This window comes from Ovis canadensis, chromosome 14, assembly GCF_042477335.2.
Source record: "Ovis canadensis isolate MfBH-ARS-UI-01 breed Bighorn chromosome 14, ARS-UI_OviCan_v2, whole genome shotgun sequence".
In the NCBI taxonomy this organism is placed as follows: domain Eukaryota; kingdom Metazoa; phylum Chordata; class Mammalia; order Artiodactyla; family Bovidae; genus Ovis; species Ovis canadensis.
Genome location: NC_091258.1, coordinates 52,069,771 through 52,191,666, shown reverse-complemented (window position 1 = coordinate 52,191,666; position 121,896 = coordinate 52,069,771). Strand labels below are relative to the sequence as shown.

Sequence of the window (121,896 nt, the reverse complement as noted above, 5' to 3'; positions counted from 1 at the left end):
TTATAGTAACTAGGATATGGACACACGCTAAAGGGCCATCGATAGAGGAAAGGATAAGGAGGCATGGCATATGTATATACAATGGAATATCACTCAGCCATAAAAAGAATGAAATATTACTGTTTGCAGCAACACATGTGGATCTAGAGATTGTTGCGCTGAGTGAAGTTAGTCAGAGAAACACAAATATCACATGGTATCACTTATATGTGGAATCTAAAAAATGGTACAAATGAACCTATTTATAAGACAGAAATAGAGTCACAGATGTAGAAAACAAACCTAAGGTTACCAAGGGGGAAGGGAGGGATAAATTGGAAGATTAGGACTGACATATACACACTGCTGCTGCTAAGTCGCTTCAGTCGTGTCCAACTCTGCAACCCCACAGACGGCAGCCCACCAGGCTCCTCCGTCCCTGGGATTTTCTGGGCAAGAGTCCTGGAGTGGGGTTCCATTGCCTTCTCCGCATATACACACTACTATATATAAACTAGATAACTGATAAGGACCTACTGACTAGCACAGGGAACTCTACTCAATACTCTGTGATGATCTATATAGGAATAGAACCTAAAAAAGAGTGGATATATGTACATGTATAACTGATTCACTTAGCTGTACAGCAGAAACTAACACAGCATTGTACGTCAACTGTACTCCAATAAAAACTAAAATTGATATAAAATGCAAAAGACCTAGAGTAGTCAGTCAGAACAATCTTGAGGAAGAAGAATAAATTTGGAATACCTAAAATACCAGGTGGGCTTCCCTGGTGGCTCAGACAGTAAAGAATCTGAGTGCAATTAAGGAGACTGGGGTTCGATCCCTGGGTCAGGTGATCAACCCAGGAGAGTGGAATGGCTACCCACTTCAGTATTCTTATCTGCAAAATCCCATGGACAGAGGAGCCTGGCGGGTTACAGTCCACGGGATCATAAAAGAGTCAGACATGACCTGGCAACTAACCAACAACAAAATACCAGATAGCAAAATTTCCTATTAACTGTTCCTTAGTAAGACTGTGACTTTGGCCCAAGATTAAACAAACAGGTTCATGGAACTGAATAAAGAATACAGAAAGAGACCAACACATATTTGGTCATCTAAGGAGGAGAATGAACCGTGAACTTCCAGATGGTCAAGCTGGTTTTAGAAAAGGCAGAGTAACCAGAGATCAAATTGCCAACATCTGCTGGATCATGGAAAAAGCAAAAGAGTTCCAGAAAAACATCTATGTCTGCTTTATTGACTATGTCAAAACCTTTGACTGTGTGGATCACAATAAACTGTGGAAAATTCTGAAAGAGATGGGAATACCAGACCACTTGACCTGCCTCTTGAGAAACCTATATGCAGGTCAGGAAGTGACAGTTAGAACTGGACATGGAACAACAGACTGGTTCCAAATAGGAAAGGGAGTATGTCAAGGCGTCACCCTGCTTATTTAACTTCTATGCAGAGTACATCATGGGAAACGCTGGGCTGGAAGAAGTACAAGCTGGAATCAGGATTGCTGGGAGAAATATCAATCACCTCAGATAGGCAGATGACACCACCCTTATGGCAGAAAGTGAAGAGGAACTAAAAAGCCTCTTGATGAAAGTGAAAGAGGAGAGTGAAAAAGTTGGCTTAAAGCTCAACATTCAGAAAACGAAGATCATGGCATCTGGTCCCATCACTTCACAGCAAATAGATGAGGAAGCAGCGTCAAACTTTATTTTTTTGGGCTGCAAAATCACTGCAGATGGTGACTGCAGCCATGAAATTAAAAGACGCTTACTCCTTGGAAGGAAAGTTATGACCAACCTAGATAGCATATTCAAAAGCAGACATTACTTTGCCAACAAAGGTCCGTCTAATCAAGGCTATGGTTTTTCCAGTGGTCATGTATGGATGTGAAAGTTGGACGGTGAAGAAAGCTGAGCGCCAAAGAATTTTGAAGACTGCTTTTGAACTGTGGTGCTGGAGAAGACTCTTGCGAGTCCCTTCGACTGCAAGGAGATCCAACCAGTCCATCCTAAAGGAGATCAGTCCTGGCTGTTCATTGGAAGGAATGATGCTGAGGCTGAAACTCCAATACTTTGGCCACCTCATGCGAAGAGTTGACTCATTGCAAAAGACTCTGATGCTGGGAGGGATTGAGGGCAGGAGAAGAAGGGGATAACAGAGGGTGAGATGGCTGGATGGCATCACCGACTTGACACACATGTGTTTGGGTGAACTCCGGGAGTTGGTGATGGACAGGGAGGCCTGGCGTGCTGTGATTCATGGGGTCGCAAACAGTCGGACAAGACTGAGCGACTGAACTGAACCGAACTGAACTGAAAATACCAGAAGGGCTTGGTGGCTCAGACGGTAAAGAATCTGAGTGCAATTGAGGAGACTGGGTTTCAGTCCCTGGGTCAGGGAGATCCCCTGGAGTGCGGAGTGGCTGCCCACTCCAGTATTCTTACCTGCAAAATCCCATGGACAGAGGAGCCTGGTGGGCTACAGTCCATGGAATCATAAAAGAATCAGATACGACTTGGCAACTAAGCAACAAAATACCAGACAGCAAGATTTCCTATTAACTGTTCCTTAGTAAGACTGTGACTTTGGCCCAAGATTAAACAAATAGATTCATGGAACTGAATAAAGAATACAGAAAGAGACCAACACATATTTGGTCATCTAACTTCTAAAAAAGACACCTCTGCAATTTAGGGGCAAAGGGTGATCATTATAGAAAATGCTATTGGAGCAATTGCTTATCTATATGGAAAGATAAACCTGAACATTCATCTCACATCATACACCAACATTAATTCCATATAGATCACAGACTTCTAGAATATAATTTAAGAGAATGTTGTTATAGAGCTTATGGTTGTCTCAGAGGGAAGGATGGGGGAAAGGGATAGTTAGGGAGTTTGGGATGGACATGTACAGACTGCTGTATTTAAGATGGATAACCAACAAGGACCTACCATAGAGCACAAGTGTTATGTGGCAGCCTGGATGGGAGGGAGTTTGGGGGAGAATGGAAATATGTATATGTGTGGCTGAGTCCCTTGGCTGTTCACCTGAAACTACCACAACATTTTTTGTTAACTGGCTATACCCCAATACAAAATAAAAAGATTTTTTAAAAAGAGAAAATGTTGTCATAATTTTATAGGTGAAGATTTCTTAATCAGGACACAAAAAAACACTCACTGTAAAATTTAAAAAACTGATAAATTAGGACTTATTAAAATTCAGAACTACTGTACTTCTGTTCATCAAAATACACAATGAAGAGTGTGAAAAGACATGTCTTAGAATGAAAGATGTTGACAATACATTTACCTAACAGAAGATTAGTGTTCAAAATATCTTAGGAAAAAAACCTCCTAAATCAAATCAACAAAGCATTTCATAGAGAGGATATCTAAAAGGACCAACAAGAATACAAAAAAGAGTACATAACATTTGATGTCCAGGAAATGCAAATTAAAGCCATTATTATATTTCACTGCACCAGAATGGCTAAAATTGTAGTGCATTGGCAAGGATATGGATCAATAGGAGCTTTGTCATATTGCTGTTGGGAGTGTGTACTGGAGAACTGTTTGGTAGTATCTATTAATATCAAAGCTAAATATATTCCCACCGTTGACACAATAAAGTATTTACCCAAGAGAAATAATGCATCCACTGAAAGACATGTGCAAGAATGTTCAAAGCAGTTTTACTATCATGCAGTTTGTTGTTAAAGCTAATAAAAAATGCCCAGGGCAGGGAGGCTGTAAATTTCCCTTGTTGCCCCAGAGCTGGGGTTGGTGTAACAGAGTTCAGGTTTTGTTTGGAAGAGAAGTGCAAATTTTTGTGTACCTGAATATTTATTCGATAGTGGTGGTGAGAAATATTTTATTTTAGATCCCTTACAAGGGGCAGCTGCAGCCCAAAGAGAAAGCCTTTGCCTCATTTCACGGGACCACGGAACTGAGTGGTTGTACAGGCCAGGAGAAGTTATGGCCATCTAGAATGCAGATTCACAGACCCTGCTCAGACCTGCTGAATCACTCCTCTGGGAGGAGGGGCTGGGCTTTGCTTCTTAAGTCTATCAGGTGACTCCTCTATCTTCGTATTTTTAAATGTTGATTCCCTGGAGGCTCAGAGGGTAAAGAATCCAGATGCCTGCAATACAGGAGACCTGGGTTTAATCCCTGGGTTGGGAAGATCTCCTGGAGAAGGGAATGGCAACCCGCTCCAGTATTCTTGCCTGGAAAACCCCCAAGGACAGAGAAGCCTGGCGGGCTACAGTCCATGGGGCTGCAAAGAGTCAGACATGACTGAGTGACTAAGCATAAATACTGTATGTGAAATATATATGTGTGATACGTCTTTTTAAAATAAAGCACAGACCATAATGCATTAAGATTAGATCTCAATTACAGGAGAAAAACTATTAAAAATTCCAACATATGGAGGTTGAACAACACACTTCTGAATAACCAACAAATCACAGAAGAAATCAAAAAAGAAATCAAAATATGCATAGAAACTAATGAAAATGAAAACACAACAACCCAAAACCTGTGGGACACTATAAAAGCAGTGCTAAGAGGAAAGTTCATAGCAATACAGGCATACCTCAAGAAACAAGAAAAAAGCCAAATAAATAACCTAACTCTACAACTAAAGCAACTAGAAAAGGAAGAATTGGAGAACCCCAGAGTTAGTAGAAGGAAAGAAATCTTAAAAATTAGGGCAGAAATAAATGCAAAAGAAACAAAAGAGACCATAGCAAAAATCAACAAAGCCGAAAGCTGGTTCTTTGAAAGGATAAATAAAATTGACAAACCATTAGCCAGACTCATCAAGAAGCAAAGAGAGAAAAATCAAATCAATAAAATTAGAAATGAAAATGGAGAGATCACAACAGACAACACAGAAATACAAAGGATCATAAGAGACTACTATCAGCAGTTGTATGCCAATAAAATGGACAACGTGGAAGAAATGGACAAATTCTCAGAAAAGTACAATTTTCCAAAACTGAACCAGGAAGAAATAGAAAATCTTAACAGACCCATCACAAGCACAGAAATTGAAACTGTAATCAGAAATCTTCCAGCAAACAAAAGCCCAGGTCCAGACGGCTTCACTGCTGAATTCTACCAAAAATTTAGAGAAGAGCTAACACCTATCCTACTCAAACTCTTCCAGAAAATTGCAGAGGAAGGTAAACTTCCAAACTCATTCTATGAGGCCACCATCACCCTAATACCAAAACCTGACAAAGATGTCACAAAAAAAGAAAACTACAGGCCAATATCACTGATGAACATAGATGCAAAAATCCTCAACAAAATTCTAGCAATCAGAATCCAACAACACATTAAAAAGATCATACACCATGACCAAGTGGGCTTTATCCCAGGGATGCAAGGATTCTTCAATATCTGCAAATCAATCAATGTAATTCACCACATTAACAAATTGAAAAATAAAAACCATATGATTATCTCAATAGATGCAGAGAAGGCCTTTAACAAAATTCAACATTCATTTATGATAAAAAACTCTCCAGAAAGCAGGAATAGAAGGAACATACCTCAACATAATAAAAGCTATATATGACAAATCCACAGCAAACATTATCCTCAATGGTGAAAAATTGAAAGCATTTCCCCTAAAGTCTGGAACAAGACAAGGGTGTCCACTTTCACCGCTACTATTCAACACAGTTCTGGAAGTTTTGGCCACAGCAATCAGAGCAGAAAAAGAAATAAAAGGAATCCAAATTGGAAAAGAAGAAGTAAAACTCTCACTGTTTGCAGATGACATGATCCTCTACATGGAAAACCCTAAAGACTCCACCAGAAAATTACTAGAGCTCATCAATGAATATAGTAAAGTTGCAGGATATAAAATCAACACACAGAAATCCCTTGCATTCCTATACACTAATAATGAGAAAGTAGAAAAAGAAATTAAGGAAACAATTCCATTCACCATTGCAACAAAAAGAATAAAATACTTAGGAATATATCTACCTAAAGAAACTAAAGACCTATATATAAAAAACTATAAAACACTGATGAAAGAAATCAAAGAGGACACTAATAGATGGAGAAATATACCATGTTCATGGATCAGAAGAATCAATATAGTGAAAATGAGTATACTACCCAAAGCAATTTACAAATTCAATGCAATCCCTATCAAGCTACCAGCCATATTTTTCACAGAACTAGAACAAATAATTTCAAGATTTGTATGGAAATACAAAAAACCTCGAATTGCCAAAGCAATCTTGAGAAATAAGAATGGAACTGGAGGAATCAACTTGCCTGACTTCAGGCTCTACTACAAAGCCACAGTCATCAAGACAGTATGGTACTGGCACAAAGACAGACATATAGATCAATGGAACAAAATAGAAAGCCCAGAGAAAAATCCACACACATATGGACACCTTATCTTTGACAAAGGAGGCAAGAATATACAATGGAGTAAAGACAATCTCTTTAACAAGTGGTGCTGGGAAAACTGGTCAACCACTTGTAAAAGAATGAAACTAGATCACTTTCTAACACCACACACAAAAATAAACTCAAAATGGATTAAAGATCTAAATGTAAGACCAGAAACTATAAAACTCCTAGAGGAGAACATAGGCAAAACACTCTCAGACATAAATCACAGCAGGATCCTCTATGATCCACCTCCCAGAATTCTGGAAATAAAAGCAAAATTAAACAAATGGGACCTAATTAAAATTAAAAGCTTCTGCACAACAAAGGAAAATTTAAGCAAGGTGAAAAGACAGCCTTCTGAATGGGAGAAAATAATAGCAAATGAAGCAACTGACAAACAACTAATCTCAAAAATATACAAGCAACTTATGCAGCTCAATTCCAGAAAAATAAATGACCCAATCAAAAAATGGGCCAAAGAACTAAATAGACATTTCTCCAAAGAAGACATATGGATGGCTAACAAACACATGAAAAGATGCTCAACATCACTCATTATTAGAGAAATGCAAATCAAAACCACAATGAGGTACCACTTCACATCAGTCAGAATGGCTGCGACCCAAAAGTCTGCAAGCAATAAATGCTGGAGAGGGTGTGGAGGAAAGGGAACCCTCCTACACTGTTGGTGGGAATGCAAACTAGTACAGCCACTATGGAGAACAGTGTGGAGATTCCTTAAAAAGTTGCAAGTAGAACTACCTTATGACCCAGCAATCCCACTTCTGGGCATACACACCGAGGAAACCAGAATTGAAAGAGACACATGTACCCCAATGTTCATCGCAGCACTGTTTATAATAGCCAGGACGTGGAAACAACCTAGATGTCCATCAGCAGATGAATGGATAAGAAAGCTGTGGTACATATACACAATGGAGTATTACTCAGCCGTTAAAAAGAATTCATTTGAATCAGTTCTGATGAGATGGATGAAACTGGAGCTGATTATACAGAGTGAAGTAAGCCAGAAAGAAAAACACCAATACAGCATACTAACACATATATATGGAATTTAGAAAGATGGCAATGACGACCCTGTATGCAAGACAGGAAAAAAGACACAGCTGTGTATAACGGACTTTTGGACTCAGAGGGAGAGGGAGAGGGTGGGATGATTTGGGAGAATGGCATTGTAACATGTATACTATCATGTAAGAATTGAATCGCCAGTCTATGTCTGACGCAGGATACAGCATGCTTGGGGCTGGTGCATGGGGATGACCCACAGAGATGTTATGGGGAGGGAGGTGGGAGGGGGGTTCATGTTTGGGAACACATGTAAGAATTAAAGATTTTAAAATTAAAAAAATAAAAAACTAAAAAAAATAAAATAAAATAAAGCACAATAAAATGTACTTTCATGAGCCCATTACCCAGTCCAAAAGCTGGATCATTAACAAGAATGTATTTGTATTTATATTTACCTAGAAGGGGATGACAGAGGATGAGATGGCTGGATGGCATCACTGACTCGATGGACATGAGTCTGAGTGAACTCCGGGAGTTGGTGATGGACAGGGAGGCCTGGTATGTTGCGATTCATGGGGTCGCAAAGAGTCGGACACAACTGAGCAACTGAACTGAACTGAACTGAACACGCCTCTCATGCCTTCCTTCTGCCTCCCTACAAGAGGTAATATTTTAATTTTGTGTTTTCTGTTCTATTAAAATTTTTAAAAATAAAGTTTTTGTTTTCTTGGTATCTATGCCTCATTATAGAAACATATTGTTTGGTATTGCTTGTTTTTTTTTTTTTAAACTGACCAAGAAAAAGTTCATTAACTTTTTTTGAATTTGTTATTATAATAAAATATATATAATATGAAATTTCTGATTTTAACAGCTTTGAAGTATACAACTCAGTGGCATTCATTGTATTTGCAATGTTGTGCAACCACCATTTCCAAAACTTTTTCATCATTCCAAGCAGAAACTCTGTACCCATTAAGCAATATTTTCCCTTTCCTTCCCCTGCTGCACACACCCCTCCCCCGCACCCCGGTGACCTCTATTCTACTTTCTGCCTTGATGATTTTCCCTTTTCTAGACACTTTATACAAGTGGAATCATGTATTTGTTTTTTGTTTCTGGTTTCTTTCACTTCACATAATATTTTCAAAGTTTATTCATGTCATGGCATATATCAGAAGTTCTTATAAGTGAGCAATATTCCACTGTATGTATTTTCATCCATTCATCTGTTGAAGGACATTTGAGTTGTTCCTACCCTTGGATATTGTGAATGATGTTGCAGTGAACACTGGTGTGCAAGAATCTGTTTGAGTCCATTTTCAATTGTTTTGGGCTTAAATACCTGGAGGTGGAATCACTGGGTCATATAGTATTAATAATTCTAGGTTAGGATTTTTGAGGAACCGTCATTACTGTTTTCCAAATACTACTCCATTTTACATTCCCACCAGCAATGGCTGGGAGTGCCAATTTCTCCACATTCTTGCCAAGACTTAATTTTTTTTTCTTTTATTTGTAGCCATACTTGTAGGTGGAGGCTTCCCAGGTGGCTCAGTGGTAAAGAACCAGCCCACTAATGCAGGGGATGCAAGAGATGTGGGTTTGATTACTGGGTTGAGAAGATCCCCTGGAGGAGGAAATGGCAACCTGCTGCAGTATCCTCTCCTGGAAAGGAGCCTGGCAGGCTATAATGAGGTCATCAAGAGTTGAACACGACTGACTGCACACACATGCTTGTAGGTGTAAGGTGGTATCTTGCAGTTTTGCATGTCCTTAATGACATTTTCCAACAGTGCTGATCATTTTTCATGTACTTGCTGATCATTTTTTTATATCTTTATTGGAAAAATGTTTATTCATATCATTTGTTCATGTTTAATTGGGTTGTTTTTCATTTTGTTGCTGTAAGAGTTCTTTATATAGTCTGGACAGTAAATCCTTACTGGATACATGATTTGTAAAAACTTTCTCCTATTCATAGACTATTTTTTTTACTTTCTTGGTATTTTCTTTTGATGCACTAAAGTTTTAAATTTTGATGAAGCCCAACTTATCCTTTTTTTTTTTTTTTGCTGCTTGTGATTTTGGTGTCATATTTTAGAATCCATTACTGAGTTTGCTTGGTTTTGAGCTTTCTAAAAGCAGTATCATTCACAATATAGTCTCCTGAAACTTGAAGTTCTCTTTAAAATTTATGTTTATAAAACTATCCATGTTCTTTCATAGTTCATTCATTCTCATGGCTGTGTAATCTTGTTATACAAATAGATCACACATTATTTAGCCATTCTCCTATTGATAAACACTTGTGCTGTTTCCAGTTACTTTGCTATTACATCAGCACCACATTAAATATCCCAGAGGGATTCTTCTGCACACTCTAAGAACCACTGGGCTTTTATAAATGAAATGAGTATTATTAAAGCTGAATAGTACTCAGCTGCAGACATTTGCAGTTAGCAACAGTTAGAAATGGACCTGGAACAACTGACTGGTTTAAAATTTGGAAAGGAATACATTAAGGCTGTATATTGTCACCTTATTTAACTGACATGCAGAGTACATCATGTGAAATGCTGGGCTGGCTGAAGCTCAAGCTGGAATCAAGATTGCCAGGAGAAATATCAATAACTTGAGATATGCAGATGACACCACCCTTATGGCAGAAAATGAAGAGGAACTAAAGAGCCTCTTGATGAAGGTGAAAGAGGACAATGAAAATCAGCCTAAAATGCAACATTAAAAAAACTAAGATCATGGCATCCAGTCCCATCACCTCATGGCAAATAAATGGGGAAACAATGGAAACAGTGAGAGACTTAATTTATTTTCGTGGGCTCCAAAATCACTGGGGATAGTGGCTACAGCTGTGAAATTAAAAGACGCTTGCTCCTTGGAAGAAAAGCTATGACAAACCTAGATAGCATATTAAAAAGCACAGACATCACTTTGCCAACAAGGTCTGTATAGTTAAAGCTATGGTTTTTCCAGTAGTCATGTATGAAGGTGAGAGTTGGAACATAAGGAAGGCTGAGTGCCAAAGAATTGATGCTTTTGAACTATGGTGCTGGAGAAGACTCTTGAGAGTCCTGGGGACAGCAAGGAGATCAAACCAGTCAATCCTAAAGGAAATTGACCCTAAATATTCATTGGAAGGACTGATGCTGAAGCTGAAGCTCCAATAGTTTGGCTACCTGATGCAAAGAGCTGACTCACTGGAAAAAACCCTGATGTTGGGAAAGATTGAAGGCAGGAGAAGGGGGTGACAGAGGATGAGCTGGTTGGATGGCATCACTGACTCAATGGACATGAGTTTGAGCAAACTCCAGGAGATAGTGAAGAACAGGGAAACCTGGCGTGCTGTAGCCCATGGGTTGCAAAGAGCTGGACACGACTGAGCAACTGAAAAACAACAATAAAACCATGATAAGCACTACCATTGAGTATAGTTTGCATCTACACTATAGCCTTAACCATTCTGTGTGATTTGTTGGAACAAGCAATCAGAGAAGACACAATGAGTACATTTTACTGATTTCAGGTTGGAGAGCTTTGCAGAATAGGAAGATGGCAACACAGTGTGGGGGACATGATTGTGAAAAGGAAATGTTTACTTGAGAGCCCCGTCTCAACCAGATTGCAGGAGTGTCTCTAATGGATTTGAAACAACCACAAGAAGGGCTTTGTCCAGTGCTGAAAAGCATTAAGAACAAAGAGACCCAGATTGACGGTTCCTGCCCCTGTCCTGCACACTGGCTCATTTCGGGAAACCCTTTGGCAGCTGCATGGGGTAGTGATGTGGCCAGGATTCTTTGGCTCAAGCATGAAGAACACCAGGGGAAACATAAGCATGAAGCAAGAGCTGAAGTCTTTAACAGAGAGGTTGTTTGTGGCTTTGTTACTGGAAAATGTGAGTAACCTTAATAAGGCCAAAGTGTGGAGACACAGCAATTACAAAATCAAGAAGGGGGTGGAGTGAGATACTGGGGACATAAAAGCATCAGCAGGTGCCCCCAACAGCACTCCTCTTCCAGAGCCAGACACACCAAAGATGAGGTGAGTCCACAGTTTGCTCCTATCCCTCACTTTTCTCTGGATTATTTCATCCTTCTTTGGATATATCTTTTATCTACATGACAGCCTGGGTACAGGAGAGGCCTACAGGAGAAATGCAAAAAATATAATGAAGAAAAATAAGGCAAATGGAATAAATCATAGACTTTGTTTGCTTTCTGATGCACAGCGTGCAAGTATCTTTTATCCTCTCAAAGCTTCTCAGGGTTTGTTCTGTCCTTGGCTCTGACTCCTGATTATTTAGGGTGGATCTCACTCTTCTTAGACTTCCCTGGTGGCTCAGATGGTAAAAGCATCTGCTTACAATGTGGGAGACCTGGGTTCGATCCCTGGGTTGGGAAGATCCACTGGAGAAGGAAATGGCAACCAACTCCAGTATTCTTGCCTGGAAAATCCCATGGACAGAGAAGCCTGGTAGGCTACAGTACCACGGGGTCGCGAAGAGTTGGGTACGACTAAGCAACTTCACTTCACTTCACTTCACTCTTCTTTGCCTGGGGGAATCTACTCCTGTGTTTGGTTTTAGAGCCAGGAAGCACCAAGGCTCAACCAGTATTTATGATAAGAATTATCTTCCAAATAGTAGCGTGTTTGTAGAGGATCCTCTATGTTCTATGTGCTGCATAAGGTTCTGGAGGAGATATTGGAAATGGATTAAAGCTTGGTCCTTGACTTCTAGGAATTATGAATTTGGAGCAGTCCTCTCAGTCATTACCTCATTGTTTTCCAAATTTCATTCATTTGCACATCAGCTTCAAGGTTCTTGCCATATTCCTGTGCTGCCCATACCACTTCTTTTTGTAACATTCTCCCTGGGGTGTCACTGGCAGCTCAGTGGTAAAGAATCTGCCTGACAATGCAGGATTCGATCCCTAGGTTGGGAAGATCCCCTGGAGAATGGAATGGCAATCCTACTCCAGTATTCTTGCCTGGGAAATCCCAAGGATGGAGGAGCCTGGTGGGCTACAGTCCACTGGGTCACAAAGAGTTGGGCATGACTCGGTGACTGAGCACACACATAGTGAATAAAGGTTTACTGTGCAAAAATTCTCTGCTTTTCTGTGTCCATAAAAGGTAACATTTTCAGATGGTGCTGTCTTCTTTCCCATGAGACGTGACTCTCTCTAAGGAATAGCTTTTTCCTTGAGATTATAAAGTTTTCATCTTTGTGGGGAAGCCAGTAGCTCCTGTGGTAGACCTCCTGATGTTTTTTCCCCCTTTTTTGGCCACACCACATGGCTGCGGGATCTTAGTTCTTCAACCAGGGATTGAACCTGGGTCCTTTGCAGTGAAAGCTTTGAGTCCTAACCATTGGACTGCCAAGGACTTCTCCCTGGCATTTTGAATATGCCTATTAGCAGATTAAAAAAAAAAACAAACAACATATAATGAGAAAGACCAGAAGCGAAACATTTGAGTGACACAAGGCACTCAGATTTTATCAAAACAGACAAATTTTTTTTCTGAAATGTTGAAATAATGAAACTAGGAACTTAACCAAGCCATCTCTGAGTAGTTGCCATCTTCCAGGGAGATGGTCCACGGGTGGGTATGGCCTGTGCGCTGATGCCCATGTGCACAGTCAAGCTTCTACGGAGTCCGTTATCATCCAGGTAACCTTCTGGAATTTGGGGGTTCGCTATATGACTTCCTGAAGTCAAATTCTCATAAAATAATAGAAACAACTACATCAGTGTTTTATATTTTAGGGAACCTCCTATTATGAAAAATTCCCCAAAGTAGAGAGAGTAGCATAATGATAAGCCCACCACCACCCCATTGTCTAGATACCCACATTCATTAGTGGAACCCTCGTAGCCCAGCACCTCAGGGTGCTTCCCACCCCAAGGGAGGCTTCTCTTTGCTGAGGAGCTCATATGTTGTCAACAATTTAGTGTTTCCTGAATCCTGCTACACACTGAGGCCCAATCCCTTCCTAATCTTCCTTGCTCTTCTCTGAAGCTTCTGTAGAATTCCCAGCAGCATGGAACACATGGGAACCTCTGTGACTGGGAAGCTGCTACAGTATGTATGTGGGTGGGTGAGGGGTTTCTAGGTAACAGGAGGGGAGTGTGTGTGTTGAAGCGGGGAGACCGGCAGCACCCTCCTTTTTGTCTTCTCTGCAGCGTCCTTCCAGCTGTCATCACTCTCCTGCTCTGTGGGCAGCTTCTTGCAGTGGAAACTGGCAGTGAGGCTGCAGGTAGGTCTGCCTCTGGGCGAGGGCTGTACCTGGCCGCATTGCTGCATCCCACTTGGGCCCATCAGATCTGCATGCTCTCTGGGAAAATCCAATTGCTCCTTATCCTGATCTCTGGTCTTTCAGTATCGTAAAGAACATTGGGGAGCCAGCCAGCCAGCAATCTCTCCTGGGCTTCCGTTTGGGGTGTGGGAGGTTGATATGCTGTTTCTTCTCTCCTGATTTTTCCAGTCTCTAGGGGCAGTTTCTGAAAATGAACCTTGTCTTCCTGTTTTCCTTTGCAGCCGGCAGCTGCCCAAAGGCCCCTGAGATTGCCAATGGCCACGTGGAGTACTCGGTTCGCTATCAGTGTGACAAATATTACAAACTGCGTGCTGGAAATGGTAAGCCTGGGCCAATGCCTCCGGGTCCTCCTGTCCCAACCCCGGACTGCCTTGAGACCGTCTCCACTATTGCCACGACTGCCACAGTCACCTTGCCCATTGTCTGTCCTGCCAAGCTTTACTGGCGCCCCCAGCACTTGGCTTTTAGCATAGTGCTCCTCCCTTGCTCCTCTTCCCCAGCCCTCCCTGCTCCTACTTCTCTGACTCTGCCCTTTAAACACCTTCTCTTCTAGTGCTAGGTGCAGCTTTTGGCTCATTTTTTTTTCTTTTTGTTTCAGGGGTGTATACTTTTAACAATAAGCAATGGATAAACAAGGACATTGGGCTGCAACTCCCTGAATGTGAAGAAGGTAGGAAGTCAGGCGTGGGAAGCAGATTGAGAGTGGGTACTGGAGGGGTTGGTGCATGGCAGGTATCTTGATCGAAACATCCTCAAGGCACATCCTCCCTATGAGGCTTCCCCTGGGCACACACCAGCCGAGGACAGGGACTGGGGGGACCATAGTTGGCCGGGCAGAGACGTGCACAGGCAGGTGATGCTTCCCCATGAAGTTCACTTGGGATGCGTTCATCTGGTCTCCTGGCCACTGACTGAATCCACTGTCCACAGAGGATCAGGGGACCCTGTATGTACAGAGAGCCCACCTAGAGATCCCTGGGCCAAGGGTAAAGCAAGCTGCAGGAAGAACAGGTCAAGGAAGGGCAGAACAAAACCGCAATCCATGGGAATGTGCTACAAGAGGCTGGAGATGGGTCAGGACTCCGTTGTCACCAGGAAGGGCTGGTGCTCTCTCCTTTCGGGATGGAGGGAGTTTGATGTGCAAACCAGCTTCTTCTGTTCTGACTTTTCGCGTCTCCAGGGGCCGTTCCCCGCTATGAACCTTCTCTTCCTCTTTTCCTTTGCAGATGTCAGCTGCCCAGAGGCCCCCAAGATTAAAAATGGCTACGTGGAGTACTCGGTTCGCTATCAGTGCAAAACCTATTACAAACTTCGCACTGATGGGGATGGTAAGGCCTGGATGAATGCCTCCTGTCCCTCCACTTCCACGGGGGATGGAGCCAAGTGACTGGTCAGAAAGGGCATGTGCTTTCTGGAGCCAGGAGAGTCAGGTTCTAATGAAGGTTTTGTCACTGGCAGCTGTAGCCTTTTGGGCAAATTAACTCTCCTCAGCCTTGAGTCTTCTTCCTTATTAAGTGGAGGTGATGCCACATAGCCTACCCATCTCAGGGTGAGATCTATATAAAACAATGATGGTGATGATGGCAGGGAGCCCTCACCTTGTGAGCACTACGCTCCTGCACTTGAACAGTTTTCTCCATGGATTTGCTCATGAGGTCCTCACAACACCCCTCTGGAGATACTATTATTTTTGCCAAGTTGTACAGCTTGTGGGAACTTAACTTCCTGACCAGGGATGGAACCTGTGTCCCCCGAATTAGAAGCTTGGAATCCTAACCACTGGACCACTTGGGAATTTCCAAGAGACAGGATTATTATTCCCATTTCACTGCTGAAGAAACTGAGGCATAGAGAGGTTGATAACTTTGCCCAAGTTCAGGAAGCATGTATGAGGGAAAGTCAGGATTTGAACCCTGATTCCAACCCTGTACTGCCTTGGCACAGTCACCACGGCCACCTAGACCACCATCCGTCCTGCCGGGCTTCACTAGCCCCAGCACTTGGCTTCTAGCACAGAGCTTTTCTGTTCCTCCTCCTTCCTGGCTCTCCTTCCTCCTGCTTCTCTGATTCTGCTCTTTAAATACCTTCTCTCCCAGTGCTAGGTCCAGCTACAGTGTCCCTTTCAGCTTGTATTTTTTTTCATTTTGTTTCAGGAGTGTACACCTTTAACAGTAAGAAGCAGTGGATAAATAAGAACGTTGGACAGCAGCTCCCTGAATGTGAGGCAGGTAGGAAGCCAGGGGCCTGGGAAGCAGACTGAAAGTGGGTACTAAGGGGTTGGTGCACGGCAGGCATCTTGATTGGAACATCAAGGCACATCCTCCCTATGAAGCTTCCTCTGGGCACACACAAGCCAAGTTCAGGGAGTGGGGGGACCAGAGGTGGCTGGGCAGAGATGTGCACAGGCAGGTGACGCTGCCCCTTGAAGTTCACGAAGGATGTGTTCATCTGGCCTCCGAGGCACTGACTGAGTCCACTGTCTACACTGCCCACAGAGGATCAGGGGAATCTGTACAGAGAGTCCACCTAGAGAGCCCTGGGCCAAGGGTAAAGCAAGCTGCAGGAAGAACAGGTTGAGGGAGGGCAGAACAAAGCCGCAATCCATGGGAAGGTGCTTCAAGAGGCTGGAGGAGGGTCAGGACCCCACTGTCACCAGGAGGGGCTGTGCTCTCTCCTTTCCCTCCTGGAACAAGAGGATTTTGCCTATCCTCTTCTGCTATTTGGGCTGTAGAATCGCTAACCTGGCAGGTGTCGACTGCAGTTATCTATAAAACCTGTGTTCCGGCCAACATTGCTTCATGTCCCTATTTATTCAGAGAGAATGAACCTCGGTAGCTCCTTGTCCTTACACTGAATTTCAGGGATCGTGGACCTCTAGTTGTGATAAATCATTTAAATATACCTAGAGTTCAGCAGCTGGGGTTTGAAAATTTCAGTGCTATTTGTGAGTCAGAAAAGCAGGAAACAGAACTCTCCTTTAGTGATGTGAACATTAAAAAAAAAAATTTTAAACTGTAAATACTGGGGACGGGAGGAGCAGAAGGTAAGGGCAAAGCATGTAAATGTTTCTAGCCCTGGAGACATGAAGAGCGATAGTTTTGGACCGCGGCAAGAGTTGGCGTTTTTATGTTTCCCGGCCCAGAGGACGCTCATACCCTGCTCCTATTAATGATGGTCTTGCTCTCCTCAACAGTGTGTGGAAAGCCCAAGCACCCAGTGGACCAGACGCAGAGGATCATAGGTGGGTCGCTGGATGCCAAAGGCAGCTTCCCCTGGCAGGCCAAGATGGTCTCCCACCATAACCTCATCTCGGGAGCCACGCTCATCAATGAACGATGGCTCCTCACCACAGCTAAAAATCTCTACCTGGGTCACACTAGTGACAAAAAAGCAAAGGACATCACTCCTACTTTAAGACTCTATGTGGGGAAGAACCAGCTTGTAGAGGTGGAGAAGGTGGTTCTCCACCCTGACCACTCCAAGGTAGACATTGGGCTCATCAAACTCAGACAGAAGGTACCCGTCAATGACAAAGTAATGCCCATCTGCCTACCTTCGAAAGATTATGTGGCGGTGGATCGTGTGGGTTATGTGTCTGGCTGGGGGCGAAATGAAAACTTCAACTTTACGGGGCATCTGAAGTACGTCATGCTGCCTGTGGCTGACCAAGACAAGTGTGTGAAGCACTATGAGGGCAACGCCGCGCCTAAAAATAAGACAGCTACGAGCCCTGTAGGGGTGCAGCCCATTCTGAATGAGAACACCTTCTGCGTTGGCCTGTCCAAGTACCAGGAGGACACCTGCTATGGTGACGCCGGCAGCGCCTTCGTCGTTCACGACCAGGAAGACGACACCTGGTATGCGGCCGGGATCCTGAGCTTTGACAAGAGCTGTGCTGTGGCCGAGTATGGTGTGTATGTGAAGGTGACCTCCATTCTGGACTGGGTTCGGAAAACCATCGCTAACAACTAAGGCGGGGCTGGCTAGAAGCAGCTGCCTGAAAGGACAAGGGGAAAACTGCATAGGAGTGGCGGGGGCAAAAGTGCAGCGTGACGCGGGTGGGCTCAGCCAATAAAGAGCTTGCTTTGGCTCACGTCTGCAATGTTTCTTTCATTCTTTACCACTGAGCCCCCAGGGAAGCCCGTCTGTGCTGTTTTTAGCCTTGGGTTTTTGTTTTTGTGTTTTAATTCTCTCATTGATGATACAGAAGCAGCCAAGCGCTCTAGAGTTTACTGGGAGTGCGGCAGAAAACACCCCGGACCAACTGGAAATCCCTAAGGTGATACGAACTGTCCCACTGGGGAACTCACGATCACTGAATGAGTGCCTATTCGATGGCAGGCCTCAGGGAGGTCACGGTTATCCTTTGTTTTATAGACGAGGAAATAGAGAGTCAGAGAAGTGATTTGCTCAAGGTTACACAGCTATAAAATAGAAAAGCTGAATCTTAAACCTTTGTTGTTGCTTAGCCGCTAAGTTCTGCGACCCCCATGGAGACCCTACCAGGCTCCTCTGTCCATGGGATTTCCCAGGCAAGAATACTGGAGTGGGTTGCCATTTCCCTCTCCAGGGGATCTTCAGACCAGGGATCAAACTTGCATTTCCTACATCGACAAGCGGGTTCTTTACCACTGAGCACCAGGGAAGCCCAAAGCTGAGTTCTGAACCTAGGTCTGTCTGAACACAAACCCCAAGCTCTTTTCACAGCATCCTCTGCTTCTTCTGAGTGGAGGAGGAGAGAGAGAGAAGGCTGGTGAGGAAGACGCTGGCTCGAGCGGCACGACGAGTGTTCTGACAGATACTTCTCTGTCGCTTGTGCTCCAACACACCAGCACTTCAGCTAACACAGTAAGATGTATAAAGGCAGGATTTCTAGATTTGCTGGGTCCAAGCCACAGCTCGATGACAAGCCTGCCAAATTCCTTGAGCTCCCTGCCCATCAGTCTCCTGGGCTCTCCCACGGGGGGGCGCAACCCAGACAGGCTCTAAAGCGCCATCAGTAGAAACATTCTGGGGCTGGGGGGAAGTCAGAAGTCTCTTCCTTAGGAGGGGCTGCTTTTCCCATTTGGAAGAAAACAACCCTCAGCTAGGACTCAAACCATAGCCATCTGAGTCTTTCATTTCACAAAGATAAACTGTTCTTGGTATGAACAGTTTCCCAGAACAAAAGTTCTGGGACCCAGCCCATGAGGCTGTTCTTCTAACTGAGCCACACACCTTTATCCAGCACACTGGCCCTTCACCAGCACAGTCTTGTCACGCCAAGATGTGGCCTCCCCTGCTTGTGGCCCGAGATGTCCGCTGGCTTCACTACCCTCTCACTAGTGCTCTGCCCTTCCCCGTGACGTTATCACAGGCACTCTCCAGACCCATCGATAACGGAAAACAGGCTGGAGCTCACAGGCCAAGGCACAGCTGAGACCTGTATTCTAGAACCTGCACAAGGGATGATGGCCAGAAACTCAAAAATAATACAAACACGTAAAATCATGCCTCTCAGCAGAGTTATACCTCTTTCTTCTAATAATACCTTCAGCACTAAGGTTTTTGAAGAATAAACCATCCAAGTTTTTTTTGAAGAAAAATCTGATTGTATTAAGTGGCTTCTGCCTCTAAGGAGGAAAACAAAATTTTCGGTATTTTCTCACTTTCCTTATCTCCTCTACCTTCCTCCCTGGCAGCACCTCCTGCCCACCTGCCTCCCCCTCGGGTTTCAGTGACACTGAACTCTGTGGAGCCCTCTCAACACGCGGGCTGTCTCCAGCCCCGGGCCTGCCTCCCCCCAGTTCCCCCTAATGCCCTCCCCCTTCTCCATAAGTACCTCCTACTCTCCTTTAAGGCTCAGGAACTGTCTCTTCTAAGAAGCTTTCTTTCCATCCAGGAGTCATTTGTTTTGTGTAGTATCTGGCATAGGATGGGGGCATACAGTATGTAATTAATAAACACTTGTGGAAGGGAGAGCAACTATGATGGGAACAAAAACACAAACGTGGACTTCAGAGAAACATCACCAAAAAGCTCTCAGGAGGAAAGACAACACGAGAATCTTATGCATGAAAGTGCTGAGTTTTTGCTGTTATCTGAGCACTTCTCACATCTCAAATGCTGTGTAATTTAGGCTGTGAGGGACAGAAAATCCAACTAAAGTGACACGTGGTAAAGACATTTTATTCTTTCACAGAACTCTGAAGGGAGGCAGGTCTAGAGTCCACTTGGGAGCTTGATATTGTCATCAGGGACCCAGGCTCTTTTCATCATTCTTTTCAGCATGCTCATTTTTCATCCCAGGGCTGGATGCCTCATGGTCCTAAGATGGCTGCTGTGGTTCCATGCATCACGATTACCAACGTAAGCAGGAAGTGGGGGCCAGGAGACAATGGAGGTGGTGGTGAAAGGATTTTGTTGTCTCATTTCTGAAGTGGCGCCCTCCTTTTTCAATGAAGGCCACCCAGGTGCCCAGCAACCTTCCTTCTCTGCCAGGTTTGTCACAGAAGACTTGGAAAGGAAGCACCCGGCAAAGGGGGACAGTTGTGCAGTGACGGTGCTGCCCTGCCTGCAGGCCAACAGCTGCCAAGCGGGCCGTGTGCTGTCTGGTGCTGCCATCTGGTTCTGCATACGTTCTTATTCTAGAAAGTCAGTGCTATTAGCTCCATGAGAAGAGGAGGAACCTGCCCAAGTGGTGAAGGTTGTGCCAGGGGGCCCTGGGAGAGCTGGAATTCTTCACAGAGTTATTAAAACAGGCAAATCCTATATAGATGATACTTCTGTTTAGCAGTTCTGAGATCTCTTTCCAGTCTTGAGTCCCTGAAGTACAGTTTTCTCCTCAGAAAGAGACGGAGCTCCAGGAGAGATTGGCTCCTACTGACTAAGGGTACTTAATTTTTTTGTTTAGCTTAAATTTGGTGCTGGACAGTAAAGGAAGTTCAAGTTCTCACCTCTGGGGCAATTTAATAACATAAAAGCTGGTAAAATGAACAAACCAAGATATCTTTAAAATTCTGAGCCAGAAAGTCTTGCAGATAAAACAAACTTGGCCACTATCAGTAGAGAATGCTTTATTCCAGGAGAACCTGGGATAGTAGGTGAGCATGAGATAAATACATGCGTGGAGGGAAGGCGAGGCTGAGGATGAAGGAAGGGGTGGGTATGTACACATAGGGTAGAAAACAAGTGTTTTTGCTCTTATGTGAACTGATTTTCTAGTTTACTCAATGTATCAAATAAATACAGTTGAATCAAACTATCCTAGCCAAATTTAGAAGGATTCTGTATTATCTTAAAGAATAAAGAAAAGCACAATATACAGAGAAATTAAAACACCCACACTGGGGAAATTGACCATGGCTGGCTTCACCTCTCTGAGGTCTGCAGGGCGTAGACACTTGGGCATCCCCAAATGTCCCAGCACCAGTGTGGTCTTCTGCTTGGCGGCCGGTACTTTCTGTTGAGGTCAAACCTCTTATTCTCTGGGACGCTGACCATGTTTCTGAAGGACCCCAGGAAAACCGCGCAGCTGGAGTAAGGTACTGTTTCAAGATGAGCCTTTCTCTTCAACTCTGATGGCAGCAAAAGCACTAAATGTCTTGATAGAGGAGGTCGTATTTGGGAATATTCTTGGGATCAATAGGACTTTGCACAATAAGTTTCCCCCTCATTGCTCCTCGATAAATTACTTCAATCAAATCTATGAAGTCTTGTTTGGTTTTGAAACTTCCCACAAACTTAGTGTGATCTGGAGACCTAAATAGCGTAGGAGAGAAACAACCTCGCTCAGAACTTCTCAAAAGTACTTGTAAGGCCTTCAGGATAAACAAACAGCAGCTCTCTCACTTTCTTCTGGTCAGGGAGCCCTTAGACACAAAGCCTGACACTGACTTTCCATTTTTGGTTACAGGGCCCATTTGATACACAACTAAAACCAGTGCCGTGGGCTGCTGAGAGAGCATGAAGCCCTACTACGTGGCCCATTTAAAGTCATTATAGCATTTGTTACAATATTGCTTCTGTTTTGTTTTGGCTTTCTGGCCTCCAGGCATATGACGTCTTAGCTCCCCGACAAGGGACCACACCCAAACCCCCTGGTTTGAAAGGTGAAGTTCTAACCACTGGACCATCACGGAAGTCCCTCATCTTACTTATTTTTGACAGACCCTGAGAAAGAAGCACTTCAATATTCTCTAACTGAAAACAGACAGAACGCGTGGTAAGGGAAATGCATGTCTTAATTTGCTGAAGAATCACTTCTTTCACAGATGCAGCCAATGAGTATCAAGAGTTTAAGAGCAATGGCCCAATTTGTTTGAAATAAAACTCCTGGGAAAATTTGACAAAAGCTGTTCTATATTTTCTGCAGTGATGGATGGTGAGTGCTTCACAAACTGTACTAGTCTCTCAGATTTAAGTAGTAAACTGGAAACACTCTCATTTTGTACCAAAGTTACACACACACACACACACAGACACACACACAAATTAGAGACTTCATCAACTGGGGAAACAGTACCAACATAAGACACACAAAGCCCCCATCACATCCAAGTGGGTGAGCTACTGAAACTGACTGGAGCAAAGAACTTTAGAGACTATAGTAACTTCACGCCAATCTAACTTACCCATAATCCACTTTCATATGCTGCCCGTTGAAGAAAAACACAGTAGATGGAATATAACTGATGTCAAAATAGTGTGTATAAACTGGGGTTTGGTCCACATCTACTAGATAGATAGCAGCCATTTTACTTAAGTCGGAAGAGGTCTTAGAAAGCTGCAGAGGAAGAGAGAGGTGTGGGTTACAACTTCAGGGCTGTTAACACTTCCTTTGTGAACCTTTTTACTCTAAGAATTTTCTGTGTGAGAAAAATTCCTGGACCAAGAATCTAGCCTCTTGGGAGTTCCACGTTAAGAGACAGTGTAACCTTATTCAGAGTCTGAATCACTGTTGGCAGGGTAATGAGAAGGCCCTGAGCAAACTGGGTGAATATATTTCTTCTTTTTTTCTTCTATTTTTGATTAAAATATGTGTTTTTAAACTTTTCATGGATTTATAAAATCCATACTCGCTTAAATAAAAAAGTAAATTCAGAAATATGTGCTACAGATACTGGAATTCCCCCAAATCTCCTTGTTTCCAATCTCACCCATAAATGAGAGTTATGACGAAACATCAGACCCTTACGTGGCACTTGCTGTGTGCTAAGTGTTCTAAGTGCTTTACACTTGTTGGCTCCTTTAATCCATACAACATTTCTAGGAGGTATGCACAGCTACAGGCACCATTTCACAGACGAGAAGACTGAGCCACGAGGAGGTAATGAGCCCCCGGTCACACAGCTGTAAGCAGTAAGGCTGGGCTCTGAACTCGGACGGCCTGGCTTCAGAGTCTACACTCTGCGATATTCCACACCCTCACAGTTGAGGGTAAAATGCTCTGGCCGCCTTCCCACCAGCTGAATGCATTACACCCTCATTGTTGATCAGTCATGGGGTTTCTTACACTGGATCCACACTGTGGGTAGCAGCAACAGAAAACGTGGGTGAGGCCTTAGTCCTGGGTAAGTCAGAGACCAGGATAAGCTTATTCTGTCCTGTACTCCCCTCTCAACTCATCAGACTGTAAAGATGTGCTGTGAAATCATAGATTACCATCAGGCACACACTGGAAGAGGCACCCCAGAAAAGCATATTTGCAGGCAAAGAAAACAAAGTTCAGATCCCAGCTCTGCAACTTAGTGGTTCTGGGCCCATGGGAAGTCACCTGACCTCCCTGGCATGCATCTCCTCTCTTGGGAATACTAATTATCCCCCTGTGGGGAGCACTGAATAAGACAATGTTCATAGACTCTAGTTTGTAACTAGACTGTAGTCTAGTCTAACTAGACTCTAGACTCTTCCACCACTTGTTGGTGAAACTGAGCTTCGGCAGCTGCTAGTGGGGAAGGACATCTAGGGCGGATTCCACACAATCACAGACTAGGGGGTTCGACTCAGGAAGGCGCATGATCAGCTCTTGGAAGTGTGCTAACAGTTGAACAGCTATACACCTGGACCCTGCCTGCTCATGCACTCTGCAGATGCTGGAGTAAGAACATATAGGTTTTCAATAAAAATCTTAAAAAATTCACTTACTATGTCGTCTAGTTGCAGACAGACCGGATCCTCGTCTCTCCCAAACCTGAGAACCAGCACTTTCTCTGCAGTACTTTTTATTGCTTGGTCTACTGCCTTTTTGCTACTCAGTTTGGGTAACAGGAAGCTCATGTTGAAATAATCCGATTATCAGTCCTCACTGTTGGTCCTGAAAGTTGCAATGTTTAAAGACAGATTAAGTGCACGAGCCCTAATTTTGAAACACTGTTCATTTTTGGAGTAGGTAACATATATATTTTTCCCTCCTAGATGAAAAAGTTTCATACAACATAGTAACAAAAAAGTAAAAGGAATGCACAAACAGGTGGCATATAAGTCCACCAGTTATAAAGAAACAACACAGAGAGGTATACTGTAATAATATTTCCCCCTCCCCTCAGAGGACTTGGTTGCCAGCACCCTGGGGTAGTTACCAGGCAACAACTTTCATTAGTTTCTCAGAAAAGTTTGTTATGCATTCAAAGAAAATACAAAGATGTTTTTTCCCCTTGTCACTCAAAAGATAGTGTATTCTATCAGTCGGTTCCAGCGGGAAAGAGATGCCATCTTCAAATTTGGTCATTTGAAGACTTTCATTGAGGCAGGGCATAGCAAAGAACAGGGAATAGTGAAGAACCCTCAGCTAGGAGGCCAGGACGGGGTGCTGTTCTCACCCCCAGGCCCGGAGGAGCCACAGGAGGGAGTACTTACCAGAACTGTGTGGCCAACGCTGATGGGTGGACAGGGCCGCTGTAAAGGGGGTCAGCCTGCAGTGAGGGGAGGCAGCCACTCTCCCCTGCCCTCTGATGCTAACACTAACGCCTCCACTGACTGACTCCAGCTGGAACAAAGAGGGCAGGGGAGCCGCAGAGGCGAACAAGCCTCCTGACACAGAGCAGTCTAGAGAGAAGAGGGGGTCTGGAGGGGTAAACGACAGGTGTCCAGCACACATACTTTACCCACTCTTCTGCACTTCACCTCACGTGTGAATATCTTCCCACTGCTCTATGCAGAAAACTCACACGTTTCTTGTCACAGTGCCATACTACTTCATGCATGCTCCATTCCTTTTGTACAGTCTTTTATTGACAGACATTTATATTATCATGAGTTCTAGTTTAAAGATTCTTGGTGTATGTCTTATTGAGAGTACCTCATTACATGCAAACAGATCAACTAAGAGGGCGTAAAAACCAAACACACACAAAACAAATAGCAAAACACTGAGACAGAAGGGGATTCTCATTTTCAGGTTCACAGTTACCTTTTTAGCTACAAAAACAAGGACCAGAATCCATGCCATCAAATTTCTAGTCCCGTATTCCTTTTACTACAATGGAAGTGAAAGTGAAAGTTGCTCAGCTGTGTCACACTTTTTGCGACCCCATGGACTAGTCCATGGAATTCTCCAGGCCAGAATACTGGAGTGGGTAACCTTTCCCTTGTCCAGGGGATCATCCCAACCCAGGAATGGATCCCAGGTCTTCCACACTGCTGGCGATTCTTTACCAGGGCCACAAGGGAAGCCCAACTTATTTACTACAATAAGTCCTATTTTTATGATCAAGAATACTCTTTGATCAAGGAGCTCTATTTCTGATCCACAAGAGACTCCATTGAGATACTTGATATTTTGAATTCAGTCCCAGGGGACTGAATGCTATGAAAAGGGACGATTTCATTCTCTCTTTTTCAGTGGCAAGTCACATTTTAAGATAAAATTCATATAGGATAGGAGATTGTCCCAGTAATAGGTCATACTTTAAATAGGAAAGAAGATTGCCAAAAGGGGCTTTCGTCAAATAGGAGTGGCAGAACAAATTACTGTTGAAAGGGAAAGTCAGAGAAGATGGATTTGTCCCACCACTAGAAATCAAATGACCAGCAACTTCTGTATTGTTAAGAGAGGAGGAAGCAGTCAACAGGGAGTGTGGAGGTAAGCATGTGAGAGAGTGGGACTGGATAAAAGTTGGAAGGGGGAGAGGGAAATTTCTCTTTAGGCATGGGGAGAGACCATGCCTAACAAAATGTCCACAGCAAAGAATACCAATAGAGAACTGACAAAAGAGGAGGTAAAAATGGACAGATATATTTGGAAAGTTAAGCTTTACCTGTAAGCAAAGGAAAGCAAATTAAAAGATATATCTTTAAAAGTCATTCATTTGGCAAAGATTAAAAAAAAAAACAGCAAGAGTGTGAGTGAACTGGCAGGCATTTAATACCTGATGGAAGGTAGAGAAATGAAACTTTTCTAGAAAAGAAATCTGAAATACTCTTCGACCAACAATTCCACTTCTGAGAATCCCTAGTAAATAAATAGACATGTGCACAAAGATTTGTGTACCATTTATAAGTGTGGAAAACTGGAAAAAACCTAAACAGTCATCAGTAATGGACAGAGGGAATAAATGATAGTATAGCCCAGTGATGTACTAGCACAGTATCATTATATACTGGGTTAGAGACGAATAATTGAAAAACCCTCACGATAAAGAAAAATTTTTTTTATAAAACTGTAGTATATAAAGTGTGCTCCCACTTTTGTACAAAAACCTAACTACAATGCATAAATAAATATTCACATAGAAAAATAAATAAAAATGAAAATGCCAGGGCTTCCCTGATAGTTCAGTTGGTAAAGACTCCGCCTGCAATGCAGGAGACCCCAGTTCGATTCCTGGGTTGGGAAGATCCTCTGGAGAAGGGATAAGTTACCCATTCCAGTATTCTTGGCTTCCCTGGTGGCTCAGCTAGTAAAGAATCCGCCTGCAGTGCAGGAGACCTGGGTTTCATCCCTGGGTTGGGAAGATCCCTTGGAGAAGGGAAAGGCTAACCACTCCAGTATTCTGGCCTGGAGAATTCCACGGACTGTAGGGTCCATGGGGTCACAAAGAGTCGGACACGACTAAGCGACTTTCACTTTCAACTCCGTCAGAGATTATCTCTGCGTGTGAACAGACGAGTGATTTTTACTTACACTGTAGGCGCGCGTCTTTATTTCCCCCAAATATCCGACATATATATTTTTAATGACGCCTGTGGTTGGGCTACTTCTGGCCCACAACTACTGGGGAAAACGATACTTACTTTAATTGTACACGTCACCTCCTTCTCTTCCACTTCAGGGTTGTGGACAACCCCGACCCTTTCTCGAAAAAGCCTACTCAGAAGGCTTTTTTTCCCCTGCCCCAACCGTGGCGGCGACCCCAATTCAAAGTAACCTGGAGCCGTTGCCTAGCAACCCTCTGCCGACCACCAGAGCTGACGGAAACTGAAAAAGAAAACGCCCAGGCGCAGTGATGAACGCGCGTTCCGCTCTCAATAACCCAATCAGCAGAAGAAGCTATTCTAGTCACGCCCACCTACCCTGCTCTGACCGGAAGCCCTAGGGTCACCCCCGCCCTCATTAAACCTGACAGGTCTCTTTGCTTCTCCCTCCCACGCCCCACTTACAGGCGGGGCCTCGCCTCTTACACTAAGCATGATTGGTCGCCAGGGGACTCGGAAGTGACTGTGATCAGAGCCCCAGAGAAAGACAGTCTAGTCTCGCATGCGCGGTCGCGTTCTGTGTCGCACCGGGAACAGGCGTTTTCTGGGCTGCTCTCGATGGTATCCTTGGATGGATAGAAGGAGCCGCGTAAAGTATTATGGGACAATAATGGCCGCTTTCATGTAGTTGATTTTGGCTCTCACAGCGGTCTGAGCGAGGAGTTGGCGGCGCCAGCGCCCCAGAATCCCGGACAGCAGGTTCCGAGAGTCAGGCTTGGTGAGGTGAGTGTCCCTTTTTCCTTTCCGACCTTTTCTTCGCCAGTCTTGGCAGCTCCAAGAGGCGAATCTCGGCCTTTCGCTCAAGTTCGGGCCCGGGCTTGTAAAGTCTTGTCCCTGTCATCTAACTTGCCTTACTCACTGTAGGAATGCTGCGCGGGTTCTGCCGGCCCCGGCCTTTCTCCTTGATCATGTAAGATCGTGCACACTAACGCGGCCTCCCAGAGGTCCAGGGATGCTGCCGGGAGTCACCCCGCCCACGTCCTTAGACCTTCTCGTTAGCCCACTCCCAGAGAGACACCGAGCCCAGAAGGGCTCTTTTCGTTTTCTTTTTGTCTGTCACAGTGGTATCTCTTCCAGGCGATATCTTTTAATAAAATGTCAACTCCAAAAAGATCGGGATTTTTGTTTTGGTCTCTTATCTCTAATGCCCAGAACAAGCGATTGGCTCACTGAAGGCGCTCGGTAATTGTTGAATGAATGTATACAGTTTCTTTCTTCATTATTTTTCTTGTGCCTCTGTGGCTTCTTTGCCACTAATCCTTTTTCAGAAGACAACATTTAAACTTCTTGTTTTTCTCAGCCACTAGTTGTCCTGTTTGTCAGATTCTTTTTCCTGTGCTGCTTGGCACCTTTCTTTGCTGTCTCTAGAGATTTCTGGCTCCCTGTTTCCTTTAATCAGTTTAAAATTATTTATTCCTCAGATGTTTATTTTGCTAGGCACCGGGCAATGCAGTCAACAAGACAAAGTTCTCCTGCATAAAAGGACGTTCTAGGGGTATATTTTCTAGTTCAGACATCTGAGCAGAGCATGTATATCTTACCTTCCCGCGAAGATTCCCTCCCATGAGTACAAATGTCACTAAAAGTTAGCTTTTCCATTTCTCTTCTCTGTGTTGGCATTTTCCAAAATGCAGCTCTTGTTTCTGTGTCCAGTCTGTTTGGCTATATTGTGTGTTCAGTCTGTTAGGCTATATTTTTCTATAGAAATGTGCATGTTAATTAGAGCTGCGTAAAGCATTTTGGCTTCTGGTGGTTCTCTTGATAGTTCTTTGCTTTAATGACTTGTTGGAATGAGGGAAATTATTCAAGCACAAAATGGGTTATGTTTATAAGCAGATGGTGTGTAGTGGGAGGTAAAGAGGAATTTGTTATGAGCTGAGTGCCAGGAAATCTTACAGTCACCTAAATACTTTTCAGAAACACCATTTCCTAGCCTGGTGATTCTCATCCAATTTTTTTTGGTGAACTTGAATTGTTAAACAGATTTCGACTGCTGTGAGGTAATTCTTCTCTACAAAACAAAACTGGCCCAGAAAACTCATTTAAGAATGGATCACGTGGATGGTAGCCTTATATGTCAGCAACTGTACTGTATCTGTAGTTTAAAGGAGTAGAGAGTAGGAAGAACTTGGGTAAAAAATGGTGAGGAACCCAATCAGTACCCGAGAGCACAGCAAATGAAATAATGTAACAATGACGTCTATGTAACTGTGGTTACAGAGTGAGTGCTTTCACATATACTTTTCTTGTTTGATACTCACAGTAACTTCATGGATTTAAGAGAGCAAAAAGTACTTCCATTTTTCAGGTATAGAAATTATGCCTAACCAAAGATTAAGATTAATATCTATTTGCTTATGATCATATAGGTAGAAAATGTTGAGAGGGTTCTAACTGAGATTTCTGACTTCAGATCTAGTGTTTCCCCTACACTCCCTTTATAGATGCCATCCTGCTCTAGTAAGTGCTCCTTAGTGAGGTCTGTTCTTGTCTGAATGATACCCTCTTGGATCTTGGGGTGTGTATGTGTATGTGTTTATCTATTTCTGATGTGTGTTGGGTGGAAATAGAAAGATCTTTTAAGATTAAGACTGTCAATGAGTTGATGGAAGTCTTGCGAAGAGGTAACTAAAGGAATTCAGGTCTTGAGAGGGAGGTCAGCCCCCCCACCCCTGATATTCATATATTCACAGTTATTTTGGGATGTAGTGGAGCCAAGTCTTTCCCTTCTTACGTCTGATAGCAAGTGGTTTGTTTTCCTTGCAGGGGATCCTGGAGCCTGTCATGGAGGACAGCAGCGAGGATGCCTCACTCCATCGGTTGGAAGGCACTGACGTGGACTCTCAGGTTGGCGGCCTTATTTTTAAGACCAAAAGTGCAGCTAGTGAGCAGCATGTCTTCAAGGCCCCTGCACCCCGCCCTTCATTGCTGGGACTGGACTTGTTGGCTTCCCTGAAGAGGAAGGAGAGAGAGGAGAAGGATGATGGCGAGGACAAGAAGAAGTCCAGAATCTCTTCATACAAGGACTGGGAAGAGAGCAAGGATGACCAGAGGGACGCTGAGGCAGAAGACAGTGACCAGGCTGGCCGAAGTGGCCGAAAAGACAGGTAAAAGCCTTTGGGTGGATTGCCCGGGAGGGAATGAAAATAGAGGCCAGAAAATAATGTCTCATGTTTATCTCTCAGTTTTCTTACTGGATATTTAGGGCTTAATTTTTACTAGGATTCTATAACATTGAGGCTAGGTAGGAATTGGTATTTTTTTTTTCAGATTTGGGGCAATTGTCAAAAGCAACTGAAGAGTAGGTGATGTGGGGTTAGAAGTGCTTACGGCTGTTGCCATATGCAAGCCTGCCGTACCAGGGAGATAAAGTGGAAGAGGCCAGGTTGCTTGTCTGGCATGGCCACAGGTTTGGGGCAGGTTTTTCTTCTCTGGCTGAGTCCTTCACCAGCTGCCCTCTGTTGCAGGCATTATCGATCAGCCCGGGTGGAGACTCCATCCCATCCTGGTGGTGTGAGCGAAGAGTTTTGGGAACGCAGTCGGCAGAGAGAGCGGGAGCGGCGGGAGCATGGCGTCTATGCCTCGTCCAAAGACGAAAAGGATCGGAAGAAGGAGAGGTCACGGGATCGAGACTGTGACCGCAAGAGAGACAGAGGTAAACTGCTCAGCAGAGTTCCTAGGGCCTGCTAGGCACCCGAAGTAACACGCCGGCCTTTTTGCTGTCCTGGGAGTCTTTGTAATGCCTGTTAATCAGGGAGATCCATTTTCATGTCAGCCTGGTGGTATTGGGTATTTGACCCTGTTGGTATTGGGACAAGCGGGCACAAGTGGGCAGTCTAAGAAAAGAACTGTTACTTGCAGCATAGCTACTCTGCTTGAGTGTGTGGTTCTTTGCGCTTTATCTTGAAAGCTTGTGCTAAAGGTGATAGTGGGTAATGTGTTTGAGAAACTGGTTGACAGTAGTGTTGGTGAGAGGGAAAGGACAGTGCTGTGCAGCACAGCTAGACATAAGGTCCAGCGCTGGCCTTTCTTGGTAATAGTTGAGGTCTGTAGCTTGTAAACTTGTAACTACTAAATAGTTATTCAGGATAGACTTGTAACTATTCTTTTTTGAATTCTTGTAGGAAAATAACTGTTACTGTGAGTTTGAAACTTTGTAGCCAGTAACTAATCTTTGCCCTTTGAAAGAATGGGGATATGTGAGATTCAGGAGCCCCTGGATCGCATTAGAGCAGTGAGGTTGCTCCTGTGAGTGAGTGGGGAGGCCTGTCCTTTCTCTTGGGTGAAGATGGGTGGAAATTAGGACAGGCACCTGTTTTCTAAGCTCTGCTGGTGACTCCTGACAGATGAGCGGGACAGAAGCAGGCACAGCAGCAGATCAGAGCGAGATGGAGGGTCAGATCGCAGCAGCAGAAGAAACGAACCCGAGAGCCCCCGACACCGGCCTAAAGGTAGTCTGAGCTTGCTTATGGTGGTTTGTGAGAGCCATGTATATGAGGGGCAGGGTGAGTGACTCCCATCCTCAGTGGAACTGGGTTGGAATTCCTGATTCCACCATAAATGACTTGGAATACTTGGTTGATTCAGTTGGGAAGGCCATGGACTTCTTTGGAAACTGATATGCTCCCTTAATGCGACTTGCCCATTTGCTGAGTGGCCAGTTTTCCAAATGGTAGGAAAGAATAGGGAGCTGGGGGTGGGGAGTAGGGGGAGTGAGAATGAGGTGGGGGCAGAAGAAGGGTTGATTATAAAGAAATACGTATATTCAATGGAGATATGTTTGCAGAGACAAATTGGATATTCCTTAAAGTGTTCTTATAAACACAGATGAAAAATGGACCTCTTCAAATTCAGATATCTTTAAAAGCTGTCAAACCCATCATATCCATTGCAAACAGGTATAAAGTTTATGAGTAGAAGAAAGAAATGTGGTGAACTGGTTTTCCCCTAATGGCTCTAGCGCCATGTCTGAGTTAAAGTAGATGCTGAGCTTCATGTCTGTTGTGGCCCAGATGCTGCCACCCCTTCACGGTCTACCTGGGAGGAAGAGGACAGTGGCTACGGCTCCTCGAGGCGCTCACAGTGGGAATCGCCCTCACCAACGCCTTCCTATCGGGATTCCGAGCGGAGTCATCGGCCGTCCAGTCGAGACAGGGACAGGTGATGTTCTGTGCTTGTGACTGGGGCTGGGCGGGCGGATGGTGGCTGGGAACATGTCTCAGCTTAGTGATTGTTTAGTGAGGCTGGCTTTACTGTTTCCCAGGTCTGTGAGGAGCAGGTACTCAGATGACACCCCTCTGCCAACCCCATCCTACAAATACAACGAGTGGGCTGATGACAGAAGACACCTGGGGTCCACCCCACGTCTGTCCAGGGGCCGAGGTAAGACGGGGTGAAAGTGGGAGGATGGGACGCTCCTCCTGGGGTGGCTGGTCTGCGTGAGGCCACGGGGGACAAGCTGGGGCCTTGCACACCGACCTGCCGTGTGTTCTCCTGCAGGGAGACGTGAGGATGGTGAAGAAGGAATTTCATTTGACACAGAAGAGGAACGGCAGCAGTGGGAGGATGACCAGAGGGTAAGAAATACATCTCTGAGCGACTGAATGAGAGGTGGTGGCCATCTTTCAGTAAGCCGGTGACAGGTGTCAGAGTACAGGGGCCACGATGACACGCTGGTGAATCCGGACAGTCTCGGGAAGGCTGAGCTACGTTCAGTCCTGAAGCCCTGGAGTCCTTTTCCAGGCGTAGGCTCCCCGGTGAAACTTCTCACCAGGTGCAGATCAGACCTAACTTCTGCGTGCTGGCGCCACTGTGTGGTAAACCTAAGAAGTGCCGTCATGGTGGCCTGGGCTGCAAACCGTGCTTCTTTCTCCTGTAGGCAGCTGGCCCCCCAGCAGGGTGGCCTCTCCTGAGTTGTCGACTGCACCAGTGACTTCTTGCCAAGCATCTCCTCCCCTTCTGTCCCTGTCTTGCACATACACTCACTCTATTCCCTGTTCTCACGGCTCTGTCTCTTGCGCTACAGCAAGCCGACCGGGATTGGTACATGATGGATGAGGGGTATGATGAGTTCCACAACCCCCTGGCCTACTCCTCCGAGGACTATGTGAGGAGGCGGGAGCAGCACCTGCACAAACAGAAGCAGAAGCGCATTTCGGCTCAGCGGAGACAGATCAATGAGGTGAGGCTGCCCGCGCGAGGCGGAGCAGACCCTGCCGGCGTAGTGGCAGGTTGCAGCCCGGCTGACAGCACAGCTCTTCTCCCCATGGCTGAAGTTCCAGAAGGATCGATACTCCTGGAAGCGGAGGGGTGGGCGGGGAACTTTTCAGTAGGTTGGAAAAAAAGGAAAAAAAAAAACCCCAAATCCCAGCTTTGCTCTTTGGCAGTGCTTCCTGGAGGGAGCTGCTGATGGGAGCTGAGAGGGTGGGCTTGGCTCTGTGTCCTCTGTGTCTCTGAGTGGGGCTGGGGGATGGCCACTCTGTACGTTCATGTAGAGGTTCTGGTTTAGACATAAAAGGTGGCTTCTGGGAAAATACGCTTCAAGTGATTTGGGATCAGGGCCTCTGCCATCACAAGGAGCTGCAGGGTCCAGAGACTGATGACATCCCCACGGCCCTTCTCTTGGGATCTGCTGCGTGGCCTCGCCTGGGCCCTTTGAGGATGACCTCGCGTGGCTGCAGTCTGAACGTGGCCTCCTCCTGTTGTGTCCTCTCAGGACAACGAGCGCTGGGAGACCAACCGCATGCTCACCAGCGGGGTGGTGCACCGGCTGGAGGTGGACGAGGACTTCGAGGAGGACAGCGCGGCCAAGGTGCACCTCATGGTGCACAACCTGGTCCCTCCCTTTCTGGACGGGCGCATCGTCTTCACCAAGCAGGTGGGGTCCTCTGTAGTCAGAGAGGGGAGCCCCGAAGTGGGGGAAGACGGTGGGGGGGGGGAGGAGGTGGAGGGGTGGCAGCCTTCCGTTGACCGTTACGAAGTGGACTTTCGTGTGGAGTTTGAACGATCAGCATGGAATTTCTGCTTTTTCCTCAACCTCCTGCAGCCGGAGCCTGTGATTCCAGTCAAGGACGCCACTTCAGACTTAGCCATTATTGCTCGGAAAGGCAGTCAAACAGTGCGGAAACACAGGGAGCAGAAGGAACGCAAAAAGGTTGGTTTCTGCTCATCTGGGGCCCGAGGGTCTCTGTTTTTTTTTTGGTCTTCTTTTTAGGGATCATGTGTCTCGCAGGTAGGGCTCCTTCGGCAGTTAGAGGAAACTCACAGGGCGAGCGTCAGCCCCTGGGGGAGGGCACTGTGTTCCTCTTGCAGGGCTGAGTTAGGATGGTGCGGGGCTACGGGCTCGGGAACTGCGTGGGGAAGGTGGGAGGCGGGCCTGGCTCGGTGCCGCCGCTGGCTGTGGGAACTTACTGCTGCTGGAGGAAGCCCGTTGTCAGACGGAATTGATTTTCCATCACGGGATGGAGCAGACTGACTTTCCATGTCTTTTTCAGGCTCAACACAAACACTGGGAATTGGCTGGAACCAAACTGGGAGATATAATGGGCGTCAAAAAAGAAGAAGAGCCGGATAAATCTCTGACCGAGGATGGGAAAGTGGACTACAGGTAGGAGTCTCGCGGCAGCTGGCACCCCTGAAGATGGGCTTCAAGGGGATCGGCATGACTTGTCACTCACTAATACGAGCATGACGTCACTTGGGAGTCTGTGGTTCCTTCCTCCTGGTCTGTCTTCACCTTTCTCGGATAATATCCCAGCTGCCTCCGCTGCCACTGTCGGCACTTACTCTGTGCCGAGCAGCACCACACGCCTCACAGATACTTGGTCGTTGGATTCTCGTGGCAGTCCTGTGGGACAGGTGTAATCTTTCCCATTTTTCATATGAGGATGATGCAGCCCAGGGAGGTTAAGTAACTTGTTTGAGGTTACCCAGCTGGTAAATGGTGGAGTGAGGGTCCCACCCAGACAGTCTAGCTAAGGAGCCTGTGCTCTTAGTTGCTTTGCTAGAGAGCCTTTTTGATGTTTGGGGTGGGAACATGTGCTTTGCCCTCTTAGATTTTAGTTCAGGTATTGAGTTTGAAAAGACCCTGATGCTGGGAAAGATTGAGGGCAGGAGGAGAAGGGGACAACAGAGGATGAGATGGTTGGATGGCATCACCAACACAATGGACATGGGTTTGGGTGGACTCTGGGAGTTGGTGATGAACAGGGAGGCCTGGCATGTTGTGGTTCATGGGGTCACAAAGAGTTGGACACAACTGAGCGACTGAATTGAACTGAAGGAAGAAACTTTTTAACAGAGGTTTGAAAATAGAAAGGGTTGTCCTCTCAGCTAGAGCTTCCCCGTTCATAGAGGTGTTTAAGCCAGTGTTGGATGACCACTTGTTGCGCTTGCCTCATCATGTAGGTGGTTGAACTCAGATGTCCCTTCTGAAGCTCATCCTTTGAACACTCTGAAGTCCTTCCAGACTGTTGTCTCAGTTAATAATTCTCTGTACCACTGTGGGAAATGAGAAGCTGGTGCTGTTGATCAGCCTTGTTAGTCTCTAGTTACTTTAATCCTGTCGGTATAGAGTTTCAGCTGACCAGGCGTGACTGGGGCATTAGAAACAGGAAACTCACAGGGCACAGCCTTGATCTGATGGAGGAAAAGTCTCCTGGGGAAGGGGAGGGTGGAGACTGAAGATTGACACAGGTAAGGTGGGACTGGGACGTCTTTGCTGTGCGGCCTGGGGGTGTACATGTGTAGGACACTTCAGTGCTTTTAGTGGAAGATGTCTGTAAACATCAAGTAGGGCTGTTCTCACAGTTCTTTGAAGCTAAAGCCTTACAGACTCTGCTGTCCTGCTGAGAGGTGGGAGGGAGTCTGACCTTGGTCATGACTGTTACCACGACTCCTCCTTCCAGCCCTTTAAGTGTGGTGCTGAGATTGCCCAAGGTTGTTCTGTGTGAGGTATGGCCTGTGCACTTCCAGGGCAGAGGATTTTCACACTTGCTGATCTGCAGCTCTTCTGAGCCGTCTGCGGGTGTCTGTCTCAAGTATGTTGAGCAGGTTTTGGATGATGGGTGCTTAGACAGGAGTGTGGTCCCTTAGGCCAGAGGAGATGAGCAGCAGCTGGCAGTCCTCGCATCGCAAAGATCCACTGCATGTTAGGAGCAGTTCTTGCTTCGGGGCACAGGAAGCAGGGCAGTAGCCCAGTCAGCAGGGAAGATGCGGGAGACCAGGCAGGGCACTTAGGCCGCGTGTGGTGTGTTTTCAGGACAGAGCAGAAGTTTGCCGACCACATGAAAAAGAAGAGCGAGGCCAGCAGCGAGTTTGCCAAGAAGAAGTCGATTCTGGAGCAGAGGCAGTACCTGCCCATCTTTGCCGTGCAGCAGGAACTCCTCACGATCATCAGGTGACTCCCCAGCCCGGGGATGGGACCCCAGTAGTGGGTCAGCTGTCCTGTGCGTGCTCTGTGGCTTTTTTTCTTTGGGGTATGACATTCGGTGGAGAAGGGAAAGGCTTTTTTTTCCCCCTCTCCTGAGTGCCCCAGGCTACTCTGCTTGAAACAAGCAACATGGCCTCATGAAACAGTGTGGCATGTGTTTCAACGTTACTGTCTTTTAGACTTTTCAGGGGATTTCAGTATGAGACTGTTTTCCCAGGGAAATCCTCCTTGGATCACTGCAGGTGGGGCTAGAGGTGGCCTTCCACTCGTGCTGATTCACCAGTCTCTTCTCCCCCTTGCAGAGACAACAGCATCGTGATCGTGGTTGGGGAGACAGGGAGTGGAAAGACCACGCAGCTGACCCAGTACTTGCATGAAGACGGCTACACGGACTATGGGATGATCGGATGCACCCAGCCCCGCCGTGTGGCCGCCATGTCGGTGGCCAAGAGAGTCAGTGAAGAGATGGGGGGAAACCTCGGTGAGGAGGTGAGTGGGCCCGAGGGCTGAGCTGTGTTCTTCAGAACCTGTGGCCTCTGTCACTTGACCTGATCTGCTGAGGCCTAGACCCAGCTCGGGGTGTGCAGCAGTGCGCGGGTGCCCAGAGCCCCTGAGCATTTCTCTGGCCTCCAGGTGGGTTATGCCATCCGCTTCGAAGACTGCACTTCAGAAAGCACCTTGATCAAGTACATGACTGATGGCATCCTGCTGAGAGAGTCCCTGCGGGAAGCGGACCTGGATCACTACAGCGCCATCATCATGGACGAGGCCCACGAGCGCTCCCTCAACACTGACGTGCTCTTTGGGCTGCTCCGGGAGGTGCGGGTCCAGGCCTCTGTGCCTGTGGGGCTGGGAGTCAGTGACCAGACGCCTGGGGTCTAGCCCGGGGAAGCTTGGGGGATCTCTGACAGGCCAGAGTTGCCCCGAGGCCTCTGGCTGCCCAGCGGTGGTTCACTCCGTTCTAGCTCAGCTGAGTGACTCGTGGTTCTCCTGGCTGTGGGTCCGTGATTCAGCCTTTAGGACTGTTACAAATCTAACGAGCCCCCGTCAGCTTGGGCTTCTGTTTCACTTGGTAGTGATGCTGGTGAGACTGGAGGGCAGAAGCCAAGGGTTCTGAACCCGTGGGGAAGCCTCTGAATGACTTCTTCTCTTAGGTGGTGGCTCGGCGCTCAGACCTGAAGCTCATTGTCACATCAGCCACCATGGACGCAGAGAAATTTGCCTCCTTTTTTGGGAACGTCCCCATCTTCCACATCCCTGGACGTACCTTCCCTGTGGACATTCTCTTCAGCAAGGTACCAAGGCCCTTTTTTCCTTAACTGATCCCGACATCAGATGAAGAGGCGGGTAGGGGGCGTGGGATGGGGTACTGAGTAGGGAAAGGTTTTGAGGGCACCGTGGGAGCTCACGGCTTTTGGGCTTGGAAGCAAAAGACTGTACTCTGGAGACATTTGGTTTGATTGTTTCTTTGGGGTGGAGGCTTGGGACCCAGGGAGGGCCATAAGGCCCATCTGCATGTGCACGACCCCAAGAGTCTGCCCAGCTCTGGCCCCAGACCAAGGACTGGGCCACTGGTTCCCAGAGGGGGCCTGGCCCATATGTCCTTTGACGGTGCCCCTGGCTGGCTTGCAGACCCCGCAGGAAGACTATGTGGAGGCCGCGGTGAAGCAGTCCCTCCAGGTACATCTGTCGGGGGCCCCCGGGGACATCCTCATCTTCATGCCTGGCCAAGAGGACATTGAGGTGCGTGCCTCGGTCGCGACCTTGGTGAGCGGGTGGGTCCTTGGTGAGGATCAGGGGCCCTGGCATCTGACAAATTCTCTCTGCCCTCAGGTGACCTCAGATCAGATCGTGGAGCATCTGGAAGAACTGGAGAACGCTCCCGCCTTGGCCGTGCTGCCCATCTACTCCCAGCTGCCCTCTGACCTCCAGGCCAAGATCTTCCAGAAGGTGAGACTGCAAGAGTGTCTGGTTTGGGTCTCCAACTTGGGAACCTCCCAGACTACCCCCAGGAGGGCAAGTGGGAGAAGGTGTTACTTCCCTGGCACGGGTGGGGTGTGCTCTTCTCTTTGTGGGGTCTCTCCTACCTGCCAGCCTATAGCCTTCCCTCCCTGCATGTCCTGTCTGACTCCAGGCTCCGGATGGTGTCCGGAAGTGTATTGTCGCCACTAACATTGCTGAGACCTCCCTGACCGTCGACGGCATCATGTTTGTTATTGATTCCGGTTATTGTAAGTTAAAGGTAAGAGGAGACACAGGCACCAGGGCTCTGGACCTTCATGCACGCTCACCCGGCCTAGGAGGTGGGAAGGCAGGACCTGGGTCCTCAGACCTTGAACAATGGTTGCTTGTGGAAGTGGAGGTGGTGGTTTGAGTACTGATTTTGCCATGTTTCTGGTTCATCCAATCCTTGTGATAATGCAGGGTGGACAGCTTGCCTTGATAAAGGTTGTGGAGCTGGTGATGAGGGGAAATTCCTTGAGGTTCCTGACTCCAGAAGATGGCTGCCTGCATCACTGAAACATTTCACTCTGTAGCACGTAGCAGCCAAGGGTTTTCTCTGTCTCAAGGCTGCCTCCCGTTTATCCTCTCGCTGCGTCCTTAATCAGGTCTTTTCTGCCCTCTCCTAGGTCTTCAACCCCCGGATTGGCATGGATGCTCTGCAGATCTACCCCATCAGCCAGGCCAATGCCAACCAGCGGTCGGGACGAGCTGGCAGGACGGGCCCAGGTCAGTGTTTCAGGTAGGAGCGCTGCGCTTGCCTGCTTTCCAGGGTGGGAGCCCAGGCAGGGGCGGGCAGGATTGGCCTTTGCTCCTGCAGAGGGGTGATCCCTGAGGCTGGGGACCAGTGGTGGGGCTGCCACTTGTTGATTCTCTCGTCACATGCCGCTGAGTGGAAGAAGTCACCTTCCCAGGCAGTCTTGAGGTCCAAGTGGCCTTGTGTTTGAGGAGGACCTATGTTGAAGGTCCCTGCAGTGGATGACCAGTGTTACAGTGTGCCCCTCCTTAGAGGATAAATGTGAACCAATTATATCACTGGTTCTTTTTTTTACTTCTGTAATTATTCTCTCTTTTTTTGTTCTGATTTAAAAATAATAGAAATTCAGAAAATGCAGAAAAATATAAAGAAATTATAACCTAGCCATAATTCTAGTCCCAGGCTCAATGGTTCCAAAAATGAAACAATTATATAAGAGACTCCAGCAGAAGAGTGAATTGGCACGACTGAGTTTTAAATAGGTGGAGATTTGTGATCGTAAGAGACAAGTGGAGTTGGAAGAAATGAGATCTTCTCCTCCGTACCTGTGGCTCTTGTCAGCACTGGCTGCTCCGGCTGCACGAGCCCACGGTGCTGGTGGGCTCACCTAGGCAGCTGGGCACGTTCTAGGGACTCAGCTGGGCAGCCTGTGGTGGCAGGTGTGGCAGCACTGTGGAAGTGGAGGTGGTGGTTTGAGTGCTGATTTTGCCATGTTCCTGCGTCCATGGTGGCTGATGGGTCTTCTCTCTGGCAGACTCTACACCCAGAGTGCCTACAAGAACGAGCTCCTGACTACCACGGTGCCCGAGATCCAGCGGACCAACCTGGCCAACGTGGTGCTGCTGCTCAAGTCCCTGGGGGTGCAGGACCTGCTGCAGTTCCACTTCATGGACCCACCCCCGGAGGACAACATGCTCAACTCCATGTACCAGCTCTGGATCCTTGGGGCCCTGGACAACACAGGTGCTGGGCAGGGCTCTGTGGGCTCTGGGGCCTGGGCCCCCCATCTTACAGCAGCCTGCCTGCTGACTGTCTGGGGCTCCCTCTCAGGTGGTCTGACCTCGACGGGAAGGCTGATGGTGGAGTTCCCGCTGGACCCAGCCCTGTCCAAGATGCTCATCGTGTCCTGTGACATGGGCTGCAGCTCCGAGATCCTGCTCATCGTCTCCATGCTCTCGGTCCCAGCCATCTTCTACAGGCCCAAGGTGGGAGGCGCTGCCCGGCTCCTGTCCTGCCAGGGGTCTTGGGAGTGTATGGGTTGGAGGGAGGTTGAGAGAGGGGAGAGGGTCCCCTGTTGTGAAGATAAAATGGAGGGGGTGGAACCGCAGTCTCCGAAGAAGGATTTTACTGGGTTACGTTAAGCAGGTTGGGGTGGGGGAAGGGGTTGGCTGGATCCATGGCTCTCAGGGAGTATTTGGCGTTCCTTTTTTTGCATCCTTTTTTTCTAGGATGGTTGTGCCTGAGCCTTTGCATCTTAGAATAAATATTTTGCTATAAATGAATTTTGTTTTTGCTATATTGTCTGGCACCACATCGATGTGTTTTAAGTTGGGGGGCAGGTAGGTGACAGCCTGAGACAGCTCTTTCAGTGGCCTGGACTAGCCTTTCCCTTCCCAGGGCCGAGAGGAGGAGAGCGATCAAATCCGGGAAAAGTTCGCAGTCCCTGAGAGTGACCACCTGAGCTACCTGAACGTGTACCTGCAGTGGAAGAACAACAATTACTCCACCATCTGGTGTAACGATCATTTCATCCATGCCAAGGCCATGCGGAAGGTGAGTCTGTGGCCCGGATAAGCAGGATGTTGGGAGGTGGGGTGGGTTGTGGGGGAAGGATGGGGTGCTCCATCACTGACCACCTGCGTCCCGCTCCAGGTCCGGGAGGTGCGGGCTCAGCTCAAGGACATCATGGTGCAGCAGCGGATGAGCCTGGCCTCTTGTGGCACTGACTGGGACATCGTCAGGAAGTGCATCTGTGCTGCCTATTTCCACCAGGCAGCCAAGCTCAAGGTGAGCCCGATGGAGCTGTGGCCCCTTCCTGGCCTGACACTTTGTCCGAGCGCAGAGTTCTCCTTTCTCACTGTACAGTCCTGCAGATCTGGGCTTCCCTGGGAAGCTGCTGTCAAGGCAGCATTGGAGGGGTGGGGGAGCTGCCCAGACGTGCAGTGTTTTGCTGAGGCAGCCACCTGTTGGGTCTCCTCCCTAGGGAATCGGGGAGTATGTGAACATCCGGACAGGCATGCCCTGCCACCTGCACCCTACCAGCTCCCTCTTCGGAATGGGCTACACCCCAGACTACATTGTGTATCATGAGTTGGTCATGACCACCAAGGTGAGTATTTTCCAAGGTAGCTGCCATGATGTCAGCCCGCTTGGCTGGGCCAGGCCTTTGTAACCGTTTGCTGCCTTCTGGGATGAGCTTTGAGCTTGGGGAACTTGGGGCCACAGGTGCTGCTTTGAGGGGAATTGAGGTTGGTTTCCAGTGGGAGGTTTGGGGAAGTTAATTGACCTGCAGGTTCCGGTGGCCTGTTATGGCAGCTGGATTGTTTCCTGCTTGCTGCCTGGGACACGCAGCCCCTTTGGGTGTTGTTAGAAGGGTTTTCTGAGGGGCTGGGCTTGTTCTGTGGGACACTGGAGGGCTTTCTCACAAGCATGGAGGATTTTGGATGGGAGAAGGGATTAGAATGCCAGTGTCTGTGGATTTTCCTTGCCTTTCTCAGCCTGGCAAGGCTGGGGGTAGGGCCCTGCCTGTGAGGATCCTAGTTATGGAACTGCTCTGGGAGGGACAGCTCAAAGCAGTGGTCTGTCCGTGACCCTCGCCTGGTGGCCCTTCTGCTACAGGAGTACATGCAGTGTGTGACTGCCGTGGACGGAGAGTGGCTGGCAGAGCTGGGCCCCATGTTCTACAGTGTGAAACAGGCTGGGAAGTCTCGGCAGGTAAGGGTCCTGTGCTTTCCTGTGGTGGGTCTGTTTGCCTCTGGGATCCATTTTTCCCCCTTAGCTTGGTATTAAAGACACGTCATCATCTGGCTTCCCCTTACTTCTCTGTCAGACATAAGAGCTATGATCCAGGCAGGCTGGTCTGTCTCACTTCTCCCACCCACTCCATTTGCTTGGTCTGCTGAGTCTTGAAAAACAAAACAACCAAAAAAAAACAAACAAACCCCTTGTTGTTGAAAAGTCCAAATATCTGTGAAAGTGGACCAAAACAGTATAAGGAGTCACAGATTCCTCACCTAGCCTCTGTAATTGTCAACATTCTTCTCAACCTCGTTTCTCTTATTCCCACCCTGCTCCATACACAGTGATCTTTTTTCTGGAATATTTTAAAGCATATTTCAGACATTGTGGTTTTTCACTCAAATACTTGAATAAGTATCTCTAACAAGACTTTAAAAATTAAAACATAATCTCTGCACCAATAACACTCAACAAAAGTAATCCTTAATGTCACCAAAGTCTCCAGTTCTTAGTCATATTTCCCTTTTTATTTCAAAGATAATTTTTTATAATTGCTTTGCTTGAATTAGGATCCAGACATTGGAATTTGTCATTATATATATTAAGTCTTTTATTCGAGAACAAGCTCTGCCCCCTCTCATTTTTATAGCATTGATTTACTGGGAAAACAGGTTGGTCATTTTGTAGAATGTTCCACATAGTTTTGGCTAATTGGTTCCTCAGAATGTTTACCTTGTGCCTCTGTCCCATGTGTTTTCTGTAAACTAGTCATTAATCTAAAGTCTTGGTTAGATTCAGGTTCAGCTCTTTGGAGCAGGAATGCATAATGCCTGTGTTGCTGTGAACCTCCTTTTAGGTTCTGTCAGGAGGCACATATTGTCTCTGGCCCCCCCTTTTGATGACACTAAGGGTGCTCAGTGGTTCCACTTGATCCCTCCTGACAGTCTCAGTGTCCACTGGTGGCCGCCACCTGGATCCATTATTTAGGGTTGCATAAGATCATAGACATTTGCTTTCCGTGTCCATCCTCTCCACTCAGATATTGCGCCCTTCCTCTTTCCCGTATGTCCTGGCATGGCTGTGAACTTGCTAGGAGCATGTAAGCACTTACCAGGCTGAAAGAGGGCTGAGGCATGATAGGGTTAGGACTCAGTCCTCCAAGCTGCGTCTTGGCTCAGTGAGAAGAGCAGCCTCGGCCCTGGTGGTGTGTGGCCCTGTCTCTGGGAGCTGGTGCAGTCTACACCGTGCCTGGCTGGCAGCAGAGGGGTGGGTACAGGCCAGGCCTCCCACTGCTGGTCCCCAGTGACCCCAGTACCTCTCCCTGCTCTAGGAGAACCGCCGACGGGCCAAAGAGGAAGCGTCCGCCATGGAGGAGGAGATGGCACTGGCTGAGGAGCAGCTGCGGGCCCGGCGGCAGGAGCAGGAAAAGCGCAGCCCGCTGGGCAGCGTCAGGTGAGCGCGGCCTCAGGACCTGGGCTGGGAGGGAGCCCGCTGGCTGGACCTGCCAGGCCCCGAGTGAGGCCGTGATTTAAGAGAAGTTAAACATGCAGAGGTCACTTGGTGACAGGTTGACTGTGGTCACATGGAGGAATTCCGGATACACTTTCAAGGGGTGGTGATCTGGCTGCAACTCCTGGCATTGTTAAGTTGTGGTGGGGCCTGAGGTGGGCTGGAGCGCAGAGTGGGTCTCACAGCCTCACCAGCGAGCAAGGGCTTGGGCATCATGGTGGAGAGGTGAGGTGGGGAGATTCGTGGGCCTCTCTGTCTGCCTTGGTGTCTGGAGTTGGGTCAGACACCACGGGTAAAGGGCATAGTCCTGGCAAGACCACCCTCAGAGCCTCAGTCACCACCTACAAGGTGGGGTTACCCAGGGTCACCCTCATTTCTCACCAACTTGTTACAAATTTGGGGATCCCCACTGTGGTGCCCAAGGCCAAGGGAAATTCCAAGGGTCTAGAGATAACCTCCAGGATGTGGGGACAAAGCCCCGCCTCAGCTAGAGTGGCGGCCTGCTGAGGCAGAAGGGAGACCTCCTCCAAGGCTCACCTGTTGTTGTTGAGTCGCTCAGTCGTGTCTGACTCTTTGCGACCCCATGGACTGTAGCCCGCCAGGCCCCTCTGTCCATGGGATTCTCCAGACACAGATACTGGACTGGGTTGCCATTTCCTTCTCCAGGGGATCTTCCCCACCCAGGGATCAAACCTGAGTCTCCTGAATTGCAGGCAGATTCTTTACTGCTGAGCCACCAGGGAAGCCCATAGCTCACCTAGGGGGTATGAAAGGATTTATTAGTAAAGCCATCTCACAGCATGCCTCAGTGGATATAAGAAAAAAGGCCCACCTCATTCTGCTCCCAATCACAGATAGGGAAGGCAAGGGGAGTGGAAGTATGTTAGGGGAGAAGACCCTGTAGCCCCAGAGCCTGCTCACACATAGTTAGAAACAGCCGGGTTTCAGACTCCTCATTCTGCTGTGTGTCCTAGTCAAAGTGAGCTGCAGTGCGATTCCTAATTCCTCTTCTGTGTCTCCAGGTCTACGAAGATCTACACTCCTGGTCGGAAGGAGCAGGGGGAACCCATGACCCCCCGCCGCACACCAGCCCGCTTTGGGCTCTGAGCCAAGGCTGTCCCTGCAGGGGAGGGGAGCCAGGTGTTGAGTCCCGAGCCCCGGCCTATCAACAAACCCTCTCAACCTAGGCCACTTTGATAAAATACCTGCACACAGCTTTCATCTGTGTGCATCATGGCCCTGGGGGCCCCTGCTGAGGCCAGGCTCTGCCACGGAGGAGGCTGAAGCTCGTTGGTGTGTGCGCGGGGCCGCAGAGCGGCTGCCAGGACCACAAGAAGTGGCCGGACCCACCGAATACAAATACACTGTCCCAGGACACTTGGTGTATCAATGACATGGCTGTGACTATGTTTTTTTAAAAAGTTCTTGTGTAAAACAGCACAGTAAGACCTAGAAGGAATTATAATTTGGTTATAATTCAGGATTTGGAAATAAATTTATTGTTTGTAATATGTCATTGTATTTCTGATGGTTCCCTCCCTGTCATGGCCCTGAGTCACACCCTCACTGGAGAGCAGGCAAGCCCCGGCGTGACTTTCCTAGACGGCGCCTCCTAGGGTCTGAGCTTGCCCTTGTGTCTGTTCTTCAGGCAGTGCCTGCAGGGGCTGGTGGGGCGGGACTCAGATGACAGGGAAGGCGGACGGCTTGGGGTACCAGCACCAGGTGGGTCAGGCTCTCAGGTTGCCTGGCTGCCCCTAAGGCTGGTGAGCAAGGCTGGCCCTGATGGCCAGGCATGGGAGGAAGGCGAGCAGCCGCCCACCCTCTGTCCCCCATGGTTGGATTGGCTGCCCTATTGCTTAAAATGGTAGAAGTTTCTAACTTTATGATAGTATTATGTATTGATGGAAAATAGCATAAGATGTTGCTTATGGATTTTCATGTAAAAGGTGATCCCTACACTGGAATCACAAGTCTTTTCTTGTGTTAGGCAGCCTCAGCAGTGTGCGGAGGTGATGGTTTGTGTATCTGACCCTTTGGGTCACCGCCAGATGAGCCCATCACTCCTGCCTCACACTGCATTTCCAGTATTTGCCCTTCCTGGGTCGTAGCAGGGGCATCCTATATGACAGATTGCTGCTATCAGCAGAGCATTTTCTTGGCTTTAGTTTAGCTGGGGAGGAAGGCGAGATATTAAGAACTGCTGGACTCCCCTGGTGGCTCAGTGGTTAAGAACCTGCCTTGCCAGTGCAGGGGACACAGCTTCATTCTCTGCTCTGGGCAGATTCCACATGCCACAGGGCAACTGAGCCATCGCTCCAAGCAGAAGCGTAGCCTCTGCTTGCTGCAACTGGAGAAGGCCCGTGCCCAGCAATGGAGACCCAGCGCAGCCAGATAATAAAATTATAAAAACCTTCTAAGAATTGCTGCCAACTAGTGGGTTTCTTCCTTCATTTCTCCTCTCCCCTCACCCAGAAATGCAAGCTCTTCGGTTTCTTTCTCTTACTTTACGTTCGGCTATTATTATTTCTCTCAGTTTTCTATTTTTGATCCCTTGGTTGGGAAGATTCCCTGGAGAAAGGATAGGCTACCCACTCCAGTATTCTTGGGCTTCCCTGGTGGCTCAAGATGGTAAAGAATCTGCCTGCAATATGGGAGACCTGGGTTTGAGACATGGGTTGGAAAGATCCCCTGGAGAAGGGAATGGCAACTCACTCCAATATTCTGGCCTGGAGAATTCCATGGACAGAGAAGTCTGGTGGGCTATATACAGTCCATGGGGTCACAAGAGTCAGATATGACCGAGTGACTTTCACTTTCATATTAATATTTCTCTTAATTTTCTATAGACTAGAAATATAAATTCTAGACATGTACTCAGTTGAACAAAATCCAACCACAATAAAATAGGTTAGCTGTCCGTGGAGTTTGTTATAACTGGAATTTTACTTGTACTGAGTTGGCTGGGGAAGAAACAAAACTGTTAAAGGAGTATGGTGGGCAGCGAGAAAGTAGATGGCCATTTCTTCCTTCTCCATTTGAAAAGTGCATAATTCATTTCTTTCCCTGTCTTTTAGATCTCAGGATTACTTTTCTTTTTGAGGTTTCTAAGTATTTTTTTTTTCTTCTTAAATTCCAGAAATGAATAAAAAAGGAGCGAGTTATCTCTTGTTGGTTTAAAAACTAATCCAGACAATCCAGAAGCTTGCTTTGGGAATTACAGTCCCCCTACACACATAGCTCAGCTGGTAAAGAATCCACTTGCAATGCAGGAGACCCTGGTTCGATCCTTGGGTTGGGAAGATCCTCTGGAGAAGGGAACGGCTACCCACTCCAGTATTCTGGCCTGGTGAATTCCATGGATAGAAGGACCTGGCGGACTACAGTCCATGGGGGTCACAAAAAGTCGGATACAACTGAGTGACTTTCACTACATATGTGAAAGAGAGCTCTTGTTTTTTTAGAATGCAGAGAAAATGGGGATGAGCACATTGCTGGGGACTTGAGTGGGCACAAGTATCTGCAAGTCGCTGAGAGCTCACTGAGACGTCTGTGTTCATGTCTTTATTTTAGAATTTGGGCCTGGAGAGGGTATAGTATGGTTCACAAGGCTCACTCCGTGGCAGGAAGTGGACAAAACTCAATAAAACATTAGCATCTTGCAGAATAGCCTGGGACCTTGACATATTCCCATTAGAGCTGGTCCAAGTCAAGAGAGAGGGATGGGAACTCACTGTCCTCTGAAAAACATGCGTGGAAATGATGCTCAGGGCAAGGTGCTGATTCTAGCAAAATGAGGAACCTGAGGGAACAGGGAAGAAATGACAGTCTTAATTTGAGAAGAAATTAAGGAGGTGGTTCCTTAAGGACGAGTCCTGTGGTGGGGCAGCTCTGTGGCATGTGACTCCTTCCCTGGGAAGGGGGAACCATGATGTCTAGAGGTGGCAAAAAGAGATAGCGTGGGAGCTGGGTTGTGCAGGGGACACCAGGGCTTCTTGAGAGGTTTCCAGAACACATTACAGGAGAAAGATGCTTATTCTGTCTATCCCCCTCTTGTCTCTACACTTCCCAAAAGAGACTGGGTCTGGGGAAGGGATAGGTCTGAGATAGGAGGCACCTGGGTCATCATCAAAGTATCTTAGATCAGAAGGAGCCTTAATTCATTTGCCTCCTCCCTTTACAGAGGAGAAAACAGTGGTCTCTGGTTCAGAGTGTGTGCTGAGTCGCTTCAGTCGTGTCTGACTCTGTGCGACCATATGGACTGTAGCCCGCGGGGCTCCTCTGTCCATGGGATTCTCTGGGCAAGAATATTGCAGTGGGTTGCCATTTCTTTCTCCACTGGTCCAGAGTAACTAAGCAAAAGATCATTTCCCATCCACCTCTTTGAATTTCCAATCTAGTGATCTCTTGAAAAGTAATATCTTGCTTTTTTCGGGGGGTACTCACTAGACTAAGACAGCATCATGGGAAGTAGCAGAAGCCATGGTGGACATACCTGAGCAGTGGGGTATCCCGACAAACTTGGTGATGTCCATTCTTTGGCTCACATCCTGGGTTATCCCCCTCCAGCCCAAGGTACCATACACTTTCCCCCTGATTGTGGGTTCTGTTTTGCTTTGGCACAGGGCTTTGGCATATACCCTCGAGGGCGCAGCTTTCAGCTTCTTCTCCTCTATTTCATGCTTTAGCTTCTTGTTTTCCTTTTGCAGATGGACCATCACATTGTGGAGGTGGCTGGGGAAGGGGAGGGAAGGACAGGTGGGTGTCTGGTCTGCTTCGGCCCTGTGGACACCCAGTTCCTTCCAGAGCTAGGGCGCTCATGCTTTCTGTCGAAATGGAAGCCTATGTGCATTCCCTGGAAGAAGCCCAGGTCTGGGGTTGGGGTGGACCCAGAGCCAGCACTCCTGACCCACTGTGCCATGTCAGCTCTGGGCTGCCTTCTGGGGCTCATATAAAAATCCAGTTTGATAAATAATAGAAATTTGACTCAAAGGACGAGAAGAGCCAGAAGGACTCGGGCTGTGCGTCCTCAGTTTCTCATGGCCACGCCTAGGAAACATCTGCGCCCAGTTCTGATGCCAATGCCCAAGTTCTCTCGCCTCCCTCAGCTGAAAGGTTGAGAGAACAAGGGATCCTGGCTCTGTTGAGAGCTTGGGCACATTACTTGTCCCCACTTGATGGATGCAATGGCAGCTCCGTGTAGGTGAGGGGAAAGGTAACTGAGCATAACCCTGTGGCTCAATCAATGGCAACTGCTAATACTAACAGCCACATTTCTCCAAAACCAGTGTTGAGGGCAGTGGGTGACAGGGGCTTTGGGTTCAGGCCTCTCATGTTGGGATTCTGACTCTGCTGCTTACTGGTCATGAGACCACGGGTTAGGTATGTAGCCTGAATTCCTCCCTTTCTATATCCATAAATGTGGATTATAAGTGCACTGCACATTTGAGGTCTATAATGATTAAATAAATGAATACATGTAAAGCACTCAGAACAGTGCCTCATATATGGAAGCAACAAATATTAGTTGAGCTCTTGTTATGAAGATTAAAAGATGGTGCTCCTTTTATGCGGGGAGGGCTGCCCCCCTCATAGAGAAGTCCCTTCTTTATTCTGTGTCCCTCACTTGGAGAGCTCTCTTACCACAGCTTAGCCACTACCCTAACTAGTACACTCTGCTTTTCAGTTCCTGCTTCCTTCCAGCATTCTGACCTCTGAGAACTGTGGAAGCTGGCAGAGATGGACAAAGAGACTATTAAACCTCTTTTTAGTCGTTGGTGGGGGGACTGAGGCCCAGAGAGGTCAAGTGGTGAGTCAAGAGGTCACACAGACACAGATTCGGGACTCGAGGTCCTTCTGCACACATCCAGGAATCCCTGGTTCCTGGCTGACTCTTCTCCTTGGGGGCCAAGCTGCAGCCAGGGTGGCATGGGATGACTTACTCCTTTTCACCAGTCAGCTTGGCGATATATTTGACCTGTTCCCGGAGCTTGTTTCCTAGTTTCTCATTGGCGATCCTATAATAAAATTCACAGAAGAGAAAGAGTTTGCCAGACCCCTGTGAGCAAGAGCACAAGTTGGCTGAAAAGGACACTGGGTGTTCTTGGCAAAGCCTCTGCTGGGCCTAGACCCCCACTCCCTACTCGTTCCTCAGCCCCCAGAGTTAGAGCCTTCCTTGCAACTGGCAATGAAGAGGACTCGCTATACTTCAATGGAAAACCACTGTGGTCCCAAGAGCGTTCAAGGGATCCAGGCAATGAAAGGCAGTAAAGTCTGTTGCCAGGCTGGGAAGAGGAAGTATCCCTTCTGTCAAGGAACGGCTCCATTTCTGGGTGGATGGGCTTTCTGAACCTGCGTGACGGGTTGAGGGCCCTTCATCTTATTCCTAACCTTTGGGCTAGGCTGAGGCTGGCTCAGTCTCCCAGGAGGGCTGTGTGTGTGTGTGACACTGTTCTTTAGCACATGTGTGATTCCAGCCCTTCGAACCCTGCCTTACTGTTTTTTCCTCACTTACTTCTGCTCTTTTGCCCACTGCTCCATGTTGGACATAATCTGATCATTCTCTCGGTGCATCCTGCAGTTGTCTTTGGGAGCAGACCGCTGGGGCAGGCAGGGCTTTGGCACAAGAAGTAAATGAGATAGTAAGGGGAGGGAGTGCAGGCCTATTAGCTCCCCACTCCCAAATCAGGCCTCCTCTCTTCCTGGGAGAGGAGACTTGACTCTGCCGTCCAACCCCGGGGCCGGAGTTGGAACTAATGCAGCAGGACTTCTCCTCCAGCAGTGCACTGTCACAAAGGTGATTTCTCTAAGCAGATACCACTTACGCTAGAGACAGAGTAGGCTTGAACCTTTATAATAATGATTTTCAGGGTATCAAAGTGACTTATTCTAAAAAAGCAGTATATTAAACCTTTTAAAAAACAGATGGAAGAAAAAATATCGGGTAGGAAGAGAGTTCCCCCCACCCCTAATTTGAGCAAAGGCCTGTAGTCACCTCGAGACATGTGGCAGCCTCCTGCTACAGACTTCATTGCTCAGAGAGCTGGGCATGCCCACGGAGCTCTCAGCCGATTCTGAGCTGTCAGAAGGGGCTCGCTCTGGAAGGGGACGGACCAGTGATTACCTAAGTCAGGGGGCTGCTGGTGTGCCTGACAGGAGAAGGCACTCTCTCTCCTCTAGATTGGGACCTTTGCCCTGCTCAATATCTCTATCAATAAAGTCACGGGAAGATGGTCGGGTTGAGACAGCACGCTGTGGGCCTTGAACACCCAGACCCTGCTTTGGTACTGAATGGGGTAGATGTCCTTTCCTTGTTCCCAGGCACTCCCGCCCCCAGCCCCACCCAAGGGTGTCTGTCATCCCATCTGTGGTCCTGGGATGTTCTTGGGGGTGGACTATGGATGTTCTCGGGGGAGGAAGTGATCGGAAGTCGAGGGGCACCCACCTCCTTCTCGTCCGCCAGGAGGTTCTCTTTCAGGGCACACATTTCCTCCTGGAATGCCCTGAGCTGCTCCTCTTTAGCAGCTAGCATCTTGAGGTCGCACTGGTGCTGCTTCTGCCACTGCAGCACCTGGTTGCTCATATCCTCCAGCTTTTTGTCGAAGGCTTGCACCTGCTCGGGAGCACATGGTGAGGAGGGAGACCCTGGCCTGCCACCCAGATCCTGAGGACCCCCAACAAAGCGAGAGGGACCTTTCTCTGGGAGATTCGCTGGGAGTATTTTATTTCCGGCGGCCAGCAGAGGGCGACCCTGCTCTGATTCTTTGCCACCTTCCAGAAACCTGTGGCACCCAGCACAAGGGAGGGAGCCCAGCAAAAGGGAGCGAGCCCGTTAATCAAAGGGTAGCTCAGGGCAAAGTGTACAGCTCTGAGTGCAAGAAGTGACCTTGGGCCCCTGGACAGGACAGCAGCCCAAGCCTTCGGCTGCTCCTCACCTCTAGCTCACTCTGTTGCTGGAAGCCCTGGAGTTTTTTTAACTCTCCATTCAGCTTTTTCATCCTCTCTTCATAGGCAATGATTTCTTCTTCCAGCTGAAGTTTCCTTTCTTGGGCCTGTGTCAGGCTCCGGTGCAGATTCTTTGTCTCTGAGGTCGAATGATTGAGCTTTGATAAAGACAAAGATGTGGGGTGGGGGGTGGAGAGTGGCTGTCATTGTGCTTGGGCCCTCTCTGCTGAGACCTGAATGGGGAAGGGTTCTATGTCCCCCACCCTCTTCTCCCCAGAGTGGCAGAGACACCCGGTCACCTTGCTTAGTGTCCCAGAGAGGGGTGAGAGGTGACAACGGTCAGTCTTCTGCATCTCTGCTTTCGCTCTCCCATTTCCTCTCTTTCCAATTCTATAAACTGATCAGCCAGGGGTGATCAGCACAGGGGTAGGGCATGAATTTCCCTGAAAACCCAGGTATTGGGAAAACCTTGCTCTGGGTCACCCATGGGCACAAAGACTTGCTCAATTTGACCTCTATCCCCTTCTTCCCCAAAGCCTCACTGAGAAGAAGCAAGCCTTCTCTGGACAGACATCCCTACCGATGCAAGGGCTTGCAGATGGCCTTGGTGACAGCCGGTCATGCAGGAAATCGACTCCTGCACCTCATGCTTCTGGGGAAACTCTGATATTAAACAGCCCTGGAATGGGTGGCGCTGTTGGTAAAGACTCTGCCTGCCAATGCAGGAGACTTAGGAGACATGGGTTCGATCCCTGGGTGGGGATGATACCCTGGAGAAGGACATGGCAACCCACTCCAGTATTCTTGCCTAGAAAATCCCATGCACTGAGAAACGTGGCAGGCTACAGTTCATAGGGTCGCACAGAGTCAGACATGACTGAAGTGACTTAGCACACATCTCTTAGGAGATGAGAGGGTGTAGCCCACCTTCTCCAGGGCTTGTGTGAGGTCGTCCTGGCAGCAGGCTGACTTCCGGCTTAACTCCTCATAGATGTCCTTACTGATCATGGTCTGGAGGTACTGCTTCTCTTTCTCCCCAGCCTTGTCCAGCTGAATCTTCAGACTCGCTATGATCTCCTTCTGAGTGGTTATCTTTAGGGCGGGGGAACATCACTGTCAGGGTTCTTGGCCATAGAGGCATTCTCTGTGTTCACAGAAGATAAACAACCACAGGTCTCTCTCCTCTCTGCACCAGCTTGCCAAGCAGTCTGTGATAATGCTCACTTCCCCTCACTGTTGTAAGAGGAAAAGCTGCTTTCCAAAGTCTTTTGCACTCCTCTCCCCAAACTTCCTTGCTATTAATAGTTAGCACATCCTCCCACTACAAGGAATATTGGAAGCACTAGGCCCTGATGTGGCAAGCACATGAAAAGTCTTTTTCCCAGACTTCACAGCTTTGGTGCATGCCAACCAAGCACGTGTCCTACATTCGTAACTGGATGGTTTCTGTTGACAGCTAATTGTCTCATGGTTAGGGCTAGGATTAGGGTTGACCTGGAATTCAGTTCTGCGTTATGAATGTGATGCAGCATTTCAGCTGTGTGCATGATGCCTCAGTTCCTGACATAATCCACTGGACCTAATGCACCGTGAATGCAGGACTGTGTGTGCTTTCTTCATCACTCAGAGCTTAGGGCGTGGCGCACTAAATAGACGCTCACTAAATATACCAAATGACTTGTTTAAACTGAATGAAATACTGCATTGGGCAATACTAGGGATGAATTGAACATGTAGTTCTGGCAGTGTGTTTAAAACTGAAATATGGACTGCTGATGAAAGGAAATGCAGTTTAAGAACACAAAACTAAGCCTCTTTCTAAGGGTTGTTTCCAGTGATTCAAAAGGTCTATTATATATGTGGGGCGTGTGTTAAGAAAATGGACCGTGCTTACACACACCCAGCCCCCTCTGGATTTCCATCAAAGGAATTCTGAAATTAGTGCTGCAGACTGCATATTTACATAACTAACTTTCTTTTGGCAAATGTGATAACATGTGTACTAAGTCGCCTCAGTCATGTCTGACTCTTTGCGACCCCATGGACTATAGCCCACCAGGCTCCTCTGTCCATGGGATTCTCCAAGCAAGAACACTGGAGTGGGTTGCCGTTCCCTCCTCCAGGGGATCTTCCCGATCCAGGAGTTGAACTTGCATCTCTTATGTCTCCTGCATTGGCAGGCAGGTTCTTTACCACTTGCATCACTTGGGAAGCCCAAATGTGATAACAGGCCTAAATTAAATATTTAGGCAGTATGCCTTATATTGACAGCAGTTCCTTGGGGATTTGCGTGATTCAGACCTCAAGTCTGGATCACACTAGAGGAGAGACAAAACTCCAGAAACATCAGTGCCTCAGACCTCTGCTGTTTAAGATGCAGCCATTAGCCACATGAGACTATTGACATTTAAAGGAAACTAAAATTGGTGAATCTTAAGCTTACAAATTCAGTTCCTCAGTCCTACTAAGCCATATTTCAAGCACTCAATAGCCACATATGGCTAGTGCATGTAGTATCAAGTAACTCTAATATAGAACTTTTCCAGCATCGCAGAAAGTTCTACTGGGTAGTGCTATTCTTACACTTAAAATAGTCATAGTATTTTAAGGTGAATTTTTTTTTTTTTAAATCAAGGAATCAGAGTTGCTTGGTCTCTCATTTATAATTCAGGGGACCACCTAATAAAGATGCTGTATTTTTTTCTTGGCCGGAAAGGTGGAGTATTGCCATTCGTAAAGAGAAAAAAGAGGTTTGGTGAGACAGCCAGATGATCCAGGTTCAAATACTGCTCCATCCCATCACATACTAATTGAGTCAGTTTGAGCCTCAGCCTTTCTCTCCTCTGTAAACCAGCAGAGTGAAGCCATGTCAAGGACTTAAGTAGATGGCCAATCAGCGTGATAACTGAATGTGAACACAGTGCCTCACATACATTAGGAGCCAGTGACTCCTTTTTGTCTTTAATTCATGTAATGAAATAGAATCAAGTCCCCCTTCCACCACATTTTTTTGTGTTTTGGGACTATTTCTGGAAGTGTTCCCTAGCAAATTGCCCCCAAACAATGGGTTCCCCCAACTCTGGTCTAAAAGGCAACTCTGGAAGGCTTGATGCCAAAGCACAGATGATTTGGGGCTTCACCTGATATTAAGACCTTCCACAACTGGAAGAGATCCTTCTTAGCCAGCAGGTGGGTGATGGAGGCATACCCCACTTCAGGAGAGAAGTGAGGCCTCAGGCACCCCAGAATGCCCATGGACTGGGCAGTTAGTGGCATTTCTGTGATGCAGAAGAGCTGGGTGCCAACTTAAGGGTCAAGAGTCACAGAGCTTAAATATCTCACCCCCTTGGGGTTTCTGTGTACTCACCTTATTAGTCAGCTCCTCGTTGACTTGCTGGGTGCTGTTTTGTTGGCTGAGAGAGGTGTCCAGTTGTATAGTAAATTTCTTTACCTGTGACTTGAGGTTATCATTCTCCTCCTCCATCTTTCTCATATTCTCTATGGACTGCTCCCGGATTAAGGAATAACACCCAGAATGGAGGCGTTACTTCAGACACCCGAAGAAGCCCCTCCTCCTCTGCCCTCAGGCACAGCTCTGCCCTGTGCCTGGTGTATCTCAGGCCTTCTCTGTCCCCTTCACCATCTTTCTCACCTTCCCTCCCTTTTCTCCTGAGGTCTGAGTACCCTCAGCCTCTATATTCCGCTAGGCCATGCAGGGCTCGGGTCCAACCCTGGGATTCTTAACCCTGAGTCTTCCCAGATTTATCCTCACCATCTTTTCTTTCCTTTTTCCTTCTAGTCGGAATGTCTCGAACTCTTGCTCCACTAACTTCCGCTGCTCTTTGCTCTTTTTTAGTTGCTCCTTTTTATCCTCCAGCAATTTGGTTACCTCCTGAAGTTGTTCTTCTAGATTGCTTTTGGAGGAGGCGTGCTCCCTGTTCTGAGAAAACAAACGCTGGGCTGAAAATCAGTGTTAGACACCCTATTTGGCTGGGCAGGGACGGGTGGAAACCCAATCCAGAGATGACTGAAATAAATATGAGGACAACTCCTTGGTTATTTAGCATGTATAATAAAAAATTCCCTCAGGTTGAGCAACATTTTTTTGGTTCAATTAGATATACTTTCTATTTATAGATACAGGTCTCATTTATTTACCAAGTCTTTCCACATAAAAACCTCTTTGAATAAATTTTTAAAAAATCGTAGAAAAATACAAAAAGAATAGTTTTAAAAAATTTAAATTGACTGAGAAGGAGAGCTTTTGAGTCCTAGGAAAAGAAATACTATTGTCCTTTTGTTTTTAAGCTTAGCTGGAACTGGAGCTGACTGGCTGGCTTGGCAATTCTAACACAAATTCTGGACAAGTAGTTTGCAATGGATTGGTGGTAGCATCTTTCCAGATAAAGAACGATGCAATTTTTTTTGGCCTCACTGCTGGGTTTGTGGGATCGCAGCTTCCAACCAGGGATTAAACCCAGTCCCTCAGCAGTGAGAGAGGGGAGTCCCAACCATTGGACTTCTGGGAAATTCCCAAGAGCTGTGCAATTAGCTTTAAACAGAGCCAGTGCTTGAGCTGCCCACTTGCTTGCCTTCCTTACCTGGTGTTGAATGTGGTTTATATGATCTAGCTGTTCACTCAGTTTTACATCTTGCTCAGCCAGTGTCTTCTGAAGCTGCCTCTTTTCCTTCTCTGAAATGTCAAGCCTTCTCGTGACCTCAGAGAATTCTAACGTCAGCTCCTCTATCCGTTTCCTAAAGCACAATGGCAACAAACAAACAAACAAACAAACAGAGGTGGCTGGACTTCAGGGTCCGTGTCAGTGGACTGTTGGCTAGCTAGCTGCAACAGGGCTTGCTACCCCACTCCTGGGCAGCAGCCCACGGTGCCCAACTGGCTCACCGGGGACAGAGCCTCTGTCTGGAGGTGGACCTGCAATACCTGCTGGGTACAAGCTCCTCCTCAGCTGTCAAGGAATCCTTCTGCAACTTCTGAAGCTCCCTCTGGAGCTCCTGGATGGTCTCTGCCTTCTGCTTCTCCAGGCAAATACAGCTTTGCAGCTTCCTCTGGCAGTCCTCCAGGTTGTCATTTGCCATAAAGGCCTCTTCTTTGTAGTTGGCTGCTTGCTGAGCTGCAGAAGACAGGAGATGACCCCTGGGGCGTGTCCACGTGTGAGAGGAGTATGCGTGAAGATTGGACTCTCCGATTTCTGAGACCAGTTTAAAAAATCTGCTCCTTCATGTTGTGACCTACTTCAGTTTCCAATCTGTCCTCCTCTCTCTCTATTTCATTATCACTCCTGAAGAGCTTGGTTAAACTATCTGTCTTCAACCTACCCACCAGCCATGAACTTCTTGTTAAGTTAAACAAATTGGTAGAAATTGCTCAGTATCTGTTTTGTGACTCACCCTGTCACTGGGGACAAATCCTGACCTCATGGAGTCTAGCTGTACCTGGCTCACCTGATGTAGAGAACACAGTAATGTTAAACTCACACTGTGAACTCAGGAAGCAAGATCAGTGTGGGTAAGTAGAGCCCTGGCCTTAGAAGAAGGAACAGAAAGGTAATTATTGGTGGGGGGTAGAGGTGGACTATTAGAGGAAACACACAGTGAAGGGAAGCGGGGGCATGTCTGAAGAGCATGGGAAGATACCAGTTTAACTGGAAAGTGAGAAGGAATGGTGGGAGACAGTTAAGTGCATGGACTCGAGGCGGGTTTTGAAGAGTGTCAAAAGGCTGAGAGAAATATTTAGACATGATTTAGTGGGTTATTGAGCAGGGACCTGCCATAAAGGAAAGAATGTTTTAGGAAAAGTGGAATGTCTTAGAATGGAGGAAGATATCTCGTAATATTCTTTTAGCCCACGTCCTTGTCTACACTGGGTATGAAGGAAGTGAAGTGAAGTGAATTCGCTCAATTGTGTCCGACTCTTTGCGACCCCATGGACTGTAGCCTACTATGCGCCTCCGTCCATGGGATTTTCCAGGCAAGAGTACTGGAGTGGGTTGCCGTTTCCTTCTCCAGAGGATCTTCCTGACCCAGGGATCGAACCCAGGTCTCCCGCATTGTAGGCAGACGCTTTACCGTCGGCCACCAGGGAAGTCCATACTTCAGGGTGTGAAGGAAGAAGCACACAAATAATTTGTTTACTGGAGTTTCTCAACACCAAATACCTCCCCATTTCCTGTTGTTTCTCCTATCATTTCTACATTAAATATCACTCCTCTCTCCTTTTTTTTTTCTGGGCCTGGAATACTGGAAGAAAGATGGTGTCACTATGGAAATGATTATATACCCAGCAGAAGGGAGGAGGATTTTTTTTTTTTTTTAACAAGGGAGAGAGTAGGTTCAGCTTTGGGAATGTTGGGTTAGTTGGGAAGGTGGATGCAGCTAGTTTCTAAAGACAAGACTGAGTAGGTGCCATGTCAGGGCTGGGGCTCCAGGTGTTGGAGTTGCCTGCAGAGGAATGCGGCCACAAGGAGCAGAGGCGCTTACCAGCAGAGGGAGGGGAGAGACGGTGGAGGGTGGGCTCTTAGAGATGGGTGACCAGGGTCAGGGCAGGAGCGAAACAAGGTGAGATCTGTGGAAGAAAGGGTCAGATCTGTGGAAGAACGAGGGACCTGTCGTGTCTCCAAAGCTAAGAAACAACCACTGAGGTGTGGGGGCCAATGGCGTGGACATACACAGAGTTAGAGGAGGGTGAGGAAGGACACAAGCTTTGAATTTTTTTCCCCCCAATTGATACATTGCTCACTTAACATTTATCCTGTTAAATTGTATAGTGCAGTGGTTTCTCTTAGACTGACAAAGTTGTGTGACCATAAGCATATAATTCCAGGACATTTTTTTACCACCCCCAAACAACCCATATCCAAGGCAGGAAGTTACTAGTGACCTCTGAGAAGCACTTTCAGCAGAGGGGCAAGAACATAACCCACACTCTAAGTGAATGTGCTTGGAGGCCATAAAAGGAGAGACAGAGTTAAAAAGCAGGGAAGGAAGAAGTGAGTGGTGTGATAAAGGTCCCAGAGAAGGTGGAGAGGAGTGTGGTGCAAAGAAGCAGGGTGCAGAGCTCTGTGCTCCCGTGTGGAGCAAAGGAGAGGCTGCCGAGAAAACGTGGGCATGTGAGAGCGGCGGTCTGCTTTCCCAGCCTAAGCACCTGCTGTGTGGCGGGCCTCCAGAGGGAGTGTGAGGAAGGGGCATAGGGGGCGGCCCTAGCTGCTGTGAGGTGAGGTGGGATCCTGCGGCGACCGGAGTGAGACAGTGGAGAGGGCTCCAGGGGGTTGGGGGCAGTGGGGCCAGTGCTTGCCCGGGGGCCTCACCAGCCAGCCTCTGCTGCTGTTTGGCGTCTTCGAGACATTCCTTCAGCTTCTTGATCTCGGCCCGCAGGTGCCCGTACTCGGCCTTGCACTTGTCCTGCCTCTCCTCCTGGATGGCGATTTCGAGTTCGTTTGTCATGCACTGCTGCTTCTCCAGCTCCATCTCCTTTTTCACGAGGTTGTTCTGAACCTGCGCCAGTTCCTTCTCTAGCTCGTGCAGCATTTCGTCTTTCTCCTGGAGGAGCTGAAGAAAGTGAAGTGTTAATGCTGATGGAGGCCTGAGGAGCAGCAGGGCCAAGTCAGCTAGACATCGCCTTGAGCCACCGTCTTCTCTTGTCTGGATGTTGTAGTAGCCTCCACCTGGGCTCCCTGCCTCCTGTAGGGCTATTCTCTTACAGAGAACAGCAGCCAGAGGTGGGCTTTTACAAATGCGAGCCAGATCTTGTTATGCTTCTGTTCAAAGCCTCCACTGGGTCCACCTCACATGGAAAAAGGCCAAAGTCCTTACAAAGACCTCCGGGGATGCTCATGATCTGGTACTTGGCTACCTGTCTGACTTTACCTCTTGCCACCCCACACTTGCTCTGCTTCTCAGCTCACTCCCGCCTTAGGGTGCCAGCCCTTGCTATTGCCTCTGCTTGGAATATTCTTCAGGATCTCAGCCTGGGTGGCCTTCTTTCTTCATTCAAATTTCTGCCCAAATGTCACCTTACAAAGAGGGCCTTCCCTGACTACCCTGGGTAAAACAGCCACCAAGTTGTTTTAGGAATTCATTAGTACCTAACATTTTATTGTAACTTTTTTTACTTGTTTGTTGTCTATCTCTATAGACTAGAACGCAAGCTCCATGAAAGTAGGGATGGCATATGTTTTATTATATTCTTCATGCCTTGAAGAGTGCTTGGTGCATCATAGAAATTCAAAAATATCTGTTGAATGAACATATGAGTGACTCAAAGATGCTTATTCAGACTCCTCACTTCCCGTTGTCATCTCTCCAAATATCTCCATTAAAAAACTTAATTTATTTTTAATTGGAGGATAATTGCTTTACAATATTGTGTTGGTTTCTGCCACACACCAACGTGATTTAGTCACCGATATACATATGTCCCCCGCTTCTTGAACCTCCTTCCAACCTCCCACTCCATCCCACCCCTCTAGGTTGTCACAGAGTGCTGGTTTGAGCTCTCTGAGTCACTACCACAAATTCCCACTGGCTATCTGTTTTACATATGGTAGTATATATGTTTCCATGCTTCTCTCCCAATTCGTCCCACCTCTTCTTCCCCTACTGTGTCTGAGTCTGTTCTCTATGGCTGTGTCTCCACTCAGTTCAGTTTAGTCGCTCAGTTGTGTCCGATTCTTTGTGACCCCATGGATTGCAGCACTCCAGGCTTTCTGGTCCATCACCAGTTCCTGGAGCTTGCTCAACTCATGTCCATAGAGTCAGTGATGCCTACCAACCATCTCATCCTCTGTCATCCCCTTCTCCTCCTGCGTTAAATCTTTCCCAGCATCAGGGGAAAGCATCAGTCTTTTCCAAGGAGTCAGTTCTTCACATCAGGTGGCCAAAGTATTGAAGTTTCAGCTTCGGCATCAGTCCTTCCAATGAATATTCAGGACTAATTTCTTTAGGATGGACTGGTTGGATCTCTTTGCAGTCCAAGGGACTCTCAAGAGTCTTCTCCAACACCACAGTTTAAAAGCCTTCGGCACTCAGCTTTCTTTATAGTCCAACTCTCACATCCATACATAACTACTGGAAAAACCATAGCTTTGACAAGATGGATCTTTGTTGGCAAAGTAATGTCTCTGCTTTTCAATATGCTGTCTAGGTTGGTTATAGCTTTTCTTCCAAGGAGCAAGTGTCTTTTAAGTTCATGGCTGCACTCACCATCTGCAGTGATTTTGGAGATCCCCCCAAAATAAAGTCTCTCACTGTTTCCCCATCTATTTGTCATGAAGTGATAGGACCAGATGCCATGATCTTAGTTTTCTGAATGTTGAGTTTTAAGCAACTTTTTAACGTTCCTCTTTCACTTTCATCAAGAGGCTCTTTAAGTTCTTCACTTTCTGCCATAAGGGTGGTGTCATCTGCATATCTGAGGTTATTGATCTTTCTCCCAGCAATCTTGATTCCAGCTTGTGCTTCATCTTGCCTGGCATTTTGCATGATGTATTCTGCATATAAGTTAAATAGGCAGGGTGACAATATACAGCCTTGAGTACTCCTTTCCCTATTTGGAACCAGTCTGTTGTTCCATGTCCAGTTCTAACTGTTGCTTCTTGACCTGCATACAGATTTCTCAGGAGGTAGGTCAGGTGGTCTGGCATTCCCATCTCTTTCAGAATTTTCCACAGTGTATTGTGATTCACACAGTCAAAGAGTTTGGCATAGTCAATAAAGCAGAAATAGATGTTTTTGTAGAACTCTCCTGCTTTTTCAATGATCCAGTGGATGTTGGCAATTTGATCTCTGGTTCCTCTGCCTTTTCTAAATCCAGCTTAAACATCTGGAATTTCATGGTTCATGTACTGTTGAAGCCTGGCTTGGAGAATTTTGAGCATTACCTTGCTAGTGTGTGAGATGAGTGCAATTGTGTCGTAGTTTGAACATTCTTTGGCATTGCTTTCTTTTGGGATTGGGATGAAAACTGACCTTTTCCAGTCCTGTGGCCACTGCTGAGTTTTCCAAATTTGCTGGCATATTGAGTGCAGCACTTTCACAGCATCATCTTTTAGGATTTGAAATAACCTCAGCTGGAGTTCCATCACCTCCATTAGTTTTGTTCGTAGTGATGCTTCCTAAGGCCTACTTGACTTCGCATTCCAGGATGTCTAGCTCTAGGTGAGTGATCACACCATCATGATTATCTGGGTTGTGAAGATCTTTTTTGTACAATTCTTCTGTGTATTCTTGCTACCTCTTCTTAATATCTTCTGCTTCTGTTAGGTCCATACCATTTCTGTCCTTTATCGAGCCCATCTTTGCATGAAATGTTCCCTTGGCATCTCTGGTATTCTTGAAGAGATCTCTAGTCTTTCCCATTCTATTGTTTTCGTCTATTTCTTTGCATTGACCACCGAGGAAGGCTTTCTTTTCTCTCTTTGCTACTCTTTGGCACCCTGCATTCAAATGGGTATATGTTTCCTTTGCGTCTCCACTGCTACCCTGCAAATAGGTTCATCAGTACCATCCTTCTAGATTCCTTATATATGTGTTGCCCAGAGTGCATGTGTACTTCGGCACTCAGTCATGTTGACTCTTTGTGACCCTCTGGACTGTAGCCTGCCAGACTCCTCAGTCTCTGGGATTCTCCAGGCAAGAATACTGGAGTGTGCCAAGAGCAATTTCAAGGAAGAGCTCAGAATTCCACCCCGCCCCACCGCCCAATTCCCGTGGTCCCCCTATCCCCTTGGCCCTCCTTTGTCCTTCCCCTCGTCTAAAGCGCAGCAATCTCACTGCGCATGCGTCGGTGCTCTCCAAGCAACACCGAGGATGGCAGAGCCGCAGAGCCGGCTCCCGCCAGGCCTAGTCTCGCACCTGCCATCTGGCGGTTCCAATCAGGGAGCCTCCTCGCTTTACCTTGTCTTTCTTCAAACCGAGCTTCTGGGTCTCGGTGAACTGCGTCTGCAGCTCCTGCAGCCGCCGCTGCATGATGATGACCTCCTTCTCCTTCCTCTCCACGTGGGCAGATGTCTCCTCCCGCAGCCCGTGCAGGTCCAGCTCCAGCTTCATCATGTCTACAGCGGGAGGAGACAGAGTGCTTCTTGCTCAGAGGGGCGCTCCGCCCTCCGGGGCTCCCCTCACCCGCCTCCGCACTGGCCCACGGTTTACCCTTCATGATGTTTTTCTTCTGTTCTGACACTGACTCTAGCTCCATGCGCAGATCCTTCACGAGGTTCTGGTACTCCTCCACGTGCAGGCACTGGCTGTCTTTCTGCTCTTGCAAGTGCTTCAGTATCTGGGCAGATGGAAGAAGAGCGGGGCGGGGTGAGGACCTGCGGGGAGAATGCTCCCTAGAAGGCCGAGGGTCCAGACATGCAAATCCGGAAGGACACAAAGTAGAAGAGTAGTTGCGGGGCGGGGTTGGGGGGAGGATGGGGAGGATGGGGAGGATGGGAGCGATCCGTGATCGCTCATGAATATGGGTTTCTTTGGAGTGATGAAAATGTTCTGAAATTAGTGGTGATGTTGCCCCACTTTGTGAATATACTAAAAACCACTGATTGTACACTTTAAATGGAGAGTTTTCTGGTATGTTTGGAGAAGGAAATGGCAACCCACTGCAGTATTCTTGCCTGGAGAGTTCCATGGACACAGGAGCCTGGTGGGATACAGTCCGTGGGGTCACAAAGAGTCGGATACGACTGGGTGACTAACACTTTTCTTATATGTAATTACATCTCAATTAAAAAATAAAGAGTAGAAAAAAAAAGGATATGGCCGACTTCACCTGCTCACACAGAATGGAATGTGCATAAAAGCCCCCCCCCCCCTTCCTTCTTGCCATACTCAGTGTCATTCATGAAGCACTACTGTGTGCCAGGCACTATCCTGGGTGCCACAAACAGCACAGACACCAATTCTTGCCCCAGGGAGCTTACCTTCCGGTGGGGTGAGACAAAGAAAGAGCATAAAGTAGTGACTTACAGAAAACATGAAAAGCTGACACCCGGGTCTCCTGCACTACAGGCAGACGCTTTACCGACTGAGCCACCGGGGAAACCCATGGAAGAAACAGGTCAGCAAAAGGGGAATGGAGGTGTATGGGGTGGAGGTGAGGTGTGTTGCAACTTTAAATAGGTTGGATAAGGTTAGCCTCAGTGAGACGGTGACCAAGGAGGAACAATTAGTTGTCTGGGCATGATGGGATGCTGGGGAGATCGTTTATGTGGTTTCAGAGTTGACAGTGATGGTGGGCCGCACTCTGAGGGCTGAGGGGAGCAGCTGCAGAAATGCAGGGCAGTCACCGTATGACCTAGCTGTGGGCCCTGTAGGGCCAAGTGAGGGAAGAGAGGTGGCTGGCCCTAAGTGAGATGTGAGTAGTTTCAGTCCTAACAGAATATTTACATAATGGCTTTGGGTAGGATATATTAAATGGTATGGGAAACTGGATTCTATTTCTTGAAGAAATCTATACCTTAAAAAAATGGACTGTTAAAGAATTTGTGTTTAGTAGAGATAGAGTTTCAGTTTTGCAAGATGAGAAAGTTCTAGAGATTTATCGCACAATAATGTGAATATACTTAACACAACTAACTGCACATTTAAAAATGGTTAAGGTGGTCAGTTTAATGTCATGATATTTTTTCCATTATGAAACATCAAAAAGTGAGGGAGGAATAAAGACATTTCTCAAACATGGAGTGTATGAGATCTTGCTATATGTCAGGATGTGAATAACATGGGACTGACCTTTAAAATATATGTTGACAGATATACAAGGAGAAATTCCAAAGTTCATTCAGACTCTATGGAAATAGAAAGCCCTGGGAAAAGATGCATCTCTGTTCCCCAACCATGGGATCCCTTGGAGAGCTAAAGTGTGTTGACTCTCTCTGCCACTTCCCTTTACTGCTACTGAGTCACTTCAGTCGTGTCTGACTCTGTGCAACCCCATAGACGACAGCCCACCAGGCTCCCCCATCCCTGGGATTCTCCAGGCAAGAACACCAGAGTGGGTTGCCATTTCCTTCTCCAAGGCATGAAAGTGAAAAGTCAAAGAGAAGTCGCTCAGTTGTGTCTGACTCTTAGCGACCCCATGGACCGCAGCCCACCAGGCTCCTCCGTCCATGGGATTTTCCAGGCCACTTCCCTTTACCACCACAGTATTCAGCACTGGCATGGCCTCACGTGGCTGGCTTTATTTTACATCTCAAACTCAGGCATGACTGACTTCAGATCTCCTAGAAGGGACCCTTGCCTTGTTTTCACTATTGTATTGGTTGGTCAAGTCTTACGATTTGTTTATATGGCTTAAATGCTTTTTCATTATTTGAATCAACTTTTGAGATGGCTTTGAAATTTGAAAACATAAGAGTTTTTAAAAAGGGAGTGAATTTGAATTAATAATCTTCCCTAAATTTGTTGCTTTTCAATTTCAGCCAGAAACCAGAAGGCTGGATGATTCTTTTTTTTTTTTTTTGATGATTCTTTTGAATCTAACAAGCCAACAGGAGTCTCTGTCTTGTTTAGCTATACCGTTGGACATGAATGAAGAGATAGGTGCAATGCCAAAATTCAATTTCAAAATCTAATCATGCCAGACACATTCCTTGGGTACATTATATACAGTATCCTTATGACAGGGCTGAACAAACTGAGGCAAATATAGAATAAAATATAAAATGTAGTATAAAAATTTTAACAAGAAGGAGAACCCAGAATCAAACCCAACTCGGCCCATCCCATCAGGCACAAATAGGCAAATTTCTCCCACCTTTTTGATGTCTTCACAATCTTCTGAGGAACTAGGGGGGTGTCGGTGGGTGGCTGTATAGGAAGCAAAGTCTGCTTGTAATTTTATCAAAGCCTCTTCACGCTCCAGAACCTGCAATGTAGCACAAATCAGTTACGCTGGATCATCAACACAGTGGCTTGTTACTACTGCTATTTTTGCGAGGTGTTCCTTTGTCAGTCCAAGTTTATTACAGCATTGTGTAATTCATATTATATAAACTAGGGAGAAAGAATTATGTTTTCAGTCTTATATCAAGGCTCACTAAGGCACAGACAGTGGTTTTTCTCGAGTCCATCAATCGCCACACTTTGGACCCCCTCTTGATCCTCTCTGTGTGGTCCAGTTTATGAGGCAGAAGAAGGTTCTATGGAGACTGTGGTGGAAAGATGTACTGAATCTCTCAGAAGATAGGATTCAAAGTTCAAGAAGTAAAGAAGGAAGCTTCTTATGGATTGAGTGAATATGTATGTTTTTAAAAATAAAAAAAAATGAAGCTTTAGTTCTTGTTTGTTGAAAATAATTCAAATAGAACCCAAGCATCAAAAATAAGAAGTGAGGGACTTTCCTGGTGGTCCAGTGGCTAAAACTTCATGCAGGGGGCCCGGGTTTGATCCTGGTCAGGGAACTAGATCCCACATGCTGTAACTAAAAGTTTGCATGATGCAACTGAAAATCCTGTGTACCACAAATAAGACCCAGCACAGCCAAATAAATAAATACTTTAAAAAAAAGAAGTGAGACTCTCCTATTTAGTTATTCTCCTCTTCCTCACTTCTACTAAGGAGGAGGAACACTGTTGGTAATTTACAGTAGGGGTCCCCGACTTCTAGGATCTAATGCCTGATGATCTGAGGTGGAGCTGATGTGATAGTAATAGAAATAAAGTGCACAATAAATGTAATATACTCGGATCATCCCGAAAGCATCTCCACCCCTCCCCCATCTGCGAAAAAACTGTCTTCCAGGAACTGGTCCCTGGTGCCAAAAAGGTTGGGGATCACTGATATATACTTCTATATTATGATCAAAGACTTTAAAAAATAAAAGCTGGATTGGACACTACACAGGATTCTGAAACTTTTTCTCAATAATATACCACAAATATCCTTCCATGCAGCCCTTACAGATCTACTTAATCCTTTTCCTTGGCATATTATTCCATAATATAGATGTCTCTTTAATAATTTCTTTCAATCTCTTTAACTGTGTCCTTGCTGATGGACTCCTTGGTTGTTGAGTGAGATTTTAAGTCTCTTTAGAATCTCAGACTTAGTGTGAGTTGGGGACACACACCGAGGAGAATATCATCAACAAGAGGCAGGGGCATGTATATGTAAGACATGTGAGGAGTGCTGGCAAAGAGATTACTTTAGGTGATTCTTTCCCCTCCTCCCTTTACTCAAGGCCTTATTTTGGGTCTCTTGGGAAAATGTTCCAAAAGGAGACACTTACCAAAGCATTACTGCAGGCTAGCTTATTTCGAAGTTCCTGTATTAGATCATCCTGTTCAGAGACCTTTTGCCAGACTTCAGATAATCGTTTCAGGGTCTCCTGATGCTCTTGAATCATGCAGGGAGAAGTGTATATACGTACCTTTGAATGATCACCCTTGTTCTCGGGCTCCTGGGATATTTAAAAGTGATAGGTTTATTTTGAGCTAATCTTGAAGTCAATTTCAGAATGCCATGAGCATGAACAATCTCTAGACCAATATTCTAGAAGTTTATGTTCACATATCTGATTCATATATATGAATCAGATCTTCCAGAACAAAAGAAAAAAAAATTAAAAAGTGCACATACAATAAAAAGTTCAAATGGTTCACAAGAGAAAACGCTGAAAAGTAAATCTTGACCCTCCGTGACCCAGGTCCCCTTTCCCATGATGGTCTATGTTACCAGGCTTTTGTATATCCTTCTGGGGATAGTTTATGCATATTTACATATCATTTATATATATGTGTGTAACCCCTTACTCTTTCCCTATCCAAGTGAAAGTCTTCTGCATACTATTCTAAACATTTATTTAGGATATTTTCCATATTGCTATTTGTAGATCTATCTTATTCTTCTTTTAAAATTAATTTCAAACTGCACAAGTAATACACACACACAAATATACATAAAATCTTTACAGAACACTGTAGGGACTTTCCTGGTGGTCCAGTAAGAATCTACTTTTCAATGCAGGGGATTCAAGGGTCAACCTCTGGTTGGAGAACTAAGATCCCACATGCCAAGAGTCAAGTAAGCCTGCATGCCACAACTACAGAGAAATCCATGTGCTGCAACAAGGAGCCTGCATGCTGCAGCTAAGACCTGACAGCCAAACAAAAGCAAAAACAAAAACAAGCAACCACTAAACTGCCCCAGCCCAAACCTCTAAAATGAAAAACACTGTAATATTACAGGCAAGTCTAAATTTCTCTTTGACCACCACCTCTAATTGCATACTTACTGCATTCTCCAGAGATGATAACTTGTGCATATCTTTCTAGAACTTTATCTATACATTTACATACATACAAATGCATATTATAGAATACAGACGTTATTTTCACTTTTTGAAACATGAATTTTTCCTCAACAAGATGTCTTAGAAATTTATCCATGTTGGTACAGGTGCCTCTATCTTGGCTCTTTTAAATATGTTTATCCAGTTTCCTATTGATGGGAATATATGCTGTTTCCAAGTTTTTTTCTAAAATGAAGCTGAAATGAATATTTTTGCACATAAATCTTTGAGTAGCTATTCTAGTTTATGTGTAGATTAAATTTGTAGATGTATTATAGGAATCTATCTAAACAGGGTCTATTTAAAACTTTGATAGCTGTTGCATGCTTATCCTTCAAGGAAATTGTACCAATTGACACTCTCATCAACATGAATATGTCTGTTTTCCTAGAACTGCATTTTTTATTTTTAAATGTCTTTCTCTAGATTATCTGAAATCATGCATGAAGGTTACTACCTGTTCACTGATCTGCACTAATAATGGGGTGAACTGATGCAGAGAAGCAAAAAAGAGCAAAAAGTCCTAGTTTGGATGGTAGATCCTTTCTCCATTAAACTATCTCCCTAACTGGGTTTTTTCAGGCAAAGTTAGAAATAGTTCATGTTCACTGAGCATGAAAGTTGCCCATGAGTATATAAATAATTCAGTGTCTATGTGGAAAAAGGAATGGAGAACAATAAAAAAGTTAAGAAACAGAAAGATGATGTCTATAGATTCCAGTATCTTAATACTTACAGTATGAAAAAGAGAAATTACTTTTAAAGTAATAGAAGAAAAAATCCTGGAATTGAAAAAAATGTAGACCTTCAAAGGATCAGCTAAGTTTTGAGAGACTTAATGAGAAATAAATTTTAAAAAATTCTGAGCCTAAAAACCTCTAGAGTTCAGAGATTAAATAGGTGACTCACACAAAATGAGAAATAGGTTGAAAACTAACAGTTCGTCTTTAATACTGCATGGTATAATACAACACAGCTATAGTTTTCTAAGACTTAGTTGTAAATCTGTATACCCAATCAAAATAGTATTCACAAATGATGGCAAAACAAACCTTGTTCAGACATGGAAATTTTGAGAATTTTTACCATTCACTGTTGGTTTCTGAAAGAATTAACAAGGAATTATCGCAGCAAAAGGAAAAGTCCAAGAATGCAGAAGAGGTGGAGTATACCGCTTAGTGAGTAAAGGATGATTTGTAGTCTTAAAGAAATGTATATTTTGTCTGTCATATAACTAGCTCAAGAAATTAAAGAAAAGATGAAAAGTTTTCAAATTCAGTTACATTAGGGTAGCATAATCCAGACACCAATATGAGATTAGAACACATAAATTTAAGTCATCAAAATAATCTCATTTCTGAAAACAGATAAAAACTAAATGCTAATAAACTTATAATAGCAGTTTATTATAATTTAGTTTAGCAGTTTATTATGATATATATTATTTTAATTAAAATTAAGTTATTTAATTAAAAATATAACATATATCAAGGAGGATTGGTTCCAGGAATATAAAGATTGTTCTATTAACGAAAATCTATTAATTTATTACACTTCATTACAGGAAAAAAACTCTGTGATTACTTTGATAGGTGCTAATAAAAACATCCAATAAAATCCAATTACTATTCCTGGTAAAAATTTTTGATAAGCTATGTAGAGACAGTTACATCTTTAACTTCAAAAAGGATATTAACAAGAATCCAAGAACCGACATTATACTTAAAAGTGGAATATTAGAAACATTTAAAAATATGAGGAGCAAGGCAAGGATGCTACAATTCTACATTGTTCTGGAGGTCTTAGTCAATGTGGTAAGATGGAAAATAAGTTGTATAAATACCAACAAGGAAAGCAATTTAGGAAAACCTGAGATAGTCAACTAAAAATCTGGGAACAGAGTTCAAAAATAGCAGGATAAGAGTTTTTCTCTACATCAATAATAATTAATATAATTAAATTACAAGAGAGCTCATTCATAAAACAATAACAACTGTAATACACTAAGAATAAACTTAAGCAAGAAATATGTGAGATCTATAAGGAAAAGTGTAAAATCTTACTAAAGGACACACAAGAAGCCTTGAATAAAAGTAGAAACATATCATGTTCCGTGTGTGTGCGTGCTAGGTCACTTCAGTTGTGTCTGACTACGGCCTCAGGGACTGTAGTCCACCAGGCTCCTCTGTCCATGAGATTCTCCAGGCAAGAATACCAGACTGGGTTTCCATGCCCTCCTCCCAGGGATCTTTCCAACCCAGGGATTAAATCTGTGTCTCCTGCACTGCAGGCAGATTCTTTACTGCTGAGCTACTGGGGAAGCCTGTCATGTTCCATAGGGTATGATAATTTCCCCCAAATGAATATAAAGTTTGAAAGTAAGACAGTATGAATTTCACCAAGACAAGAGATACAAAAAAGACCAAGAAATATTTGAACGTAAAGAACAGTGAAGTTGGACCTGCCCTAAAAGGAGGTATGAAAACATACTATCAGTTAAAGTTACTATCAAAAACAGCTCTGATCTTGGTGCAGGAACTGGCAAGTAGATCAAAAGAACAGAGAATCCAAAAAGAGATTAGTATGTATTTTGAGCTGGCACTTCAAGTCAATGGGAAAAGGTGGGGATGTTTCATAAGTGGAGCTGGGACAACTGGAGATCCATTTTGATAAACATAAAATTACAGCCTTCTCTCATTATTTATATGGGGTTTCTTGGCCCTGGGTCAGGAAGATCTGCTGGAGAAGGGATAGGCTACCCACTCCAGTATTCTTGGACTTCCCTTGTGGCTCAGCAGGTAACGAATCTGCCTGCAGTGTGGGAGACTTGGGTTCGATACCTGGATTGGGAAGATCCCCTGGAGAAGGGAAAGGCTATCCACTCCAGTATTTTGATCTGGAGAATTCCATGGACAGAGGAGCCTGGCTGGCTACAGTTCATGGGGTCTCAAAGAGCTGGATATGACTGGACAACAAAACAGCAACAGCAGCTCATTATTTATAAAATACATATATTTTCCTGGTGTACTAAAGCTAAAAACATAAAACTACAAAATTATAAAACTGCTAAAAGACAGTATAAGATAAACTTTTGCAATCTGGAGGGTAGTGAAGGCCTTCCTAAATAAGACATAGGATCTATTTAAAGCAGGGCTAAGAGATTTAGTTTCATAAAATTAAAAACTTTTGTATGTTGAAAAACACCATTAACAAGAAAAAATAAAAATTACAAACTGGGAGAAAATATTTGTAACATATAATGAAACATTATTACCTATAATATAGACATAGAAGAACCTTCTAAATCTATATCATAGAAGGTGTAGAACCGTCTATGCTGTTGCTGTTTAGTTGCTCAGTTGTGTCTGACTCTTTGGACTCCATGGACTGTAGCCTGCCAGACTCCTCTGTCCATGAGATTTCCCAGGCAAGAATACTGGAGTGAGTTGTCATTTCCTTCTCCAAAGAACCTCCTATAAGTCAACACAAAGAAGGCTAACAATCCAGTAAAAAAATGGTTATACACTTATGAACAGGGCTCAATACTTTGTTCATGAGGTGGGCACTGTGACCTGCCTCCCCGATCCCCTTGGGCAGTGAAAGACTTACTCCTCTAGCTGTGGGGGTGCTGCCCTTCTTGGGGATTACCTGGGTTGAAGAAAACATTTGCCCAAGGTCATGTCTTTCCCTAGGAAGACAGCTCACATCCAATCACTGACCACTATGGAGGTATAAAGGCCAGCTCCCTTCTCCGCAGTTTATAATTGCTCTAGAGGTCTTTCCAGTCTCAAAGCTCACCATGAGGTTGACTAAGGCATTTGCTGGGACAGCCCAATGTCTCCTTCTGCCCAACGCTGCTTCCTTTTCCTTCATAGGAGCTGATGCCAAGACCTTTCTCTAAAAATGTCTGACATGCCAGTCTGTCTCAGAGTCTGCTTCTTGGAGAGCTAAACCCACAATTATTAGAACTAAAGGAAATAAACATTGTAATGAGAAAATCTGTTTTATTTTCCCCCATCCATCAGTGTAACACAACTTAAAGAGACTGAAAACATGCCCTGTGAGTGTGGGGGAATTATTGTTGGTTAAAGCATAAACTGGTAGAACCTTTTTTAGTATTCAATGTAGAATTATCTTTAAACATTAAAAATAAGCATCTCCTTGACCCAGCAAAATCTCACTTCAGGAATTAACCCTTGTATGTGGTAGAAAAACAGGTCAGTAGATGGCACAGGGTACAGTCATACTACAGAATACAAGGTAGTAACTAAAAGAAATCATCAATTAAGAAAGAAAAGAGAAAATCATCAAGATATACATTTAAAAAGCAAAGTGCAGAACCCCATTTTTAAAGTGACTCATTTATGAGAAAAGAAAACCTTAACATTTTATATATGTAAGTGTATAGCAATAGGCTGGGGAAGATTGCCAGTGCATTTTGAGAGAGTGGGTTGGAGAAGGGCAAATGTGGACTTTTACATTTAATCTCCATAATTCTGTCTAGAAAGCCTATATTGTTGTATTAGTTGTATAATTTAAAAAACCAATTAAAAGAAAAAAGAGACAAGTTCCGGCACTTTGCCTCTTCTTTGCTATGTTTCGTGACTTTCTCCTCCTATTTGATTCTGAAGCTATGATTTGCATGAGTCTTGTGACCTAGACGAGGCAACATGGAAGATTTGGAAGCTCATTCGGTAATTTACTTTCTGCCTTGTTTGAAGTGGTGGTTCCTTATATTATCTTTCCTTGTGACTCATATGTAAATAATCTGTCTGCCATGTGGGAAACCTGGGTTCAATCCCTACGTGGAGAAGATCCCCTGGAGAAGGGAATGGCTACCCACTCCAGTGTTCCTGCCTGGAGAATTCCATGGACAGAGGAACCTGGTGGGCTACAGTCCATAGAGTCCCAAAGAGTTGAATACACTTTCTTTTCTTCTCCTTATGTTAATTAAGGAGCCTTAACATTCCTAAGGAGCAATCTTACAAAAGATGTGAAGGCTTGAAGTTCAAAGCTGAGGGTCACAAAAGTCAAGGGAAGGAATGACAACTAGTTGAGAGTTTGGGTTTCTGACAGAGAGGGTGGGACCACGACAGGGACCACTAAGAGCTCCTGATGCGAGTGGTCTGGTTGAAGTCCTACCTGACCGACGATCCCGCTGAGCTCCCCCTCCAACATCTTCACTTGGCACTCAAGTAACTCGATGTTGCTCAGGGAAGTCTGGTATTTATCCCTGTAGAGGTTTAAGCTCCTTTCGAGGGAGACGATTTTGTCCCCAGCCAAGGCGAGTTGCTCCTGGGCCAAATGGAGCTTATCCCCTGTGTTCTCATTATGATTTCCCAGTTCCTCCTCATAGAGAATCACCTGTTGGTATAGGAAAGAAACCACACTGAACCCATGGAAGCCTCTAATGACAACAGGATATGGCTATAAGATAGCATGCAGAGGAGTTTTTCATTTTAACTAGAAATGCGGATGCAAAGAATAGGCCCAGCACAGATCTAAAAGCTACAGTCTGTAAAATCAGAACGGTAATGATTAGAAAAATTTTTTAAAAAGATTGTCCTGTTTGGATGGTAAGCTTCTTAAAGGCAGGGATCATTTCTGTTTCCCATTCTTCCTGGTATGTAGTTAATTCAATAAAGATATGTTAGTTGATTAACAGGAATGCATCTATAGCTCCATTTTTAAAGGGCTTGAGATGGCAGTATTATTTCTTTACTAGGTATTCTCTAGAGGTCTAATTTAGAAAATGTGGAGTCCCTGGTGCACACAGGTCTGCTTCAGCAAAGTTCCCTACAGACAGTGGGGGAATAGGACCTGAAGTTCCTGGGGAATTTGCATCCTCCTTATTTAGGTTCTTTTTCTTCCTAATCAGTTAATTAGTCAACGAATTGAACAGATATTTATTGAATGCTCAAGAACAATGTCTTTGGTGCTTAGGGGGGTATTTATACTTACACAGCACAGGCTCCTCTCTCACAGCCTTTACAAACTTCTATTGGGGGAGATACAATTTAAAATTAGCAAACAACTCTTGAGTGTGCTAAATTATATGACTTGCATTATATGTACTGAAGGAGTTAAGAGCAGCGGGGTCATCAAGGAAGGCTTTATTTGGGTTCAAATAGTTCAGAATTCAGATAGAACACATTCTATTGATTAAAGCTGATATATTTGCTGCCTGCCCATTTGAGAGTCATCTTAGGAAAGGATCATTTACTTTGAGGTGTTTATTAGGGAAGAAAAAGAGAAAATGAATATTTTATATTCATATGTTTATAACAGAACCTGTCAGGAGGCCTGCCTATGCCTTCTTGACACTCACCATTCCTCCGTATGTTAACTCCCTTCCAACTGCAAGCATCTTTAGGTTTTTTTGCCTGAGGGATGCACTGGCCCCAGGAGCCCACTCAAGCTGAGAAGCAAGACAAGACAAGTGACAAGTACGGGGAGTTAACAATATCAGGTGCAACCCTCAACCAATGACTGGAACGATTGGCTGGGATCAATTTTCAGTGTGTCCTACATTTTCTACCGGAGTTCTCCAGAGGGATTGAACCCTTGTTTCCCACAGCAGTGATAATCTTTTTTTTTTTTAATGAATTTTTATTGGAGTATAGTTGCTTTACAATGCTGTGTTAGTTTCTGCAGCACAGCAAAGTGAATCAGCTATATGTATACATATATCCCCTCTTTTTTAAGCTTTCCTTCTCATGTAGGTCACCACAGAGCACTGGGTAGAGTTCCCTGAGCTATCCAGTAGGTTCAGCAATGATCTTAATAGTAATTTTCTTTATGGGCTTCCTGCCATTGTTTGACACACTTCCCTACTCTTTCACTGTGCTTCATGGGATCACCTCCCTCCTGAATTAACTAGTACTTACAGAGTCAGGCATGACTGAGTGACTAACACATACTTGTATCTATCTCCTTGTTTTAGGATCTGCTGTTGGGAAACCCAAACTTAGATAGAAGTTTGATATTTCTGTGAACAACGTATTGGGGGAACTTGGCAGAGTGCTGAAAGTAACTTTATTTTTATTTCTTTTTTTTGAAAGTAACTTTTCCAGGACTTTCCCATATTGGGCTCTGTGTCAGTGACTGTTGCTTGCCAGATCCCACAACAATTCCTCCTCTCCTCCTTGTAACAGAACCTTGACTTTGTTTGGGACAAAAGTGTGCCTCACTAAAACACTGCATTTCTTTGTCTTCCTAAGAAATTGTTACAGCCATGTGACTAATTGTTGCCAGTGGTGTATAAGTCAAAGTATTGTGTGGGGTTTCTGGAAAATGTCCTTTAAAAGGGAGGAGTGTGCCTTTCTCTCTCCACCCCATTTCCTACTCTCACCCTGATTATTTGGAACAAGTAAAGGTTGGTGCTCCAGCGGCCATCTTAGGTGACCTGGAAAATGGAAGCTTTCAGCTGATGAGGGTGGAGCCGAAAGACAAGACACAGGTAGCAGTCCTAGACTACCTGTCTCTTATTTTATGTCATAGAAATTAACTATTTTATTTCTTTAGTTTTAAAAATAAAAAGTCTTTATTTTATTTTTGTTTTTGAAAGATCCTTCCACTAGATATACAAGTCTAGCTTGATACATTTTTTTGTATTTTCTGATTACTAAAGAAAGATCTGTTGATCCCCAGAGTTCTCTTTCTGTGCAACTCGATCTTCTCTGTTACTCTATCTTATGAAGACTAAGAACTTAGTCTTCTGGGATCCTTAGACGATTCCCTTCAAGTAAGGGGGTCTACCAGACTCTCCCAGATTCCCATTTTTGTGTCATGGACTAGAAACTCGAAACAATAAGCCAAGGACTCATCTCATTTGTTTCCCATTTCTCAAGACTACTGTCTTTCATTGTCTCGTGTCCAGTGTCTTTAAAAACAACAGTGTCTAACTATTTTATTTAAGACACTATTGCTTTGGGGTTTTCGTTATATGAAGCCAAATAGAATCCCAACTATTAATAATTCAGAGTCACTTTATTCAGGCTGGACTCTTGTTTAAGTTAGGATGAACCAACCAGTTTTAATACAGCCTTGCATTAGCTTTATTAAACCATGGTTTATGCTCACAGGCTCTGTCCCAGATTATATTTTGTAGAATAACCTTTCTTTGTTTATTTCCCTCCCAATCCCTTACAGCAAATTCTCATTGGTCATAATATTTCCTTTAAAAAAAATTCCATGTTTCTTCAAGGCCCTTCATAAATTCCCTGGAGTTAGTCATTAAGTAATAGCACCATTCAAGACAGTCCTTGGAATTTTATCTCTAAAGGCAGAGGAGGAAAATGCCAGAGGAGGCTGCCTGTTCCATTACTTCAAACCCATGGTTTTACTACTGCTAGTGCTACCACTGCCCAGCTGATTTTAGTAAGGCTTTTGTCTTTGTAATTTACTTGCGATTCTATAAAGATGATATACTCTGGTTAAAAAAAAAATATCACCCCAGGACATGAACAGAAATAAATATCCAGAATGTACTTAAGTCAAGTCTGCTTGATCTAAAACTCCAGTCTGCAAAAATGACTGACAAGGTACTCTCAGTGATTAACTCAGACTCAACATCTGGTTATCTTATCCACTGTGCAAGTGCCAGGAATTTATTTATGATTGAAATCTGATTTTTCTAAAAAAATGATTGATTTAGTGGACTTTATACCTCTTTCATAACTCTTAGAGACCTAGAGTCTTTGCATTTAAATTGCCATGGTAATAGAATGGAGATGATAAGCCTCCATGCACACCACACACATATATGTGCATGTGCACACATACACCCCACACACGTACACACATACCCCACATGTGTTAACTGGGCCTCTCACCCAGTTATGCCATTCTGTTTAGTTCCCTCTGTTCAGTTTCAAGGAAATCAAGAGTTAAAGAGGGAAAGTTGATAAAATCTGCTCAAGATGTGAAGCTCTCCTCTACGTCCACTGCTCACTTTCTAGTAGTTTTGACCTGATTTCTGAAGATACATGGTCATATAGGACATTTCCATAGTTACTTTATCTATACCTCATCTTCTTTCATCTTGCAGTGATGGTGGAGAATAACCAGGTCGGAAGTCTGCTTCTCCAGGACTGACTGATACTGCAAGAGGGAACAGTAGGAAGTCTGCAACTCCTCGGTGCGAAACTCCAGTTCTTGCTGAAGGGCCAGCAGCTTTTTCTTGAGTTGTTGGAGTTGCCTTAGATGACACTGCTTATTAGGCTCAAAATTCATGTGTGACTCCTCAAATGCTAACGCTGGCTTCTTATTCTGCAATTGAGAAAGGCTTTAGTTAGATTGTCACAAAGCAGGCATTCACTCTGATTTTTTTTTTTCTTAACCATTCACATCCATCTATCCACCCTTTGTCTTTTCATCTCTAGAGCACTTATTAAATATTTCACTCTGTTCACAATAAAGCATTACTTTGTACTTTCACTTGTATGAAGAATTTAAAAGAAGGAAAAAACCATGGTTCCTTCCTACTATTTAGATCTACTATTCCTATTATGTAGGTCAGAAGAAAACACACACACGAAAGGGACCTAGAGAGCACTGTAAAGATACACTCGATAATATGCTTATGTTTTGTCTTCATGTGAAAAGAAAACACAATTGACCTGGAAGCGAATGGATTTCTGGTTATGGTTCTTGTACTAAACTTGATTATTAAAGATGCCCAAATAAAAGGACAAACTCTTGGGGAAATAGCTTTCTGGAATACCGGGAAACAGGAGGCAGAGACATTGCTAAGGCACATCTGAGCACTGACTCTGCCTCCTCTTGAAGGCAGGTATGAGCTTGCAGTTGCTGAGTGTGTGTGTGTCTGTATGTGTGTGTCTGTATGTGTGTGTCTGTATGTGTGTGTGTGTGAGAGAGAGAGAGAGAGACAGAGAGAGAGAGAGAGATCTCTCCCTGCCAGTCCACAGTCAACCTGAAATGCTACTAGACTCCACTTAAATTTTAATTCATTCATTCCATAAGCATATGTTGAGCACCTACATTGTATCAGGTATTCTGCTCATAGGACACATCCCTGAATCGTTTATTCTGGTACAACTGAGGTCTTCACATGGATGCTTCTATATTTTCTTGCCCAACATTCCCAGTTGAAACAGAAGCAGAACCCTATGGTCCTTCTCCTGCATGTCCTCCACCTGTCTTTTGTCTGTAGAAAAACTTTAACCAAAGTGTAAGTTTAACCAGAGAAGTGAGAAAATGCAGAAGAAAAGGAAAGTAGTCCAACAAGACCAAACCATAATAGCTTAGTCATTAAACAAAGTCAAGGAACTTTAGCTCCAGTATTCTGAGCCTGTCTGTGAGCTGTCTTGTAGATACTGAAACCCCCACCAGGTGGAAGAAGTTAACTACCCGATGACCAGACTGTAGCCATGACATGCTGCTGCTGCTGCTGCTAAGTCACTCAGTCATGTCCGACTCCTCATGACCGCATGGACTGCAGCCTACCAGGCTCCTCCGCCCATAGGATTTTCCAGGCAAGGGTACTGGAGTGGGTTGCCATTGCCTTCTCTGGTAGCCATGACATAAGCTGCCACAATTCTGAGAACTGGCCTCAAAGAAACGGGAACAAACCGACCCTGGAACTGAAGATCAACTATACTTAAAACAATCAAGATGACGCTTGATCAGACCACTGCATGACCAACTTCAAGACGATTGTCAGAGCTGATGGTGCTGTTTCTGTATGTAGCCCCTTTCCTCCATCTATATACCCCTGAAACTCCCCTTTAAAAGCTCTTGGCCACTGATTGTCAGTGGTGGGAGTCAGCCTTTGGACATGAGTCTGCCCACCCTCCTCCCCAGTTGCTGGCCTCTCACATACAGCAAACTTTTCTTTCACCAACCTTGCCTCTCAAGTATTGGTTTTAGAGTGGTGAGCAGCCAGGTCCCACTTTTGGTAACATGGTGACTTGTGAAGGAGAGGTGGATGAAGAAGATGGCTTGTAGGCATCCTTTAGTTCCTTCCTCTGTGTATTGTCTTCCTATTCATTGTTTAAAACCCTGTCCAAATACTGCTTTCTTTCTTGTTTTCCCTGCAAAGCTGTATTTGCACCAATACCATAGACTTTCTGGGCATGTCCTTAATGTGGCATTTCACATTCTGCCTTGCATTGTAATGATCTCTGTGCATCTTATCTTTTAATTAGACCATAAATTTCTGAAGGTCAGGGGTCATGTCTACTCGTATAGGGTCTAGATTAGAGATTCATACAGAGCCAGGTATTGACAGAAAGAAAGACATGAAAATTGGCTCCCCAAAATTTGAGCTTGTGGCCTTGGCCCAATTAACAGAGTACTTTCAAACTTTTCTAAAATTAAATTTTTTTTTACAGTTTTATCAGTATCTTCTCTATATGTCCTAAAATTCAACTACTGTTAAGTATACAATTCAATGATTTGTAGCAAATTTACAGAATTGTACAACCATTATTACAATCCAGTTTTAGAATATTTGTATCACTTCAAAAATTCCCTCATGCCCATTTGTCACTCCCATTCCTACCCCAGCTCCAGGCAACCACTAATCTGCTTTCTGTCTCTATGGATTTGCCCTTTTCAGACATTTCATATAAGTGGAATTGTATAATATGTCATTTTTTGTGTCTGGCTTCTTTCACTTAGCATAATGTTTTTGAGGCTCATCCAGGCTGTAGCAAGAATCAGTATTCTGTTCATTTCTACTGCTGAACAGTGTGACTAAACCATATTTTGTTTATCTGTTCACCAGTTAATGGATATTTGGATTGTTTCAGGTTTTGGCTATTATGAATAATACTGCTATGGACATTAACAGCTGTCATGTGAATGTCATATTTTCATTTAATTAATCTGTTCAGCAAATATTATGGTACACCTCCTCTGTGCCAAGCACTCTACTAGTTAATGGGGATACAGAATTTTATAAAACAGAATTTCTGCCTTCATGAGGTCTGCATCTACTGGTGGGGGAGATGTGTGGAGGGAGAGAGAGTCAGAGAGAGGGAATGAGAGAGAGAGAGAGAGGTAGCAAATTAAAGAAGTAAATTGTGTAGTTTATTAAGAGGAAAAAGTGCTATGGAGGAGAATAAAGCAGAGGAGGGAGATGAGGAATGCCAAGATGGAACACAGTTGTAATTTTGAATTAAGTGTTCTCATGGAGGACCACACCGAGAAGGTGACATCTCAGTTAAGATAGTTAAGGAAGAAGGCTGGTGGGAACGTACAACAGGAACACTCCAGACAGAAGTAATAGCAAGTGCTAAGACCTGGAGGTAGGAGGCGCCTAATGGTGTTTGAGGAGTGACTTTGTGCAGGTTGGAGCAGAGAAAGTAAGGGGAGAGTGGTACCAGATGAGGTGAGAAAGGAAAGGGAGGAGAGGTCTTTTAGGACCATGTAGGCCATCCTTAAATCCTTAACTTTTCCTTTCAGGGAGATGAAAGGCCATTGGCGGGTACTGAGCATAGGAGTCACGTGATCTCCTGTAGATGTCACAAAAGACACACTGGCTGTTATATTGAAAACAAACTGTAGGGAGCCAAGGACAGAAGTGGGGAGACCAGCAAGGAGGCTGCTGCAAGAATCCAGGTGAGAAGGGACAGCAGCATGGACCAAGGTAAAAGCTGGGAGAAGTGGCTGGATTTTAGATGCATGTTTGAAAGTAGACTCCATAGGATTTGCTTCTGCATTAGATGTGGAATGAGGGGAGATAATGGTCATCCAAGGCAGAACGATTCCATGGTTTTGGTCTGAGTAACTGGAGAGATGGAGTTTTATTTATTTTTATTTTATTTTTGGCTGTGTCATATGGCATGTGGGATCTTAGTTCCCTGACCAGGGACCGAACTGGTGCACCCTGCACTGGAAGCACAGATCTTAACTGCTGAACCACCAAAGAAGTCTTGGAGAGATGGAGATTTAAACAGATTACTTCAGTAAGAGTTGGCACCCAAAAGGAAAAAATCTTCTCTAATGAGAGTAGGTAGGGGCAGCACAGATAAGGTCAGGGAGGCTCAACCCAGTTCAGAGCCAGAAAGACAACAGCTGATGTGTCAGTTCAATCTGAAAGAGAAGACAGAAAATGGACCACAATGGTCAGTAGGCAAAAGAATTTCCAGACAAAGACAAGCTGAGCCCTTGACCTGAACATTTGGTGTATGTGGCCAGAGGGAAGTGGGTGAGACTTCTTTCCTAGGCCAAACAAAGTTGAATTTTTTATTTACTCTGCTACAATTGCCAACATTTACAATAAATGTTTTAATTTAAGTGTTTTCATTCTTTTCAAGATAAGAATGGTGCTATTCTTACAACCCATCTGTGAATGAGGTTCAGAGGGAAGGGGCTTGGGAGTGATGTGTGTGTGTGTGTGTGTGTGTGTGTGTGCGTGCGCTCATGCTTGCATGTTTGCATGAACACAAACATGCATGGGGGAGGTTCTCAAGAGCCCAAGTCCTCAGTCTATATAGGTGAAACTCTCGAGTGGGGAACTACTTGGAGAAAGACACGGTCATGGATAAATACACTTAATGTGGGTGGAACTAAAGCAAAGGCGTGAACCCCTGGGGTATGGTTATTGCAGAAGGGCTTATTTTAGTAAAGCACCTACCTATAACCTATTTTGCTCCAGTTCTGTTTTTCTTAGCTCTGTTGAAGGTGGCTTGATCTCTAAAAATTAGGAGGCTGGAGTTCTGGTCCTTCTAGTACTTGTGTGCAATTGTTGATTTGGACCTGCCACTCTACTGCCAGATGTGTATGCCCCAGCTGAAAACTGACCAGTCTCCTTATTATATATTCTTTCTCTACCTCCCCTTATTTCCATGTCCCCATTTTCTTTTCATTATCCAAAAGAATAAAAGAAATGCTCTTCTTATTATTTTTTTAATTTTTTACATTTTTCTTAGCTTTATTAATAATGGATTATATTAATGGTTGAGTCACAACTACAGTTTTAAAATAAGTAAAGTTGGCTACGATATATATGATACATTTATTATTTTAAAATGCCTTTGGATTTTGTTTGCTAAATCTCATTTATTTTTAATTGATAATCATAAATGATATTAGAGCTTATTTTTAAATTATTTTTTATAATAAGCTTCATTTTATTTACTTTTTGTTTTTTTAAATTTATATTTATTTATTTTAATTTGAGGTTAATTATTTTACAATATTGTATTGGTTTTGCCATACATCAACATCAATCTGCCACGGGTGTACACGTGTTCCCCATCCTGAACCCTCCTCCTTCCTTCCTCCCCGTACCATCCCTCTGGGTCATCCCAGTGCACCAGCCCCAAGCATCCTGTATCCTGCATCAAACCTAGACTGGTGATTCGTTTCTTATATGATATTATACAGGTTTCAATGCCATTCTCCCAAATCATCCCACCCTCTCCCTCTCCCACAGAGTCCAAAAGACTGTTCTATACATCTGTGTCTCTTTTGCTGTCTCGCATACAGGGTTATTGTTACCATCTTTCTAAATTCCATATATATGCGTTAGTATACTGTATTGGTGTTTTTCTTTCTGGCTTACTTCACTCTGTATAATCGGCTCCAGTTTCATCCACCTCATTAGAACTGATTCAAATGTATCTTTTTAACAGCTGAGTAATACTCCATTGTGTATATGTACCACAGCTTTCTTATCCATTCATCTGCTGATGGACATCTAGGTTGCTTCCATGTCCTGGCTACTATAAATAGTGCTGTGATGAACATTGGGGTACACGTGTCTCTTTCAATTCTAGTTTCCTCGGTGTGTATGCCCAGCAGTGGGATTGCTGGGTCATAAGGCAGTTCTATTTCCAGTTTTTTAAGGAATCTCCACACTGTTCTCCATAGTGGCTGCACTAGTTTGCATTCCCACCAACAGTGTAAGAGGGTTCCCTTTTCTTCACACCCTCCCCAGCATTTATTGCTTGTAGACTTTTCGATTGCAGCCATTCTGACTGGCGTGAAATGGTACCTCACTGTGGTTTTGATTTGCATTTCTCTGATAATGAGTGATGTTGAGCCATCTTTTCATGTGTTTGTTTGCCATCTGTATGTCCTCTTTGGAGAAATATCTATTTAGTTCTTTGGCCCATTTTTTGATTGGGTCGTTTATTTTTCTAGAATTCCAAACTCTTTCCTTAGGGCTTCCCCTCCAAGCATATCATCTATACTTTGGTGTGTTCATAATCGTTTTTTGACTTTAAAGCCTCCTGTGGGTAAAAAGTGACTCTTCCTAGTGTAAACTTAGCAACCTGGCAGTGATATTGGTGAATTGTTAATATCCCTTCATCAGAGGTCATGTTCAATCTTCTGGGTTTAATTTTGGTTTGAGGTAATATGATAGATGGACCAGATGATGAGAGTTCACTAAAGTTTTTCAGTATAGGGCAAAGGTAGCACCTGACCTAACTTGTCTGGCAATAAAGATCCAAGAACTGCTCATACCTGCAGAGAAACTAGAGTTTTCTTGGATGAGGATTTTAAACATTTGCACACTGTAGATACCTATGGGTTTAAAGGAATCAAATTTCAAAGACTTGGAGAAATGCCTAGACTTATTTGAGACTTATTAAATTTCTACTCATTTATCCTTAAGTGTTCAAAAGATTATTTTTCTTAATTCTAAATGAATAGAAAATGACATGCTATGGATTAAGCCTGAATTTCACTTATATTTGTACCAAGAAGCCGTGTCATAAAGGCATAATGCATTTCCTGCTGCTTCTTTGTCTTCTTTTTGTTAAAAAAATTTCTTTTAAGTGAAGGCAGATATTTTATTAGATTCTGCTTTGACCTTTAAACCGAAATCTGGAGAAAATGAGCAAGTTGGAAATAATCTTATGGAAATAAGACTAGTTCTTAAAATGACCATTCAGAATTAGACATGATACTGGAGGCCATCTGGTCTACCAATGTTTCTCAGATTGATTTCTGTCCAGGATTCAGCTGTCTTAAAAGATAGAGGACTTGGCCACCTGTAGGAACCTGTTCTCATATTTAGACTACTTTTCAGCCCTCCTTGTGGTCAAAGAGATTATAGCTATTGCTCCCTCCTTGCCTATGTGGCCACTTGATCACAGAAGGAAATTAATTGGCCTGGCATGATTTCACCTTTTGAAAAGTCATGTTGGTTTCCACCCAATACTTGGTGGTTTTCAAGTTGATGCTAATTGATTGATGTTAAGTTCTATATTTTCCCTGATATTGAAGTTAAGCTGACAGGTCTATAATTACCGAGATTGTCCTTTTTCCCTTTTTAAAAAGATGAGCACTTCATTTACCCTTTTTCAGTCTGCAGGGACTTTCTTTATTCTCTTGAGTTCTCAAAATAATCGCTAGCAGCTATGTAATAACACCTGCCAATTCCTTAAGTACTCTTCGAAGTATATCATCAGGCCCTGCTGCTTTGCCTAAAGCCAGCTTTTCAAAATACTTTTTAACCATTTTATTCTCTCTTTTAGTTTCTATCTCAGGTTGGCACTGCTCTGAAAACTGAATCCTTGATGATTCTTCTTCATTTAAGAGAAAAAGCCCCATCTTTTCCCAGTCGGTAGAACTTCTTTCCGTATCTTTGAGGTGGGATGTGAGATATTTCCCCTGTAAGCCTGATTTAGTCTTATATCATTAGAGAGGTTCGTCCCGGGGTTGGGACTAGGGCGAGGTAAGTGATGGGCACAGCTTAAGGAGGCATTCACACTTAGGACTGAGCAAATATAGGATTGGCACCTAAAGAACGAGTGCCCTTGGACTTCCCTGGTGATCCAGTGGTTAAGAATCCACCTGTCACTGCAGGGGACACGGGTTTGATCCCTGGTCTGGGAAGATTCCACATGCCTCAGGGCAACTGAGCCCCGTGTACTACAACTGCTGAGCCCATGAGCCCTAGAGCTGAGGCTCTGAAACAAGAGAAGACACCACAGTGAGAAGCCTGAACACCTCGAGAATAGTAGCCCTCACTCGCCGCCACTAGAGGAAGCCCATGGGCAGCAACAAAGAACCAGTGCAGCCAAAAATAAATAAATAAAAGTTAAAAAAATAATGAGAGCCCCCGACATTTTGCACCCCAGGCATCTGACTTGCTTTACCTCAGGCCCAGCTCTCTCTGTTCCTGGGACTTGGGGCACAATGTATTCTTGATTTACAAGGTCACCTTGCCTCTTCTACACACACAACATCTGATGTCATATTTTAATTTTTCTCATAACTGTGTTCTAAATGTCTTGCTTATTTCTCCAGCTCCTTGTCAGATATTAGTCAAAATTTCAGAAAGCCTTGGGTTCCTCCTTTGTTCCCATATTATATTTTCTTGTGGCAGGCAGGTCTTGCAGGGGTTTTCTGAGTGGATGAGTGTAAGTCTGCATCTAATTGTGTATTTGTATGCATAGTCTGCAATTTAAATTTGGTGCTAAGTGCTGGGGAAAAATTAGAGCCTGTTTTAAAGCTTGTTTCAAGCTGTTAGACCTTCTTTTGGGCAATTAGAATAATAAAATGTGACTTAATACCTTTCTCCCTCCAAGTTGCCAGGTACATTTATAAGCCACATGACTTTCCCTGACTAGGGGAATAAACTTGTAACAGTAATGGTGAAAATAACCTAAAATGTTAATATTTAGAAAAAAATTACAGTAATATCCTTCCTGGGATCCATTTAGGGAAACCAATGAATTTTTCTGTATTTGTGACTTACTGCAGAAAGGCTAGTACTGTGTGCTAAGTTTGCTTCAGTCATGTACAACTCTGTGCGACCCTATTGACTATAGCCCACCAGGCTCCTCTGTCCATGGGATTTTCCAAGCAAGAATACTGGAGTGGGTTGCCATGCCCTTCTCCAAAGGACAGTAGTTCTCAGTAAGAAAAGGTAGAATTGAAAAAAAAAGAATTGCTTTGCTTCTAAAATTTTTAGGGCATCACAGAAGAACAATTTGTGGTTTCTATAGGGAAGTGGTAAGTCCTGGGAGAGCTCTTAACAGAGTTCTAATTAACTCTAATTCTAACTCTCTCAATTAGGAGAGGCCAGATCCTTGACTGCACCTAGGAGGCTAACTTGGAGGCCTGGCAACAGATCTGTGAAACCAGTACCTGCCTCATGTTTGCCAATAATTCAAGTCCCCAAGTAGAAATGAAGACTGCAAGTTAGGAAGTCTTGGAAACCCAAAGTGTTTAGAAAACTCTGGGAAAACATCTCCCAGCTGGCTCCCCAGCTTGTGTGCATAAACTTAGAGACTGGTTTAAAGAGCTTAGAGCTGGAGTTTCCAAAAAGAGAAAACCTCAGGATGAAGTGAAGTTGCCTCAACTGATGAGTTGCCTAGGAGGGTAGTTCAAAATCAGAGTCTCAAGAAAGATGATCATGCCAGGAGATCTTCCTGCTCGCACAGGTTCAGGATAAGTGCTACTGACTATCGTGGCTTGGGCACCTCTGGAAGCAAGTCCTAAGATAAGGAACGAGGCATCGAGTAAGTGGCTTGTGTGGAAGGTAATTTTAGGAAACTCAGGTATGGGAGTGGAGAAATGAACAAGGCAGGGAAGGAAATTGTGAAAGGAGGCCAACCTAGTTGCCACTGTGGGCACCTGGTACTGGGCCCCATTGAGGAACTCCAGGAGAGAGCAAAGAACGTGCCTGGAGTTATTTCCAGTGAGACAGAGTAAGGGAGATGGGTTGCTAATCAGCCCTCTCCCCATCAGTCATTGGTTTAGGGCTGCTTCTAGGGGGCATTAATTCTTCTGCACTTCAGCTTATCCTTCGACTGGGCTCCTGTATCCAGAAGTAAAGCTTATAGGCAGAGAGCTGCAGGTGTGGCAATAAACAGCTCCTGCTGCACTGACAGGAAGTGACACCTCAGAGCAGGTGGAATGGCTGCTATTTTTATGGATGATGTAGAAGTTTGCCCAAAATCCATTAAGAGACTTCCCTGGCAGTCCAAAGGGTAAGACTCCACACTCCCAAGGCAGGGGGTACAGGTGTAATCTCTGGTTGGGAAACGAAGATTCCACATGCCGCAAGACTCGGCCAAAAAATAAATAAATAAAGTAAAATCCATTAAGATGCTATTCTCTTAACATAACTACATAATTGTGATCTGGCTTTTTTTTTTTTTTCCCAAGGGCAATGGACCTCAGGTGCTGCTAATTCAGTGTGAAAGACCAGGTAAAGAAAAGAGCTCAGATGTAAATGACCTTGGAGATAAGATAGCTAGACTGAAAAGTCCTCAGGGCAGGGATGGCATTTGTGTGTGTGTGTGTGTGTGTGTGTGTGTGTTTAGTTCTCTCTCATTGTTTGCTCAGTAAGCGCTCTTGAATGACCAGTGGGAAAACTTTCTATTATTTCTCCTACCCAAGGAGGCAGAAGTGGAAACAGAGGGAGCAGAGGTGGGAGGTGGATGGTGAATGCCTTACGTGGCTGCTGTTTATCATGGCCTCCTCCACACAGAGCTGATTCTCCTGCAAGGTCTTCCCCTGTCTCTTGCAGACATTGTGTAGATTCTTGATGTCAGCTTGCAGGCTCAAGAGCTTGCTGTTCAGACTGCTTACATCTCTGTCTCTCTCCCCGACCTCGGCAGTCAGAAAAACAAAAGCATCAATTATGAACTATCAAGAAAATGCTTACTTTCGTTCACTGGTTGACAGAGACTTTAAGTTTGCTGGAAATTTGTCCATCAACCCTTCACTGTTATTACTCATCCTGTGTAACGTTTACACAGTATCCATTTGCGAGGTGTCTGAGTGCTCTGCATTATTCAGACAATTACTTATTTACATTAATTAATCTTCACCCACTGCTGTGGGTGCATCATAGCCGTTTCCCTTGCTTTCAAGAGAAAGTCCGTGCCTAGAACAATTCCAGGCACCTGGTGAGCTGTCTATAATATTAATGGCTCTGCCACTGATGAGATGATGTCAAATGGACTTGTCAAGGCTCTAGTGAATCAGTGCTGGAGTTGATGTGGCTTCTGAAAAGTCTCTTCACTTTCCCTTCTACCCACTAAACTCTAGTCTTCCCTTACCTACAAACCTGGGTTTCTCTGGTGGCTCTGATAGTAAAGAATCTGTCTGCAATACAGGAGACTGGGGTTCGATCCCTGGATCAGGAAGATCTCCTGGAGAAGGAAGTGGCAACCCACTCCAGTATTCTTGCCTGGACAATTCCACGGACAAAGGAGCCTGGCAGACTACAGTCATGGAGTTGCAAAGAGTTGGACACGACTGAGCGACTCACACTTTACACTTTTTACACCTATAAACCTTGTGCTTTTCTTTGGAGACATATACCAATGGGAATGAAAGTAAAATCCCTGGACTGATTGCATAAGATCCCTGTCTTTGATTGTAAGTGAAGAAGATTTGTTAATTACTGCTAGGTCAGATGGAAATTAGTGATCAAGATCAAAATAGAGAATGTGGGGAATAGTAGCTTGGGTGGGGGTTGGGGCATACAGCCGTGGGAAGGGGGTGGGGACTCTGTCACATAGGATGCCACCTTCCACTCCCAGTGTTGTGGGTGACAATGGTGTGAAAAGAAATTAGCAAGCAGCCCTCTGTGAACCTATCCAGTGCTTTAGTCCTATCACTGTGCAAACTTTTTGTGATACTCCTGAGGACAGGCACCACTACCGCGGAGTTTTAGATGTTGGAACTGAGGCTGGTGCTTTTATAGTAGGTGCCTGCTTGTGTAAATTACTCAGAGCAAGCTCTTAGGTGAGCATTCATGGCATCTATAAAAGAAAACAATCCCAAAAGAAATCAGCCAGTAGGTGGGGGAAGCAGGACAGGGAAGAGAAAGAAACTAAGGAAGAGCACAGTTTCAGACGAAGTTTTGTGGGAATGGCTTCAGCCTAATTCCACAGGGAACTCCAGAGTCTAAATTACACCTTAGAGCCTGTCCTGACTAGATGCAATGAAAGCTGGGCCGTCAGCCTCAGCATCGGCCAGTCAATGGTTAAGGGCTGCCTCATGGAGTGTAAGCTCTCCAGGACTTCTAGCTTTCTGCTCTTGTGAGTAAAGTGACCCCAAATGCCCAAGGGCAGTTCTTCTAAGAGAGTTGTAGGTGCAAAAGCACACAAAAGCCATGAATGCCCAGAAATGGCAAAGTGGTCCAAGTGAGCGTGTCCAAGGTCCCATAGATGGTCAGCAGAGGAGAGTTCAGCTCTCCTGACCCTGTAGCCAGTGCTCCACCACCACGTCCCACTGATTGCACTGACTTCTTAAATACATGAACTTTATAAGGCATACTCCCAGGGGGAGCTGGAGACCTGATATGGACATCATAAATCAAGCCTTGCTGGACAGGTCAGTTTAAGAGACCTCTGCACAAGGCTGGGAGTGGGGTGGGAGGGGGCAGAAATAACCACGAGAATCGGACACCTCAATGTCAGAGTATTCGGAATTCAGAAGGTTTCCCAGAAGTGCTGCTGTCTCAGCTGATTTATTCCATCATTTCCATTTAGTACCTGGACATTTTTTTTTTTTTACCACTTTACAGTTTAATTAGGTTAACGGCGTGGCTCTGTCATTAAAAGGATTTCATTATCTCAAAACTCTCCTTCTTCCTCTCCAGCTCCTGTCCCTTGTTCCCCACTTTTAGAAAAATAACAGTGGATGTCAACTGCCCCAAGCATGTAATTACCATTAAGACAATTACCAGGGACTCTCTTAAGAGAATATGTGTAGAGCAGCTAAAAAAAAAAAAAAAAAAGATGTACAGACACCGTTCTCTAACTAGAAAACAAAAGCCTTGATCTGACAAGGAGCAGCAGTTTGATTCCAGTGCTTTTAAAAGCCCTTTTCTCATGGCTGCCTTACTGGGACTAGAGTATGGAGACTCACTGGGGAGTTGTGGGGGAGCCTAGGGATTCCCTATTGCTACAGGACTCTCTCTTTGGCATCTATGAGCAGATTAGGTGACAATACAATGCTTGCTCTATGAAAGTGCCATGTGCCCTGTACTCTTGCCTGGATGCTGAATATATGCATCCTAAGGTGAGGACCATGTCACAGATTGTTGTGTATGAAGCTGGGCACACCAAGGACTCACTAACAAAGTACCAGTGATATACAACGTGAGCTTCTCCATGTTAAAAGCTCAATACCCTCTCAGGCCAATTAAAAAACCCCCACTCCTTCTAGTTTGAGAAGAAGGCCGGCTAGCCCAATTCTGTTGCACCACCAGGGCTTCAGAATTGGATCTTTAATGTACATGATCTCATCTAATTTGGACATTAGCACTGACTCAGAGTCTCTGAGGCAATTTCTTTGTTCATAAAACAAGAAGTTTGGAATAAATAATCCCTTCTTTGAGGATGCCCTAAACCAGTTGAATAACAAAGGTATTTTGCTGAATGTTAAATGAAATTTGCTTTGGAAATCAGAACCTAACCATTCACTCCTAAAGGCCAAATTACACAAGGGTTTTGATTCACCAGAATAAGAGTGAAAATGCTGGGAGAGCACTAAGGTGATTTCCATGAACCATGTATTATTTTTTACTGTAGGTAGTACTGTAGGGGCTGTGCTCACCTCAGAACTCCACAAAGGCCAGTGTTTCTGAGGTTCCAGCAAACTTAATTTCTTGCTAATATCATGCACAGAGGTCACTGTACACTATTTCTAATCCTATCTACTTTATGAACGCTAAATTCCAGGCAGATGCCTTTTGAGTATCAATATGTGGTAGAAATTGATTTAATCTGACATTTCATCAATCAGAGCTCTGTAACCAGTACTGGGACACAAGATGAACTGAGAGTGTAATGCTGACCCTCAGGCACCATCTGATCCTGCTCTAAATATGAAGTCATGAACAATCTGAAATTACAAGCCTCCACGGCTAGATGGGTTTCACATATATAAACCACGTACTTAGATACAGGCAAACCTCGAAGATATTGTGGGCATGGTTCCAGACCACCGAGATAAACCAAATATCACAGTAAATCAAGTCACACAAATTTTTTGGTTTCTCAGTGCATACAGAAGTTATGTTTACAATAGTCTGTAGTCTATTAAGTTTGCAAAAACATTGTATTTAAAAAAGTATATCAGTTCAGTTCAGTTCAGTCGCTCAGTCATGTCCTACTCCTTGTGACCCCGTGAATGACAGCATGCCAGGCCTCCCTGTCCATCACCATCTCCCGGAGTTCACTCAAACTCACATCCATTGAGTCGGTGATGCCATCCAGCCATCTCATCCTCTGTCGTCCCCTTCTCCTCCTGCCCCCAATCCCTCCCAGCATCAGGATCTGTTCCAATGAGTCAACTCTGCATGAGGTGGCCAAAGTATTGGAGTTTCAGCTTCAGCATCAGTCCTTCCAATGAACACCCAGGACTGATCTCCTTTAGGATAGACTGGTTGGATCTCCTCGCAGTCCAGGGGACTCTCAAGAGTCTTCTTCAACACCACAGTTCAAAAGCATCAATTCTTCAGTGCTCAGCTTTCTTCAAAGTCCAACTCTCACATCCATACCTGACCACTGGAAAAACCATAGCCTTGACTAGACGGACCTTTGTTGGCAAAGTAATATCTCTGCTTTTCAATATACTATTTAGGTTGGTCATAACTTTCCTTCCAAGGAGTAAGTGTCTTTTAATTTCATGGCTGCAATACCTTAATTTAAAAATAATTTAATGCTAAAAAATGCTAACCATCATCTAAACCTTTAGTGAATTGCAATCTTTTTGCAAAAGTAATAAAGATCACTGATCACAGATCACCATAACAAATATAACAATAAGCAGTTTGAAATATTGCCCAAAATGCCAAAATGGGACACAGGGACACAAAGTGAGCAAATACTATTGAAAAAAAGTGGCATTGATAGACTTGCTTGGTATAGGGTTGCCACAAATCTTCAATCTGTAAAAAATATAATATCTACAGAGTGCAATCAAGTGAAGCTCAATAAAATGAAGTCTGCCTGTACCCAGTTTTGCTTATAAGGGGTTGGAACCTGGTCTGTGATAGCAGCAGCAGCTACCAACCACAGGCAAAGTGGTGAGTGCTGATGCTGCAGTTGCTACTATACTCATGATAGTTATTAGAAAATAGGTTACTTACTGAAGCAAATTTTCTGTATTGATTAAGTGAGTCTTTTTTCTAAGAGCATGCCTTCTTGAACTATATTTCAAAAGATGAGAAGAAATTTTGTTCTAGGCTTCAAAAGTATTGACAGGACTTGCCTGGTGGTCCAGTGGTTAAGAATGTGCCTGCCAATGCAGGGGAAACAAGTTTGACCCCTGGTCTGGGAAGATTCCTATGCCCTGGGGCAACTTAAGCCCATGCACCTCAACTACTGAGCCCACATGCGGCAACTACTGAGCCCACATGCAGCAACTACTGAAGCCTGAGTGCCCCAGCGCTTGTGCTCGGAAATAAGAGAAGCCACCACAATGAGAAACTTGTGCCCCACAACTAGAGAGTAGCCCCAACTCCGCTTGCTGCAACTAGATAAAAGCCTGTGCAGCAACAAAGACTAGGCACAACCAAAAAATAGAAATAAATAAAAGATTTTTAAAAAAGTATTGACAGAGAGTCTTAATGCTTCTTCTCCGGGGGAGCTGATGTTAAACTGAAGCTTGTGATTCAGTAGCACACTCAGGCCCCAGGAGCATTACAAAGATTCAAGATGGCAGCATTTCCCAGGATTTGGAACTTGAACAATAAAGCTTGGGTGGCAGTTTCCAGAGTAATTCTGGAGTCCACCAACAATACCATAAAGTTATTATCTGGGAAATTATTTTTGTGAGGATAAAGAAAGGTCTTCAATAAACAATGGAAAACCACCCTTAGCCCTCACTACCGTTCAAAACATATCAGTTTATAGTCAGAGTTATGTTTTTAAAAGCATGAAATCTTAAACGTTAACATCGATACAGGAATTTTTATAGTTTACTTCTACAGTAAAAGAGTTTAAAGTTATCTACGGTAATTCCAAACATTGCTATTGATGTTACTAACTTGATTCCTGAGTTTACTTTTCCATCTGTAAAAACATTACAGTTTTTGTTTACTTATGATGGGAATTAATGGGCACTTACCCAAGGTTTAGCCTGTGAGTAAAAATTTTGGAGCCAATTACGTTCATATAGTGAAGACTAAGTATATTTTATTGTGTCTTAAATTCTTTAAAAACTGGGACCCTGTATAAGTATATGGCTTAGGATACACATGGCCTATGTCAGAGATCCACCACCTATGGAATATAGGCCAATTCTCATTGGCACATAATTTCCTCCAACATACCCTTGGATAAATTATTTCCCTAGAGAGTAAGCTCCACAAGAATAGGAATCGTTGTCTATTTTGTTCACTGCTTCATCCCCAGGCCCTAGAGCAATGCCTGGCACAGCGAAGGGCGCCAAAGATATCAGGTGAATGAAGAAACGCCCTTCTAGAAAACCCATATCAGACCTTTTTCTTCCTGCAGAACTTTCCATGAATCCTGAAGGGTTTCCACTAGTAATCTAGCAGGAAAGGAGTTGAAACACCTCTTTTGGAAACCGCTTACCTCTTGGTAGGAGGTCTGTTAGAAAGCGTAAGTCATGTGGGACAGCCCTACACTAACAAAAACATCCCCCTTAAGTCCTTTCTGGAACAAGTCAGGGAAAATGTAAACACAGTTTGACTGAAATATTAAACTCAGCAGAGCACTCTGTTTCTATATCAGTCCAGATAAAGAGAAAATGTTGGCAATAATATTTAATAAGTGCTTAAGTCCCAAGCACTGGTTTTTTTTACATGTGGTATCTTACTTAATCCTCACAGTGAACCTTGGAAATAAGTGCTCATTATTCATATTTTCTAGGTAAGGCAAAGGAAGCTCAGAGAGGTTAAGTAAAATGCCCAATATCACACTGCTATTAGATACGGACCCAGACTCACCTAGCTCAAGTCTGGGCTCTTATATGTTATGTATGCTCTGCTGCCCACCTCTGTCTGAGATTTGAGGATGCTTATTATAGAAATTTTGAATCATGAAATTTGAAAAGATGTCCTTTGTAACAAAGGTTCAATCAACTCTATTCCTTTATACAGAGGAGTAAGAAGACTTACCTCATCTTTCACTTCCTTAGTACCTCTCAATTCTCCTTTAAGCTTTAGCATTTTCTGAGCTTTGTTATAAACCTGAAAAAGTCCAAGAATTTAAGATGGAAAAAGCATAAATTAGTCTGGCCCTTTAAAGATTTTCCCACCTGGATATGTGCTCTCAGCAGGGAGTCTGGAAAAATTTCTGAACTGTTGGTAATACCTACTTGCCTACCCATCTGTTTGTGTTTTCAAAAGTGTGTTAAAGCCTTTGTTAGGAAGACAGGACTGTGGTTTTACATCTTTCCCCCCAAATCACCAGTTGGTAGGCTAGATAGTTTCTGAACTCATCCTTCTTGGAAAGTAAAAGGTCTGAAATGATTTTACTTTCTAGGTTTCTAAATATTCTATGGCTCAAATGTAGTTAATATTAGGTACTAATTATGAACCAGTTGGGATGTGCACATCAACTTCATTCTCATAATAACCCTGGAAGTGGACACTATTTCTGTCTCTACTTTACAGAGGAGGAAATTGAAGCCCAGAGAGGCTAAGTGACTTACCCAAGGTCAGACAGGCTCTCTTACTATTCCATGGGGATCTTCCCTTCCATTAATTTCTACTTATTAATTTGGAAATATCTGATGATGTGATTTTTTTTGCAGCATCAAGTTACTGTTATACTGGTGGTTGTAAAGCTAGGAAACTTGGAAAGTGCTGAGAATTATCCAAATAAAAAGCCTCAAGGAAAACCACAGTTATTTGCACATATGTGTGTGTAAGTATAGGATGATGCATGTGAGGTCATAATGCACTGCACTTATTAAAATAATCTAATTCATTATGTTTTAAACTCTAAGACTAGAGGAAGTTTCCACCAGGCACTTACCTGCAGAATAGTTCCAAGAATGAGAAGCTATCAAAACACTCATTCTTTGTAATGAACCACATACCCCACCCCTAATATAAGCCAAGAGGAAGAAAGAATGTTGGTGAGAATTTGGAATGTTTTATGGGGTTGTGTTCTGATGTGCTGCATTGTTTACCCTCTTGCGGCTTCATGCAGAGAGATGCATCATGGGAATGGTGATGTCAAGCTGGCTTACCCAGTAGGGAGGGGCTAGGTGATTCCGCAGTAACAAATAATCCACAAATCTCAGTGATTTAAAACCATGAAGGTTTATTTTTCACTTGTGCTACATGTCCTTTATGAGTCAGCTGGGGCTCTGCTCTTTATTGTCCTCAGCTAGTAGAACCTCTATCATCTAGCATGCTGCCTGTTGCCATGGCAGCAGAAAGGGAATTAGGTGAATCACACACAGGTTCTTAAAGTGGAAGTGACACACTTCACTTCTGCTCACATTTCATTGGCCAAAACAAGTCCTATGGCTATGCCCACTTTCTTCCTTTACCCCCAAGAGGAAATATTGGTGAATGTTACAAATCACTTCAATGCAAGATATCTTAGTTGACTGGGCTGCTGTAACAAAATATCACAGACTGCATATCTCATAAAGAACAGAAAAACTTTTTTTCTCACAGTTCTGGAGGTTGAGAAGTTCATGATCAAGGTGCTAGGAGATTAGGTGAGGACCCACTTCAGAGATGGCTGTTTCTTTTTTTTGCTGTAAATTCGCATGGCAGAAGGGACAAAGGAGACTCGTGGGGTCTCTTTTATAAGGGCACTAATCCCATTCATGACAGCTCCATCTTCATGATGTAATCACCTCCCAAAGGCTCCCACCTCCTAATACTATCACCTTGATGGTTAGGATTTCAACACATGAGTTTTGAAGGGACATAAACATTTATTCTACAGTATTAGACAGCCAAGGAGATTAAAAATAGCATGGCCTAAAAGAACACTGAACAGGTCTCTATGCCAGGAAGCTGCTAAACCTGGTTCAGCACCTAAGTCAAGGAGCAGCCCATGGAAAAGCACTCACCTCTCCAAGCCTTCATTCTCCCTCTCTAAACTGAGGAGTTGTGCTGAATGATGGCTTTCTTTCCTAGCTCTAAAGTTTACTGTTTTGGTTCCACCTTGATGGACACTCTTCTTTAACAGGAATCGTGAACACGGACCAGGCATCACACAAAGGTTGTAGTGGAGTGAACATATCCTTGAGAATAATATTCCTCTAGAGGCTGATGACTGAGTGACTAACAACAGAAGCTGACTTACTGGATCGTCAGGAGATGATTCTTAAATAAAAGCAAATCTTGTCCCAGAGACAGAAAAATGATTGTCTAATTTATGATCGTTTCATCTACTATGGAGTTACACAGCTACCATTGCAAGGGCCAAGAGCATTTGGAAGGAAAAGTGGCAGGCACAGGCTCTCATATTTGCATGGAAATATATTTACTAAGTAAAATAAATTAGAGGAAAAATAGAGAGCTGAACTGTGTTCCATGAAGGAAATATGGGAATCCTGTGAGTCATTAACAATAGAAGTGGGCAATTTGGAAGTGTTTATGATGAAAAAAAAAGGGAAGGGTTATACGATAAATTCTGGAAGCATTTGACAGTAATGTGTGCCAGATGGGTAACTAAGAGTGCTTTGGGGCAGCCTCAGCTGCTTCATAAAATGATCACAGGAACCTTCACAATGCCTTCTGAGGAGTGTGTATCCAGTGTGGCTGGACAAATATTTTGTAGAGGAGAGAATTCATCACAGAGGGAGGGGCTCCCCACCTGATCCATGGATACTGATCTCTGCACAGGACTTGAATGTCCCCTCTCTTCTCAAACTCTTGATTCTACACCTTCTGTGCTATTGTCTCCTGCATCGCCTTTGAGACCTTCTCATCCTTGTGCTTCATCTCCTCCACTGGCATCTCCAATTCTGTTGTGTCTCCTCAGGGAACTATTCTTCTTGTATTCAAAAGTTCTGCCATCTGCTTTTCTAGCAGGCTTTTTCTTGGTGACAGTTGCGATCACAAAAAACAAAAGACAAAAACTTGGTCAGGGGATCTAGTGATGTTTTGTGCCTCTGATGTTGGCCTCAGCCCCCACACAGAGCACTTTACAGATTCTCAAGAAACACTTAGTATTACATCTAGTCATCACATCAGTGACTAGGGTAGCAGTATGAACTCAAGTGTGCAAAGAAAAAGTAACTATTTTTGTATTACTCAATCTCTTTGTTAAATTCCATTTATACCAAATGGCAAAAAATGGAATCTTAGTTATTTCTGAGAAATAGCCATCATTTTTCAGTTAAAAAATGAAGCAGTTCATGATTCCTTCCACCTATTTAGGTCTGTCCAGTGTGTGCCTCAGTTCTGGGGTCCTGGTTGCTCTGGTCCCTGGTCAAGGGTGTCTCTTGCAGCTGGAGTGTGCTGGTCATCAGGCTGCAGAGATTGCATCTTCTTCTTACTGTAGCTCTTCTGGGCCTTTTTCATCCTCTGAGGAAGCTGCTAATGCAGAAAGACACACACACACACACACGTGAGATTGGTCTCAGGCTCTCTTCTCTTAGACCTGCTCTACCATCAATATACCATCATCATTTCCACCATTCTCTAGAAAGGTCAGTTGAGAGGAAAGGGATAGGATTTTAATATCGTGTTCACTCACTTCCCCGTCCCCCATTCCTGGTATGCATCAACATTTCTGCCCCTGGACTGCTAAATCTATCTGGGGTTCTATTGTTTTCTCCATTTTGGACAATTATACTGATCTTGGTGCTGCTGCTGCTAAGTTGCTTCAGTCGTGTCCGACTCTGTGCGACCCAATAGACGGCAGCCCTCCAGGCTCCCCCATCCCTGGGATTCTCCAGGCAAGAACACTGGAGTGGTTTGCCATTTCCTTCTCCAATGCAGAAAAGTGAAAACTGAAAGTGAAGTTGTTCAGTCGTGTACAACTCTCAGCGACCCCACGGACTGCAGCCCACCAGGCTCCTGTGTCCTTGGGATTTTCCAGGCAAGAGTACTGGAGTGGGGTGCCACTGCCTTATGTTCATATTCTCCTCTCTTTCCTCTTTATTAATTCAGAGAGTCTTTGTTTACTTGTGGGGAGAGGAAGGAAAAAGGTATAAGTGAACAAGCTCAATGAAACACAGGTTGAGTGGGGGCAGGATGGGAAACAAACGTTAGTACTTCTTACACCATCTATCAGTATCTTCATGAGGTTACATACCTGCCATCAACACAGATTACTGGTGCTGACTTCCATGAAACTGCTCACAGCTTGGGCATATGGATGAACTACTGGCCTTAAAGCAACACTGTCTGTTACTTTTCCTTCATGACCTAGATGGAAGAATATCAAGAATCTATTTTTTTTTAAATTAATCTAAAACACGTTTCTGGGTTTTCACAGAAAGAGATACAATTTAGTTTAAAGTTAAAGCTATCCTTGAGGGTTAATCAAAACTTAACAGGTTTACCTACACTTAGCCATGAGTCTTTCCACCTCCTACCAACAAAAACTAGTGGTAAAGAACCCATCTACCAATGCAGGAGACATAAGAGACATGGGTTTGATCCCTGGGTCGGGGAAATCCCTTGGAGAAGGGAATGGCTCACACTTCAGTATTCTTGCCAGGAGAATCCCATGGACAGAGGAACCTGGAGGGCTATGGTCCATAGGGTCATAAAGAATCAGACATGACTGAAGCGACTTAGCATCCACACACACACCAATATAAAAGGGTGATGACTCCTAGGGGTCTTAATTATTGAAATGATGTAAGGATGTTCAATATTTCTTCCAGTTTACAAATACATGAACACCATGAATTGACAGGATGCTCCTTGTATAATAAATTGCTTCTGCCAAGAGCTCATGGACATAGCCATACTGCGTGGAGGCCTGGCATGGACGATCTACTTCTTTGGATCCAAATCCAGTTCAAAAAGAAAATAATCCCTGGTCATGTAGTGCATATCTGAGAAGCAGAGGTAAGAGAAGGGGATGGTTTTGCCTAGGTTGGGGATTCTGCGCCATGACTTAGTGACAGGAACCTGACACCAAGGTTACTGACTAGTCCAACCCGATGACTGAGGCTATTCTGGAGAGGAAGAAGGGCCAGCTGGGTCTTCCTAAAGGAGACTTTGGAATAGCTGAAGAAACAAGGGTCTTGAAGGAACAAGAGAAGGGGTTCCAGGATTTATCAGACTCGTTGCTAGAGGTGAAAATCTCTCCCTACAGCTAGCTCTTCTCACAGAGGCTGTCAGTTGTCTGTTCCAATATCCATACTATAAATCGTTCATAGTAACAGAACCTTTATCAGGGTGTCTATGTACTCATCCAAAAGACTACCTATCCCAGCCTCTCTGGTACCCAAGCATGGCTATATGTCTAAGTTATGGCCAAATCAGGTGTAAGATGAAATACTGTGGGGACTTCCTGGAAATCCAAAAGAGTAGTGTACAGTTCTTTGTTCCCTCTTCTTTTCTGGTTGTCTGGAATGACGATTTAGGGGCTGGTGCTTCAGCAACCATCTGGAATATGACGTGATGCTCATAGACGTAGAACCTAGGTCTCTGATGGTATGGAACCACCATGCCAGCCCTGGAGACAGAGAAAGAGCAATTTTAAATGCATTTATGTATTTATTTATTGCCACACCTAGCGGCATGTGGGATCTTAGTGTCTCAACCACAGATTGAAACTGCTCCTACTGCAGTAGAATCGCGGAGCCCTAACCACTGGAGAAATTTCTATCGTAAGTGACTTCTATCTTAAGTCATGGTTGTTTTGGATTTTTTCTATTTTTAAGCAGTTAAATCTAATGCAAATGGATAAAGTACCCTTAACTACTCTTCAAGAGACGTCTTTACAACTCACTCTCTTCTACATTTTGGAACCTCTGTTTCATTGTGGACCAACTCCTTGACCCGCATGAACATTTTTCTCAAATGTTCCTTTCTCTTCCTTGACTTGGTTTTCTCTTGATACAGTCTCTTTGTTTCACGCTTTCTCTTTTCCCACTTGATGCGTGGAGTACAAAGATCCAGGGTGGGGAAGGGAACAACATACCTAGTCCTCCTACTGCCACCGTCATTCTTCCCGTTCCATTTAGTAAAATATCCTCTTTGAAGCACATACTCCATCTAATCTTGGTTACTCTTAGGATAAACTGACATACTGAAAACTCTCCCACCTGATTTCTCAGTATCTTTCTTTTTTGAATATGAGGCATCTTCTTTCTGTCTGTCCAAAAAGCACACACTTTCAAGACTCAACTCAGTAGCCATTTCTGTCATCTTCTTTCCAACCACATGCACTAATCAACACTTGTGTGGCAGCTACTATATGTGAGGCACTGTACCAAACATAAAGAACAACAATTCTCATAGCAGCCTTGCCAGGTAGGTAACCCTTCAGACTCCTGTGGCACTTAATCTGTTCATATCTGCCTGCCTTAGGTCTTAGTTGCGGTGCGCAGGTTCTAGAGAGCTCGGGCCTGGCACTTGCCCCCTGGCATGTGGGATCTTAGTTCCCCAACCAGGGATTGAATCCGTGTCCCTTGCACTGGAAAGCAGATTAATAGCCACTGGGCCACCAGGGAAGTCCTTAACTATTCACTTTTTAAAGGCAACAAAATCTGCCTTTATTAGGCTATTTGTGATTTGCTTTGTCTCTCCACAAATGTGAAGTGAAGTGAAGTGAAGTTGCTCAGTCGTGTCCGACTCTTTGCGGCCCCATGGACTATAGCCTATCAGGCTCCTCTGTCCATGGGATTTTCCAGGCAAGAATACTGGAGTGGGTTGCCATTTCCTTCTCCAGGGGATCTTCCTGACCCAGGGATCGAACCCAGGTCTCCTGCATTGCAGGCAAATGATTTACCCTCTAAGCCACCAGGGAAGTCCACAAAGGTAGCAGTGGTCAACTCTGGTGAAAAAACAGGAACATACAGACCTCTTTGAAATAAAGCTAGATTTTCAGAAAAGTTGCAAATATAGTACAGAGAGTTGCTATATACCCTTTCCTCAGCTTCCCCAGTTGTTAGCCTCTTATACACCATCAGCATATCTTATTACCAATGATATTGACCTTGGTCATTTGGTTATCTTGGTGTCTCCTGAGTTACTATTTTCCCCATTATAACTAATAAAAAATTTCATAGAATCTGCTTCTTGAGTTGCCCTTTGCTGCTTTCTTCCTGATACGATACAATAAGATTCTTATCTCAAGAAAGGATTTTCCACAATTCCTTTACCTTCTCTCCTCATGTTAACCCCCTCCACCTTCTTTCAGGTTTCAAACGACTCAGTGGAAAAGCCCAGGCCTCTTGGAGATGCTATGATTCATGAGCATTTGCCTGGGTGCCTGCTCTTCAGCAGGAGAGGGGTTAAATTCTTTGGTATAACTTCAGCATTGAACTGCCAAGTCTCTTAGGTTCAGCTCAGCAATCAAACTGCATAACCTAATAGAGCCCCTGGTGCTTCGGGAAACACAAGACACTGATTTATATTTTAATATCAGTAATTTCCACAAGAGCAACATTTCTGAGTGTCATTTTACAATTTCTGTCAAATGCCAGCTCAGTTTTTCTTAATTCTGTTTATTGTGTCTGAATTTGCAACCTCATTGGCAATGCAGATTCTTGGCTCCCAGGGGAGGAGAAAATTTTCGTCTTTCTCTGGAATGGGAGGGATGGAGATAGAGGCAGAAATGGGCCTGTAAAATAATTGGAAATGTAAATAAAGTACCGTTGATAATAAGAACAGTGATAAAGTACTTCTAGATGAAAACAGGCAGGAGGCAGTACTGGACAAACTTTGCAAAAAAGTGACAAATGAAAGAGGTGTTTGGTTGGGATCCAAACCGACTCTCCTCCCAGAATGGAGAATGGTTCTGCACACTGCAAAAAGGAGAGAAGCGAACGGGTGTGGGAAGAACTTGGCTCGTTTGCTATAAGATCGTTGCTCTGGCCACATTAGCACTACAGCAAGTTGTTAAGGGTTTCGGGATCCTTAACGATCAAAGGTGCATGGCTGCATAAACACCAGATGTTGCCATTAGAAAGAAGGAGCCTGGTTTTCTCCTGAATTCTTTGAACATCTAATAAAAGAACAAAGCTGGTGCTGTTGGCACCAAACCACCTCTACTCAGTGTGCTCCAGGCTGGGTGTGCGTCCTGAGGCCGCTGGCTATAGATGCGTGCCCTAGGGAGCCTGGTATCATCCACGAGTTCCTTGCAGGTCTGCAGCTGTGGTTTTCACATTGTCCATTCCTGGACAGTTCACGGACAACCTCCTGGAAGAGCTCAACCCAACGCTTTTCTTTGAAGCCCGAGATTTAGCTTCGCTAGAGAGTGTTTCTTCTCTGCTTGTAACATATAGCCACTCAAGAGTCAGAAGTGAGGACTCGGTAACCTGGTGAAGCTTCTGGTGTGGCTACTCAGGGCCTTTCCCAAATGGCAGTGTCATAAGTGCCCACAATCCTTCTTTTTTCCGAAGCCATAGGCCTGTTAGGTCACTGCGAGCCCAAAGCTAGTTGTTCTGCCTCCAGTTGCTGTTAAGACCTCGTGCTTTTCGCCAGCATCCTTTAGCTTCATACACTCTAAATCCAACATCATGTCTCATTGCCAAACCTCTGGCAGAAGCCGTGTTGAGTTTCTCAGTGGAGCTATCGACCACATTGACTGAAGCCGCAGCAACGTGTTTCTCCCCGTCCAAAAGGGTAAAAATAACAGGAACAAGTTGTCGGAAATGAAATTTCAATTCATCCACGCCCTTTCTACACTTCTGCTGCGACTCCCAAGCAGGGATCAATAGTGTTTAGACAGCCAAGGAGATTTTTTCCCCTCTTAAAGCACCAGATCAATAGTAAAAAAAAAAAAAAAAAAAAAAAAATCCTCCAGCCCTCTGTATGTGTTGTAGTAAATGTGAACAAATCAGAGGCCTTCGGCTAAACGGATTGACGGGAGGCAGCAGCAGTCCGGCGCTGTGTAACTAAGAGCACATCAACTGTGCGGGTGGCAATGAGGCGGGAAGGCCACCAGGCCCCGGGTGAACGCTGGCACTCCCTCAGTTCCATCACAAGAAGGCTTCAAAGGGAATTTTTGTCCCCAAAATGAAGGGAAAAATTAAAAGATTACTGTGCATTACAGTGTGTGGGTGTGACTTTTACAAAAATTAGGAATGGTCAGGACCCTTTATGGAAATGAATTTTATTTGAAGATAGCTTGGGTTGTGGGGTACACTGCACTTCTCCATTTTGTCGCTGCTTTTTAAATTTTCTTTTTATTTAATTTTTTAGATTAAAGTTTTTGGCTATCTATTGCTTTTCCTCACTACTTCACAAATTTCATTTTCCACAATGCTGTCCAGCTCTCAAACATCTTTTCCCCTAGAAAGATTCTGAATGCTGCTTTACTGGGTTGCCTGCCTTTAGCCCAGCATGGGCATGCCTCTGACTCACCTGGATTCCTCATTTGCCATCACTGATGTTCTCTGAAGTCAGTTCTCTCTCCTTCCCTTAATTGCATTATTCATATGAGGGAGAAATTGAGTTGAAGTTCAATTCTGATTTTCCTCAAATGATGTACCCAGGAGCAACCTTTCCCTCCCATCATAAAAATTTCTGTATTGCATCTTTTCTTTTCTGCCATAGGTAAATAATACAGTGTGCAGATATTCACATGGATATTCTAGTCATTAGACTGACTTCCAAATTTGGTCTTTCTGTTTCAAGAGAGAGAGAGAACTGATGGACTGAAGCCTTAATTATGGTATGAGAAGCTGAAGACTTCGGACAATCTAATTCCTTAACTTCACTTGGAAAAGCCAACCCAAGGGCTCAAAAGACTATCACATAGCTGGTGCCGGTTTGTGGGATGAAAAGTTATTCAGACTGCAAAGATGGACTGTTATGAACATGTGAATGCTGACTTTTATTATAAAAGACTTGTTATTCTTATCAATGATTATCGATGATTATCATGCTAAATTCTGTAATGAATTAAAATTTTATTTGAAATAAAGCACTGGCTAAATCTAATATAGAAGCATAGAAAAATGATAGCATGTCAACATACATTATTAGCTTTAGATAATATAATTTTTGTGGTAAGTTTAGTTATGCAAATGTTTATAGCCATAGATAAAAGAAATGATTCTTACTGATTATGCTATAAACAGGAGCTTTTCCTGGAGTCCCTTCCTGCCTCTTATATGCCCATACTTTAAACCAGACCTGTTCTTCTTACAGTCACTGGCATATCTGAAAGATCTCCTAGGGGAAAAGAGATATACCTCAGTCACTTTAAATAATCAAGAGGTTAGGTGACAGCAGAAAAAGTCCCTCTCAGTGGATGAAAAAAAGAGAAATAGAAAAATACAAATATTAATGTATTCAGTAATTAAAAAGTGCCAAGAACCCAGTATGCATCAAGTGAAGCAGAAATGAACAAAGATGAATATAACTACCAGGATAGTGGTTCCATGGAACAGTCCGCTTCTCTCCTGCCAGGGGCCTCACACAGTGTGCAGCCTTGTTCTGCCGCTTCTCCTTCTCTAGGATTCTTCTTACCAGCAAGTTAAAGGTTTAAACATTTGAATACATAATGCAGCCGACTGATTCCAAAACATGGAAAGGCATTGGGCCAGGTTTCTCTTTGTCCATTACTTTCTACCCTTTTATCTTCTTGTTAGGGATGTTCAGGGGATGGAGGTGGGGAGAACACATGCTTGGAAGAAGAGCCAAGACTTGAAGGTAACTGTTTGCAGTTACTATTTGTATGAAGATTGTTCCAGAACAAAATCCCCAGCACAGATCCCATTTGCAGCTCCAGATCTATGTATGCAATTGCCTTCTAGAGATCTATTCTTGATTGCTTCACAGATTTATGCAGTTCAGGATCTCCAAAACGAAATTCATAATCCTTTATTCCAAACCTGCTATTTCTCCTTTGTCATCTATTTTGGTTATATAACAAACACATATAACACTTATTACCTGCAAGGCATTGTTCTGAGCATGTCAGTATTAACCCATGTAATCCAAATAACAACTCTATGGTCCAGGTACTCTGGTTATCTTCATCATAGATGAGAAAAATAACTGGCCCCAAATGAAACAGTGGTAAAGCCAGGATTCAAACCCAGGTAGCCCAGCTCTGAGTTTGTGCTCTTAATCACTGTCACACGCTGCCTCATTGAAAGGCACAACCACCCACTCTATTTGTTCAGGCTCACAAATGCGAGCACCATCTTGATTCTTCTGTCTTCCTCTCTCTCTTGCTCACTTCCACTCCTAGTCCCTTTATCTCATTACTCACCAAGTCCTGCCTATTGTATCTTCTAAATAAATCTTCTATCGGTCCTCTTCTCTTCATCTCCAATGACACCGCCCGTTCCTCCAGCAACCAGCGATATGATCATGGCATTTACTTGCTTAAAACCTTTCAATAATTCTACATTGCTCTCATGATAGAGGACAGACTCTTAAAATGGTTTATGGGCCTTCCTTGATCTGTGTGCTGCTCTCCTGACCCTCCTCCCTGCCCTTATTCACATTCCCCACGCTAGCTCCACTGAACTATGTTCAGTTTCTCAGACATACCCTGAATCTTTTTCATGATGCCTGTGCTTATGTGCATCATTCCATTTCCCTCCTCCTATCATCTTTGGGCTAACTCCAGCTGATGCCTCAGGATTCAGGTAAATATCATTTTCTCTACAAAGGCTTATCTGGCTCCTGGAGCCTGGATTCTTTCTCCAAGCATGTGCTCCCACCTGCTCTCCTGAACATTTCTAACAAGGCACCGCATCTTGTTAGGATTGTGGGCATTCTTGTCTGTATCTCCCTCAAGACCAGCAGTCCCCAACCTTTTAGGCACCAGGGAGCGGTTTTGAGGAAGAAAATTTCTCCACGGACTGGGTGTGGGGTGGGGATGATTCTGGTTATTCCCACTTGCTCATCTCCTGTTGTGTGGCCCAGTTTCTAATAGACCACTGACCGACTGGTACTGGTCTGTGGCCCTGGGGAGACCCCTGCTCTAGAATGCAAATGCATTAGATTGAAGGACGGTGTGGCCTTATTCCCCATCTTATCTCAAACGAGTAGATAAATACCTGACACATTGTGTGTGTTATTCACTCAGTCATGTCCGACTCTGCAACTCCATGGACTGCAGCCTGGCAGGCTCCTCTGTCCATGGAATTCTCCAGGTAAGGATACTGGAGTGGCTTGCCATTTCCTTCTTATAGTAGATGCTCAGTAACATTAATCAAAAGAATGATTAGCCAACTAACTGGTATACAGTGAGAAATCACTGTCACAGGAGCTAGAATATTCTCAGTCCATGCGACCAGCACATGTTCTTTCTATATATAGGAAGACCAACATGAAAAACCCAGAAGGATTTTGGTTGACAGAATCAGGACTAAGGGGTATCTAAAGAGTCCAGGGTTGAATGGCAGCTGGTAAGGATGGCATCATAAAACCATCTCGGATAGCAAAGGTGTTACCAGTGGAGCTAGTATTAGCATCTGTTGGCTGAGACCTTCTGTCTCCTGGACATCACTAGGAGGGTCCAGGCATCATTGTCTCTGTGACAATGCTCCCTCCTCCCTTTATGCATCACAAGATTGATAATCTCTTTCTTTAAATAGTCTATTCTGGTACAGTCTGGTTTTGCAGATATGGAAGCTATTCTGTCTCTCTAAGGTGACTCTAGATTCATAATATATCTTTTTCTCATTTTCAAGTTCTGGGGTAACCCCCCATAATTCACTATGAAGTGGCAAAGTGTCCAAAATTTTTATAGCAGTTCAGAGGTACAGTGTTTCACTTTTTACTGGAACCATGGAGATGACTGCATTTGATCTTGCCTTTGATTCTGATAAGGGAAGATGAGTTGTATTCTAAGGTATTGGGGAGTAATGAGAATTTCTAATGAGAGCCAGAAAAGCAAGGAGAGGCAGGTTTGCGATAAGCTTTAGATGCTAGGATGTAGAGTCTGGGATTTATCTAGAGGCAATAGGGAGCCACTAAAGGTTTTTGAGCTGGGAAGTGACACTGCAAGAGTTGCTCCAGGCAGTTTAGCCTGGCCTCTGTGTGTAAGGAGACAGGGTAGACAGATGTAGGAAGAAGAGGAGAAGGCCCAGAGAGCTAGACAGGAATTAGGAGATGATGATTTTCAAATGAAGTTAGCAGCTGAGCAGAGTAACAGGTAAGAAATCTGTGTCTTTAGTTTTTCACTATACTAGTACAATATTATATACAAATACACAAACACATCATGCTGAAGTTTCCTGAGTAGTAATTAAAAGCAAGCAAACAAAAGAACTTCATTCTGAAGAAATACTTACTAAAGAAAGATAGGTGGTGGGTGAGATTTAAAATCACCCCAAAGGGATGATACCTATTTCTGAATGGTTCATTTGCTTCAATTACTAGATGAGTCTACAGGTTAGATCTGGTTACAATGGGCTCCAAGATCAGTCCACATTCAATGGTTCGCTCAAAGAAATCTTAGGTGCTAGTCAGGTTGTGGGGACTTGGAAACCTTTCCAATCTAAACAATTTCTGCTGCAGTTGGATCTGCCTTGTGCCCTATAGAATTATGTGTCCAACCTCTCAGTTGTAGCCCTAAAGGGTTGTTGGGGTGAGATGAAGGTAGGGCTGGTTTTGGAATCGGGTGGAGACAGTAGACTACTTATTTCAAACTCATTTACATTTCAAAGTCTTTTTTCTGTAGCTGTTCTCCAGTGATGGAGTCTTGGAGGGAAGGGAGAGTGAGGTGGTTACATATGGGCGCTGCTATTGTTATATAGGAAAATACTTTTTGATGAACAGTCATTTCCTTCCACTGCCAGAGGGTGTTGATAATGAGCAAATTACCTTTTACTCCCTCTGGTGTGGATGTGAAATTGGCTGTTAATAGAGTTGCTAATGCTACCGGGTTAGCATGTGATTGTTCTATTTTAAGCCAATTTAAGTTATATTTGGGGACTAGCCAATCAGACAGCTTGCTAAGAATATGGGCCCAACTGCAGCATTTAATATTGAGAAACCTGCTTCACCCTTAGATGTGGCTGGGAGCAGAAAGTGCTGAACAGGCTGTTGTTAACATGAAATGTTTTAATACAATGTCTTTTTTTTTTTCCCTTTGTAGGTACAAGAATGGTCTCATTAGACAAATACCAAATGTTTTCATCATAGGATAGGACCCATTTCAAGCCTCAATACTATGGAATGCTATCTGACAATGATGTACTGTGCTTAATCTAACAATGGGTTAATATCGGTCATTTCATTACTGCTTGTTATGCTGTGAAAGCTTACTAGAAAATGAAATGTTCAGAAATTAGTTGAAAGGAGCAAAAAAGGTGAGAGGTTTCTACTGAGTTATATGCTCAATTGGGCTAATTAAAGGTACAGATGCATTAGTAAGGTATGGGGATAGCTCTGATTTCTTAAGATGCTTGCCTAGGAGGGGGATGGTTTATGGCTTTGTGAGCCCCCACACTCAAGGGAAGGGGATACAGCTTTCTCTTATATTCTTCCCAGCCCTCCCCTTACAGCACCCATTGCCACCTGGCACCTGGTGGCTGAATTAACTGCACTGCTTGGGAAAGTTTCTTGCTTAAATAGGATATTCTTGAACAAAGCACTGTTGATTTGTGATTTTTATGTTTCATGGGCCTTTCATGTTTTAAATGTAAAGCTCATTAGCTACATACAGAGAAGGAAACAGGTATGAAGAATGGAAAATAAAACTCAACTGATGTGACTCAGAAAGGTACAGTGTGTGCCATTCTGGTTTAGATTAATTGGGCTTGGCACCATTATGACTCCTGTCACCTGATCAGTTTACTGGACTGAAGAAATCGCAGGAATGGAAAGTGCTGGTGCCTAACAGTACCCCAACCTCATTTCTTGCCAAAATACCTCCCAAGGAAATTCTAGGCTCATGCTCTCTGATTTGCTGATAAGATGGAGTAGCCATGGTAAACCCATCTCTTCTGAACTTCCTCTCACTTGACAAATGCTTCCAGAGAATTGCCACATGCCAGGTTGGGATAAAGAAAGGACAGGGACAAAGTCCCTGACCATGGCAGCACAGAGTATACTGGGGAAGCACTTATCTAAAAACATAAAATATGGTTATAATTGAACTAATAAGAGATGATTAAAAGCATGGACATTTGCCAAATACTTTTAGAGTTGACTTTTCGCCTTCTTAAGCATCCACGGGACTTACAATGACATCCACTCTAAGAACCTTACAAATATTAACTCATTAATTCTCATAGCAATCTTTGGAGACAGGTATGATCATTGCTTTCATTCTATAGTTGGGGAAATAATGGCACAGAGAGGTTAAGGTTGAGTAACAAGGTCACACAGCTTGTCAATGCAGAATTAGGATTTGAATTCCCATCATCTGGTTTCAAAGTCCCTAGCTACCACATGCTGTGGTCCCTGGAAGACAAGTGGGATTGAGCAGAAGGAGAAAAGAGGAATGGGTGATATCTGATATTTTTGACTTACTTCACTCTGTATGACAGACTCCAGGTCCACCCACATCTCTGCAAACGGCACAACTCCATTCCTCTTTATGGCTGAATAATATTCCATGGTATATATGTACCACATATTTCTTTGTTGATATTAATAGACATTGAGGTTGCTTCTATGTTCTGGTACATTGAACTTACTTACTTTTTCAAAAAAGAGAGAATGGGTGAGATGAGAATTTCAGGCTTAGGCTTCCAGGCAAAGGGACAAACTTATCCAGGGTTACTGATGGGTGACTACATATGGCATTCAAGGAGAACCCTCGTGGTCACTAACAGGATAAGAGGGGATGTGGTTGGGGTGTGGGTGCCAACCTTGGATGGGAAGAGAAAGGGGAACTGATGGGAAGGGCTAAGGAGGAGGCTACAGAAGGAGAACTAGCAGAAGGACCTTTCCAATGGGAAGGCAGAGAGATAAGTCCAAGTAGGATGAGGAAAACCTGGCCATTGTTTTAGAGATAAGGAGGCCATTGATGACCTTGCGAGCACTGTTGGTAGAACAGAGGACTGAAATGAAAGCTGTAGTTGATGGGGAGTTCCTGGAGGAGAGCGGTGTGAATGTTTTGCTAGAAGTTTTATAGTAAAGGGAGGAGGGGAGAGAGAGAGAGTAAAGGGAAAGGAAGGGAAGACAGTGATTCTTGGCTAAGGATCAGAGAAGGGGGAAAAGCAGAATGAGGAGGGGAGTGGGCAGTGGGGAGGAAGTATCAGAGACAAGTAACATTGAGGTGCGGAACCTCTTCCTGCCAAACCTCAACCTGAAGCATTTCCTGAGAACAAGGTCAATATTATTTTTTCCAGGCAGTGGAACATAATGTCAAGAGGCTCAGATGCAGATTTAATACAAGGGTCTTTAGAAGACATCACAGGCTGGGAGGACTTTGAGAGAAGAGGTTTGTGTTCCTAGCAGAGCACCAGGTAGAGAGCAGGTTCTTAGAATGTGTTTGTTGAATGAATAAATGGGTCTTATTTACATTTTTATTGTGAATATTATTAAAAAAGAATAAGACACTGCTTATAAAACACTTGGAGACACAGTCATAAAAAAAAAAAACCTAACGTTTTATGGACTGGGAATCATTTTATGAAATGTTGCAGATACCCTATATCCATCCTGCCTGAGGCCTTGAAGTAATAGGACCATTATAGGATTTCTCATTGGGTCATCAAAAAAGTTTCATCTCTCATATTCCTGCTACTTCACAGACAGATTCTGTGTTTTATTAAAGGTAGGGAAAAAATAAGTTGTTTCTGAAGCACAGGATATAGTTAAAGGTGTTAAGAAAACATGCTACAATCCTCACTAGTATCTTGACTACTAATTTGAATAAATGTTTATTCTTAACTGTTTCAGCATTATCCTTCTTTTTCCAGAAAGGTCACACATATGCCACTAAAAATACATTCAGTACATTCAAGAATATTTTTCAAGTGATTTATTGGGGGGTAATGTATGGACTATTTATTTAAATATCTCTCCTATTTCCAGTAATGCCACAACCTCATTAGAAGTGACTTGGCTCATTGCTTAAGCAAAATGATTTTGCTATTTAGTACCTCTCCTTTAAAAATAGGCTATTTCCCTCTAACCATTTACCAGAATTGGAGATCTATTTTTAGAAAAGTAGAAGAGAATGGGTAAGGTCACAGCCTTGGGCCTTGGGGAATTCCTCTTGAGGTTGCGTCTGTTGTACCTGTGGGCTCATTTTCCTCCCTCTGGATTCTCCAGAGCGAAGGGAATTCTCCACTTGAGGTGTGAGGGCACAGCCGCTTCTCTGGGGAATTGCGGAATCTTGCCAAGAGGCTCTGTTTTGTATTCCCAGTGGCAGGCATCTAGCCGGCAAAGTATGGGGCCTGGTTTTAGCAGTGAAAAACTGCTTTGCTCTTTGGGGACATGAGAGAACTATTTGCCGTATTAGTAAATGAAATTTGCTAACGAGCGACTCTGCAACACATAACCAACCTCTCTGCGGCTGATACAGTTAGATGCTTATAACACATATAAAACAGAACGATAAAGTGAACATGTGTGACCCCTCTGGGAGCTGAACCATTCCCGATGGGGCATCTAAGAGTTCCTTCTGTTTCATTCCTCTGACCCTGTCTCCCCCTGAGAGGTAACCACAGTCCTCAATTTTGTGTTCATAATTGATCTGATGAAAAAAATGCTTTTGTCACATATGTATGTACCCCTAAGCAATAAGCTTTTTAAAGCTTATTTGCTTGCTTTTGAGCTTTATAAAAATTGTATCATACTCTGTTTAATGTTCTGCAACTTGTTATTTTCATCCAGTGTTGGTTCAAAGATTCATCCATGTGATTGCACTTAGTTGCGGTTCATCCATTTCACTGCTGCGCTACAGTCCATTCTGGGAATACGGCACAATTTGCTCAGCCCTTGTCTAGCAGGTATACACTTGGGCTGTTGGAGGTTTCTTAGCTAAGCCAGACAGGGCCACTGTATGCATTCTTGGGCATGGTCATGGTCTTGTGCAAGTGATTCTCTAACGTGTATGCCTGGTTCAAAGGCTTGCAAACTTTATAACACAGAGCCAGACTGTTATTCTTAACACTGCCATTTGAATTTTTTACCCCTTAATGAAAAATATGTCAATGCAGCTGTGATTCAAGAAGAAAGGCAGCAGGCAAACAGGTAAGGAAGGAAGGAGGGAAAGAAAAGAAGGTAGGTGAAAAGAGAAAAGGGTTGGAAAAGAGAGGGAGAAAAGAGAATTCCCCTCAAATAGTTTAAGGCTAGTATAGAAGATTCATAAATTTCCTTAGGTGTTTTGTTCTATTTAATGATCCAGCTCCAATGGCTATAGGATGTTTACATGTTATTGAACTGGAAGACTAAAGAAGGTACTAAATCTAGTTGGTGTTAATGTGACAAAACTGACATTTTCATTTATTGTTTGTGGGTTGTTAATTGCCTTCTTTCTTGAAAGTAATTTAGCAATATGGAACAAAAATCCTAAAAAAGATTTCACTTTACTTGGCAATTCCTTTTATAGGATTTTATTCTAAGGGAAGAGAAGAACAAGTGTATGAAGATGTTTGTTTAAAGATGATACCTGCAGAGTTACTGGTAGCAAAAAGAAAGGAGGGATCATCTAAATGTCCAAAAGTTATTGGTTAAATAACTATTTAGGAATTTTAAACGAGGGAAGGATGTGCATGTTAGAGTGCCTAGAAGGACTTTAAGTGATGGTGATAATGATGATGATTGTTTATCCGTATTTTTTCACTTTTTCTATAAAAATAATGCATTACTTATCATGATTAAAATAAAAATAACTTGTGGCAGTCTATTAAAGAGAAAGCTTGGAGATTTTTGATACTGCCTACATGCCATTATCCAATCTGTGGATTATCCTTAGAAAATTTAGCATCATAGATTGTCACCTACAATGAAGACTTTCTCTTGCTTTCTGGGGATGTAAACAAATTTTATATCAGCCAGCTCACACACACACACACACACACACAAACCAAAAAATATAATTCTACAACCCCCAAATGCATTTCATTGAACAAAAAGTAAACAAAAAAATCTGCTTTATCTCTGCAGATTTACTATGTAATCATATGTCCCAGCTCTGGTCTATCAGCCTGGATCATTCATACCACCACTGGCTACTTCCCTCTTCACCATGTTTTCCTTTGGGTGGTTTAATATTTCTAATTCCATAATTTCTATTTTTATAACATTCCTATGAGGTGGGAAGAGTGTTCCGTGGCAGGTATAGTAATTATCAAGAGTGCTTTTTTTTTTAAAATTTGGTAGAATACTGGTCAAATATTTTCATTGTATAATCCCTGGTCTCTTGGAGCCTTTGAAAATAATGGCCAGTAGTTGCGCAAGTTCGTTAACTAATTCCCTTAAGGTAGGGGAACGTGCGTTATCTGGACTTGCTGATGTACATATTGCGCTATGTTTTCAAGTATTCCCTTACCTGGTTTATTTCAACATCTATATTTAAAGGTCTTCATTACTTCCTAATTATCTTTGCTCCCTTCCCTTATTTTTCTTGTTAAAGACCAATTTAAAAGAGCAGCTTGGTATCTCTGCCACTCAGAGTCATCATTAATTTCACTCCCCTTCTCATTTATTAGGCCAGCCGCTTTATTGCCCAGGTTTCTTCCTCCCCAGCCTGTTTTCCTTGCCTCCAACCTCTTTGGTGGTATTAACGCATGCTGCCTTCTCCACTGCTCTTATTTTTCGTTCCTTGGGAAGCCTTAGAGTCGTGCATTCATTTTTCTTTTTTTGGAGTGGTGATGGTGGGGTGGGGGGGGCGGTGTGCTCGTCCTCATCCTTTCTTTATTTCCACAGTGGGCTTTCTTCTACCTTTAGATCCTTTCAAGGTTCTTTGTCAAGCGCTCCTTGTATTTCTTTTCTTTTTTTTTTTTTAAATTCAAGGTATCCTGGGCCTTTGTGGCTTAACTGTTACTTGGAAACTTTCTGCCCTTGCCTGTAGTGCTATCTGGGTTTCTTAATTCACCCAAATTGGATTTCTGAAAATCTTTTAACTTGAGCAAGTTCCTTAATGTTTTTAAATATAGAGATCAGGTCATACTGCCAGGGCAGTGGCGTCTCATGGTCAACAGCAACAAAGACCGTTTACAGGAAGGAGAGAATCAGCACAGATGTGAGGTCATTGTTCCTGCCTTAGGCAGGATATAGACATTTTCAGACCCAAATCCATCCTCAATGAAAAAAAGCTAAAATACTGTTGGTGTTCCAAGTTGTTGACATTGAACTTGGTTTCAATGTCATACCACGGATGGCAAACAGCTTGCTATTTAGAAAGGTGGGATTGAGAAATGCTGCCCAGGAGTCCCACTTTTTAGTTTACATTAATTAATGACATGAGGACAAGTACTAGATTCTATGCTCATCAATTTAAATGCACCAGACCACAGTGTTCCTTCATTCTCTGTTTTTGACTGGGTCTGTGTGTGGATGTGTGGATCTGCTGGCAAGTATGTGATCTTGGCAGTTTCCCTTCCAGTCTAGGGTAGCCATAGAGTCCTGCTGCTCAAGTCTCCCTTCCAGAGTGGATCAGTCCCCAAGAGTGCAGTTAGCTGGCAGCTTCCTGCTGTGGATGTCTCCAAGGCAGCTGCTGCTCAATGACCAGGCACAGCAGTGGGAGCAGGGACTCCCCTTTTCTGGATCTTTGCACCAGATTTCCCAGTTGGTCTGGTAACCCTTTCTCTGTGCTGCACTACAGTCTGAGGCTCTGTTCACCCCATCTTTCATAGATGTCAGACCGGCATGGTGGTCTGAAGGTTCTCCCTGCTTACCAGTGATCCATCTTCCTTTTTCCTTTGACAGGTGTTAACACCACTAAGTCACTTGTATGTCTAAATCTATCTCAGCATCTGCTTCTGAGAGAATCTGAACTGACGACAAGGACCCAATCCCCCTTTAACCTTGCCAACCCCTCTACCTGCCCCACACGTCTTGCCTTGGCATGAGCTCAGCCATACTCGCCTTTGTTAGTCGATGGAAAATCCAAATGCTACAGAGGTCATAGAACATATCTCAAGCTAAATGGAAACAGAACTGGGGGTCATCTCCAGTCTGGGATTATACGTACAGCTACTCTCATTCATTAATATGAATAATCGATCTCATTACAGTTTGATCAAATAGAATAGTTCTCAGGAAAAGAGCGTGTACTTAAACCACAGGATCACTAGGTGACGCTGCTGCCCCACATAAAGGCGACAGCCTGAGCTAGGCTTGGACAGAGCCATTCGGGGCTGGGGGTCCGCCGTTTCCTTGGTTAGATAGAGCCCACAGGTCTGTAATCCACCCCAGAATCTGAAAAGGTAATTTCTGGGTCCATGAGTCCAGGCTCTAGAAGAGCATGCCAAGTCTCTCTCTCTCTGTCAGAGCTCTCTCTCTGAAACTCTTAAACTGATTTAAAAAACTAACCATATCTGCTCTAACTTCTCCAACTGTCTGCCCATCCACCTCACATGACTACTTACCCTTTCGGATCAACAGAACAATAAGGGAGAACTATCAGTTTGAGTGGTATCGGCACCATGGTCTTTATCTAGAGCCCCTTAATAGATTTGCACACCCAGGCCTCACTCACTTGTCTTAGGAGTGTAAGGAGACAAGGAGTATTGGGTGTGGGGGCCACTTTCATGCTTGGTGTCTTCTCTGCTGAACGCAGAACATGCATCTCCCAGGTCAGGTTTCTGGCTGAGCGCTGCCATCTTTCATGCTGCCTCTCCTGCCTTCTCATATGTGCAGTCAGCAGTCTGTAAACATAACACCTGTCCTGTAAATCCTCATAGACAAAGCTGCTGAGTGGCGCTAAAAACTTAACCCTAGAAATCACCCCTCATCCCCAAGCAGTCTTATCTGCTGTACATGCACATTACTCCATCCTTAGAGCTTCTCAGTAGGCACATTGTCAACCTGAGTTTTAAGAAAAAAGTCATTGTCTTACCCGTGGAATGAGTATTTCATTGAATATGAAATACTTTCATTTCATTAGGACTGGATTCATTCATGCTTCCATTGGGGAATCTCCAGGACCACAACCATCCATCTATTCTTCATGTTTCTTCAATACACTGCTCAGGCTTTCTCATCACGTTTTACACCCATAATGGTTTGGAATTTCCCAGGAGACTTTTGGCTCACTACCTTACATAGAGACATCAGGAGTGTGTCACTAGAAAGTTTTCAATATAGCCCTCACACTGCCAATACGCTCACAATCCAAGTGCAGCGTGACTCAAGTGTGCTTGATTGTAAGATACAGATTCCCGAACCTCTCCCCTGGGGAATCTGACTCAGTAAATCTGAGGTGCACTTGGGAGTATATATTTTAAACAAGTAATCCAGTGACTCTGCTGATCAAGTTAAGAAAACACAGCCCCACTAAACGTAGTGGGTTCTAGCTAGAAACAAGGTTATAATTCTAATCAGACACAGCAGAAGTCACAATACAAAGGAAAAAAAAGATACTGGAGACGTTAATAGCTAGAGAGAACCATCTGTGAGTTGTGGGACACCCTCGCCAGGTAATTGGGCACCTAGTGTGATTGTAGCTACCTGGAAGATTCTGATGGAGGAAGCACTGGGGAATCTTTTATTAACATATTTAATGTGCTTGACTAAGGGGAAGAAGTAGAGGAGGCCTTGTTAGTAACTCCTCCTTGTGTAGCGCAGGGCTAGGAAACAGTGCTTTCTTTCCCAGGAAAGGCTTATTTAACCCTTGACTGTCTTTCTCTGGGGAGAAATCACTGGATGCAATCAAGCCTAAACAGAAGTCTTCCTGAAAGAGTTGGGTGTGCCTGGGGCCCTGTGGGTAGTGCCTGGGAGGTGTACACAGAGGGTCACATCAACCTTTGTCGTGGAACACGGTACTGCTTCTATGACAGAGCAGTGTGCCCTGTTATGTTCCTGGCTGCTTTCCTTCTCTCCTGGGTCAGCTTGAGAATCCCCGAGGACTCCAGAATATTGACCCACCCAATGAGGGATCCCACCTCCTCTTCATCATAGCTGGGGAATGAGTGCTGCTCTTTCCAAGCTGAGAGTTGACGAAGATAAAGAGATGTAGAACCTTAGTGGGAGGCTGAGGTTGGAACCATGTGTCTCAAAAAGCCAAGTGGAACCTCTGATCTGCAGGTTTTTCAGGCCACTTCTGTCACTCCGCACTCAGACCAACATCACACCTGCACACAAACCATAGCAGGTGAGATTTCAACTTTCCCCCTCCCCAACAAAGTCAACCACTCCGCGGGGAATTTTCTGTTTGGTGGCAACAAATAGCCAAGTTGAAAATGCAACATTCTTTTCTCAGCTGTAGATAAACCACGCAGCATTGTGGCATCTTTTTGTTTTCTATCCCTGAAAGAGTCTGGGGGTGGTTTTTTTTTTTTTTTTTTGCTTTTTTCATAAATAAATATTTTAACTGGAAATTTCCAAGCATATGACAGGCCTAGAATGTGAACTTGAATGTACTGTAATAGAAATCATCAGTTGCCATGGCGACGTGTTCCAGGAGCAGATTGCAGGGGGTCACATGGGCAGAGAGTGCTCAGTAATACTAACACATCAGAGAGCGAGGCCACTTAACCTCAATCGCTTCCAGCTATTGTGCAGAATGCAATTGAATTTATTCCTAATTTCTGCCAGTGCTAAAGAACAAAATTTCCCTGCAGATTTTAATCTTACTCAGGCAGGCCCAGCTAGTGCTCAGACGCTGTTCAGCACCAATATTCAGTCCAGTTACTCGCCCACTTTACAGCTCTATTTTCTTATTTTTATTTTTCATAATAGCTTCCCTCCCCATGCTGGGTCCCGCACGTCCCCCTGCCCTGGGGAGAACTTCCCTCCTCCTTTCCGAATGGCTGCACGGTCTCTGTGACTCCATTCTGCTAATACAAGGAACACAGCTTTCATAATAATAGGGGTAAAAAAAAAAGAAAGAGCTTCACTGTCAGCAATAGCTTTCTTTTTTCCCCACCCCAAACCTGTTCTGAAATACAATTCCTGCCAGCTTTGGGTTGTACCTTGGAATGCCACAATTAACAGCCCCTGCGTAAGAAGGCAAACTGATGGATTAGTGAATAATGGAATCAAAGTGCATATTTTCAATCCCTGTGACAGTCACCTCACCCTCCACATGTACAACCCCAACCAGGAGAGCGACACAGATTAGCAGGAGGTCCAGCCGCCGATCACAGAGCACTCATTTCGAGAGCTTATCCGCCCTTATGAAGGCTGATAAATCAGAGACTCTCATATGGACAGTCTCAAGTTAGCAGCGTCATCGATCTACCCTGGCCCTTTTAAGTTATTTGTCTCATTCACTTCCAAAGATGATATCAGAGATGCCAAATGAGTCTTTGTTTTCTGCACTCTTGCTCTTCCCAGGGTGAGTGGCTGTGTTGTTGTGGGGGCTAAGAGGTCTGCTTCCGGGGCCCAGCCCTTTCTTTCCCATGGAAGGTCATCTCTCCCTGCCTCGAGGTATTGTCAGCAGCCTGCCTGTGTTCCCAGGCTGGAGGTAGCATTCTCCAGGCTGATGGTCTTTGCATGGCTCTAGTTCTTGGATGATCTCTCCACTTTATGAATATCTCTTTTAAAAAGACAGAAAGCCAGCTTTAACAGCCAAATGAAGATAAGGCAGAGCTGGGCCTGCAACAGTCCACATTCTAAAGGTCAAGCAATGGGAAACTTAAAAATATAGGGAGATTATGGAAAGGTCTTTTGAGGGGAGAAAAAAAAGATAGTTTCTGAAGTGGTTTCCTTTAGAGGGTAGGGTCCTCTAATAAGGGGGAAAATGTAGTCACAATTCACTTACTCAGCTAGTACCAAGCCGTAGTTCTAAGGCTGCGCTGGGACAGGAAACATGGAGAGAAACTGAGAAGAGGCAGAATGGCCGCAGCGTGGAATTAGGACGAGCTGTTGGCAGTGGTTCCTGACTCTACACAGAGAACTTGATGACTGTAGATGTATCCACGGAGGCTGTGAGAGAAAAGAAGCCAGAGAGGAAATGAAGAGAAGCACTGCAAGGAATTTTATATCAGTAGTGTGACATTTTGGAGAAGGTGATGGCACCTCACTCCAGAACTCCTGCCTGGAAAATCCCATGGGTGGAGGAGCCTGGTAGGCTGCAGTCCGTGGGGTCTCGAAGAGTTGGACACGACTGAGTGACTTCACTTTCATGCTTTGGAGAAGGAAATGGCAACCCACTCCAGTGTTCTTGCCTGGAGAATCCCAGGGATGGGGGAGCCTAGTGGGCTATGTCTATGGGGTCGCACAGAGTCGGACACGACTGAAGTGACTTAGCAGCAGCAGCAGCAGCAGTGTGACATTTGGATCTGGAGAGAGAAAACCATGTGCCAAGCTGTTGGCAGCACACGTGGCTCTGTGCCTGCCCTACTGCACCGAAGTCTCTGGAAGGCCTTTGCAAGACAGCCTTGGCCCACAACTGCCTGTCCACATGGCTGGGTAGCTCAGGTCAAGCCAGCCCTTCAGCCTCTATCAGGGACTTAATTTATTTTTTTATTAAAAAATTTTATTTGTTAACTGCATTGGGTCTTCGCTGCTGTGAGCAGGCTTTCCCTAGTTGAGGTGAGTGGGGGCTACTCTTTGTTGTGGAGGACAGGCTTCTCATTGCAGCAGCTTCTCTTGCTGCAGAGCTCAGGCTGTAGGCGTGCGGGCTCTAGACTGCAGGCTCAGAAGTTGTGGTGCACGGGCTTAGTTACTCCGCAGCACGTGGGATCCACTTCTAACTAGGAAGGAGTAGCACTGTCTTTGTAAATGGCAAAATGCTCAGTTATCTACAACTTTGAACATGTTTTCTAATCAAAGTTGGTTTGATTTGTACTGAAGCATCATTTTCACACTTACTAGTTAAAAATGCTTGTTGATCCTCTTGTGAGAGTCATTCAGGCAATTAGAGCCTTGGAACGTTCCAGGAGGTTGTCTAATCTCTACCTAAGCAACATCTGTTTAGGCAGAGTGGCCTTCTGGAAACTTTATCCACACAGAGGTACTTGGCTGGGGGACCACTGAACCTCATGGCTTCTGACTGAACAAAGATGGCAAGAGAAGGTTAAGAAAAGAGCCTGAGGCTTTATCTGTGATGAATTTCATTAAAGGGAAGGACAATCTGTGCTATTATGCTAATACCTGCAATAGCAATCTTATTATGTTCATTAATCTATAGCCAAGGAATAACATTATTATAGTTCTTATAGCTTTTCAAAGTACTTTCATGACTATTACCTTATTTGAACTGCACGGCAACCTTATAATGTAGGTGGGGCACATTTTTCAGCTGAGAGATTAAGAGCTACAAAAGTTGGGACTGGAACAAAATCACACAGAGTAAGGACAAGATCTAGATCTTAGGACACTAGATGCTGTGTTCTTTCTGCCACCCTGTGTGCTGGCCCGGCTGAGAGCCAGAGTACCTGCCTTTTCTCAGGGAAAATGGCCCAAAGAGGCTCCTCCCTGCACAATTTACTATAGTCCTATGTGCAGAAAGGACTGGCCCATGGGTGAACAGAGAGGGGTTGGCACTGTCTATGGGTTGAACATGAGGGGCAGTGCCTCTGTACAAGTTTGGTGTAGATTCTGCTTATTAGGGTTTTCCAGATTGAACAGAGACAACCCAACTCAACCCAGCTTCTTTTTTGGGAAGTGTGAATCCTGGTGGAAAGTGAGGAGGTGGGTCTAATTCTCCTTGCAAGAAGCCTGATGCACAAATGTGCCTAATAAGCAGCAGGACTCAGAGTGAAGATGGCATTTGGTGTAGCGCTGTTGACTTTGCCAAAACACAAGCCACCGTATCTCAGTTACTGAGTAACAGAAGAAATAGACATTTTCCTGTGCCTCCCTTCTTCTCCACCCTCTTCCCTACCCAGTCCTTGGTGCTACAGGGACAGGGTCAGTGATGGGTTGAGAGTTAGGGATGTCTGATAGATACATTACTAGCAGTAAAAAAAACCCCAGAGTTTCCACACTGGCTGTTGTGAGGAAGCTTCATGGACATGGCCCCATGAAAACATCTAGCTTGATGACTCTCTGGCTGATGGAAGAAAGGTCTCTGTGCTGCTCCAAGTTTCTCAAGATCCTTGCACTGAACATCTATTGCAGAAAGAACCCCGAATGTGGCCAGGTATTATTTAGACATAATAATCTATTTTCTTTCTTTTTCCTCCTTTTCTTTCTACAAGCAAGTAGTCTGGTCTCTGCCTCCAAGGGGGGCATGTTGTAAGGCAGGTTGAAGGTCTTTCTGACTTCCATAATACTAAAGCTTAACTTCTTAGTATAATGGTTCTGATAAAGGTGTCACTAGACCTAAAAGGGGTGTTGGAAATGAATGGCCCTCCTGAATGTTATTGGTAGTTGAAATAGCTGGGAGGTATCATTGGCAATTTGTTCTTTAAGGAGCTGGGGATGGTAAACATCTAACAGTGAATGGGCAGGAGTTTTGAAGAAACATGAAGGAAGAAAGATGACAGCCTAAAAGAGATTTCCCCAAAGTTGGGAAGAGGGAAAGGGGAGGAGCGGGAAGGAGAAGAGGAAGAGTAGAGAGAACTCGGCATCCTGACTGCAGAAGAGATTGGTTCCCTGTTCACTGGTTCCCTCTACGTGAGGGGCAAGACCTCAGAGTACCATGTGTGGGGGGTGCATCTGCATGCAAGGCTGAGGCGTCCTCAACCTTGACGCAGTTTACATGGATGACATTCAGTTCAGTTCAGTCCCTCAGTCGTGTCCGACTCTTTGCAACCCCATGAATTGCAGCATGCCAGACCTCCCTGTCTATCACCAACTCCTGGAGTTCACTCAAACTTACGTCCCTCGAGTCGGTGATGCCATCCAGCCATCTCATCCTCTGTCATCTACCTTTTCCTCCTCCCTCCCAGCATCAGAGTCTTTTCCAGTGAGTCAACTATTCGCATGAGGTGGCCAAAGTACTGGAGTTTCAGCTTTAGCATCATTTCTTCCAGAGAACACCCAGGGCTGATCTCCTTTAGAATGGACTG

At 44.5% G+C, this 121,896-nt stretch overlaps 4 protein-coding genes and 1 long non-coding RNA gene across 15 annotated transcripts; 2 read left to right on the top strand and 3 right to left on the bottom strand.

The window, feature by feature from the left end:
• Positions 1-9,858: 9,858 nt before the first annotated feature.
• LOC138418669 (haptoglobin) lies at positions 9,859-17,908 on the top strand. 4 transcript variants are annotated; one of them, XM_069550258.1, is made up of 9 exons: positions 11,307-11,537; positions 11,821-12,004; positions 13,086-13,168; positions 13,682-13,755; positions 14,037-14,135; positions 14,414-14,485; positions 15,042-15,143; positions 15,969-16,043; positions 17,009-17,908. In XM_069550258.1, the coding sequence occupies exons 2-9, from the start codon at positions 11,861-11,863 to the stop codon at positions 17,785-17,787; spliced, it is 1,428 nt and encodes a 475-aa protein (XP_069406359.1). In that variant the 5' UTR covers positions 11,307-11,537; positions 11,821-11,860; the 3' UTR covers positions 17,788-17,908. The 4 variants fall into 4 exon arrangements, with proteins under 4 accessions (XP_069406362.1, XP_069406359.1, XP_069406360.1 ...); XM_069550259.1 differs by lacking the exon at positions 13,086-13,168 and having other exon boundaries at positions 11,821-11,969; XM_069550261.1 differs by lacking the exons at positions 11,821-12,004; positions 13,086-13,168 and having other exon boundaries at positions 9,859-11,537.
• A 2,054-nt stretch (positions 17,909-19,962) lies between these two features.
• TXNL4B (thioredoxin like 4B) lies at positions 19,963-27,387 on the bottom strand. Of its 8 annotated transcripts, none has more exons than XM_069550275.1 (6): positions 27,028-27,254; positions 24,652-24,840; positions 23,941-24,109; positions 22,991-23,320; positions 22,428-22,579; positions 19,963-21,555 (listed from the first exon to the last, which is right to left on the bottom strand). In XM_069550275.1, the coding sequence occupies exons 4-6, from the start codon at positions 23,057-23,059 to the stop codon at positions 21,390-21,392; spliced, it is 387 nt and encodes a 128-aa protein (XP_069406376.1). In that variant the 5' UTR covers positions 23,060-23,320; positions 23,941-24,109; positions 24,652-24,840; positions 27,028-27,254; the 3' UTR covers positions 19,963-21,389. The 8 variants fall into 8 exon arrangements, with proteins under 8 accessions (XP_069406376.1, XP_069406378.1, XP_069406374.1 ...); XM_069550277.1 differs by having other exon boundaries at positions 24,652-24,690; positions 27,028-27,251; XM_069550273.1 differs by lacking the exon at positions 22,991-23,320 and having other exon boundaries at positions 24,652-24,781; positions 27,028-27,372.
• On the top strand, positions 27,329-45,152 carry DHX38 (DEAH-box helicase 38). The gene is made up of 27 exons (XM_069550257.1): positions 27,329-27,711; positions 29,755-30,095; positions 30,456-30,643; positions 31,335-31,439; positions 32,001-32,148; positions 32,252-32,370; positions 32,488-32,564; positions 33,014-33,169; positions 33,704-33,865; positions 34,034-34,141; positions 34,482-34,594; positions 36,248-36,385; positions 36,721-36,907; positions 37,052-37,237; positions 37,573-37,713; positions 38,051-38,161; positions 38,252-38,368; positions 38,553-38,660; positions 39,049-39,161; positions 39,931-40,139; positions 40,227-40,381; positions 40,794-40,949; positions 41,049-41,183; positions 41,380-41,505; positions 42,015-42,110; positions 43,465-43,586; positions 44,666-45,152. Exons 2-27 carry the CDS (start codon positions 29,773-29,775, stop codon positions 44,748-44,750), a joined length of 3,684 nt encoding a protein of 1,227 aa, XP_069406358.1. The 5' UTR covers positions 27,329-27,711; positions 29,755-29,772; the 3' UTR covers positions 44,751-45,152.
• Positions 45,153-47,191: 2,039 nt separating this feature from the next.
• On the bottom strand, positions 47,192-87,671 carry PMFBP1 (polyamine modulated factor 1 binding protein 1). The gene is made up of 20 exons (XM_069549918.1): positions 87,651-87,671; positions 87,274-87,465; positions 76,915-77,157; positions 73,030-73,251; positions 66,826-66,996; positions 65,353-65,463; positions 62,748-62,874; positions 62,496-62,653; positions 58,910-59,150; positions 56,527-56,716; positions 56,186-56,339; positions 55,357-55,524; positions 54,952-55,089; positions 52,512-52,676; positions 51,575-51,742; positions 51,085-51,252; positions 50,155-50,255; positions 49,583-49,657; positions 48,136-48,374; positions 47,192-47,442 (listed from the first exon to the last, which is right to left on the bottom strand). The coding sequence occupies exons 1-20, from the start codon at positions 87,669-87,671 to the stop codon at positions 47,426-47,428; spliced, it is 3,069 nt and encodes a 1,022-aa protein (XP_069406019.1). The 3' UTR covers positions 47,192-47,425.
• A 3,165-nt stretch (positions 87,672-90,836) lies between these two features.
• Positions 90,837-96,976, bottom strand: LOC138419434 (uncharacterized). Its single transcript, XR_011248972.1, has 3 exons — positions 96,591-96,976; positions 93,923-93,994; positions 90,837-91,343 (listed from the first exon to the last, which is right to left on the bottom strand). It is a non-coding gene; the product is annotated as an uncharacterized lncRNA (long non-coding RNA).
• Between the last annotated feature and the right edge of the window lie 24,920 nt (positions 96,977-121,896).

Excerpts from the sequence above, each read along its gene's own strand:
- LOC138418669 (XM_069550258.1), top strand. The coding sequence starts at position 11,861 with ATGTGGGAGACCTGGGTTCGATCCCTGGGTTGGGAAGATCCACTGGAG. Across the intron at positions 13,169-13,681 it reads CGGAGTCCGTTATCATCCAG|CGTCCTTCCAGCTGTCATCA; the intron begins GTAACCTTCTGG and ends TCTTCTCTGCAG. Across the intron at positions 14,486-15,041 it reads ACTCCCTGAATGTGAAGAAG|ATGTCAGCTGCCCAGAGGCC; the intron begins GTAGGAAGTCAG and ends TTTCCTTTGCAG.
- PMFBP1 (XM_069549918.1), bottom strand. The coding sequence starts at position 87,671 with ATGATGCACCCACAGCAGTGG. Across the intron at positions 65,464-66,825 it reads TAGCCTGCAGTAATGCTTTG|GTTCTGGAGCGTGAAGAGGC; the intron begins GTAAGTGTCTCC and ends GCTACATTGCAG. Across the intron at positions 48,375-49,582 it reads AAGCTGACTGGTGAAAAGGA|CCACCTCCACAATGTGATGG; the intron begins GTAAGTCATCCC and ends CCCCTTCCCCAG.
- TXNL4B (XM_069550270.1), bottom strand. The coding sequence starts at position 24,072 with ATGAGCTTCCTGTTACCCAAACTGAGTAGCAAAAAGGCAGTAGACCAA. Across the intron at positions 22,580-23,940 it reads GTCTGCAACTAGACGACATA|CTTTCTAAGACCTCTTCCGA; the intron begins GTAAGTGAATTT and ends CTTCCTCTGCAG. Across the intron at positions 21,556-22,427 it reads CATATGAAAGTGGATTATGG|GTCTCCAGATCACACTAAGT; the intron begins GTAAGTTAGATT and ends TACGCTATTTAG.
- DHX38 (XM_069550257.1), top strand. The coding sequence starts at position 29,773 with ATGGAGGACAGCAGCGAGGATGCCTCACTCCATCGGTTGGAAGGCACT. Across the intron at positions 34,595-36,247 it reads GATGGGAAAGTGGACTACAG|GACAGAGCAGAAGTTTGCCG; the intron begins GTAGGAGTCTCG and ends GTGTGTTTTCAG. Across the intron at positions 42,111-43,464 it reads AGGCTGGGAAGTCTCGGCAG|GAGAACCGCCGACGGGCCAA; the intron begins GTAAGGGTCCTG and ends TCCCTGCTCTAG.